The sequence below is a fragment of the Phyllostomus discolor genome, chromosome 5 (assembly GCF_004126475.2).
Source record: "Phyllostomus discolor isolate MPI-MPIP mPhyDis1 chromosome 5, mPhyDis1.pri.v3, whole genome shotgun sequence".
Lineage (NCBI taxonomy): Eukaryota > Metazoa > Chordata > Mammalia > Chiroptera > Phyllostomidae > Phyllostomus > Phyllostomus discolor.
In genome coordinates this window covers 144,346,637-144,468,532 of record NC_040907.2, presented here as the reverse complement: position 1 = coordinate 144,468,532, position 121,896 = coordinate 144,346,637, and the positions used below count along the sequence as shown (strand labels likewise).

The 121,896-nt window shown below is 41.8% G+C and overlaps 4 protein-coding genes, 2 long non-coding RNA genes and 1 other non-coding gene across 11 annotated transcripts in view; 2 read left to right on the top strand and 5 right to left on the bottom strand.

Moving 5' to 3' along the window:
* Positions 1 to 6,970: 6,970 nt before the first annotated feature.
* LOC118500854 lies at positions 6,971 to 7,249 on the top strand. The gene is made up of 2 exons (XR_004903438.1): positions 6,971 to 7,125; positions 7,164 to 7,249. It is a non-coding gene; the product is annotated as an uncharacterized LOC118500854 (long non-coding RNA).
* Positions 7,250 to 7,251: 2 nt separating this feature from the next.
* On the bottom strand, positions 7,252 to 13,365 carry LOC118500853. Its single transcript, XR_004903437.1, has 3 exons — positions 13,093 to 13,365; positions 10,118 to 10,725; positions 7,252 to 7,424 (listed from the first exon to the last, which is right to left on the bottom strand). It is a non-coding gene; the product is annotated as an uncharacterized LOC118500853 (long non-coding RNA).
* SLC16A12 (solute carrier family 16 member 12) lies at positions 9,532 to 79,635 on the top strand. Of its 5 annotated transcripts, none has more exons than XM_028512782.2 (7): positions 9,532 to 9,909; positions 62,168 to 62,415; positions 66,155 to 66,258; positions 69,122 to 69,265; positions 70,841 to 71,420; positions 73,462 to 73,721; positions 76,438 to 79,635. In XM_028512782.2, exons 2-7 carry the CDS (start codon positions 62,204 to 62,206, stop codon positions 76,698 to 76,700), a joined length of 1,563 nt encoding a protein of 520 aa, XP_028368583.1. In that variant the 5' UTR covers positions 9,532 to 9,909; positions 62,168 to 62,203; the 3' UTR covers positions 76,701 to 79,635. The 5 variants fall into 5 exon arrangements, with proteins under 5 accessions (XP_028368583.1, XP_035882869.1, XP_035882868.1 ...); XM_036026976.1 differs by lacking the exon at positions 9,532 to 9,909 and adding an exon at positions 30,342 to 30,362 and having other exon boundaries at positions 76,438 to 77,888; XM_036026975.1 differs by lacking the exon at positions 9,532 to 9,909 and adding an exon at positions 49,465 to 50,611 and having other exon boundaries at positions 76,438 to 77,888.
* Positions 63,274 to 63,383, bottom strand: LOC114498221. The gene has a single exon (XR_003684667.1). It is a non-coding gene; the product is annotated as a U6 spliceosomal RNA (small nuclear RNA).
* Positions 79,636 to 86,287: 6,652 nt separating the features above from the next.
* On the bottom strand, positions 86,288 to 100,588 carry IFIT5 (interferon induced protein with tetratricopeptide repeats 5). The gene is made up of 2 exons (XM_028511991.2): positions 100,191 to 100,588; positions 86,288 to 91,115 (listed from the first exon to the last, which is right to left on the bottom strand). The coding sequence occupies exons 1-2, from the start codon at positions 100,571 to 100,573 to the stop codon at positions 89,672 to 89,674; spliced, it is 1,827 nt and encodes a 608-aa protein (XP_028367792.2). The 5' UTR covers positions 100,574 to 100,588; the 3' UTR covers positions 86,288 to 89,671.
* Positions 100,589 to 105,981: 5,393 nt separating this feature from the next.
* On the bottom strand, positions 105,982 to 115,978 carry LOC114497067 (interferon-induced protein with tetratricopeptide repeats 1-like). Its single transcript, XM_028512707.2, has 2 exons — positions 115,842 to 115,978; positions 105,982 to 107,973 (listed from the first exon to the last, which is right to left on the bottom strand). Exons 1-2 carry the CDS (start codon positions 115,844 to 115,846, stop codon positions 106,542 to 106,544), a joined length of 1,437 nt encoding a protein of 478 aa, XP_028368508.1. The 5' UTR covers positions 115,847 to 115,978; the 3' UTR covers positions 105,982 to 106,541.
* A 5,185-nt stretch (positions 115,979 to 121,163) lies between these two features.
* LOC114497848 (interferon-induced protein with tetratricopeptide repeats 1-like) overlaps positions 121,164 to 121,896 on the bottom strand; it is a 2,045-nt gene continuing 1,312 nt past the window's right edge. The window contains exon 1 of the mRNA XM_028513793.2: positions 121,164 to 121,896. This exon is cut by the window's right edge and continues 1,312 nt beyond it. Within this exon, the coding sequence (XP_028369594.1) occupies positions 121,781 to 121,896 (116 nt within the window). The 3' untranslated portion in view covers positions 121,164 to 121,780.

The following is a 121,896-nucleotide window of genomic DNA, read 5'->3' as shown; positions in this document are numbered from 1 at the left end:
AGGCCCCATGCCAGGTACCACAATGGACACAGTTTCTATGCTCACTGAGCTTTTAGTTTAGAGCCAAACCAAATAAAAGCAAACAAATTCATGTTGCATTAAATGCTATGAAGAAAACAAATATGTAATAAAACAGAGAAAAACAGAGAGAGGGAAATTGTTTTCAAAGAAAAGATATTTTTATTTATTTGTAGAGAGAGGGAAGGGAGGGAGACAGACATCAATGTGAGAGAGAAACACTGATTGGTTGCCTTCAGTACACACTCTGACTGGGGACGGAACCAGTCATGCAGGCATGTGCCCTAACCAGGAACTGAACCAGCAACCTTTAGGTTTTGTGGGATGCCGCTCAACCAACTGAGCCACATCAGCCAGGGTGGAAATTGAGTTTAAAGACAATGGTCTTGAACACCTCTGGGGAGTGACATCTTTGCAAAGAAGATCAATGCAAAGTCTTCTGCCTCCTTGGCTTGATACGGAGAAAAAAAACCGGGGTGGCTAGAATTATACTGAGACTTGGAGAATGAGACGTCGGATGATATAGAGAAAGGCAGGGGTGTGACACACTATGATCCATGGTCAAAGGAGCCCAGGTTTTGTTTTAATGTTTTGGGAACCATAGAAAGGTTTTAAGTTGTGAGGCAATGTGACCTAATTTATGTTTTGAAAAAAATATTCTTGGTGTTCCAGTGAGAATGGACCGAGGGTGGCTAAGAGCAGAAGGAAGGAGATGGCTTGAAAGGATACTGCAGGAGTGGCGAGAGAAGGTGGCAGGCTGGCGCAGGGTGTTTGTTGACAGTGCAGCTGGAAGGAAAGGAGGCAGATGTTGAGATACATTTTGATAAGATGATTGACAGGACTTGCTGGTGGGCTGATGTGGGAGGTCAGGGATGCCTCCCAGGTTTCCAATTTAATGAATGGAAGGGTGAAAGCCCAATATCATAAAACCGTAAAGCAAGCTTCTCTACTTAAAAAGAGCGAAAATAAAAAGGGAAGACTGGGCTGTGTTCAGCGGGGCGCCTTCACCCTTTCCAATGCCCTTGCGTCTCCCTAGAATACCTAGGTCATGGTTCTCAAATTTTAGGTCCTGAACCACTTGAAAAGCTTGTTAAAATACCAGTTGCTATGCAGTGTTACTGGAGCACAGCACTTGGAGCAGGTATAGACTGGAATGGTTAATACAGATATATCTGGTGGCTAAGGACTTATGGCTTCTTTTGTAAACTTTAAAAAAAATAAAAAGCAAGATAGGTTTTATAAAACTGTATCTTTCTATTCTTCACTCTATTGAAATCAAATATAACCAATGGCTACTATTTATATTGCTAGAAACTCTTTGAGTGGTTCTTCCAGTGGTTGGGATGACTTGTACTTTCTTACGGATGTTATCATGACATCATCTGTAACCATGAGAACTAGTTAATGTGACTGTGTAACTATGTGTCTCTGCTGAGAGATGCAAAGACAATAGTACCCTGTATGTGCAATATGTACACCACTTAAGATGTACTTACCACATAGACAGTACAAGCAAGGGGATCAGGCCATCCTTCATGTACCTTGACGCTTTATTTATTTGAGCTGGCTTTCAACTCATCAAATATTTTCTTCAATTTTCACCTTCTGAATTTATCAAAATTAATAAAAGTGAAGCAGAACTTTGCTAATAAAGCCATTAAGGTCGATACCGAGAGTCAAGAAGACGAAATTAGCCCCAGACAAAGCTGCCTGATTTTTCTCTTTGCAAATAAGGTTACCAGTCTGCACTATGTTTCCGTTGTTAACAAGTGGGCTGTCCAGCCAGAACCATGCAGCCCTTTGAATGACTTACAGAAGCCATCTGGTCCAGCTGTGAGCCTGTCCTGCTCATTATCATCGATTTTCTCTTAAAAGACAATGTTTCTGCCCTGTTGGTGTACACCTCTCTCCCTCCTCCGAATGGCTATCACACTTATGTGGCTCATGTGGCACTTGTGACATCCTGCTTAGCAGTCAGCTGTGCATCTATCTCTCTCCCCCTGGACATTTGAGGGCATTCCCCAAGGTCCAGTCCACCCTTCTGCTCTGGTTTCACCTCAGCTCTCTTGCACTGAAGATTTTCAAGCCATGTTTCTAACTTTTATCTTTCCCCTTAGCCTCTGACCTGAATTTCTAAAAGCCTGCTGGGTGTTTCACTCCCACCTCAAGCTCCATGTGTGTAATGGTGAAGAGTTCACCAGCTGCTGCCTCCTAACTTTTTTGTCTGTTAATGATCACCATCTTCCTGGCTGGAGACACACATGTTTCTCAGTCCCCTCTACTCCCTATCCAATCAGCCACTTTGTCCTATCGATTTTCTCTGTTCTCATCAACATGACTTATTTACTCACTGCCAAATACACCTTGCACTTTCCCACTGCCAGCCTGCGGTTTTACCTACCAAGAGAGGCTTCTTATTTGCTTATTGAAGTGCTTTAAGGAGTTCCAGCCTCACCTATAGAGTTAGCCTTCACCTAGGCAGCTTCTCTCCCAAGCATCTTATTTTTCCTCTGTATTCTCCTAGCAAATGTTAATTTCCTTCGTAAAAATGTTCATACATAGTTTATTTTTGAAACATAGGTTGTGGTAGACTCTAGTGAACAAACTGAACTAACAAGGAAAATGGGGACAGACTCATAGAGGGAGAGCAGGATGACAGCTAGTGGTATGGGGGGGTGAGGGGAGGAACGACTGAGCAAAAAGGAAAAAGGACTCATGGACATGGACAACAGTGCGGTGATTGCTGGGTGGCAGGGAGTATAAGGGGACTAAGTGGTAATGGGAAAAAGTACAATACAAATTAAATTAAAAAAATAAATATAGGTTGTGGTGAAGGTGGTATTAAAATATTTTATTGTTATTCAACTTCCATTACTTGCATGGCTACTTCTATTTCAATTAGATTATAAGTTCCTTGAAGACAGGAACCTTGTCTCAAACCACCGTTGCGTGGTAGCATCGTGCCTGTGCAGACGAGACATTCAGAACTACTGGTTGGTTGGTCTGCATTGAATTCACCTGATGACAGAAACAAAGGAGAGACTTGCATTATAGTTCAGTGTGCAATTTAGTTGCTCATTACATTGGTTCATTAAACACAAATAATTTCCTTTCTAATATCTTGCTCATACCATGTTTTTTTTTCTCTTGAGTAATTTAAAAGAATGTAATATTATGATAAAAACTGGAAAAAAAAGACTTTTCATAGATGTGTTTGTAATAACTTTTCTCTTTATACCACCATAAGGAAAGACCTGTAAGCATTGTGAACTTGTATGAATTACCTCTTGCTTAAATAATGACGCATGACAAACAACCGCAACACTGCAATGGCTACAACAGCAAACCTCTATTTTTGCACGTGAGTGTGTAGATTGTCTGGTCAGTTCTGCTGATATGAGCTGGTCTTTGTGGGCAATCTTGGCTTGGCTCTCACTGTACCTGGGACCTCAGCGGGGGTGACCGAGCTGCCTGAGCTCTACCCGCGTGCTCTGTCATCTTCCAGCGGGCCATCCCAGGCTTGTTCCTGGGGTAAGATAGGGTTCTGAGACAGAGAGCCCCTTAAGGTCTACACTCAGAATTGGCCCGCAATTATTTTTCTCTCCACTGGACAAAATGATCATTACACTAGCCCTGATTTAAGAAGTGGGGGAACAGGCCCCATTTCTTGATGGAAGAACCTGCAAGGACACATAGCAAAGGATATGGAAACAGAGGTGAACAGAATCCTGGCTGCTTTTGTAACCAGTCTACCCAGAGTGAGACAGATGCTAGCACTGTTTTATAGTTGAGCGATACTGGGCAATTCATTCAACCTCTCTGAACCGCTTTTCCTCTATTTGAAAATAGGTACTGTGAGAATTGAATAGACAATAGGGCCTGGGACATCACAGGAACTCAATGAATATCAATAAACTCTTTACAACTCTCCCTCCAGCTGTTCAGACAGGGGAAAGAAGTATACACCAGCTCTTAACATTAGGGATATTAAATAATTTTATTTCAATTTAATTTCAAGAAACAAAGTGCTAAAAGCAAACACATACTTCAGAAAAAAATACATAAACATTTGAACAATAATTTGAAAAATTTTGAATAAGTTAACTGGGAAATGAAGCCCAGTGTTACTAAAATCAGCACCACCGTGCGCTGACCCGAAGGGATCGAGAGGGGGCAGAACACCACGGCTGTGGATCACACAGTGGGCATCTCTCCCTTTCTTTTCTCGTACTCCACGCCTGGTTGGGTGACATCACTGGTAGCTCTTCTCTCTTTCCCATTCTCCAGTGAACATGCACCTCTGTCACAGAGGTTTTCTGAGAAACCGTTGGCTTGATCAGAGAGCTCTTAAGCTGCACAGCTGCTCTGATCTGGGGATACTGCTGATTTCGGGGATCAGGTATTGCACTAGGTGTGGGGTTATCATGGTCCTGCCCAGGAGTGCTGACTTTGTTCAGAGTAAAGGCTTCTCATAAATATGAATTGAATGAATTTGAAGAGGAAGAACAACAGTGGTGACCAACGAAAGTGATGCAGAACTAACATTCACCCATTCCACAAAATTTCATTGAAGTTTCTACTCTGTCAGCATTGAGGGAATAGTCCATGAGACAGAAGGTTCCTGCCATCAAATACATTGTCAAGAGAAGGCTGTTCCTATTTGATTTATTTTCAGCTAACATTTATTCATTGTTATCCATCCCCCAGTGTTATTGAGGTGTAGCTGACAAATAAAACTTGTAGATACTTAAGGTGTACAATGTGATGATTTGATTTAACTGTATATTGTAAAATGATTGGTACAATCTAATGTAAACATCATCACCTCACAGTCGTGTGTGTGTGTGTGTGTCATGAGAACTGTTATGATCTACTCACTTAGCAAATGTCAGCACACAATGCAGTATAACGATAGCACGCTGTACGTCAGATCCCCAGAACTTACTCATCTTACAGTTAACAGTTTATTGTCTTTGACCAACAACTCCCCATTTCCCCCCTCAGGCAGCTCCTGGCTACCACCATTCTCCTTGCTGTTTCCGTGAGCTTGAATTTTTTAGATTCCACAAATAGGTGAGATCATACAGTATTTGTTTTTCTCTGCCTGGCTTCTCTTAGCATAATGTTTTCAGGTTCCTCCATGTTGTTGCAAATGGCAGGATTTTCTTCTTTTTTATGATTGACTAATATTCCATGATAAACCCCTATAATAATGACACACATGTACATATATATAAATATATTACATCTCTTTATCCATTCACCTGTCCATAGATACTTAGGTCATTTCCATATATTGGCTATTGTGACTAACTCCACTAACATTTAGTAAGTACTCACTACAAGTCAGCTACTGTGCTAGGCACTTCAGAAGTATATGTCTTAGTTAACCTTCAGAATGGACCTACAAGGAAGGTGCTGTTATTAAGCTCATTTCACAAGTTAAGAAACTTAAGTTTTGAATTATGTGACTTGCCCAAGGTTACCCAGCTAGCAAGAGGTGGAGACATTGGGTAACGACTGAAGACAATTGTGACTGTCACAACTAGGAGGGTATTACTGGCATCTAATGGATAAAGATTAGGGATGCTGCTAAACACTCCACAATGCACAGGACAGCTCACCACAAAGAATCATCAGGTCCTGGATGTCATTAGTGTGGAGGGTGAGAGTCTAAGTTAATTAGCACAGAAGCTGGGAAGACTACCATTGATCTTACTTTGTATATGAGAAGCTCAAGGCTTAAGAGGATTGAGAAATTTCATTAGTTCATACTGCTAAGAAGTGGCAAAAGTGGGATCTTTACTGAGGTCTTCTAATTCCAAACTCAATGCCTTTCAGTTATACCATGACTCCACCATGACAAAGGAAAACGGATTCAATAATTCCATGGCTTCAAGTGTCATTGAACAAGAGAGTTTTAGCACCAGAGACCAAGGCAGTGATGTCAGAGAAGGGAAACTAGGAAGTTTGGGGGGAGCTAAGAGCAGATTGCAATCATAACTTTAGTTCCTGAAAGGTTAGCATTTAAAGTGATGGTTGGAGGAGAGTTTCGGTGACAATATCCACTGGGGGCCTGGTGACAAGAACTGGAGTTCAGAGAAAGGTCGGAACTGGAAATGCATTGCCTTTGACAGGCAGGTGTCAGCTACACACAGTCACGACAAGGGGGGATCAAGATACGGGATAACAAAGGGGAGCGAAGAAATAGTGGCTGCGTTCTGCAAAAATGTTTGTAAAAAGGAAGTGAGGTGATTAAAAAAGGGGGGGGACCAAGAAAGACATTAACGAAAGTGGGATCTGGAAGGTGCACACAGGATGTGGTCTTATGTAAAAATTCAGAAGAATGGGAGTTTGAGATTGTTCAGAAATCTGTTTCTTGGTGGGCAGGGAAGAATGTTACTGTTTTCCATTCTACAAGGCACCCTAATTTGTATAACTGACAGCATAAAACACATCTTTTTTAATGCTGTTTGTATAGTAGTTATCCTCAGAATCTTTATTAAACTCTAGGTTTTGTTTAGGTTCTACTTAGGAAAAAGCCTTGTTTCTGTCCCCAGTGCTCAACCTTCTGGTGGCTCCCAGTTGGACACGGACCCCCCCAAATGTCACTTATTTGAAGCCGAAGTTCTTGTTTCTCGCTGCTGAGTCTACACATCCTCGTTTGATCAAATAACAGAAACAAACAATCCCTTCATAATAAATGTACCCTGAGGTGTCATGCTTCTGAGAACTGCATCTGAAAATTGATTCCTCTGTACCATGGTGTGACATGGTTTTAATGAACCTGCTTGTTATTTACTGGATAGAAATGGTAGGGATTTGACCGGGTATGCTCTCCCTCCAGGCCGGTGCAGGTAGTGCCCGGCTCTGAACAGGGAAGAGCTGAGGGGAGGCGGTCAGAGCACAGCTGTCAATGCGTGTGGAGGCAGCAGAGCAGCTGACCACATCAGCAAAAGGCTATTTGACTAATAGTGATGCGTGGTAGTGCCATGTCTCCCTGTTTTTTGTAATGTAAAATGACTATTGATACTAATACTCATTTAATTTTTTTGTGCATTTACTATGTACGCAGCACTGTGTTTAGCACATTCTATAGTTACCCCAGTTTGACTCTCATAAGGACTTGAATGATGGAGGTTTAGTTTGACTCTCATAAGGACTTGAATGATGGAGGTTTAAGTACCAATTCCTCTACCTGACTTAGGGCAGGTGATACTGACTAGGATTTGGAAAAACTGGAATATCTAGGCTCACCTTCTCACCCAAATCCTCACCTCTAAGCACGGCTGTCCAATAGCACTTTCCATGATGAAGAAAAGGTTTCATATGCTGTCTAATACAGTAGGTGCTGGCCACGTGTTGGCATGGAGCCCGGGAAATGTGGTTAATTCAATAGACTGGCACTGGAAAACATGAACAAAAACTGAATTTTCATTAAAATTTAAATGTAAATGGCCAATTTCGTAGCTCTTTTGAATGTGACAAATAGTTTTTCTAAGGATAATTACAAAGAGCATTGAAAAGATAAAACGTTTCCACCATTGTAGCAAATCTATTGGATAGCACTGTTCAGGAGAAATTGTGCATTCCTCCCCCCCCCCCCCCCCCCCGTTGGATTTTAGGGCAAGCAGAAGGGCTTTCTCATCTTCTTTCCAGCTTCTTCAACCTTCAGACTTTAGAGAAGGGAGATTCCTTTTCTCTATCCATCTTCCCTTCTACCACCCCCCAAATGCCCACCCCCGTGGTGTATCAGCTTGTCCAACAGCCTTGAGGGGAAACCCCAAAGGGTGAATAGGTGTAAGTGACCCTTCTGTATCAGGCACAGGCTAGGAGCGTTAATTTCCTCCTCCTCATCAACAATCCACAATTACTCAGTTCTCAAAATGTGAGAATCAGTCTGCCAGAGACCGAATCAGGTAAACTAAACCTAAACCCCCTAGGAGTAAAAACCAAACACACACAAAACCCAAACACAGCATGTAATAAGATAAAATATTTCCTTCGAGCGTTGATAGAGTTCCTACAGGTGGTGACTTGGAAGAAAGCCTGTGACATTTCTTCTTATTCTCCAAAATGTTTTTAACAAACTGGTTGTCCTATATTAGTTAAGTGGAAAATGCAGCTATTTTTTTGCCGCCCAAAACAATGTTTAACTAAGAGAAGTATTTTCCTGAATCACAAGAGTATTCAAGCCTTTAACCTAAAGACTTTCACAGATGAGAACTCAGGGCTCAACCCTGCTTCTGCATTAATAATTCCATTTTCAATGCTAATGAATTCTTTTACAAGCTGCATGTGCTCATTCTTTTACCTGTTTTAGGCACAGATTTACTAATTGTTACTTGTATGTAACTCAGAGGTTTTTTTTTTAATGCAAGTGCAAAATAGGACTTAAATCCAGATTTGTAAAGAATAGGAAATTGAGCAGAGGGAAAAACACAAAATAGCCAGAGGGCAAAATGAGGAAGGACTGTACTGACCTATTTTAAAAAATACCCTAAGGTATTTTGTGGCCACTACACAGTAACTTTAGGCCCCTGGTCAGATTTTCCAGAAAGTTGAACTCATTTTGACGCTTTGATGGAAAACCAACTAAATCACCTAGGGATTCTTGTTAAAATGCAAATTATGATTTAGAGGTTCTAAGACGGCCTGAGAATTTGCATTTCCAGCAAGCTCCCAGATAATGCGGTTGAGTAGCAAGGATGTGGACATTTACAGGAAGGTGAATCCGGAACCTGGTTTCCACAGGGTACGGATTGGCAGACTCAGGCAGCTCTTTCGTTCTTCAGGCCAGTGGGAAGGCCAACTTAAGGCCACTTTGGGCAGCTGGACCAGCCTCAGCACACTCAGCAGCAGGGAATTGTACTGGGCGAGCGTTAAGTACCCGGTGCCTGTACCTCATTCATTTTGTCCTTTCAGCAAACACATGAAGTGGACGCTAGTATTATTTTCGTTTTACAGGGGAAGAAACTGAAGCTCAGAGACTTAAAGACCTTGTTCAAGGTCTCGGGCATTCTCTCTCTCTCTCTCTCTCTCTCTCTCTCTCAATTTTAGAGAGAGGGAAAGGGGAGGAAGGAGAAAGAAAGGGAGAAACATGGATGCAAGAGAGAAACAGCCACCGGCTTCCTTCCTTGCTCGCTTGGGGACCTGCAACCCAGGCAGGTGCCCTGACCAGGAATCCAATCGCATCCTTTGGTTTGCGGACCGGGCCCAACCAACTGAGTCACACCTGCGGAGGCGCAAGCTTTTCAGGACTGTTGAATCCACGTCCATCTACTCCAAGAGACAATGCTTTCAACACCCTGGGGCCTCAATTTCCTGTGCCGTGAAAGAAAAAGGGCTGGCTGGGAGACTTCCAAGCGAGTCCTTCAATTTTTTTTCCGGAGACCTTGTTCTTTGACTCTGCAGGGAAGTGACCGCGTCCGCTTGCCTAGGTCAGGGGCACGGATGGTTGTTCCTTAGGAAGGGTCGGACGGACAGTGCTGGAACAAGCTGGCGCGGGCCACAGCGGGCTCCGGCGTTGCATAACCGCGAGGCGTCCCTCCCCCTCAAACTCGCTCCCAGCCCCTTACCCCTCGCCCAGCCGCAGCACTTAGAGCGGATCCCAGGCATTAGTCCCATTCGCCCGCTTCGCAGAGTCCACGGCAGAGCGGGGGGGCTGAACGCCGAGATTTCCCCCTCTATGCTGTTCTCCCCCATCACTGCCCGTGGGGCTCGGGCCCCAGCACCCGCCCCCGCCTCCGCCCCTTGCGCTCCCCGCCCCTCGGAAGCACGGGTCGCTGCGCCTGGGGCTCGGGAAGGGCCACTGCCTGAGGACACGGCACGGCGGGTACTGCTGGAGGCATGTCCACGCGCCACCGCCGGGGCTGCTGTGGCCAGCGCGAGGTGAGGACGCAGCGGGGCCGGCTAAGGCCTGGGGTAGGGTGGAAGGGGGAGAGGGCTGTGCACTTTTCTGGGAGGGCTGCGAAGCGCTAGAGTCTGCCCCACGGGTTGCCCTGGACGCAGTCTCCCGAGGGCGACTGCGGCCCCGGGATTCCCATCGCGTGGGCCAGTGATCTGCCTTATTTTACCCTCTTCCCGCTTCCCGGCTCACCTGTGCGGAGGGCGCGGTGGCTCAAGTGACCCCAAGCATCCTTCGTGGCTGGGCGGCGAGGCTCTAGGGCTGGCCTTGGTGGAGCTGGCGGAGGACACTCGTTTCGCTGCCCCAGCGCCCAGCAACGCGCCAGGAGCCGGTCACCCCAGCCCGGGTCCCTCGGAGCACCTGCTGGGTCAGGGAGAGACACGTGCCCGCGTGCCCGTCGGTTTGGGGCTAGCGCGCCTGCAATTTCTGGGCAGGTGGCTGGAGAAGAAGCGGCTTTGATCCCTTGCCGTGGTTTTCAAGTGCAGATTTCTCCGTGTAGTGGAAACCGGCTTTCTTCCGGATTCTGTTTCTCGTGTAATTTTAAAAATCTCCCTTCTGCCTCAGGTTATAATGTTTACTTCTTGTGCGTGGTGTGCTAAAAGCAGAGCAGCCTTCAAAACCTTCAGTGGACTGAAATTAATTTTTCAGTTGCTTCTTGTCTCAAAGAAAAACAATGATACGTATATCGTGGGACTCCAGGGGCGGAGGTGTCGTACAATAAGGCACTACTCAGGTCCTGCGGCTCTTTCGTTAGCCTGCCGTTTTCACAACTCAGCATTCTGAATCTCTTAACTTCTTTTCTTTTTTTTTTTTTTTTTTGACCGTGAGTAAGATGGGGCCTGCCAGCACACTGGTTAAACCCTTCCATTCTGAAGGGGCCCTCATTAGTTCATCCCCACTCGCTTCCTTGCCCAGAGCTGGACAACCCGCCGGCACAGCCCGCGTAACCCGGGAGGAAAGGCTTCAGGCCTGCCAAATGTAAGAAACACACGATCTCCACAGCAGAGCGAAATCACTAGCTTTTAAAAATCATCAAGTGCTCCTGCATAGTTCGTTCCCACCTTCCTCCCCGCCCGCCCCCCGCCAAACCTTATGCCGAAATAGGCTAATGGGACCCGACCCTCCTCCAAGGTGCCCAACCTATGTCTGTTGAAGAAATAAGGATGGAATTAGGAGGAGTAATTAAGGGACTAGATTTGGTCACTTATAGTCACAGGATCTTGAAATCCGAAAAAAAGTTTCGAGGTCATCTATTCAAACGTTCACCTTACAGCTCAGGAAGCTCAGATTCCAGTGGGCAGGGTCGGCCGAGCTCCTACTGTTCACTGGTACGGAACCAACACCAGAATCCAGGCCTCCTTCCCCCCTTTCCGTTCAGTGTTCAATTGCCAACAGGCACTTTGTACAAAAAGTTACATGACTAGAATCACCTCATCACATCACTTGCCTGTTTTATTTATTTATTTATTTATTTATTTATCTTTTTTAAACTGGTGGGCTTCTGAAACAGATGAGAGGGGTTGATTTAGTCCAATCACCTTTGTGGTACAGTTTTTTAAAAACAGAAACCCTTAATTTTAAATAATATTTACATTCTTCTTACATGAAGATGAATGTGCTGATACATCTCAGGTGAACTTTCCAGAAAAAGAAAAGCAATCAAAACAGGTGCACTAAATTTACCCCATTCTCTCCTTGGTCTGATCCTTAGCTCCCTATGGTGATGACTGGTTCAAGTTGTGGTTGGACTCTGGAACAGACTGTAGAAAAGTGGTTTGTATGAAGGCCATTTGCATGTTGTGATTAACACCATGACCCATAACACAGCTGAGAAGGGGATTTTAAACAAGCTTATTTAGCATTCTAGCATTGTGTTGTACACTTTGTATGTTTTTTCATTTTAGCTCAAGTGAACAGATACCTAGTGTCTTCTATGTGCCTGGTGCTGTTCTGGACATTTGGGATATGTCAGCAATCAAAACAAAGAACTTTGATCCTGTGGAGCTCCAATTACAGTTCATCCACTACAGTTTTTCCAGGATCTTGTTAGGCAGAAGAAGAAGAGAATTTCCGAATTTTGCCCAAAGTAGGGAGATAACATAAATGTTGCAGATTATCTTCCTTCTCATCCAGTGATTCTGCTGATTTTATTTATAATCACTGAAGATAAACAAAGAAGCAAATTCAGATGAAGTTACGTTGACTTTGATGAACTGACATTCTACTGTACAAGAATACAATTTCCCCCACTTTAGTTATTTTATGTATATTCCTTCATTCAGAGTCCCTGAAATTGCATTCCTTTAGTGCAGGGACATCACCCGTGGTGACATTAACTTAATGAAACATGGGAGAATGAGTTTTCTCAGTAGTGTTAGTGGTCCATGTTAGTGCTGTCGTCTATAATTGCATTAGCTTGTGAGATGTAACTTCTTACCTATTTAAGGAGAATGGTGTTCTGTTTTTTACTTTGTCTCACTTTACATTTTGTTCTCCCTTTCCCCTCCACAATAAGTTATAACCTTACTGGTAAATCTGTTACCACAGAAGATTTTCCTTTTAATCACACTTTGCAGTTTTAAGCATTTTCTAATTTTCTCAATTGCTTTTTCTTTGGACAGGCACGGTTTGCAAGCTCAGGCATGTTTATTATTTTTAACAAAGGCTTATCAAATGAACTTGGCTGTTTTTCAGTAGTATACAGCCAAAAAAAAGTAATTAGTGCAGCTTGGTGGGACTGTTTATGCCATTCCTTACCTAACCAATTGCTTTGCTTTTTTAATTGCTTATTTGGAATTTGTGTTCTTATGAGTACCTTTCTAGTATATCTAAAACTCACTCATGAAAGTGGTATAATAATTTAATTGAGAAAAAACCAAATCCACACTTGAAGACATAGGGAGATTTTTTTAAAGGTTTTATTTATTTATTTTTAGAGATATGGGAAGGGAGGGAGAAAGAAAGAGAGGGAGAGAAACATGGATGTGTCAGAATACAACTGGAGGCCCCATCTGGGGACCTGGCCTACACCCCAGGATGTGCCCTGCGTGGGAATTGAACTGGTGACCCTTTGGTTTGCAGGCTGGCACTCAATCCACTGAGCCACACCAGCCAGGGCAAGACTTTAAGTACAATGACTGTCTCTGTCTGTTTCTAATTTGTTCTACATCAAAAGGCACCAGGAATTGTTATCTTATTTGAAAGTGATCTCTGTTAAACCCTTGGGAGCGAGAGTCATGATTTTGATGGCTGCCAGGCACCCCAGTGATTGATTTCTTCCTTTGCCCACCACTTACTCTTTTGGATCGTCACCCCCCCCTTCTTTTGTTGCACATTGATGAATGGAGCAAGTTGCTGTAGCCAGGTAGGAAGTTCTACACCATTAATTAATTACTTAACTAATGTGCTCATTCATTATTTACACAGTAAATGTTTACTTGAACATTACTAAGATAAAGATTTGGGTGAAGATTGTGCTGTGAGCCCTGGCTGGTGTGGCTCAGTGGATTAAGCGCCAGACTACAACGAAGGGTTGCTGGTTTAGTTCCAGTCAGCGCACATGCCTGGGTTGTGGGCCAGGTCCCCAGTAGGGGACGCTCATAGAGGCAACCACACATTGATGTTTCCCTTTCTTCTCTCTCCCATCCCCCTCCTCTAAAAATAAATAAAATATTAAAAAAAAAATTGTGCTGTGAGCACCTCTTTTCCTGTGCTGGTGGTTGTGGGGGATATTAGGAAACAGAATCTCCCTCTCAATCAGCTAGCACCCTGGTATGGAAGAAAAGACGTTTTGTGACTCGCTGTACTACCAGTTATAACCACCATGAGATAGATAAGTATGTTGGCAATTAAAAGTAAGAGAGAGAACGAATGGGCACTGTGAGGAGTCAAGGCTTAGGGAAGCCTGAGCTGCTCCTGGAAAGATGGGTAGTATGGTAAAGCTTCTACAGAGGCAGAAGGGTACTCTCTTTATGGGAACACATCTTTGCTTCTTTTTGAAGATGCATAGAAGACTTCCCTGTGGGCACCAGATGAAGCTGTGTTGGATTATATAACAGAAACTTACCTCTGTACCCTCTACTCGAGTACCCTTTTGTCCTGGGTAATGCAGTACCAACCAACACTAAAACAAGTCATTGGGTTAACCAACCCTTTTCTTTTCCTCTGAAACACACACTGGTTTTTGCTGAGAGCACAGACCGCGGTGGCAAATAACTCATCATAGTGAAATGGTGTACTTTGCTTTTTTATCAGTTCAGGTGCACACTGATGGTGGTGCTTGGTCATAGTCCTGCTCATTCTAGTATTACTTGCTATTGTAATTTAGTTAAATACTGCATAAGTTGATGTCATGTGAATGGCGAACATAGGATGCTGTTTCTGTGAAAACTAAGTTAATTGCCAGATAGGCTCCTGAAAGTAAGCCATGTTAAAAAACAACATCAACACATGCTACAACATAGAGAAACCATGACAGCATCATGCTAAGTGAAGGAAGGAAGGCACAAAAAGCCACATATTGTATGATTCCATTTATATGAAATGTCCACAATCAGCAAATCCATAGAGACAAACAGTAGATTAGCGGTGGTCAGGGGATGGGCCCCGGGGAGAACTGAGAGTGACTGATAGTAGGTACAAGTGGCATTCTCTTTGGGGTGATGGCTATGTTCCAAAAGTAGATAGCAGTAATGGTTTTACAGCATTGTGAATATTCTAAAAACCACTGAATTGCACCCTTTAAAATAATTAAAATAGTGAATTTTATCTCAATCAAAAAAGACTATAAAGCTAAAAAAAGCAACATCAACAAACAAGCTATTATTACTACTTAGGTATGGAATAGACAACTGTAAAAGGAAAACTATAATAAAAAATCTAGAAGGATTTTGCTCTCAGGTGTTTCCACAAGTGACTTGAAGTTATAAATGCTTTTAAGAATTGAAGCAGAAGGATGCCTGTTCATGGCGCAGGGCAGCGCGAGTTCCATGCGCTGAGGTTTGCCAAGAGCTAGAGGGCAGCGGCAGCCTCGGGGTAGAACCGGAAATAGCCCGAGAAAGGGAGCTGTTATCTGTCAACCCCAAGAAGGCGGGGATTGTGCAGCAGCAAGAGCTCGGGAAGATATCTCTCGGGGACCTAGTGGCCGAGATCCGGAGGAAGATTGAACAGGATGTGGTGGTGGACCCAGCACGCGCCTGCCCAAAAAGCTGGCTCTGCTTAAGGTCCTCTCCCAGAAGTCAGAGGCAGCCTTTGCCTCCTGCACTAAGACACCTTCCTAAGGTGGTAGCCCCTGCCTCCCTGCTCTGACCTCTGTAGGCGTTTGTTGAATGAAGGAAAGAATTATTTCTGCAAAGAAAATTTTGCATTTGGGTGACTCAGTTACCATCACTCAATGCATTGTCTGTATACAACACACACTTCCTAGCTATCTGCTTCATAGGATTAGCATTGTCCTTCTAAAGATTTTACAGCTCTGTACATAGTAAGCAGCTGTAGCAATTCAAACCACTCTTATCTGTAGACTTGCAAATTCCAGCCCTTCCAGCAGAGGTTCCGTTGACAACAGGCCTCCCCTGTGGTGAAACCAATATGCCTCCATATAACGTACGTGTGCCTGATCTCACATGAGTTTCAATAAAAATTATACACATGTTCATTCTAAAAACAAACAAACAAAAAAAGAAATGGAAACTGGAAATCTGGGATGGTTTACCCAAGAAGCCAACACAGAGCTCCAATCATGAGCCAAAGGTGGTGAATGTGATTCACGTTTACTTTATGTACTAAAATGAAATAAAATATTTGAACCATAATATATCAACTTTTGGGCTCTCACCTTTACCTGATTGCTTCAATTAGAATGCTTTCAATACTTCAATTTCTTAGGGTAATGAGTGTATCTGGAAAATAGCTCATCTCTCTGTATCTGGAGAGAAATTCCACGTTTATGAGCCTCTCTTATGGATGTAATATTAGTCACTTGAGACTATAGAGGTGACCTGAACTTGGTTTTCAGTTCCAATCACCATAAACATCACAACCCTTTCCCTCCAAACATGTGTATGGCTCCCTGGTTCATCCATGTAACAAAGTTGTAACATAAAATCTTAACTACAACACCAATTCTTAGTATTGGTTGACTTTATAATTTTTCAAAATATTTCTGAGACATTCACCATTTTCTGGTTTTAATACCACATTACACATTAAGGATTGTAATTCACATTTTAGGGACCAACTGAAATTGTTGTGTAATTCTACTTTTTTCTGAAGAAACAAGCAAGCACGGCCTGAAACCTACACTCACAGCAGGGGCAGATCTGCCTGAAGGAGAATGGGAGTGCTGCCTCTTCAGTCGGGCATGGGCCAGTCAGACAACTAGTAATAAGCAACGTTAAACATCATTATTAACTAATCACGAAGTGTGAGGTGGGGAGCCCAAACTCTGACAGGTATCACTGCTGTCAGAAAGAAGTGGTTTGTCCGGGTTGATGTCTGACAACTGAGGGATCCATCACTAAGTTGATTCAAGTCTATACCAATGATTCTCTACCCTGGCTACACGTTAGTATCACCCTGGGGAGGAAAAAATATTGATGCCACAATCCACTAGGCCGTGGATAGACCAAGAACCTCAGTATTTTTAAAGCTCCCCTAGTGAGTCTCATGTGCAGGTGGGCTTGTGAACCATGGATTGATATAATACTACTTTTATCTTTGTAACTTGTTTTTTTTTTTTTTTTTTGTAATTTTCTTCGTGCAGTGACCACTCAGTATATGGGAAGCTTTCTCATGGTTGAATGAATTTTTTACTGATTTCCCCCCTTATGAGATTTAGTGAACTTATGGCTACACAATGTCAAAATAACCAAATCACCAAACTGGTACCATTACAGACCAGCCCACCAATCAACTGACCAACTTGTTTCATTGCTTTTCATGACTGTGGGGTCACAGGTATATTTCTTGAGGACAACAATTTGGTTTTTTTCCTCTACAGAATCTGTTTTCTCTACTAATGCTTACAAATATGTCCTTGTTTATGATGAGTTCCCATACCTGATTGAGTTGTCAATCCTAATGCTCAACTTTTTTTGGAATAATTTTTTCTTATTTAATTGAATCAAAATAGATTTTGGAAATATAAGACCATTATATAAAAAGCCATTAGATAGGGCTCATGTAAGAAAGATAGCAGTTTAAACCTGGCCTCATATGACTTAAAATATGACTAATTCCATGCTTTTCCTTGTCATTAGTATTCAGTGTCTGTGAGGAAATGTGGGGAGGTGACTGACGTAGAACATAAAAACACTGCTCTAGCACACTTCTCTGTCTGCGATGGCATTTGTTCTTATTTTTTAATACTCGTGGAAATTCTCTCCCACCATTACCGGTTAGTTTTCCTAGATTGTTCTCTAACTGTTGATTCTTGTATTAAAAATAACACCGCCATGGATCTTGACCAATAGTTTTGAACTGTGTTTTGCCGACCTCTGAGAGTTCTGCAGAGCTTCAGGGGCTGTTATGGGGACAATGTGGTGGGGACAAGATGCCGAGCGTTGAGCTTAGGGTTCCTTTTGGTGGTCTCTTCTGCAACTGAGCGGGTGTGCTATTGATTTCACATTTTGGGTTGCCAAATAAGATTTCATTTGAACAAAGGATTTCTTGAAAAAACAAGTTTGTAAATGACTAGGCCCACTAGGTTTCTAGGTTTCTGCTTCCCTTGTCCTGCCAAATCAATTCCGGTAGCTCCTAATTGTTCTTAGCTATACACTAGCGCAGTCTGTGTTGAAAAAACAGAGAAAGACTTTGGCTTCATTAACTTCCATCCTCCCATGCTTGTAGGGAGAGAAAGCAAAATGAGCAGTTAGATGTTCTGGGGCGAGAAAATGCAGATTGGGAGCTATTGGCGTAGAGTGTCGGTTGGGTCATGTGTGTGGACTGATTACCAAAGGAGTGTTTGTAGAGTGACATGAGAAACTGTGGATTCGTCAAAGATGAAAGCATAAGGAAGCGCTATTTGGGGTCAAAGCACCCTCTTCTGTACTCACAGTAACCCAATACACATTGGCCAATGAAGGTGTTGGAGCCCAGCCTTTGAAAGCCTACATCCTGCACAAAACTATAGGGAGCCTTATAGTTTTCGAAGGCCTGGGCTCCAACACTATCCACCACCTCCACCACACACATGTATACACAAGCTCCAACACTCTTGACAGTTATGCCCAAGCACATGTGGGCAAACAGCAAATTAAAATGCATACTTAGACATGGACTGAGAAGATAAATTTGAGTGTTTAGCTAATGGATTCGGCAGTGCAGGCAGCCATTGTAGTATTTCTGGCTTAAAAGGATTTGTTAAGAAGCACTGTTTTTTCCTTGGCTTTAATATGCAGGCATTTCCCCCATGTTCCTGTTCTTCTTTTGGAATTAGAGCAGGACTGGCTCAATTCTAGGTGTGGTCCCAGTGAGGCCCGGGAGTAAGTACCTTTCCATTTGGGTCTGAAGTGTCATTTCATCTTACCAACACAGACCCTGCCTTCAGTGCTGGCCCTGCTGTTTGGCAAATCTAGTTACCAGGCTCACCAGGCAACAATGCAGTAACTTAATTTAAAAACACATATAAGCCTTAGAAAAGGTCTAATACCAGGATAATGAATAAACAATCTTTTAAATAAGATACTGTCAAAAATATTTTCCTCAGTCGGGTGTTCTAATGATAAAAGGATTGGTCATTGTATCAAAAATTAAGCCCACACATTTTTTCTCTTTTTACTTCTTAGGTTGACTTCTTGATTATCTGAGACATTCAAAGAAGATAGAATATAGGCAACCATATACTAATTCTATTAGAGATGAAGATCTACCTAAACATTGAGCAGCTTATGCACGAAAATTGTCATTGTAGAATCATCCTGGTACATTCTGCTTTCCTTTATAAATTTTCACGTGATAAGACACCTAATTGGCTGCAAATACAAGCTATGTTAAGGTAAGTTTCAGTTTATAGTTTTATAGTTTTAATAGTTTTAAGCTGGAGAAGAGGTATTTGAATTAGGTGAAACAGAATGAATTACCTTTGAAGTCCCTGATAAAAAATACTGTGATGAGATAGTGTTGAAGTAACTCAGTGAGTTTACCCCCTGTGTCAGGCTGAGTACCCAGCATGCGTGGGCATAGGCGGGTGCTGAAGGCCCACCGAGAAAAGACAGGGCTCTGATGCAGAGGGCTGCAATCCCCTGGGAGACACTGGTGTGGGGACAGACAATCACTGCATTGTGATGAGTCCCACTGCTTTTATAGGAGTTTAGAGTAGAGGCACTCCATGCTCTATGTTTGTCAAACTATTAGAGAACCAGAAATTCATGAGGTGAACAACCCAGGGAGGCCTTTCTAGGCAGCAGGAGCAATCAGTACAAAGTGCTGACATGGAAAAATGCAGTGTGGATTGGAAGAACTGCTTGATTCTTCAGGGGGATTTGATGTGGCTGGCATGCAGGAGCTGGGTCATTTGGGGGTCCTGTGTATCACATTAAGATACAAGAAGTTTGATTTTGTTTTGGCTGCTGAGAGTGGTCCTCGAAGTCTTTTAAATAGGGAAGTTGGACAAGAGTGGGGTTTAGTGATAAAATTAGCTTGTGTTTCAAACTGATAACCCTGAATGGGGCTTCAAGAACAGATCCAGGAGGGTGATAAACTAGGGGTCTGTTGAAGTGATTCAGACAAGAAATAAGGCTAATGCCTCATAATAAGATGTTTGCTTTATTTATGTTTATTATTTTTGGTGCTTGCTGCCCTATATCAATGTGGTAGAGATGTTTGGTCAGCAATTCGATATTCTGTGCAAGCAATACAAAATTTGGGCTGGTTAATAAGTTTGTTTGACATCACACGATTGAATATAATTACCTGGGGATTATGTGTAGAGTGAAGTGTGAAATGGGTCAAAAAATTGTGAAGAATAATTAATATGTGTTCACATTCTACCCAGAGCAGCCCTTGGTCTTCGTGTTACTAGGCCCTGAGTGGGTCTGTCTAGGGCCAGTTGTAAGTGTGAGTTCTTGGCAATGTGTAGGAAAGATTTCACAACACAAGTCCTTTTGACTATGAAGATACATTTATTAAAGCTGGGGACAGTGAAACAAGGAAGGGCTTAGCATGGCGGAAACAATAGGAGAGCCTTGGCTGGCCTGCCTTAGCTCACTGAGAAGTCAGAGAAAAGGGGCTTTGGGGACAGGCTCGGGGGATCAACCCGGGACAAGCTGCCAGCTGCCCAGTGCCTTAGAGTTTAGGAGATGCGAGCCTGTGAAAGAAGGAGTGGGGTGTTGTGAGGAGCAGAAGAAAAATGAAATGGTGTCAGCTGCTCCTCAGGGGGAGAGCCACTGGTACAGGCACGCTGGGTCCTTTGTCCTGAGGCTTTTATCTGTTTCTTGCGGGCAGGAATCTTAGGGGAGGTCACAGGGGAGGGTTTCAATAGAATATTCAGCAATTCTCTAGGTCTGCCTTTTCAGGGTCACGATCTCCACTGACTGGTCAGTGAATGGGCAGGGATTCTTAGTCACTGCAGTTGATCCTGGCCTCACCCACCTGGTTTTGCTGCTTTTCTGGGCCTGGAGCTGAAACACAACTGAGGCCTAGATGTTATCTCCACCGAGGAAAGGCCAGGGGAGAAGAGGCTACCCTGGGGGTGAGGTCCTTGTTTTTCCAGTTTTGATCCCTCCAGGCACTGGGGCCTTCCAGCCTCTGACCGGCTACATCTTACTTAACTTTCTCAGCCTTTGTGTTGGGCTCTCTGTCTCAGTTTCTGTATTCTACTTGCCGAGGAATTTTCCTAGCTCCTCACCATCCTGTCTCATTTCTACCTTCCTATTTCTACTCTAATCATCTGGCATGTGTTGGTCTTTTTCACTACACCAGCTGTTAGGTCAGGGACCAAGTTTAATGTACAGTGTCACTGCCATTGCTCCTCTCTGCATTGCTCTGCTGTCCGAGTAGCCGTGTCTCACTGTGGGTAGTGCCCTCTGGAGCTGTGCTTCAGCTGTCCCTGCTCAACTGGTCCCAGCAGCAGTCATAGTGCCTGACATGTGGTAAGTGTACGGTGTGTTTACTGAATGGATGAATAAATGACATAATAAATAATGAGTGGTCAGAAGAAGAAGGATTTAACAGATGAAGTAAGAAACACAGGTCTGGGTGGTAGGGGGCATAGAAGAATAAGCAGGAGAGACTCCTGTCATGGAAATTCCAGGAAGAAAGAGTTCAGTAATGAGAGAGAGGTCAACAGTGCCAAATATCACAGAGAGGCCAGTTAATTAAGAATGGCAGAGTTAGGACTCATTGTGCATTATCAACAACAGCTTGAGCTTGAGCGGTATGTAAGGGAGGCAGGAGGCAAATTCCATTCCACCGAGGTGGCCATGAGAAAAGGGATGAGGAGGTAGTGTGCACAGTTCCGTTAGAGGCTGGCTTTGCAATGGGAAGAAAGTAGAGAGGCTGAAGGGGGTTTTCTTCCCTCATCTCCCCTTCTCTTCCATTTTATACCTCACTTTCTTCCTTCCCGCTTTCAAGATGATAGACACTTGAGTGAATTTATAGGGTAAAGAGGACCCAGTGAAAAGGTCTAGGATCAAAAGAGGAGAAAAGAGGGGAGGGGATATTTATTGGAGAAATTAAATATAAAAGGACATGTCTTTCTTTGAGAAAGGCACAAAAGAGATGAGGGTGCATGCAGGTGTGAATAAACTGGAGTGATTGCTGAAGGAAAGAAGATGGAGGGAAACCCATGCAACAGCCCATTCTCTCTACAAAATATTAACTGCCACGTTTTGGACGCTTTCTATGTTGTAAGCATTATTAAAGTTACTTTTATTTGTTAACTCATGAATTTCTTGCAACAACCCTGGAAAGATGAAATTATTATTCTGATTTTACAAAGGAGACAATGGAAGCACTGAGGGAGACAGCGAGTAAGAGGCAAAACCAGGATGCAGGGCTGTTGACCATCATGCCATACTACTGAAAATGGTGGGTCTGTAGAGCACTTAAGATTTTGAATAACCATTGTGTGCACAAAACAGGTATGACATGCAGTTGCTGAGTCACCCCAAGAACTCAGTCTGTGTTGGAAATGATAATTATGTTGCATCATTAAACTGCAAGGTTGAGAGACTGCCTCTAGCAAAACTTGCCTTACCAGTTGTAGGAATGAAAATGTTTGGACGTTTGCACTGATGGGGAATTGGAGATTGGTGAGGTGGAAGGAGTGGGGGTGCTAGAGAAAGAGCAGTTGATGTGCTGGGTTATGAATTCTAGCCTCTAAGGAGGAAGAAACGAGAGCAGGACCAGCCAATGAAATGGGAGAAAATACAAGAGCAAGAGCCTAAGGGCTCAAGGGGATTGAAAACAAAGCACATTACTAGTTGAGGAGTGGGAAACTTGTGGAGGATAAAAAGTTGGGGTTAGAGAGGGATACTTAATTCTCTAAACAATCCTAAATTTCAGAAGTGAAAGGTGGTACCAGTGATGATAGGTTGATGGTGTGGCTTTGGGAGTACATGACAAATGGATTGGAGGTGAATCTTATGGGACATGACAAGGTCAAGGTTGAGGCTATGATCTGCAGAGATGTTGGGTAGATGCTGACTAGACTGTGTCTCTCATCGGAGGATGGTGCCCAGAAGCCCTAAGGGTGGGTCTGGGCTTTAGATAGCTACAACTCAAATATGTGATGGTCTTCAGGAAAGATATGCAAGATTAGCTGATATCTGGTATGCAATAAAAATCACTCATTGTCTTGTCAAAGGACAGTTGAATAGCTTATATTTTGTGCTGTAGGTTTTGAGTAAAAGCACTTGCCATTATCAATTGGCAAAACAACACATTTCACAAGTAACTTTGGATGCTTTAGCCAAATGGTCGTTATTGCCCTGGGAAGAAAGGACTGTGTGCTCTGATAAAATCTCTTCTTCCTCTTCCATCCCCTCCTCTTTCTTTTCTCCGGGTAGTACACAATGCAGCACTGTCTGGGCAAAGAGAGAGGCAGCTGAAGATCATCAGGCTTCCAGATGTAGAGTTTGTTGTCATTTGTGGGGGTGGGGGTCATGGGAGAGGGGCCAGAAACTTCAGTGGGAATCAGTGTGGTGTCTTTGCTTCTATAGTTAGCCGTGTGATGGGAACCAGCAGTATGTGTTCCCGTTGTACAGCTGTGCACACCAGTGTCTCCATTTCTCTCCTGCCTATTTAGGACTTACAGAAATCAAAATCCGAGCTGATGTAAGCTTAGACAGCCCCTCTGTGAAGACATGGAGCTACTACCTTGGGGCTAAGCTGTGTGTCTGGGTCTGATACATGAGTGGCTTGTGTAGACAATGTGTCCGTGGGGTATTAGGCACAGAAACTCCAACCTGGACTGGCGTTACTAGTTAGGAGAATTCTTTCATGTAGTTCAAAGTTCAGGAGCAGAATGTCTGGGTTGTGACTTTGCTTCTCTGTGATTCTTTTGACTTTGTCCCCGCTATGAGTTGGTTACATTCCCAACCTGATTCCCGTCATGGTCCTAAAATGACCGCAATAGTTTGAAAGGTCACATAGAGATAAGAAACACCCGGTGGAAGGGGAGAAGGCATGTCTTCGTGTCTCCTCAGTAGTGAGGAAATGTTTCCCAGAAGTTCCTGAAAGACTTTTCTTTAAGTCATTGGCAAGGACTGTGTCACTGCCTTTTCCGTTCAGTCCATGACTGGCAGGGGGAACAGAGTTACAGCAGGACTGCTATAATTCTTGATTAAGAGGGACTAGATGTTTATTTCCAAGAGAAGGCTGAGGCCATTATTATGACATTTCAGCCTTGTCAAGGGAAAAGAGCCTTGGTTAGTGGTCAAGTCCCCGACTTCAGCTATTTGCTGGCAGTATGAACTTGGAAAAATTGCCAATTTCTGTGAGTCCCTGTTTTCTGTTCAAGGATCATTGTGGGACTTGAAAACACTTTATATAAACTTTAAGGAGCTGTACAAATGCTAATTATTCATTTATGAATAATAACAACAACTATAATAATAACAGCTTCCATTTACTGAGCACTTGCCTGTTCCACACACTTGCTACGGGCTTAAAGGCATTCTCGGTATTGCTCACTAAGCACACACCAAGCACCCAGCGTACTCAAGGCACCCTACTGAATGCTCTATTTCCGGTCTCAGGTGAGCTGAGATCTGGAACAGTAAGGCTCAAGGGTAGGGCTGGAGAAGGGATGCGGGCTCAGTTTTGTCAGCGGCAAAAACCAAGTTAAACCAGTAGAGTCAGACCAGAGCTTGGTTCAGCAACCCTGGCACTTGCGTTCTGGCTAAGAAAGAATTCAGAGCCAAGACTCAAACTATAAAGGAAAGTTAATTTAGAAAGTCACAGAGGTAAGAGAAGTGAGCCGTAGAAGAAATGGGCTTAGGAAACAAGTTACAGAGGCAAAAGGAGGGCCTTTGGAGCTTAGGAGAAAGAGAGAGACAAGGAAACCGAGCCTGGGGAAAGGGCCTGGAAAGAGGCTGAGTCCTCCCTAGAGAGAGCCTCACTGGATCCTCTGTCTTGAGAGTATTTATCTGGAGGTCTCAGGGGAGGTTCCCAATAGCTTTCCAAGTGTGTCCTTTCTGGGTGGTGATCTCTACTGGTTGGTTGGTGCCAGGGCAGGTGGGCATTAGTTGATGCAGCTGGTCCTGATGTCAGCCATGGAGTCCCTTGTCTGGTTTTGCTGCTTTTCTGGGCCTGGAGCTGAAACATGACTGAGGCCTAGATCTCTAAGGGGATTTAACCCACATGGCTAGCAACATGCCAGGGTAGGAAAGGTCAGGGGAGGGTCTGAATTGCATGACCAGTGATATGAAAGGTCAGGGGGTCTAAGCCCCATAACCAGAGATAAGCTGCAGGGAGAAAAGCTATCCTCAGGTCGAGGTCCTTGTTTTCCCAGTTTTGTCATTGCTAGGTGCCTGGGGCTTTCCGCCCTGGTGACCTTCTGTACCTGGCCTATGTCCTTGCTCTGCTCATGGCCGTCTAACTGCCTACAACAGTTTCACCCAGAGGTTCCATATTTTTTTTTGGCCTGTGTGAGCAAGTAATGGCCTCTGACAATTGCCTTGTTATTGCCACAGATTGTCTTTAGCCATCTAGTTCGGGGCTCAGTGCACGAGGGGGTTGCAAAACACAAGTTTATGTGTACTTTCAGAACAGAACACCTGATGCTTTTCTTTCCGCTCTTCCTTATTTTCTGAAATACAAGGGTTTGGGCTGTTGTTTTTTTTTTCATATTTGTGCATTTGAAATCATAGATGGATTCACAGATGTTTATTAGGCTCTCATATATATTGTTTTGTCTGTGCTTCATGAATTAGTAACATTTTGCTTTCTTTCCTCCAAAGTAGGTTAAACACTGTGGAAGTACATAATACATATTTTTAAAATTAAGTATTCATCATTATGTTTGTTATTAATTATTAGCATATTACAGGTACAGGCCTGGATTTTTATTGCATTGAGGCTTAGTGGTCAAGCGTCCTGCCAGTCAATGGAGTCAGTAAGTAGCGGGGACTACTACTTACTGACTTTTTTTTTGGTGTTATAAATTGCCCTGCTTTGAACATCATTGTGAAGTGAACTTCTTCCCTATTTTGCTTTATATCTTTATGATAGTTTCCCTGAAGGAGAATGGCTAGATCAAAGGGTTTGAACTTTTTATACTTATTGGCTGGTTGGTTCATGGAAAGTTTTTGAGTGGTAAAAAATGACACACTCATATAACTGTAACAAGGAATTGTAACCCACCCACCATTCTTTTGACATTGTTTCTGAAAGTGGGGACTCTGACTAATATGTAGCTTGTAGATGAACAGCATGTTTGTATAAGAATCTTAGGAACTAACTTCGAAAGATACAGACTGGTACCCTCAGGCATCCCAGCTCTGGGAGATTTGCTGACCTTCAGCTGTGGAGCCAGGATGACTAAACCAGGATGATGCACATCGGACCATCACTGTCCTTATCAGAATGGACTGTGCTCATCTTCCCATAGAGAACTTCTCAACCCCTTCCTTTATCCCTTTGCTCTGTTCCCTTCTGCCTCCTCATAAAAACCTCTGCGTCCACCGAGATGTGGAGATGGGCTTTGAGACGTGAGACCCCTATCTTCCAGGAGATGAGCATTGTGATGTGAGTACCCCATCTTCCAGGTGATCTACACCTGAAAATAAACTGCTTTCCTTTACATCAGCACATGCCTCTCAGGCACTGGTTTTCGTAGCGGTGGGCAGCTGGACCTGCGTTCAGTTATACTTGTAGTGTTACTTAGAGATTATGCTCTTTCTTTCTTTCTCTTTTTCTTTCTTTCTTTCTTTCTTTCTTTCTTTCTTTCTTTCTTTCTTTCTCTTTTTCTTTCTTTCTTTCTCTTTTTCTTTCTTTCTTTCTTTCTTTCTTTCTTTCTTTCTTTCTTTCTTTTCTCTAGACTGTTGCTTAATTTATTTTTTTCTTTACTTTTATCATTAATACTATTACGAATGTCCCCATTTTCCCCCCTCTGCCTGCCTCCTTCCAGGCCCCACTCCCCTTCCCTCTGGCCATCACCACACTGTTGTCTGTGACTATGTGTTATGCATACATGTTCTCTGGCTAATCCCTTCACTTTCTTTTCATCTAGTCCTCCCCCCTCCAGGCCCTTGACAGCTGTCAGTCTGTTCCATGTGTCCATGCCTCTGTTTCTGTTTTGTTTGTCAATGTATTTTGTTCATTAGATTCCACATATAAGCGAGATCATATGGTATTTGTCTTTCTTGTCTAGCTTATTTTACTTAGCAATAATCTCCAGGTCCATCCATGCTGTCCGTGTTTTCACATTCTATGGTGTTTCATATGTCTGGGGTCATAAAATATTTCCAGAAAAGCTGAACTGTTCTGTTACCATGTAACTTACATGTCCCTGGCTCCCCCCACAATTGCAATAAAAACAGTGTTTCTGTGGCTCAGCCTGTACTGGATTTTGAGGAAATCCAGCCCACCTCAATTATTCCCCATTAGTCCCAATGTCCTGGGAAGACATGAAACTTGTGCGTTTTTATTCATCTTTCTCTGATGGTGAGGGACTGCTCCCAAGGCGTCCTGATCTGCGGGCAGATAGACTCCCTGACGACCTATCTTTCAGACACATCTGCTTTTTATTCACAGTTCTGTTCCTCACGCCGGGGCCTCTGCTATAGTCTTAAGACAATCTTTGCGTAAATTGATGGGAAAAATGAAGTGGGAGATGCACTTTTCTTGCTGACGAAGGATACATCTGGAGTATTTGTTTTGGCAGTGTGGTGGAGGTAGGAAGACTTTCATTCATGTGACTCCACTCTCCATGTACTGCTTTCAACAACCCCTAAAATACTTCTCCCCATCTCTCTCTGTCTGCCACGTGATATATTGGTGAATGCAGGCATGTAGCAATGGAAACTCAGAGGAAGGAACTGCCACTCTTCTTAAATAGATTTTTAAAGAAATCATAGTTGTGACCATAGTGTATATGATATAAATCATATTTCTGTTTTGTTCTCTGCCTGTACATTTCCCCAGATCATTTTAAACACTAACATGTCAGGTATAGTGATAAGCAAAAGAATAAGACAGGGACCACCCCTGCCTCGGAGGGGCCCATGGACAGACTGACCACACAGTGTGAGCAGGGCTGTGAGGAAGGCAGGGAGAGTGCTGTGCCAGCAACTAAGTCGTCTGGGGAGGACCGCAGCACAACCCTGTGAAGTACGTGGGAAATGGAGGCCGAAGAGGCTCTGCTCCTGCCTGGGGACCCAGTCAGTCAAGGGGAAAGCCTGGATTTCACCCCAAATCTTGCTGCATTCAAATTACGTGTTCTTCATTTAGTTTCTATTTTCCAGATTTCAATTTTCAAACTTATCTCTAAAATAATTCAGATTTTATGGAAGGGAGTAAAGGGTGTTCTGCTTACCCCACCTTCTCCCATAACTCGTGCTTACATGGCTCAAAGTTTGGCGGGTGTGCTCCCAGGCTGCCTTCTCCGTGTGTTCGGAGTGCCTAAGGAAACCTCAGGTATGACCGTCTTCAGCACAGATGGAACAGCTGTGAGAGCAGAGGCTGGCTCAGGAATGAGCTGTCCTCCTCTCTCCAGGACCTACCCGGGTGAGGCTCATAGCATGCTGGCCCTGGGAACCAGGACACTCCCAGGTTTGGTAGCAACAGAGTGTTCCGGCAGCCAGCCCTTTGGACGAAGGGATAGCTGTTTGTGGTCTGGCTTTCCACCTGATGCTGACCTGCCTGGGAAAGCACATTGCAGAGCCCCTTACCATGCAGAGGTTGGGAGGAGGGCCAGATGCAGCCCCTCACTCGTCTCTGTTTCTTCAGCACCTGCACTTGTGGGGCCCAGATACTGTTGCATGAGAGACACGAAGATGCCTGGGCCCCACTTCTGCAGGTCCAGCCATGGACTGGCTTTGGGTAAGTTGCTTCAAAACTAGAAGAGTCCGATCTCAGTTTCTCCAAATTTAAAGTGCACTATTTCCCTCCTCATTTTAATGTTTCTGAAATGAGACATGAATGGCATTAGATGTATGTAGTTAATATACCAGTGTTTCTTAACTTTTTCTTGGAAAGCTATTAAGTCAGTGGGGTAACTTACAATTTATGTTATTTGGGGATTGTGGGCATGTGGTAAGCAGTCTTTTGGGGAGTTGTCTGGAGAACAGAGAATGCCTGATAATGCACTTTGTGGATGGTGGAGTACTGTGTAAATATAAAAGGGCAGAAAACTGCCCAGCTGCCCCTGAGTGGTTATTTCCCAGAGATGGCTGGACAGAAACTTCCTGACTAAAAAGTAGTGACAGTCTTTTGATCAATTAAGCTGGTGTTCTACATTATAAGAATGCACATTTCTGATCTCCCCTTTCCCCAATAAGACTCAATAAGCTATTTTCATTTTTTAATTAAAAAAATAAAACATACCTTTTAAACATTTGAATTTTCTTTTATTTTTTGAATTAGGCCTTGGCAAGAATGGTTTGCCTATCACGGATTTAGTGGCTTCCTGGCCCTTATTGGAAACATCAGACTGACCACAAAATTGTTGTAATGTGAACAGAATGTTAACCCAAAAGGAGTGCTGTAGTTCCAATAAAAACAGACAATGCCACTTAGTTGCTATGACATGCCTGGTAATATGAAGGGATTAAAGCAATTACTTAGACTCTGTGCCTGTCCAGGTAGAATTAATTTGGAGACCCTTCAAATAGTGAAGGCTAGGCAACGAGCTAAAATTTCCCTTTTGGCTCAATTCAACCAATTTGCCCTAATAACAGGTCTGAAGGAGTTTGCAATGTAGTAAAAAACAAAATGTTTATTTTGGCAGGAAAGTACAGGGTGCTCGCTAAGCAGATACCCAGCAGACACAAGAGCATGGAGAGAATACTGATATTCCTACAAGAAATCTTGCCAGTTATTTTTACAAGAAAATGGTCTCACAGCATTTAAACCAGGGGTTTCAAAGTCAAATGTCTTTGGGGGCTCAAGTGCAGAGTAGCTGAGATGTGACATAAGAGGGGGGTATAAGGCCACAGTCAAATCCAGACGACATGGAAAGGTTCAGGCTCTCACCCTTCGACAGATACCTAACATCCGTTCCTGTTGCAGGGGCATTGGCGATGTCCCTGCCCTCCCGGAGCTCACATTTGTTGAAAAACAAATAACTAAGGCCGTTGGAAAGATCACTAGAGTAAAAATAAACAAGTCAGACGCGTTGGTCTGTTCCTGTGAATCAGTTGCACAGATTTCAATATTGTTAGGTAGTATTGCTGGGTAGGTGATTTCTGGGTAAGCTAGGATTACTGTATTTATAAGGAGAAGGAGCTTATTTTTGGCATTCTTTTTGGTCTGTTGCCTTAATTTGCCAAATAACCACAAATTATAAACCACAATTAGCTCTATCTACAAGGCAACATCTGGTTTATTTCATTCCAGTTTGGTATTTAGTGGAAAACACAGCATTGTAGAAAATCTTATCTGCCCTGGTGCTGATTGTGAGGGCTTTCCACAGTTAATCAATGACGACTCAGCGCAGTCAGGGAGTCCATCTCGGAGCACAGAGCTGACCCGGAGCTGGGAGCTCCCCAGGTAGCCGTCCACAGGGAGCAGTCCTCTCGCAGGCCTGGCTTTCTGTAGTGTGACTCTGGTGAGGTCACTAGAATAACGAGCTGGGAGCTAGGACCTGGGAGACCATGTGGGAAAATGGGGATAAGAAGCACCTGTGGCTCCTCTTATCTCCAATTTCAACAAATGGAGATTTGCTGGGCCCACAAAGTGAGGCAAAACTGATAATTTTGGAGAGAGGAAATGTAGGCCTCCAGCAGAGAATAAAACCTTCCGATTCTCACTGTTCTGTTCAGTCTTCAGAGCCCTGGTGAGTGTTTTTAGTAAATTAGTGGGTATTAAGGAGGTAAATGTTTGTAGCTCAGAATCCTGGAGCCTCCTTGCATGTGCCAGGAGCTCCGGCCTTCTCCTGCGTGCAAGGTGCCACGCTGGGCCAGGAGGCCACACACCAAGCGAGGGACTCAGCACTCTTAACCAGTGGGCATTCCACTGGAAGGACCAGAAGTCCTCCCAGGCCATAAGTATCAAAGAAGGGGCTCTGGGTTGTCATGATGAGTCTTTGTTCAGCCGGCCTCTCCTCTGAAGTGGTGGGTGCCTCTCTTTGCCGCTTGTTCAATATTTTGAATATTGCCCATGGTGTCATGTTCAATGAGCAACATTTCTAAATTTCTTTCTTCCAGAGTAGATTTACCAGTGGAGAAGTACTTAATAAATACTTGATTTAAAATAGTAGTCATTATGTTTATTATTAATTATTAATATATTAAAGGTTAAGTGGTTAATAAATAATTTCCATGATGGGGGAATAGAAGTTCTCTGACTGAAGTGCAAGATTTTCAGAATATCTGTGAGTGTCCATAGTGAGTCCAGAAGAGGGATCTCAGGAACGGGGTCTGACCTGGCAGGTCACGTGGTTGAATCATGCAGCATTTTGGGGAGGACGGGGGGCTGGGGAGGGAGGAATCAGAGGCAACCTCACTGTCCAACAATAAAGGATTTGTCAAATCAATTATAGTATTTCATACAATCAAATACTTTACAGCCATGAGAATGATCAAAGTATATTTATTAGCATTCATGGTATCAAATTAAGTGAAAAGAGTAAATTACAGATAGCATGATTAGAGTTTTATTTTTTAAATTGTGGCAAAATATATACAATGTAAAACTTACCATCCTAACCATTTCTAAGAGCACAGCTCTGTGAGATTAAGTGTATTCACATTGTTGTATCATTATCACCACCATCTGTATCCAAAACTTTTTTAATCTTCTTGAACTGAAATTCCACGCCCATTAAACAATGAGTCCCCATTCTCCCTCCCCCAGCCCCTGGCAACCACCGTTCTACTCTCAGTCTCTGTGAATTTGACTACTACAGTTACTTCATGTATGTGGAATCATGCAGTATTTGTCCCTTTGTGCCTGGATTATTTCACTTAGCATAATGTCTTCAAGGTTCATCCATGATGTGACATTTCAGAATTTTCTTACTTATTAAAGGCTGAATAGTATTCCATTACCCATATACCGCCTTTTGTTTATTCATTCATCCAGGCACTTGAATTGCTTCTGCATTTTGGCCCTTGCGAATAATGCAGCTCTGCGCAAATGTCTATTCAAGTTCTGGTTTTCACTTCTTTTGGGTATAAGCCCAGAAGTGGAATTGCTGGATCATACAGTAGTTCTGTATTTTTGAGGAACTGCCATGCTCTTTTCCATGTGGCTGCACCATTTTACATCCCCCCCAGCAATGTGCAAGTGATCCAGTTTCTTCCCATCCTTGCGAACACTTGTTATTTTCTGTTTTTGTTTTTTGCTTTTGTTTTTTAATAATAGCCATTGTAATGGGTATGAAGCCTCAGTTTTGTTTTTTAAAAGATGCATTTCCATACACATATAATACAAAAATAATTGTCCAAAGGTTTTACGCCAAATAAAACAGTGCTTATTGGGTGGCAGGATGTAGATGATTTTTCTTACTGTTTTTTGCTCTATTCTCTTTTTTTTTTCTCTGCATTAAGCAGGTGTGATCTAGGTAATTAAAAAGGTTTGAAACTCAAAATCAAGCTGTATCAGGTCAGAGGTGAGGGTACCTCCCGTTGGCCCCAGCAGCAGCCTTCACAGGGCAGGGGTGGAGGCGGGGCGGGGGCGGGGCTCATGCTTGTTGGTTTTGGACTTGGTGCTGCCCCTGGTGTGTTGCCACCCTGCATGCTGAGGCTGTCCATGGATGTTCCGTGTTTGAGGCCCAGCTGCCTCCTGCTCCTCTGTCCAGTGGAGCAGAACCAGAGCTCCTTGGCAGTGGGTGAGACTGCGGCTACTACTATAACCAGCACGTGGCTGTTTGGTGCCTTAGTCCACCTTCCTCTATTTCAATTTGTAACACAATGAAATCTCATTTTTGGGTCTGTTTTCTCAATAAGGTTATAGCTGGTCATCTTAGTTTATTACAAATGAAAGCGAAGAGTACTTTTTTCCATTTCTGTGAAGTTATGTATTCTGTAATCTTCCATAGAGTTTTAAGGCTCATAACAAGTGTCCATATCAGCTAAAAAGCAGTCAAGATTGCATACATACCAGTTCAGGAAAAAAAAAGGGTTGTGTGGTTTACAATAATATAACTTACTCTTTTTTTTTTAGTTATTATATGTGATCATATATAGGCTGAAAGGATGGGTTACAAAACATGGTTTTTTTAAAGATTTGTTTATTTATTTTTAGAGAGGGAAGGGAGGGAGAAAGAGAAAGAGAGAAACATGAATGTGCAGTTGCTGGGGGCCGTGGCCTGCAACCCTGGCACGTGCCCTGACTGGGAATCAAACCTGCGATGCTTTGGTTCCCAGCCCGCACTCAATTCACTGAGCTATGCCAGCCAGGGACATGTTTGTTTTTTAAGGATGAAGAGAGTGATAGCCCAGGGAACAGGTGACAAGGAAAGGCATCAGTTACCAGCCTCTTTACACATGATCGCCTCTTTTTAATCACGGATCAGTGAGTGGCCTTTTGTGGGAGCCCTTTTCCTCGGTTTGCTTTGTTTGGGCATGATGATTCTGGCTGCCTCAATTGAAGGCCAAGAATTTGAAGCAAAGTCAAAGAGACAGTTGGAACAGTCTGAGCCTGAGCTGTTAGGACTTGTGCTGATTTTATCCGGATATGAGAAAGGCTGGTCAGATCTGATGACTAGTTCTGGGGCCTCCTAGAGATAGGAGGACTTGAAGCGAGGACGAATTGTTATTGGGGAGGCGCAAGAGTAATTCCATTTCTTAATCACATCACATCTGGATGAGACACTGCCATTCATTTCATCTCAACATTCCTTCCTTATGCTCAATTTTCTCACACCAGTTTTCTTGCAAGAGCAGTAGATAACTCAGGGTTCTGGCTTTGTCACCTTCCTCCCTCGCCCTCAGCCTTGAGGCATGTCATCTCGTCATCTTCCACACCCTCTTCAGAGGCCTGCTGTTGTTTCCATTACTGTCATCCCAGCCAGAACAGCTTTTTGTAGCCTAAATTGTATGGAGACAGTTGCAGACACCGCTGCAAACACCTTTCCTTCCTGTCTCTTCTCCATGTGATCGTGGGCTTGGCTTCTCCAATCTCTCTGTACATACCCACACCTCCCAACCCATCTGGCCCTTTGGTCATTTTCAGGTCACTGTCTATGACTCACCTGGTCGTGTCTTTTCTTTACTGAGGCACATGTACAAACCCACATACTGCAGGCATTACTGGACTGTCTCTCTCTGTCCCCACGGTGCGAGCTCACTTCATGTTTCACCCACTTCATCATTCTGTGTCCAGGCACAGGCAGCAAGCCATTGAGAGAGGTCCTTCATGGGTTAATGGGGTTTCACAGAGACCTTACAGAATTTTAAGTGGGGCTGGGATAGCAACTACAGATTAGATAGTGTTACTTTCATTGTGAGTTGTTGTGGTTTTTGGCCCAAGCAAGTCACCATCTTATTTTTTAAATCTTTTTCAAATCAAACAAGTCTATGTTTACATAATGAGATGAATTAAGGACCTACCACACATGTATGGCATGTTTCATGTCGAAGGAAAGTAATGGAGGCAAAAGTAAAAACCAGCTATGTGAGAAATAGGTCATTTGATATATTTATAACTTAATTAGATTTGTTGGTATACTAAGAGCATGGTGCCTTATCCTCTTTGATGCCTGATGTTTTGAATGACACAGGCCTGCTTTTGAGAATACACAGCAGAGAGAAATGAACTAAGTGCTTGTCTGTTTGATGAGGTACTTACCACCAAATAGGAACCCCTGCCTTTGACATCAGATTATAGTTTTGATTGTGGGTAGAACACACATTTCCTATCAATCTTTGATAAAGAGATAGAGAAAGCTGTCTGCTGGCTTCTTTGAATAAATGGAGGCTTAGTTGATTGGAAGTTGGAAAATTCTTGATCCTCTGCCAAATGAATATTTGTATGCATTGGGTTGGCCTTAGTCTGTGGCAACCAACGTGCTTTGGCAGCTGGAGACTTAACTGCATGCTCCTGATGGAAGGGGTATTGACTCAATTGATGCCTGGCAAATGTTCAGCCAAGATGACTGATTTTTTTTGCTTCCATAAGCCCAAGGGCTTGAGACACTTGACACATTTTTGATGGCCTTCCAGTGCATGGCTCTGAAATGGTACAAACTCCTGGGCAAGTGGCTGAGTTCTGCACAGGAGCAGTGTCCGTCAGCTGGAGAATGCATGTGGGATCCAGTCCTCAGTGGTTGGAGGACTATTTCTGTGGGCATCCCTGCTGGCTGAATCCCAGCACGTAGTGGTGGTTGAGCAGGCTGTCTGCTCCCTAGGCTGCCTGGACCAAGGCAGGGCTTTCAAGCCGTTGTGAGGCTGGATTGTGTGAGTAGCTAACCTACATAACTCAAATTAAAAGCAACATGGTGAGGATCAAATTGTCTTCAACTTATGAAGCAATTAATTTTTCAATTTCAGTGAATATTTATTGGGGAACCTCCTGTATGTTAGGCATGTTTGAGGTGCTGGGAGATCAGCAGTAAAGAAGAGACGCTAGATGCTCTCTCCCATGGAGCTGACAGTTTTGTAGTGAAGACAAAAAAAAAAAAACAAATAATAAATGAGACAACTTCAAATGGTGATCAGTGTGCTGTGAGTAAAATGAAACAGCGAGTTTAATTGAGAGTTACTACAGGTTGGGAGGACAGGGGACACCATAAATTATTATGATGGGGAAGGGGTCTCTTGGAAAGAGTCATTTGACCTGAGGTCTGAAAGACAAGGAGGAGCCAGCTATGTGAAAATGGCATAGGGGGTCATTTCTAAGGACAAGTGCAAAGGCCCCAAGGCAGAAATGAGTTTGACATGTTTAGAGAACAGAAAGAAGGCTCAGGAGGCTGCTCTACTGTGGTGGAGGGAAGAGTGGTAAGAGGTTGATGTTTGAAGGGGGTCAGATCATTCAAAGAGGTTAGGTGGTATTCTCAGGGCAATGAGGAAACCATTAGAGCATTTTAAGCAGTGGTGTGATGTGGTCCAGCCAGTAGTGCGACTATCCGCCTGACTTTACATTTATAGTCCAATTTAAAACGCCCCTCCAAATGTGTCACTGTGCCTGCTGGAGGAATGTTATTGAGGATGTTAGTTTTATACCACAGTTTTCTCTCCGATTAACTGAGGAGGTTGTGTAGCGGTTACAAGTTGTTCTGTCTGAATTCCAGCCTCAAGCTGAATTTGCAGGGACTCTGGAGCCAGCTCTCCAGGCAAGGTTTAAGGGTGTGACCTTCTGTGAGTCATTAACTTCTGGATGCCTTCATTTCACCATCTGTAAATGGTGCTAATAGTTTTTAGCACTCCCTGGGATCATTGATGAGAGGGTATAATAAATGGTGCCAGGCACTATGTAAGTGTTTACTATTATTATTGCTAGAAAAAACAGTCTGGCTTTGGGCCAATTGGTTTGTCTTTCCCTTAGACATTACAAATTATGCAATCAGCTCGGTTTCCCTTTCTAGTCCATGTGCTGGAAATCTTAGGGCCAAGTTTTGTGTCCCACCCTCCCCCCAGGAAGTGGATCGATTTTATCTGTTAACATCCTTTGTAGTTCCATTTTACACCTGTGCCTTAGTCTTTCCTTTTTAAATCCTAACCTAAAAAAAATGTTCCAGATGTTTTGAAGATACTTCACATATTACATACATTTGATAAAAATCAGGTTGGTCATGTATAATTTTGCAACTTAATTTGTTCACATAACTATATATCTGGGACAACTTCCCTTGCCTGTAATTATACTTCAGCCAATTGTATATATAAATGAGAGACCACAGCTAATGTAATCAATTGAACTAGAAATGTTACTTTTTTTTTACTGATTGTAATGCTAATACTTATTTCTCATTAAATTTTCAAATAGCACCAAAGTAGAGAACATAAAAATTGTAACTACTTCTAACTTTATCTTTTGTAGTCTATGTGCCTTCATACAATTTTGGGGAAATAAATACTCAGTTAACATACATACACAAAGTATAGTTCTGACCTCAATAGGAAGACGTTAGTTTGTATCTTTTGAGAATGGACCTTCTTTAATTAAGAGTAATGTGCTCTTCAGAAAATCTCTTCTCTGGCCCCTCCCCAGCTCACAAAGACGCAGGCAGGACCTCTTGGGGATTCAGTACTAGAGCTCCCTGACCTCCAGCTGCAGCTGAGGAAGGATCTTCTTCCTATCCAGCAAGTAGAAGGGGGTTGTAAGCTTAGAACTATGAGGGACCCTTGGAGCTGTGGGTCCCCCACCACCCCAGACAGCTCTGAATGCCTGGGCTCCATGCAGGTGGGCCGGGCTCCATGTCAGAGCATTGCTCCATGGCTTGTATGACTAGACTGCTCTGAGCATTGGGATGAAAGTGTTGGCAAGTTGGACAACTTCTGGAGAAGGGCCAAACTTTGTCTCTTCAGGGTTGTGTAGCAAAGGGCCCACTGGTCTCTGTTCTTGTCTCACTGCTGTTTCAACTGACTATGTCACCTCTGTGAGTCACTTCGCTGAGTGTCTTGACCTATGACCTATATTGGGGGCCAGTCAGGTAATATGTGGAAGCCAACTGTTCTTGCCAGGCAGGATTGTCAGAATCTCCAGATTTTTGTTTTATTTTTAATTTTTAAATAAATTCTATTGATTATGTTATTACAGCTGTCTCATTCCCCCCTGTTTATTCCCCTCTGCCCTGCACACCCCCTCCCACTCACATTCCCTCCCCCCTTAGTTCATGTCCATGGGTCATACATCTAAGTTCTTTAGCTTCTCCATTTCCTATACTATTCTTTTTTATTCATTGTTTAAATATAGTTTATTGATTTTGCTATTACAGTTGTCCCATTTTCTCTCCTTCACTCCCCCTCCACCCTGCCCACCCTCTCCCACCCACATTCCCTCGCTTTAGTTCATGTCCATTTGTCATGCTTATAAGTTCTTTAGCTTCTACATTTCCCATACTATTCTTACCGGCCCCCTGTCTATTTTCTACCTACCATCTATGCTACTTATTCTCTGTGCCTTTTCCCCCTCTTTCCTCCTCCCACTCCCCTGTTGCTGAGCCTCCATGTGATTTCTATTTCTATGGTTCTGTTCCTGTTTTGGTTGTTTGCTCAATTTGTTTTTGTTTTTGTTTTAGGTGTGGTTGGTAATAATGGTGAGTTTGCTGTCATTTTACTATACGTGTTTTTTTACCTTCTTTTTCTTAGATAAATTCCTTTAACATTTCATAAAATAAGGGCTTGGTGATGATGAACTCCTTTAACTTGACTTTATCTGGGAAGCACTTTATTTGCCCTTCCATTCTAAATGAAAGCTTTGCTGGATAGAGCAATCTGGGATGTAGGTCCTTGCCTTTCATGACTTGGAATATTTCTTTCCAGCCCCTTCTTGCCTGTAAGGTCTCTTTTGAGAAATCAGCTGACAGTCTGATGGGAACTCCTTTGTAGGTTACTGTCTCCTTATCTCTTGCTGCTTCTAGGATTCTCTCCTTCATTTTAATCTTGGCTAATGTAATGATGATGTGCCTTGGTGTGTTCCTCCTTGGGTCCAACCTCTTTGGGACTCTCTGAGCTTCCTGGACTTCCTGGAAGTCTATTTCCTTTGCCAGACTGGGGAAGGTCCCCTTCATTATTTGTTCAAATAACTTTTCCATTTGTTGTTCTTCCTCTTCTCCTTCTGGTACCCCTATAATTCAGATGTTGGAACGTTTAAAGATTTCCTGGAGGTTCCTAAGCCTCTCCTAATTTTTTTGAATTCTTGTTTCTTCCTTCTTTTCTGTTTGGTTGTTTCTTTTTTCCTTCTGGTCCACTCCATTGATCTGAGTCCCAGTTTCCTTCCCATCACTATCGGTTCCCTGTATATTTTCCTTTATTTCACTTAGTGTGGCCTTCATTTTTTCATCTAATTTGTGACCAAATTCAACCAATTCTGTGAGCATCCTGATCACCAGTGTTTTGAACTGTGCATCCGATAGGTTGGCTATCTCTTCATCACTTAGTTGTATTATTTCTGGAGCTTTGATCTGTTCTTTGGTTTGGGCCATTTTTTTTTTTGTCTTGATGCGCCTGTTACGTATTGAGGGGTGGAGCCTTAGGTGTTGGGGGTGGCAAACCAGTTGCTGGGATGTGACGCATATGTGGGGGAGGGGTCCAGTGGGGAACAATGGCACCTGCTGTGCTCTCTGCCAGAACCCAGTCACTTACGCCTCCTCACCCAAGCAAACTGGGCCCCTCTGGTGCTGATTCCCGGGTGGGCGGGCTCATGCACACTGTAGAACCCCTCGGGTATCCCCAGTGAACTCTCCTGTGAGTCTGGGAGGCCCTCCCAGAATCTCAACCCCACCAGGTGTTCCCAGTTGGTGTCTTGAGACCCCACTTCCCTGCACTGGAACCCCAGGCTGCACAGTCCATCTCGCTCCCCAATTTTACCTGGTTTATCTGTGTGTGAATGTGGGACAGCTCAGTCTGCCAGCCGCCTTGTGTGCCAAGCCCCTCCACAATCCGCTGCCTCGCCAGGTCTGCCCACCACTGCCTTGCACTCCCAGGGTCCACCAGCCGCTACCCTGCAGCGAGCCCTCTCCACCTGGCTGCCTGATTCCGCCCCTCCCACCATCTGGATGAATGTTTCTTCTTTAACTCCTTGGTTGTCAGACTTCCATACAGTTCAATTTTCTGTCAGTACTGTTTTTTTGTTTGTTTGTTTGTTTCTAAATTTTTGTATTGCTTATTTTGGTTGTGTGAGGAAGCACAGTGTGTCTACCTATGCCTCCGTCTTGGCTGGAAGTCTCTCCTATACTATTCTTAACCTCCCCCTGACTATTTTGTACCTACCATTTATGCTTCTTATTGTTTATTCCTTTTCCCCCGTTCTCCCCTCTTCCCACTCCCCGCTAATAACCCTCCTCCATGTGATCTCTATTTCTTTTTTATTTTAAGATTTATTTATTTATTTATTTTTAGAGAGAGAGGAAGGGAAGGAGAAAGAGAGGGAAAGAAACATCAGTGTGTGGTTGCCTCTCACATGCCCCCTACTGGGGACCTGGCCTACAACCCAGGCATGTGCCCTGACTGGGAATTGAACCAGCAATCCTTTGGTTCACAGGCTGGCGCTCAATCCACTGAGCTACACCAGCCAGGGCCATGTGATCTCCATTTCTGTGGTTCTGATCCTGTTCTAGTTGTTTGCTTAGTTTGTTTTTGTTTTTGTATTTTTCAGGTTCAGTTGTTGATAGTTGTGAGTTTATTGTCATCTTACTGTTCATATTTTTTATCTTTTTCTTAGATAAGTCACATTAACATTTCATGTAATAAGGGCTTGGTGATGATGAACTCCTTTAACTTGACTTTATCTGGGAAGCACTTTATCTGCCCTTCTGCTCTAAATGATAGCTTTGCTGGACAGAGTAATCTCAGATATAGGTCCTTGGCTTTCATGACCTTGAATAATTCTTTCTAGCCCCTTCTTGCTGTAAGGTTTCTTTTGAGAAATCAGCTGACAGTCTTATGGGAACTGCTTTGTAGGTAACTGTCTCCTTTTCTCTTGCTGCTTCTACAATTCTCTCCTTAATTTTATGCTTGGGTATTGTAATTATGATGTACCTTGGTGTGTTCCTCCTTGGGTCCAACTCCTTCAGGACTCTCTGAGCGTCCTGGACTTCCTGGAAGTCTATTTCCTTTGCCAGACTGGACAAGTTCTCCTTCATTATTTTTTCAAATAAGTTTTCAATTTCTTGCTGTTCCTTGTTTCATTCTGGCTCCCCTATGATTTGGACGTTGGAACATTTAAGGTTGTCCCAGAGGTTTCTAAGCCTCTCCTCATTTTTTTTTTGAATTTTTGTTTCTTCATTCTGTTTCAGTTGGATGTTTATTTCTTCCTTCCATTCCAAATCTTTGATTTGAATTCCAGTTTCCTTCCCTTCACTGTTGGTTCCCTGTATTTTCCTTTATTTCACTTTGCATAGCCTTCACTTCTTCTTCTATTTTATGTCCATACTTAATCATTTCTGTGAGCATTCTGATTTCCAGTGTTTTGAATTCTGCATCTGATAGGTTGGCCATCCCCTCATCACTTAGTTCTTTTTCTGGTGCTTCTTAGATCTGTTCTTTCATTTGGGACATATTTCTTTGTTTCAGCACACTTGTTACATTATAAGGGATGGAGTCTTTGGTATTCGCTAGGGTTGGGCAACCCATGTTGCTGTGTTGTGGCACATCATGGATGAATGTTAACTCCTTCTTTAACTCCTTGGCTGTTGGACTTCCATACAGTTCAGTTTTTTGGCAGTTCTGTTTTTTTTTTTAATTGGCTGTTATCCTTTGTTTGGTTGTGTGAGGAAGCAAAGTGTATCTACCTTTGCCTCCATCTTGGCCAGAAGTCCTCCTGGTTTTTACATTTTGGAAACTGTTTTTAATTTCTAAAAGCTCACCCTTGAGGGTCGAAAAAACATATGGGTGAGCCATATGTGGCTGCTGGGTGCCAGCTGAGCAGACCATCATGACCTAGTTGATTCCTGGGGCCTGCTCTAGTGCTCTCTATAAACCTGTGGTTCTTGTTTTATACATGTGTTTAGTTAGCTTTACACTGATGGACCAGCTTCCCTCCCAGAATCCAAACTCCAGAAGGAGTGGGGAGAGGTGGTAGGATCAGAGAACGGGCTTACACGCAACTGTCCTGTACCTGGTGGCTTAAGAATGTGGGTAGTTGGAGCAAGGAGCCTTTATGTGGATTGCTCTGTACAGCTGTGAACACAACTTCCTTAAGATAGCAACTCACTCACTTGTTCAGTTGGGAAGGAGAGAAATAAAACATGCTCCTGTAAATTTTCTTACCCCTGAGGACTGTCTGTTCACCATTAAAGTGGTATGCATCAATCAGAAACATTCTTTTTAAAAAACTTTTTTTTTGGCAACACTGAATGATCAATTGAGATCAACTTTTCTTTAATGAAGTGAGACTAATTTCCTCGTGTGACTTTGCAATAGTATGTTCTCATAAAAATTCTAGATATTCTTTCATTTAAATATTTTATCTGACATACTGAATGGAAATTTAATAAAAATGAATATTTTTACACATAAAAATAAAAATGTTTCTATTACAGCTGAGATTGAATATTTTATATTAGTTTCAGGTGTCCGGCATAGTGGCTAGACAATTATATAATTTACAAAGTGACCCCCATGATATTTCAAGTACTCACCTGGCATTATACATAGTTATTATGATATTATTGATTATATTTCCTGTGCTGTACTTTACATCCCTGTGACTATTTTGTAACTGCCCATTTGTACTTCTTAATCCCTTCCCTTTTTCACCCAACCCCTAACCTTTCTTCCCTCTGGCAACCATCAATCTATTCTCTATATCTATGAGTCTGTCAGAAGCATTCTTTAATACTGTTGGGGGTGAGGGGCATAGTTATGTTTTATAGTTTTTGTTTTAGAACACTTTTTTCTTTGAGTACATTGATCATAACTCCTAGTTTCTGGTACATTATCAAAATGGGCTTACACACAGTTCCTCTTTTATTGTATTTTGTTATTTATTTACTTTATTATATTATTTCTTTTGTCTGTTTACTCATTCTCAGTACCACTCTTTCCTGCCTGTACATTTTTTTCTTCAAGTATCTTAATACCACTGCTCAGGTTAAGTACAGTTCTTAAACTTCTTGCTATACTTAAAACACTAAGAAAACTTCTGCTTAGAACTAATTATACCCCTTTACTTTTAACAGAGATTGTCAGAGTCTTCTTGCTGCCTTTCTATCATTGTTGCCAGCTACCTTCATTTTACAAGGTTGGTTCAAACAGAGGGCTCTCCTGTGGCCCTTTCTGAAGGTGGAGAGTGGAACATTTCACACAGTTCAGTGAAAGCATGTGAGGGAACTAGCCCCTTCTGCCCCCTGAACTTCGCTTATTGATATTCTAACTTGGCTGCAGTGCGAATGCCTGGTCTGGAGAGTGAAGATGACGAATAGTTAAAAAACCAGAGGGGCTAGTTACCTTTTCATACTGTTCTCTCTCCTCTATATGACTCCCACCTGGATGAAGAAATGGAACATTACCAATATTGTAGAAAGCACCCCTCTTCCTGTGTGCCTCTCTCTGATCACACCCCCCTCCTCCCAACTAGGTAACCACTGTCTTATGTTTTGTGGACTTCACTTCCTTGTTTTTCTCTATACATTTGCCATGTATGTGTACATACATAAATTGTACAGTTTAAATTGTTTATGAAACTCATGAGCATGGAGCACTGCTGTTCATATGATTTTGGGAGTTGTTTTGCTCATTGTCATGCTGGTGAGATTCATTTATGTGGGTGCACGTCACAATAATTCTTTCATTCTCATTGCTACATTCTATTGATACTCCTTTGTTCAAATTACTAATATTGATAGACACTTAGGCTTTTCCTGCTTAGGGTTTTTGCAAAGGATGCCTGCATAAACACTCTCATACATGTGCTTTGCTGCATTTGTGGATGCATTTCTGTTGGTATGTAACTTAGGTGAGGTCATGTGGAATGCCTATATTTGACTTTATTATATAACCAATGTCAAGTGGTTTTTCCAAGATAATGTTATCAGTTTATGGCACACTTCCACCAACAGTGTATGACAGTTCTCATTGCCCTGCATCCTTGCTGACACTTGGTGTAGCTAATTTTATAAACTTTTGTATCAACCTGGTGTGTGTGTAGTGTTATCTCATTGCATATATGCTCATGTGTTTCAGTCTTTATTTCTTAGAGCAGTTTTAGGTTTACAAAAACTGGAGAAGAAAGTACAGGGTTTGTCCAGCCCCCATAGTTCCCTCTAGTATCAACATCTTGCATTGGTATGGTGCCTTTGTCACAATTGTTGAACCACTATTGGTACATTATTATTATAATTAACTAAAATTCTTACATTAGGGATCACACTTCTCTCATTGTGTTTTTTTTAAAGATTTTGTTTTTATTTTTTAGAGGGGAAAGGAGGAAGAAAGAGAGGGAAAGAAACATTGATTTGTGAGAGAAGCATCCATCGGTTGCCTCTCACACATGCCCCAGTAGGGGACTTTGCAAATGAGGTTGAGCACCTTTTATGTATTCACTGGCCATTGGCTTATGTTTGTGTGGACTGCTTGTCCAAGTCCTTCTTCTGTAGGATTGCCCTGCTAATCACATTGATATCTCCACAGACACAATCTGGAGGTTAGAAACTTGGCTGTTAGTGTTCTGGGAGTCAGATGGGGCCAGGGTTTCACCATCTGTATGATTTTCTTTCAATGTCCCTGTGCTCATAGGGTGCTTCTCCCTTTTGCTTTTTCCCTAGTTATATCTCCTATCCCTAATAACATAGTGTGTAGCATTTCCACAGAGGAAATGCTCATTTTTTTTCCAGGAGGGAAAAACTTCTAAGGACTTTCCATCAGTTCTCCTATTTTTAACCCCATCAACACTTGCTGCCTTTAGAAGTCTTCTGTTCCTCCCTCCCCAAGTCTTCCTTGGATTTTGCCCTTAGCTTATTCCTTGTATTCCTTCTCTACTGGGTTAGGTTTCAGTGATCTCTGTTTTGCTAAGTCACAAACTATCTGTTCATTTGCCTCCCAGTTCTAGAATTTGGTTCACATCTTTATCTATTGTTATTATCTCTCCCCTTCATTTTATCTTTGTGGTTTATTTTCTTTTTTTATTTCCTTACCATAAGTCGTGCTCTAAGAAAGAACAAAGGTAAACATGTGTGTTCAATCTGCTATATTAAATTAGAAGCTGAATGTACCACAATTTATCCAGCTTATTCCTTACTAATGGGCACTTATTCCAATGTTTACAGCTATAAATAATGCAAATGCACCCTTATACAAAGATATCTGAGCATTTGGGGGAAAGCTACTATATGACAAATTCCTCAATGCAGAAACATTGGGTTGGGAAGTTAGGTTCATTTAATCTTTTGATAGATATTGCCAAATATCACTCCAAAAAATTGAACAAATTAATTTCCTATCAACAACATGAAATAGAAGACATTTTTATTAGTAAACTAGCTCCATGTCCTGTTTGATCCTTGGCTGGCGGATTCTTTTGTTTGATTTTAAATATGCTCTATTTAATAATCTTGGCAAACTTGCATGTTAGACAATGAAAAAGTCCATAGTAAACATTCCGGTGTTACAATTCTTAAACAAAAAAGTAGTCTGTGGGTGGTTAACTTACCCATAAGAATGGAGCCAAAATGATTACTTGCATTTATTTCTACTGTGTTTGCATGACTCACAATCCTTCAGTTTCATGGGCTTCCAGAATGTTTAGCATTAGAAACACTGATGATTGATTTGGTACCAGTGTGCTTCGACAGAGTAATTTTAGAGAGAACCCTTCATTTGTCTGCTTTATGTTACCAACACATTATCCTGACTCTTGTTTCTGACATGGCTGCTGTCCCATCTGATTATTTCAGTTTGTGCAAAAAATGCACTTATTTAAGCCTGTAAAACACCAGTAGCACATGTATATGGGATGGAGAAAAGCCACTGATGGGAAGTTTGACAGTTTGGTGTTTGTGTGCTGGCTCAGCCACGTACTGCTGCATGATCTTAGAAACTCATACAAGCTCTGAGCCAGGTTGATAAGAATAAGGATGCTTTACAAAATATTAGTCAGGATTTTTAGGTGCAAGGGACAGAAATCAAACTCGATGTGACTAAAAGCAAAAAACGAGTTCATTTATTTACTTAACAGAGAACCCCAGGGGTAGAATTTAGATATAGTTGAATTCAGACACTTACACAATTTCAGAAATATGTATTTCTCTACCTCTCACTCCTTTTCTTTCCTGAGTTGATGGCATTTTAGGTCGCATCTCTACAAGTGGAAGTACAAACAGCCACCTGCAGCTCTGTGCTGCCTTTCTGTGACTTGGGAACTTCTTCCCAATTGGTCCAGCAAATGTGCCGGGCTGACTATTTTTTGCCTAGCTTGGTTCATAAGTCTCTAAATGAGTAATTGTGGCTCTTATTAGCTCGGCCTCTCCAGGAGCATATAGCTTTCCAAGATGCGTGAGGTGAGACTGGGTAAGATGCCCACAGGGAAACTGAGATGTTGCTGTCTAAAGGAAAGGCCATAGATGCTGGACAGAAAACAAACCCAAGAGATAATTGTCACCCCTCTCTTTTTTCCGGTCCTAAACTGCCCTATCTCGGGCCATGTAAGATAAAGAGTAACTTCAAGGGAAGATCATATTGGCCACTGGGAGTTACTGAATACCATTGGCCAGGGAACCTTTGCCAGGGTGAGGCAGGACTGGCACATTCTGACCAGGACAGTAGTGGCTGTCAAAGTCATGAATTAGCAGGGCTCTTCCAGACAATTTCAGGAAGTCCACTGTTCAAGGTCTTGAATCATCCCAACATTACCAAACTGTATGAAGTGATTGACACTGAGGAAACAGTATTCCTTGCTTTAGAGCATGTGAGCAAAGGGGATGTGTTTGATTATCTGCAGAACCATGGCTGCATTACTGAGAACGAGGCCCCAGGTATTTTCTGGTGGCTAGTATCGGCTGTGTGGTACTGCCACCAGGGGGGCATTGTCCACAGGGACCTGAAGCCAGAGAACACACTACCTGACAGTGAGAATAACATCAAATTTGCAGATTGTGGCCTTGGCACCAAGTTTATCAGCCACAAGCTGAGCATGCCTCCCTTATGCCTCCCCAGAGCTTTTCCTGGGCCCCTAGGACAGCCCCATAGTGGATATGTGGAGCCTGGGAATGGTTCTGTATATGAGGGTCCCTGGCACCCCTGCTTTTCCAGGGGGAGAACTTGAGGGACTACACCAGCATATACTGAGTGGTCACTACCGTGTCCCCTGTTTCAAGTCTTTTGAGTGTGAAGAACTCTTAAATAAATTAATGACCCTTGACCTCAGTGACAGAGGAACTCTAGAAGAATTAATGAGGGACCCATGGCTAAACATGGGCCAGGAGGAGGAACTCAGGTCTCAGGAGTCACCCTGTGACAACATGGACCCCCGGGTGACTGAGGTAATGATGAACCTAGGGTTTGAGCAGGACCAGATCCAGGGCTCAATAATAGATAGGAGATACAACAGAGAGATGTCCACACACTCGATTCTGAGAACTGAAAAACTGCAAGGTGGAGGGCCACACCATCACGGTAAGATCCTTCCCCAGACTTCGACAGCCACAGTCCTTCCCTAACCCAGACAGTATAGCCATCAGGCCAGAGAGCCAGCCAGTCCCACAGTCATCCTGGATTCAAGGACCACCACTCCCAGCCCCGCCTCCCAGCATGGCTCTGGGGGCTCCCCCTCCACACACTGCACCAGCAGCAGCTGCAGTAGTGAAGTCCCAGAGCGAACCAACAATGAAAACTCCCTCCATACTGGGCAGCCTAACAGTGGGACCCCAGCCTCTCCCTCTGGCCACTGTCAGGTCTGGCAGGGGTGGCTAGGAGGGTCTTAGATTCTCTTCAGATTTGTATGCTGTAGGCTCTCCATCAAGAAGCAGCATGGCAAATGGACCCAAGTAAAGCCGCTGTAATGTTTTAAATTGCAGATGGCTAAGACAGGGTCACAAAGACTCTGGGAAGGTCAATCCACATACTTCCTGTATTTCAAATGCTGAAGTTGAAGGTGCTAAACTCCGGAGGGTCGGCAACATGATGCAGGAGATCGGCCAAAGGCTAGACACAAACAGCTGTGGGTGGGAGCAGCACAAGAAGTACACATTGTCTGTGGGAGAGAGGACCTGGTCCAGCGGAGGATGGAGGTGTGTGAATGGCCCCAGCATTCTCTGCACAGAATTCAAATCAGGAGAGTACCCGGCATCTTGGAGTATGGCCTGGAGCACCCTAGGGGACAAGAGGAGAGGCCACCCTTGCCACAAGTCCACCCCCTCACCTCCCACATGGGTGAAACTTCAGAGACTTTTTCCCTGAGGCTCTGCTGCCTGCCCCTGCCCTTCTTTTCTTCCATATTTGTGGGATGGGGGACAGTTATTAAAGTACTGGGTTCTTCCGAATCTTGGAATAAACTGGATACTCTAGAAAGATATATCCGATACTCTTGTTTTGCATCCTCCCTGCGCAGAATTGGGGCTTTGTGTCCTCCAGTCTGAGAAGCACGTAGTGATGTAGTACTTGGACTTAATCAGAACAACTAATGGAGAAATGTCAAGAGAATTTTCGCAGGAACTCCCAACAGCAATGAATGTGGTTCCTGAGGGAAAAGGCTGTGACCGTTAAGTTCCCAGAGGGAGGGGCGCTCCATACCATGCTGGGCCACACAGGGAAGCGCCAGGATCCATCAGGAGGCAGAGGGAACTGTGTGAGATTTTCCTTCCTGGTGCTCGATGAGGCCAGCAGGAATCATCTCTCTGTGGCTCTTGACTTTGCTCGCCTCGCTCTGTGCTGGTGTTGGTCTCAGCTCGGCTTTCTCTTCTTGAAAGCAAGATGGCCACCAACAGCCACGGCCGATGCCGTCAGGACCCCAACAGAAATAGAACTCCTCCTGCCCCAGGATTCTGACATAAAGTCTGGGCTCTGGGACCCATGTGTATGTGCTGTAACTGTACTCAGAGAGCACACTCATGAGATTTTTGTGTTCTGATTATGAGTTAACCTAATGAATTAGGCATTTTCGGTGCTGCTACAGTTTTCATACCTTCATTTGTAAAGGCTTTGTAATAACCCATAGAGTGAACATGCCATCTGTGTACAATTTAGGAAAAATCATTGAAGAGAGAAGAGAAAATGGACACAGATATTTGGTATATGGATAGTTGCCTGTAGAGAATTTCAGTGCCTAATTCAAAAGAAAGAAACAGCTAAATACTACAAAGAAGTCAAAGTTAGTTTAAATGTTTAAGGAGCATGACATTCTTGGATTGTTTGTCCTGTCATTTTCTCTCTGCCATCCTTCCCATGAGTTAACACTTTTGTGTTGTCTCTACATCATGAGGGGGAATTGACATAGAAAGATGAAGTCGCTGGATCTCTCCTGCACTCTTTTCTTTTGATACTCTGAAAAAATAAGTATCAGTATGTTCAGCTATGATGAAGATATTTATTTACTAATAATTTCTAGTTATTTACTAATAATTTACTAAAAATTTCTGAGCCAGTAACTAGTATAAGTTTAACTTAGTTAAGCATTTCTTGAGTGCCCAGTGTATAGCTATCAAAGTATGTAATTGCTTCACTTTGTAATTTAGAAAAGTATTAAAACAAACAAATGAAGATGAAAATGTATCTTCTAATATTAAAAGGAAGGAAATCAATATCTGTTCATATGAATATGTTAATAAGTATCAGGAGCTCTATGAACCCCAGCATACATAGCAGGAGGCTGAGATGCAGCCAACTAAGTCATGGTCAAGGTCACACAGCTCCTAATTGTCTGAGCTGGATTTCAAAGCCAGATGTGTCTGACCCCATGCCCAGGGCACTGTTCTATGTGCTTGAAAAGGTAACGGAGCGTCCATATTCATAGTGTAGTTTTAGAGGCCTAAACAGTAGTGGTGTAACTGAGGGGTGGTGGGCAACCCTGAGAATTCTTTAGAGAGGAATATCCTGTCAGAGAAATGTGGGTTTCTTTTTTATTTTTAACAGTTTTTGTCTGAGCTGTGTTATGTTACGGTTCAGAGCTGCATCATGGCCTAAGGGCCTCCTGTCTGCCTCCTCCCCAGAGAAATGCTCTTTCAGAGCATTGTTCACACCCAGCTCAGAACGCAGGTAAACGCCTCTGTGTGAAGTCTTTGGAGAGGAAATGGTGATAGACCCTGTTTTGCAGTGTATGAAGTTCCACTTGGTGTAGCTGTTATTCTCCCACACTATCTTGATGTAAAATATTATAATAATCATAAGGTATTGAAACTTTCAATGCCTTATCCCTTTTCTAAGGCTCCTGGAGGCAGTCTATAAGAACAACAGTAGGAATAACAGCTAACATTTATTTTATTTGAATGCTTAGTATGGACAGAATTTATGCTTTGTGGAATAAAATGGATGACTTCATTTTATTTTCTTAAAAAGTCCATGAGGGTAGGAATTGAGATTTGACAAGATCAATAAAACCATTCATTTTTCTCCCTCAGTTCAAAACCAACGTAGAGGTAGAAACAAGTATTGAACAGATGATGGTCAGAATGTCACCTTAAGTGCTAATAATATTGATAACTGGGGAATGAGCCTTAGAACTACCAGCTAAGCAGGAATGTAGTAGTGTCCCATAAAAGAGACAGACTTAGCCAGCCACAGCCCCTCACAGCTCCCAAACAACCACAGGCCCAATTGCAAGGATTCCTGTCCCTATTTCATTTACAGCGTGGAATAACTGAGAAGGATGAGCACTCTCTAACAGGCAGATCCCAAGTGAAGAAAAAAAAAAAGAAAGAAAGAGAAAGTCTAAGATGAGCTTGTACAGGTGTTACTCCCAAACATGTGAATCAGAAAACTAACTCTGCCTCCTGTGGAGAAAAGTGAGGAGGCAGAGAAAGGCCGGGGTTGCCAACAGTACTGGAGCTCCTGCCACATGGAATCCGTGGGAAGAAGGTCTTTGTCTCCAACTATAGGTACTATACATGGGTGTATCGAACAGCTAAGGAAATCACCGAGACTCTAAGGAAGAACTCACAATTAGTAAGTGTGACAAAGCCTAAACAGGGTCACTGCACACATGGCAGAGTCAGGATTGAACCAGGCCAGCTAGGACAGGCTCTGACTTAGCTCAGGCACAAGACAACAGGAAATTTAAAGGGGAGGGCAGATGTGGGAGGGATACAAGTGGAAGTGATGAGTGTTGGACTCGTTATGAAAGTTGTGAAGTTGTCAAAGAACTCAGTGTTCTAGCATGCTTAGTGGGAAAATAGAGAAATCATTAAAAAAATCATTTGCAGGAGAGAATAGCTGGCGTGCTCTTTTGGGCCTGTGAGTATGAGATACCTTAAAGGCTGTTGGAAATCTGAGTCTGCAACTTGGGAGGAAGATTGGAAGCAGAGGCGCAGATTTTGGAGTTGTCTATTTAAAGGTGAGAGTGCAGAAACAGGAGGTTGGTTCCACAGTTGAGTTTTGTATTTGAAATATGACAACAGATTTGAGTTGGTAACCTCGAGCAACTAGATCTAGTTTAAAGGCAAAGTCCAGCACTGACTCAGAAGTTTACCTCATCTTTAAACCACAGCCACAGTGCAACAACACATGGCAAGCTTACAGGTTACACTGGTGTACAGGACAGTTTCTATTTGCCCCTCCAAGTCCACTGTCCAGCCCATTTCCACCCTGTCCTGGGTTGTTGACATGTATGGGCTATGTCAACTGGACTGCCTTGGCTTCAGACTTGATAGGACTTGAAAGGCAGGAAGAGTGTGAGGCTGATGCATTTATTGCCTTGCTTCTTTTACTGTCAGATCCTTGTAGATCCTTGATTTACCCAAGACTCTCTATAGTGACTACGTAGAAGGTTCCGGTAGCTGCTCTCTCCCTTGGCGCCTCAGGCCTAGAGGTGGTAGTGACTTCCAACTGTCACTAGCTTTAGAAACTCCACTGACCTGATTGGATTTTGTGAACACAGTTCATAGCTTTATAAATAGTGTATTTGTTGAAGTCTCCCCAATTTCCCAGTTCTTATTGGGACCTTGAATAATTAAATACTTAGTAGACCAGAAGGAAATTTATGTTTGCCAAGGCATTCCCCTTACTCTTAATAAACACTGAGGTCTTCTAATCTGGGAGTCTCAGACCTGGGAGGAGATGACAGAATTAGTACAGGGTGTGCAAATCCACAAATACATGCAGCATTCTCAGTGGCCAGAATAATATCATACACAGTTACGATTTCAAATGTTTGTAAGTGCCTTACTAATTCATAAAACAAAAAATGTATTTGAAAATAGTATGAAATTCATTTTAACTATTGTCTTTATATATTAATCAACAGATAACATATTAAAAGTATAACTACTCCTGTGTTTGGCTAATGAAGTATTTACATATGTGTAGGGTGAGCTCACAGGCAAAAAAACAGTTAGGGAGAGTTCTGAGTCAAGATGATGGAGTAGGTAAATGCTGGACTTGCCTCCTCCTGTGACCGCAGAGAAATTACAATTAAATTACAGAACAGTCAACCTGGAGAACCATCTGAGGACTAGCGAACAGAGTCCTCTAATTAAGGATGTAAAAAAGAGGCCACATGAAAATGGGTAGGAGGAGCAGAGATGTGAAACAGCTTGGCCCCACATCCACGTGTGGCAGTTGAAAATCATATCTCAGCTGCAGAGGTCTCTCCTGAGAAGAGAGGGGTCCCAGCCCCATACTGAGCTTCTCAGCCTAGAGCACTAGTGCCAGGAAGAGGAGCCCTGAAACATCTGGCTGTGAAAATCTGGGTTTTTTTCACCTGGGTGAGATGGAGGGCTTTTGGAAATCTAAGTGACCTCTTAAAGGGCCATGCGCAGACCCACTGGCTTAAAGACACTCACCCTAGGTTCTGGTGTGGGACAGAGGCTTGGGAGGTGCCAGGAACACAAGGGAGAAACTGACTGTACAGCTTCAGGGTGAGGGCTGGAGGGACAGCTGCCATTGTCCCTGTGTTGAATCCTCTTCCCACACAGCCAATTCTGAATCTGCATGAGTCTAGTGAACTTTACTTGCCCCACCCTGCTGACTTCCTGGGACCCTGCCCACCCAACTCATACACCACCCGGGACTGTTTCAACGTGAAGCACCTGGCTTTGGCAGCCTTCAAAACAAAACAAAACAAACAAGAAAACTTGACTCTCAAAGGTCCATGGGCTGTAGGCAGGCAGTGGCTGGCCTCAGTGTGCCTGGTGACTTTTGCTTAGTGGCCCCAGATTCAGCACTCGTTCCAAATCTAAATCCATATTAACTTGCCCCACCCTTGTGACTCCCTGAGTGACTGCCTCACGGAGCCTGCACACTGCCTGAGGCTCTTTCAGCAGTTGAGCCTTATGACAGTGTGCAAGCAGTCGCGGGGCTCTGGGTGCTTGGTGCCATTAGCTGAGCTGCCCCAGGCCTGGTACTGGTGGCAGCTGACCTTGGTTCGTAGTGTAGCTTCTGCCATGCAAATCTAGGTCCTGCACAGGCAGCAAACAACTGTAGATCACTTTGTAGCTCCTACCAGGTGGCCCTGGGTTCACAGCCACCCAAACTGGAAAAGAAATAGTAAAACTGTCATTTTTTGCAGCTAACTTGATGCTATATATAATAGAGAACCCTAAAGATTCCACAAGAAAATTATTAGAACTGATAAATGAATTCAGTAAAGTAGCAGGATGCAAAATTAATATTCAGAAATCAGTTGCATTTTTATACACCAATAATTAACTATCACAAAGAAAAACAAAGAAAACAATCCCCTTTACAATTACATCAAAAAAATAAATACCCAGGAGTATATTAAACTAAAGAGGCAAAAGACCTGTACCCAAGAAATTATAAGACACTGAAAAAAATTGAAGAAGATACAAATAAATGGAAGTGTATATTATGCTCATGGATGGAAAGAATTAAAATGTTCATACTACCCAAAGTAATTTATAATTTAGTGCATTCCCTATCAAACAATGGTATATATTTCACAGAACTTGAACAAATAATCCAAAAATTTATATGAACTCACAAAGGACCCTGAATAGCCACAGCAATCTTGGAAATAAATAATAAAGTTGGAGGTATCAATGCTACCAGATATCAAACTATACTATAAGGTTATAGTAATCAAAATAGCATGGTGCTGGCATAAAACAGACATATATATCAATGGAACAGAATAGAGAGCCCAGAAATAAATCCATACCTATATGATCAATTAAAATATAATAGAGGAGGCAAGAATATACAGTTGGGCAAAGGCAATCTATTCAACAAATGATGTCAGGAAAATTGGACAGATACATGTGAAGAAAATGAAACTAGAACACCTTCTTACAACATATACAAGAATAAATGCAAATTGAATTAACGACTCAAAACCATAAGAACTCCAGAAAAAACAAATGTAGTAAAATATTCTTAGTAATATTTTTTTCTGATCTATCTCCTTGGAAAACAGAGGAGAAAATAAACAAATGTATCTACATTAAACTAAAAAGTTTTGCACAACAAAGGAAACCATCAACAAAATGAAAGGCAACCCACTGAATGGGAGAAGATATACATTTGCTAGTGATACATTCAATAAGGAGTTAATATTCAAAATTTATAAAGAACTCAGATAACTCAACCCTTCCACCAAATAAGAAAACCTAAGAATCCAATTAAAAAATGGGTAGAGGGTCTGAATAGACATTTCCCCACAGAGGACATACAGGTGGATAACAGACATGAAAAGATGCTCAATGTCACTAATCATCAGAGCAATACAAATTGAAACCACAGTGAGATATTAGCTCACACCTAAAAAAATGGCTGTCATCAATAAATCAACAGAACAGCAAGTGTTGGAGAGGGTGCAGAGAAAAGGGAATGCAGATTGGTGCAGCCACTGTGGAAGACAGTATGGAGGTTCCTCAAAAAATTAAAAATGGAACTGGCGGAATGGAATGGACCTAGCAATTCCATTTCTGTGCATATACCCAAAGAAATCCAAAACTGTAATTTGAAAAGATATATGCACCCCTGTGTTTATTGCAGTGTTATTTACAACAGCCAAGATATGGAAGCGACCCAAGTGCCCATTAATAAGTGGTTGATAAAGAAGATGTGGCTCACATACACACTGGAATATTGCTTAGCTGTAAAAAGAATTAAATCTTATCATTTGTGACACCCTGGATGGACCTAAAGGGTATTATGCTGTGTAAAATAAACCAGACAGAGAAAGAAAAATACCATATGATTTCACTTATATGTGAAATCTAAATAACAAAGTAAATGAACAAACAAAACAGAAACAGACTCATAGATGTAGAGAACAGACTGACAGTTGCCAGATGGTTGGGAGGCTGCAAGACTGGGTGAAAAAAGTGAAGAGATGAAGCATAAATTGGCAGTTATAAAATAGTGATGTGGATGTAAAGTACAGCATAAGGGATGTAGTCAATAAATTGTGATAACTATGCATGGTGTCAGGTGGGAATTATCGCAGGGATCACTTTGTAAATCATATGGTTGTCTCACCACTCTGGTAAAGACCTGAAACTAGTATGAAATAACATTGAATGCTAACTGTAATTGAAAAAAATAATAAGAGCACTATTAAAAATGCTATTACCAAATGTCAACTATAGCAAAAAAAAAGTTAGGAACTATTTCCAAGGCCTTTCAAGTTCACCACCTCTTTCCTTCATCCAAAACCAAAAGGATGTGGAAAGAACTGGTTCAGACCTCACTGCTGCAACTATCAGGATACAGATAAACATGACCACTGGTATCTTGAAAGAATTTTTATGAAATTGTTTCTAATGTTTTCATTTGCGGGGAGAAATTCAGGTCCTCGGTCTTGCACAAAAGAGCCCGCCACATTCTCAGCCTTGGCAGCACCTTGTCCTTTCTGTGACCTGCTGTGCGGCTCAAGCAGTGAGCAGTGTCTACAGAGCGCAAGAACAAACATCTCTCAGGGCCTGTGGAATTTGATGGCCTGAGCAGTGTGGGGCAGACAGCGGGCCGGGTGCCAGGCTCTGTAGGTGAGCCCTCCAGCAGTCCACACTCCTTTTTGGCCACTCTGCAAACACAAGGAGAGAGGGCCAAGCTGGCAGTGAAGTTCTGTTTCCAGGTTTGGCCTGGTCTCGGGTCAGGGCCTGGCCATGCTGCGGTGTACTTAGTGAGATATATTCACTTAGCGAGCTCTTACTCAGATGCTGGGAATGCTACTTAATCTGGTTTGACAGTGGATAAAAGGAACAAAGATAGGCTGGGTAATTTCCTGCCCCCATTTCCTCAAGCTCCCCGAAGCCCGGTCCGTGTGATTTGGGAAATGTCCGGAACTTGAGAATTAGAGGTGTTCCTTCACTAAATATTTATCGCGCACATCTTGTCTTTCAGGCACTCTCCTAGGCACTGGGGACAGGGTGGCGACTGGCAGCATCAGGGGCGCCCTACTCTTAGGGAGCTCCCACTCTTCTGCCTGCACTCTCCCTCAAGTACCAGTCTCCACAACACTCCGTGGTGTGCGGGGTGAACTTGAAATACCTGACTGAGATATTTGGCTTGTTACCCCTCCCATCTTGACAACATGGTGGGCGCTGTGACTACACAGTGAGGGAGATGTTGTGGTATACACAGGCAGCACTATTCCTCAATAAAAGGCTCTCTCTTGACTAACAGAAAGACTCTGTGACAAGCATCACAAACCCCAAGTGTCTCCTCTGCAGCCCAGAAGCCTGGAACATAACACAGTGTGACCTAGTAATTCCTTATGCTATGAAAGTGCAAAATTAGAAATAGAGTTGTGCAAGGCCACTGAACTAGACACAAAAATGTATTCACTGAACCACACACATTTTTAAGCACCAGCTTTACTAGACATTGTGCCAGCCACTGAGATATTTGATTAGATGTCGTGTTTTCTTCAAAGAGGGCTACAGCTCAGGCCTGTCACTTCTTTCACATGTACTTCCAACTCGGAGAGAAAAGAACCCTATTACTGCAGAGAATGGGAGCGGGTGGCAAGCTCCTGGCTAAGAGTATACTGTCAACAAACTATTAGACTCAGAAGTAAGCATTTTTCTGATGTTGCCTAGAATCAGTGGCTCTGTGGATGAGGAGCTGACGGGGTGGGAAAGAATCTCGCTTTCTGTTCTCTCTGCCAAATCTGTGAATCATGAGTGGTACCTTTTTCTCTCTTTCTGTAGACCAAATACCATATAAATCACTCTGCTGTTTATTCTAGGTCTTATGTAAAGTATTCCTGTCCCAGAGTCTCATACACAATGTAGAAACATTGGCAGCTTCATTAGCAAAGGTCAATGTTTCAGTTTAGTGCCCAAAGGTCCCTGAAAAACATCCAAAAATTTCTGGTTGAAGTCAGTAATTATTTACTCTCCTGTTACCAGGATCCATTTGAGGACTAAATAGAGAGAAGCAGAGTGTTTTTAAAAAAGCGGATCCCTAGTCTTCATTTCAGAATAACATTTTTTCATACCACAGGCGTAATGTCTCGGAACAACAAAATGAATAAACCCATAGCATTAGCAAGCGTCCCCAAGACCCAGACTCCAAGTGGAAATAACAGCTGGTCCCTGGGCCAGAAACTGCACACCTGAGCAGAGAGAAGGGGGTCTCTTCACCTTCCCTCCCCTGTTCAGTCCTTCTCAGAGTTTGTCCCCAGGAGAGAAGTCTGTAAGGCTACCTGCAGGAATACTTTGCTCCCCTGATATGAAGGCTGTGCAGGAAAGGGTTGGAATTCTCTCACAGCATACTTGGAAGGTTGTCCTTCCATATACACGGTGTCCTCTGGGATTCCAAGCGCAGGCCAAGGATGTTAATTAGGGCCTGAAGTCCTGGGTTGGGGTAGAACCAGCAATAAATACACCAGGAGATATTTCAGACATATTAGTGGTATTACAGGAATGTTTTAGAAATGTGTAAAAAAAGAGAGACTGGCAAATTCCATGATTCTTAAGTAAAAACAAAGAGGAGTTGTCTCCTCCTTCAAAGAGGTATTAGGTAATGAAGAGGAAAGCCAGGGTATACTGAGCATGCCCAATCTATCAGGTAACTTACATATTGGGTAAGAGACACTTACTAATCAGTCACCTGGTTTAAAGGATAGATGTCAGTGATTTGATGTCCTGGTTCTATAGATTAGAAACAGCGCCACAGAGAAAGTGACTTACATAGGGTCGTAAAACTAATAGTGTCACTTGTACCAGTGTTCTTGATACCTACTCTTGATATCTTTCAAGATATCTGCCACACGCCTTTGCCTCTTTTGGGGATGCAAACAAATATACAAAATTAAAGGTACTGCTAAAGCTGAAGGCAGTACCTTTTGAAATAGATGGATGGATGGAGGAAAGACAAGTGGGAAGAGAGTTGGGAACCTACCAAAACAAGTGGTTCCAGGACCGCTGTTGCCTTCTCTCTAGCTGTGTACTGATGGTAACAAATGTGCAGAGCTTCTACCAGAAGCAGGGATCACTTCGGGAAACTCTACTGAGGGCAATGTGAAAGATTTGCCCTGCACATGGAATGCTTTACTGGAAGGCTATTGACTGTTATCAAGAACTCTTTGCAAATGATTAGGTTTTTAAATCATCCTTGGCTTTTATTAGCATGTATTAAAATCATATCCAAACAGTGCCCAAAGAACATGCATTGTTCTGCATAAAATACTCAAGGTAAAAAATGCAACTTAAATTGGACATTCTTTTCTAGTTCATAAATTTTGGGTTACAATCAGGGCACAAAAGGAGAAACAGAATGCAGTATTAGAAAGAGCAAGAAGCTTAGTTAAGAACTTGGGGATACAGTGATATTGAGAATATATCCCAACTTGTGCTGTTAAGGAGTGATCTTAGAGGAATGTTATAGTATAGCAACCCTTTTGTTTCAAAAGAATGTTTCTGAATCCATAATGAGATGCAGAATTCATTTATATACTTTAGTGGTTGGATGTCAAAATCAAATAAATTGGAGTCTGGTTAAGAAAATGAAGAATTGAGTGATGGTAACATGCTTGCTTTCCATATGGTTTTAGGTATAATATCAACTCAAAAGAACACTTTACCATATTTGTGTACTGCGAGGTGGGTTAATTATTCACAAGAACACTCAGGCTGTTATTCTAGGGGAACTGCAAGCTGCTGCAAAGTCTCTAGGAAACGAGGTTAGCCTGTCTGACCTGTGCATTTCTTTTGAATACATAGAAATCTGCTGAGTGACCTGATTTGAAAGAAACTCTCAGGAGTTGTTTTGTGAGTAGTTATATCCCTGTGCTAATCTTGGGGGGCCCCCTGCTTCCTTGTGATGTGGTCACTCACAAGCATAGGTGCTTAAGCTTTGGCATTGCTCACATGGCTTGTTGAAGTGCCCCATAATGATTTTGAAACCTGGAGGGCAGGTGGGCAAGTGCGCTGTATCAATCGGCCAGAGCTGCCTGTCTCCATTTGGACTCACATGCAGCAATGGCAGGAGGGTCCTTTCCCTTCTCTGAGCTTTAGCTTTGTCATGGTCAAAAGGGGACAGTAGTGTCCATCTCTGAGGCTTCTGAGGCTCCTGGCGACTATTCATGAGGAATTATTTATAATGTCATTGCATGCCGATGCTTTTGGAGAAGTCATGGGAATCCTGTGAGGAAGTTCCCTGTTCTGTGGTTTTACCCAGGTTGACCCTAGCTGACAACAGACCTTTGTTCATTTTGCTATCACCACAGCCAGGCTTGAGAGTGTTACATTTTTTGAATTTGGATTTACATCATTGCATTTTTTTTGAGAGATCCTCATAAATCAGTTCTTAACTTATAAAATGTGGGAATGCCAAAGAGAAGTTGCTCAACTAAAACAAATGGAAACAGAATCATCTGAGGATAGCAGAGGCAAAGTAAAAATTAATGATGCCTAATATTTTTGTAAAGAAACAGAACATTTTATTCTGCCAGGGGCTTTTTCTCTCAGTGTATCCTCTGTGGTTCATGGGCCTTTCATTGTGCAGTATTAATTAAGTGCTATGATATGGCAATACAAAGAAGATTGTTGTGCTCAGACTTATACTGCAGGAGTAGACCTGGAATATCTACTAATTTGTATACAAGGTGGGATTGGATACAATTTTGAAAATGAATCCTAAGTTAATTATACCAGCCTAGTGATATTCCTTTTTGCATATTCTGTGTATTCTTTCTGACAGATACAAGTTTACAGCTTTTACATGGTTTTACATAGCTTCTCTTACAAGATACACCCAATTTTAGAGACTTCTTTTTTGCTTTAACATTGCATCATAAATCTTTTTCCACATTACAATATTATCTTCTTGTTTATAATTTAAAACAGTCGTATACTATTCCATTTGCTTAATGCATCATAATTCTTTAAACACTTCCCAGTGGTTGAGCGCTGAGGTTTTTTTTTTCTGCTTTATATATTATTCATAGTGCAGCTATTTTTATTTTTGCCTATAGCATTGAGCTTCTCTTAAATTGTTTCCTTAGGAAAACTTCTCAGAAACGAGATCACTGTCCAAAGAACACGAATAACTTTCTAATTCTTGTTTCATTGCACTGTACTGCTTCTCAAAGGGCTGCTGCACAGTGCTGCCCGCTCTGGCATTCTTTAATAGCACTGGGAAGCACTAAACGTGGGTGGTTCCAAATCGAACATTTGTGGGTAGGTGGATTCAGAGTCGTAAGTTTGAAAATAACTTAACCTCAGGGGTCATTTTAATGGAAAGGTCTGTGAAGAGGACAGGACTACACCAAGGCAGAGGTTTCTGAGCTTTGGCTTTTTTACTTACATAATCGATTCTGTCATTTCCTGACACCTGGCACCTGGTTGTGTCCGGTTGATGAGATTCCATTGTGTGTTTGTATGCAGGTGTAGGTAGAAACGTGAATGCTAGTCCTGTTGAATTGTGAGAGTGCTAGGTATAAGGCATACACCATAAACATAAATCACGTGATCTGTGCCAGAAACTTGGATATACAGAGGCATGATACATGCAGAAGTTGGCAACCTCGTGACCTCCAGAAGCTGGGCAGATGTCCATGGGAGACACAGCCCTCATGGGGGCTGGGCAGTGCAGGATGTCGGGGACAGGACAGAGTGAGCAGTATGGATGGGCCTTACCCTGAGGAGGGTGCTGCTATGTGACTGTAGCCAATGGCTGCTGCAAAAGAATACCAGCTCAGTATCTTCAGTGCTTTAGATTTTTCAGGAGAATTTAGAGTTCTGGATTTGTAGGTGCCTCAGTTCATTTGGGTCGCTATAACAAAACTACCACAGACTGGAGGGCTGGGACAACAGACCTTTCTTTCTCACTGTTCTGGGAAGTCAGGATCAAGGCTCTAGTAGATTCCCTGTCTGGTAAGAGCCCACCTCCTGTTGCCGAGGCAGTGGTCTTTTCACTGGGTTCTCATATGGCACAAGGGGCAAGGGAGCTCTCTGTGGTCTCTTTACAAGGGCACCAATCACCTTCCAAAGGCCCCACCTCAAAATACCATCACATGGGGATTAGGTTTCAATGTGAGAATTGCTCTGTAAAAGGTTGTCCTGTGTTATTTTCACTTAGTGTGGACACAGTGTTTTGGCTATTAGTCAGTCCTTAGGCCAGTGATTAGCAATAGTATCATTTCAAATGATAATTTTTATTTTCTCTGAATCAGTAGGTTAGTACTTACACTAATGCTGCTCTTCTAATACTTTTGATAGATTTATTCTCCAGCTGTTCATTCCATCTCCTTTGTCAGGCCCCCCACATTCACAGGATGGCTAATAAATGAAGAGGGAGGCAAACATAAGTGGTCTGCATGGGAATCCCCACTAAATCCCCAATGCCCTGAAACGTGGCTTAACACATATTAAACACTCCATTAATGTTGGTAGTTGAATGAATTAATGTTGCTAATGTTTTTTCAAAGTCTATGATTTACCTTTTAATTTTATTTATTATATGTTTTGATGTATAGAAATGTTAAATTTTAATTTAGACAACTCAACACAAATTTCCCTTGTCTTGTTACATTAATTTGCATCTCAGGGAGTCCTTTTCTCTCTAGAGATAAATATATATTTGCCTATATGTTCACCTATATTTTTAATTATTTTTTTTCACACTTAACTCTCATCTGTCTAGAAGGTCAAGAGCAAAATGGAGAATTATAACATAATGTAAGGAGTAATCTTTTATTCTTCACAAATCTTTGCAACCTTCTTATTTAATTATATTGAATTTTATGTAGTAGTATTTGAGCTCTCCCTTCTGTTTATTTGTTGGTCTCTTCTTGCTTCAATTACACACCTTAAAAATGACAGCATTCTTAGTCAGAAATGCCAAAGAAATTACAATCAGACTATCAGTATAATAATTAGGACATGGCCTAAGCTGCTGTAATAGAGCCTCTAAAATGCAGAGGCTCGAATACAAATTTTATCTTTCTTCTAACAGTGAGGGGTATGTGAAGTCCAGAGCTGGAGACCCAACCCTGTCCAAAGAGTCTTTTGGGGACCCAGGCTCCTTCGGTCCTGCAGTTCTGTAAGCCCTAAGGCGGCATCCTGGTCTGTGTGGTTGGAGGTCTCCTGCTTCCATATCCACATTCCAGTCTGGGAACGGGAGTGAGGGCAGTCCTGGGGAAGAGCCTTTGTCTTTGATCTGATCAACCAGAAGAGCGCATACTACTTTTTCTCACATTCCTGTCATCAGGACTAAACAATGTTGCCACACCTACCTTCAGGAAAAGCTAGGGAAAAGGGCATCAAACTGGGCGCATGTGGATTTGGCTAAAATTTGAGAAGGCCTATTATGAAAAAGGAGGATGGGCACCAAAGACAACTAATGGTCTTTGCCCCATTCCGGGATTCTTAGTTACAAATAATCATATGTAACAGGAAAGTATTAATCATTTTTGCCCTGTGAAATATGAACATTTTAAGATGTCAATAAAATACAAATGTGTCCTGATTTTTGGTTTTAGATGGTCTACAGTAACCCGTGTGCCAGGTAGCATTGTATGCCAATCTTGAATGCCAACGGGAAGTCACTGGACAGCAAACTCTTCCAAGATCATAACTGGGCTGTTGGAGTAACTTGGAAAAAAAAAAGAATTGAAAGCATGACAAAAGTTAATAGAACTCGGTCCATCTCCCCTCCAGATGGAGGGTGGGGCTGGATGATTGTGGCTGGCTGTTTCCTTGTCACCATCTGTACCCGAGCAGTAACCAGGTAGGTGGGATTTTCTTCTTGATTTATTAAGATGATATGGCTTTCTTTGCCCTGGCTGGTGGACTCAGTGGGTTGGGCGTCAGCCTGTGAACTGAAAGGTTGCTGGTTCAATTCCCAGTCAATGCACATTGCCTGGGTTGCAGGCTGGGTCCCTGGTTGGAAGTGTGCAAGAGGCAACCAGTTAATGTTCCTTTCACACATCAATATTTCTCTCCCTCTCTTTCTCCCTCCCTCCCTTCTTTCTTGCCCTCCCTCACCTCTGTAAATAAATAAATAAATAAATAAATAAAATCTTTTAAAAAGATGATCTGGCTTGTCTTTTTTTCTAAGTTTGCTTCATTCTATTTCTGAACCTGTCATTATGAAAATATGTATGTATTCGTATAGGGTGTGTGTGTGTGTATTTTCTTTGACAACTCAGATATCTTTTCCTTTGTAAGGAGTATAATTTTCTGACACTTTAAAGTCCTGGGTTGTGGTCTCTTCTATAATATCTGATGTATAAACCTGAAGTGTTAGGGCATTTTTAGACCAAATATTGTAGCTATTCCAGCCATTTGTTTTCATAAGCAGCTCATCCAGAAAGCAAAAACCTATGGTTAAAATAGTCCTTGAAGACCTCTTGGCTCACTGGATACTGAGCCCTTGGAAGCTTAAAAATTTGAATCTAAATTCTTTTGCTTCATTTTGCATTTGGCTGTGTTGGAGGAGGCTGAATTCTAAGTTGGAGGAGAGAGCACCAGCCTAAAGACAGGGATTCTCCTCATTTGCTCACATTTCTTTTTCTTTTTGATAGTTTATATTTTGAATTACAGTTTACATTAATATTATTTTGTATAGTTTCAGGCATGCAGCATAAAAAATATGGAATGCTTCACAAATTTGTGTGTCATCCTTGCACAGGGGCCATGCTAACCTTCCCTGTATCGTTGTTCCAGTGCTAGTATATGTGCTGCCAAAGTGAGCACATCCCTCTCTCTCTCTGTTATCCAGCAGCACACTGTTGAAAGTGCTTAAGTTAAATGACTATACATTGAGACTCATTGGAAGAAATACATACTTGAAATCTGCATGTGCCAGCTCCTTCCTCTGCAGGTGCTCCTGTTCAAACTGAATTCTTCATTCTTCTCTGGCTGCTCACACTTGGCAGCAAAAGAAAGCAATTTGCACTAACAGCATTATTTGATGGTATCATCAGTAAAGGCATTGACATTATCTTCATAACAAATATATAATGTTGGAAAGAAGCAGGATGTTTGTTTTTGCTACAATAAAGTTTGGTTAATTATGTGTCATAATACGCTGGAGACTTGTTTAGAATTATATGGTTGGTGTGGAGTTTGATTTTGCTCTCATATTATGGAGCTTGTGTTCTGGGTATGAGGAGGTCATGGAGTTAAAAGGAATCTTGTATCTTGGTTTTTACATGTGGAGTTTCCATCATTTCATGATGGGAAAGTTCTGGGAATGAGCTCAGTGTTTCATAAGGAAGGGCAGCTGGAAACCAGAAAAGAGGATTGTGGCTGGCAGTGCGGGCCTGTGATCAGAGGTTACTGGGAGAGGCTGAGAGGAAGACACCTGAGCAGAATGAGCTTAGAGGGAGAAAAGTGTAGAGACACGGCCTGCATGAAACTTTAAATGTCATAAACCAAGAGGCAGCCAAAAACACCAGAGACAGACAAGGAAAGCAGCCTGCAGGGTGATTTGTCAATTCAGAAAATCAGTGCATTATTGGGCATTTCTTTCTCCGCTCCCCTCTCCCCAGTTTTATTGAGAAGCAATTGACATACATCACTGTGTAAGTTTAAGGCATACAGCATGATGGTTTGATGTGTGTACTTTGTGAAATGACTAAAACAAGTTCAGCTAACACCCATTTTCTCATGTAAATACAATGAAGAAAAGAAATAAGAAAAAAGAAAAAACAGAGTTTCTCCTTGTGATAAGAACTCTTAGGATTTACTCTCTTAACTTCCTTACATATCATAGAGCAGTGTCATCTATAGTCATCATGTTGTACATTACTTCTCTAGCACCTATTCATCATAACACTGGGAGTTGTGCCTTTTAACCACCAGAACCACTTACCTCCACCTCTGGTAACCACAAGGCTAATCTCTTTTTCTTTTAGTTTGGCTTTTGTTTGTTTTTAAGATTCCACATGTAAGTGAGGTCATACAGTATTTGTCTTTCTCTTTCTGACTCATTTCACTTAGTATAATACCTTCATGTTGTCACAAATGATAGGATTTCCTCATTTTAATGGCTGAATAATATTGCATTATATATGTGCCACACATCTGTGGATGGACACTTGGGTTGGTTCTGTGTGTTGGCTGTTGTAAATAATGTTGCTATGAACATGGGGCTGCAGATGGCTCTTCAAGTTAGTCTTTTCATTATATTGTTGTGATAAATCCTATTGACTGATTCACATATATTCAACAATTCTTGTATCCCAGGGATAAATCCCACTTGATCATGGTGAATGATCCTTTTAATATGCTGTTGAATTCACATCTAGCAGCAACTGGAGAGGAGGAGAGTGAAATGACTAGTTACTATGGGCTACTGAAGCATAATGAGTTGGACTGTAGCTCTATCCAAAGAGACTGATAACCTCCTATCTCATCCCCAAGTAACAAGGCCTTATTTCTTCTCCTGAGCTCCAAAAGCTTCCTGTACTGAATTAGGACAGCATTCTAATCTGTATTAGGTTCATTCCAGGTTGTATGGTGATATAAACTATTGCTTCTGGATTACTTATGTCTTGTTTTTCCTAAATGATTAGCTATTTTTCAACATAAAAATGTCTCTGTCTCTTTGTTTCTATCTCTGTCTCTGTATGCCTCCCCCTCTCTCTGAGATATATATATATATATATATATATATATATATATATAAATAAATAATGGGGGTATATATACCCCCTCTCTCTGGTATATATATATCAGATCTCTCTGATATATATATCAGAGAGATACATATAGTCTGTCTAGAAAGTATCCAGTCATCTAATATGAAAAATAGATACATTTATTGAAGAAGATACAAGATATAAGAAACATTTTCATAGGACAGTGATTCCTCAGCCCCTTCAGAGTAGGCACCCTGGGGCCTCACATAGTTCTCCCAATTGCCTTCAGCTGCCCCATCGTATTTTCCTGTATTTCATTGACAGTCTGAAACCTCTTCCCTTTCAAAGGTGATTTTAGTGTTGGGAAAAGCCAGACATTTCAGGGTGCCAAATATGGGCATTAGGGGGGCTGAACCACCTGAGTGATTTGATATTTTGCCAAAAAATTCTGCATGAGATATGACGCATGAGCAGGCATGTTGTCACAATGAAGCTGCCAATCACCAGTTGCCCATAGCTGCTGCCTTCTGGATCATCAGAATAGTTTCCATAGAAGAATGTTAAGCATATGCAAAATCTGATGCAGATTCATTGCTCTACTAGCTCAGTCATTTTGAATGTGATGGCCACATAGTACACATCTTCACATCCACTTGGCTTCCACAGCCCCTCTGGTGGGTGAACACTTGTTCTTATTCTTTAGAATCGCCCAATGGCCAGGTTCTGATTTCCCACTTGATATGGGCCAGCAAAATTCCACTGAAAACTAGTATAAGCCCATGGAGGCTGGAACAGTTGATTGAACCAAAACTTTAAGCTCTGATTCAAATTCATGTTTATTCTTTCCTTTTTTGTGTAACATGCTTTCATTATATTTTTCAGATGTATTTCAATTTTTTTTGTGGAGTTCCAGACATACTTCACTCAGGACTATGCACAAACAGCATGGATCCATTCCATTGTAGACTGTGTGACCATGCTCTGTGGTATGTATCACTTACCAGTGATAGACAATTACTGGCTATTCTCAAACTGTACATGACAATGACCCTCTACTGCCTTTGCTTACCAATTTTTCTTAGTAGAAAGACTATGGTAAAATTGGCCAAGAGTAAAAGAAAAGGTTGATCCTACCCTTCAGCCAAACCCAATCAGACATGCTCCTGGAATTAATGATTTTGGCTGATTTCAGATGGGACAGGTGGTTAATAACTCAGAAGGACACATGCCATTTGTTTCTTCCCTGTAAAGATAGGATGCTGGGCATCATAGGGTTTGTCTTGGTTGGGAAGCAGCTAACCATACAGTATATACTGGGCTTCCTTCTTCTAAATGCTGTGATCCTCTCCTTCTCCAGACATGTAAACAGTTCTTGGATAGCACTGTGAGCTATTTCTATATGATCTACTGAAATCAGGGCAAAAAATATTGCATCGCATCTCAAGTGTTATTTTCATCCTGTTCTCTTCCCAGAGGTCCCAAACTTTGTCTCATAGATTTCATCATTTTTCATGCTTAAGTCTTTATTCTTAGAGAAGTGTTAGAGAATAGGATAACGCAATCCTGAGGTGCATACATTCACCATGGCTGTAATTTCACTCAAGAAACCCCACAGGTGCTATATATAGGGTAAATAGAGTGTCCTCAGAATAAATGGAATCTTGCCATTCCATATGTATGGTAGAGGGAAACTAACCTTGAAGTGTTTTTTTTTGTTTTTGTTTTTTTACAATTTAAAAACCAGAGGGGTTTTTTTTTTTTTGACAATTTTCAAACTGGAGTTATTAAATTCGTGGCTTAGACAGTTTCTGAGATTGAGTCAAATTGATATGATCTCTTTGCAGGCTAGACTCATTTAATCCTTCCATTGAGATGAATCCTGAGTATTTTAGAAAGCTGCTCTCTCTTTAGGCCATGTCTTTGTGGTAAAGGGTAATACTGTATTATTCAACATTTAGTGACTTATAAATAATGTCATCTGATTCCATTCTAGGTACTAGTTCATGCTTATTTTTAGAAAAAATATACATTGAGTTACACTGAGATTAATTTCTTGGTTGGGAGGAATTTGAGAGCAATTCTAGAGCTAAAAGTAGGTTTTGTGGGAAGGCTAAATTGACTCTGTCTGCTGATCACACTGGAAGGTCTTAAGGGATCAAAAAAGAATATCTCTGGGGTTTCCAGCACATATGAAACCAGTAAGGCAATCACTGGGTTTTCAGGGTAACAGGATTAGTCACAACCTTTGTATGAACAAGTTGAGAGAGCCATATTTGCCTTTCTCTAAGGACATAGGTGACTCATTTCTCCCACTGTTATCTTTTGGAGAATATTTGCAATTTCTAAGAGAGGAGTAAATGACCTTCAGTGACCAATATGGTCACGATGACCGTGTGAGACACTGGGCCAAAGCAGGGTCATGTTAGCATAACCTTAAATATGCAGCATATTTCAGTCCCATGAAGGACTTGAGGCCTGTTGTACCCAGTTACCATATACCCACTTGCTTACTTGGCAATGCCAGTTTAGTACAGAGTGTGAACAAGAGGCTGTAGAATCACATCTACAACACTTGTTGGGAACATATCTGTCCCATGATGAACAGAGAAGTGAACATTTTTCATTGAACTTGGTGAAAATTTTGTCACTTTTCCAATAATCATAGCAGTAACAGCCTGGAAAATTAGATATTTTCAGGAGGTTTGCTCATTCCTATCCCCAGAGGTTATATATACAGACAGCTACTGTTTTAACTAGACAGCACACATCAGGCTGATGACCGATTCTATCATGTACATTTGAATCAGGCCCAAGTGTCAGCCTGATCAGCACAGAAATTATACTCCATGGAAACCCAGAGAAGTGACTCTTTTAATCTTGTTACTAGGATTACTGGTGTCAGCATGAATTGTTCCTTAGAAAGAAATTCACGTGTTTTCCTTACCTTCCTTCCCTGCCATCAGTTTGGGAGACTCAAGGAGCCAGAGGAACAGGTGGAAATAACCCTGAACTTGGCATCAGGTGCCCGGAGCTATACTTCTTAGTGATCTTAGGCATGTCATATTCCCTTGAATTTCAGCTTCCCATTGGCCTCCTCCAGCTTTAATTAATATTCTAACAAACCTGGAAATTGGCATAGCTCTGACGTACTGTTAAACCACAAATAGAACAAGGCCAACCAAAATGTCACGATGGGTGTGAGCATTTTCTTAGATTTTTCTGGGTTTCGATTTCTCACCTACAGTGTTTCCTAAAGCCTGAAAACAGTGTCAGATTGTGATATTTGTCTATTATTTCTCTCCCTGACCTTTTCCTGTGTAACACTGCTGGCCTCCTAGTATCACCCACTTTCCTTCTTCACCAGTTGACTGTCATAATGATTGCTAGTGGTGTACGATCAATGCCGTATGAGAAATGCAAGGCATATCCCTGTGCAAGTGACATGTAGTTTAAACAAGGAGCTGATTCACTACAAAAATCATTAAAAAACAAGAAACCTATTGGTTTTGAAAACCGATATCACACCAATAAATTCAATTAAACATTTAAAAAATGTAAAAAACAAAACACCCCACAGTCCTGAGATTATGACTAACAGAATGGAGAAGTGGAATGAGCACTGTAGAAATGGAAGTCAGGACACTCGATCCTAATTCTAGCTTTGCTGCTTACTCTCTGTGTGACCGTGGACAAGTCGTGTCTTCTCTCCTCAGTTTCCAAATCTGTAGGATGAATGTGTGGGGCAAGGGGCGAGGGCTTGATGCTCAAAAGGTCAGTCCTTCTCTACTTCACTTTTTCACAGTGCCCTCAAGGTCTTTCTGCTCAACCTATTTATTATTGTTTTTGAAGCTCCACTTGGGAGTGTCGTCAGCAACCATTTATCCTGTCAAGTGGGAATCATGCTGGGTGGCTTGCTCGCATCTACTGGTCTGATCCTGGGCTCCTTTGCCACCAGTCTGAAGCACCTCTACCTCACTCTGGGAGTTCTTACAGGTAAGGGCACAGTGTACCACTTGTCTCGCCCTACCCCGCCCAGGGGTTAAGCACATCAACAGAGCAATAATTCATAAAATATTCACTTTGTTAGAGGCATGATTTAGCTGACCTAGCTTATTAAACAGAAGAGCTGGAATTGTAATCGATTGTATGACTATAATAAAAATGCATTACTACTTTAATTCAGCTACATGATAAAAAGTAACAGCTGGCTTTCCCTTTGGCAGCAGTGTATGGCTGAGATTCTATACTAAGAAGCACAAGATATTAGCCAGGGCAACATAAATTTTCAACAATGATCATTCTCCCAATATCTTTGACAAGCCATTTAATTACTACCTGCCTTTGACTCAAGTAACCCCTGCTTTATAGTGAATATGACTGTCCAGTAAATGCGGGTTTCCAACTTAAAAAAAGAGCCCCCTATTGTGAATATTCTCATACTACACACACTCTCTCAATATTATGGAAGTATACTTTAGAGAATCATAATGAACCCCAGAGAAAGAGAAATAGCATATGTGTATTTCATAAGGGGACTGGGTAGGTTGAGGATGGGGTCGGCTGGTGGGACTGGAGTGGCAGTTTGCCCCACCACCCTGAGGGGTGCGGAGGGCAGCACTGACCCCTGTCCAGACATGGTGCCGCAGGGGCAGCGTGATCAGGCCAATAAATGATACAACTCATAGAGAGGCTACACATCTAGCTCTGTCGGCACAAAAAGGTATCTGCCCCCTGTAACCCGTAGGGCCTGCCTGCTAGGGTGTCCAGTCTTTCCAGTTTACCAGGGACTGTCCTGGGCTCAGCACTGAGTCTCACACCTGGGCCACCCTTCAGGTGAGGCCAGTCGGGACCATTGGTCACTCTGCACTGCAGATGGCAACAGGAGCTGGAGGGAGCTCTCCTTTTTCTCCCTTGACATTAGATGCCTTGAATTCCAGGCTTAAAGCCCTTCAGATTTTCTTGACTTAAAAGGAATAGACACTGAAAATCCTTAAGAAGCTTTTTGCTGACTTTAAGGGATATTTTCAGGTTATTATGTGTACATGTGATGTTCATGTATAAAATTGGCACAATGTTTCCCCATGATATGAAAATACTCTGGAACCTTCATGGGGTAATATGTGCTTTACACCCCAATTCCAGAATGGTACAGATTAGCAGACTTGTGTCTTCACAGGCAGCCAAGACTTGAGGCAATTCTCTGGATAATTTTAAGTTAAAAGGAGGTGTTGTTGGGGAGAATGAGTTTCTTAGGTCAGCATTATCCTAATGTTTTCTGTTAATTCAAATTTAGATTGTATAATAGTTTTTAAGTTCTTCACTTCATTGGCTTTAAGAAGTCATGTTTCTTTTTTCTTCCCAAGAAGAAAGTGACATATTTGCTATACTTTCCAAATTGTGTAATGACTGGTGAGGGGAGACTCCTTTTTAGCCTGGTGTAGAAAACAATTTTAAAAGAACTAACAGAAGGTCAGATTCTCTTTAACACAAATAACTTCATTCTGAGATACTGTCTTTCATTGGCTGTTCTGGGTACATCAGCACTCACAGAGTTCTCTCTATCCCCAGGTCTTGGATTTGCACTTTGCTACTCTCCAGCCATCGCCATGGTTGGCAAGTATTTCAGCAAGCGGAAAGCCCTTGCTTACGGGATCGCTATGTCGGGAAGCGGCATTGGCACGTTCATCCTGGCCCCTGTGGTTCAGCTCCTTATAGAACAGTTTTCCTGGCGGGGAGCACTACTCATTCTCGGGGGCTTTGTATTGAACCTCTGTGTCTGCGGTGCCTTGATGCGGCCAATTACTCTTAAAGAGGACCCTACGACTCCAGAGCAGAACCATGTCTGTAGAACTCAGAAACAAGACTTTCAGCGTGCATCTCCCTGTTCAATTTTGAGTAAAGAATGGATGCAGACCTGCCTCTGTTGCTCTCTGCAGCAAGAATACAGTTTCTTACTAATGTCCGATTTTGCCGTATTAGCCATCTCTGTTCTGTTTATGGCTTACGGCTGCAGCCCTCTCTTTGTGTACTTGGTGCCTTACGCTCTGAGCGTTGGAGTGAGTCCTCAGCAGGCCGCTTTCCTTATGTCCGTGCTCGGGGTGATTGACATCGTTGGCAATGTCACGTTTGGATGGCTAACTGACAGAAGGTAAAATTTATGACACCACAATTGGTCCCCCATCAGGGAGCAGTAAGTTTTGCATTTTCTTCATCCCCTTTCCCTGTACAATGCCTAGGTCTGCACAATGTTAACAAGTTTTCAGTGTCTGAAGGCAACACCCCTGCTGGTTCTTCTAGTCAGAGGGTGGCAAACTTTTTCTGTAAAGGGTCAGACGGTAAACTTTTTTGGCTTTGTGGGTCATCTGATCACAGCTACCCAACTCTGGGGGTGTGGCCCCAAAGCAGCTGTAGACAATACACGAACAAACGGAAGTGGCTACGTTTCAATAAGGCTTTATTTTTAGACACTGAAATTTGAATTTTTCATATAATTTTGACCAGTTACAAAACATGGTTCTTTAGATTTTTTTCCTCCAGCTGTCCAAACTGGAAAAGCCATTTTTAGTCCACAGATAGTGGACTAAAGCAGGTAGGGGGCTGGATTTGGCCACAGTTTGCTGACCCCTGCTCTAGATGGTTTAAGATGGTGGGAATCTCTCAATTTTCAAACACTAGGGCAACTGTAAGTTCTGGTAGTAGATTTAATTTCATCCCGAGTCAAGTCAGTCCTCAGGTAAGCCCACTTATGGCTGGATGTCATGGTTCTCGTTTCTTTTGATCCACTGCAGAGATGGGCTGGCAGCAGAGAGAGGGGCCAAATCCAGTCTAGGAGGGAGGATCAGGTGCAGTAACAACATCTTATCTGAGGCCGAATATCTATGTTTGACAGTGCAGATAGCAAATCCTTACATTATAATTTCTGGATTAGAACACCAAAGTTATAAGAAATCTACTGAGTAGTTTTTCCAGTTAATGCTTATCAGTTTGAATTGAAGACAGCACACTGCTCCCATTTTCCTAAATGGTGGACTCTTCACATTTGAGTTATGACCTGCGAGACCTATTATGCTGTAGCTTCTCACACATTATGTCTTTGGTAATTACTCAGGACCCAACTGCCATTCTGCAGTGTTGTGAATAGAATACTTAGGATTAGTTCCCCATTTTTAATGGTTAAGGAAGAGGGGAAGAGCAAGGGGTATTTGTTTTTACAACCAAATAACTCACAAGAAGCAGCCTGGTGTAGGTCTGATAGAGGGATCGCTTGTCTGATATGTATAACACCCAAGTTCTTGTGCTGGCTCTGCCCCTTATTGTCTTCGGGACCTGGGAAAATCACCCAACCCTCATGTCCTCAAGGGTCTTCATCTGTAAAGTGGCCCCGTGCAATATTTGCCTGTAAGCCTCACAGCGTTTTGTGAGGCTCACATGAGGCTCTGGGTAGAAAAACATCTGTAAAGCATAAACTGCTAGTGCTGATATTATATAGAGTCTTTGAAATAATTTGTATCATAGATGGGTTTGGAGCTACAGAGAGAAAATATTAATAGAAACACCACTGGGGAGGTCTTGAAATAAGACTTAGTCCTAGTACAAGACCTTTATAGTCTCTGGCAAATCATTTTAATGTCTTCACATTACGTCTTTGTGTAACCACTTGGGTTATTTATTAAGCATACATGTTGTGCCAGATACCCATGGATAACATGTCTGAAAGCATCTAATATGGAAGACTGCTAGAAAATATTAGTATCTTGAAACTCTACACGTCATTTTATGACTATCTTTGGAGTAATCCTATGTGCTAGGTAACTTTTCCCTTTTATTGCTAAAGAAATTGAGGATAAAACTAGGTAGTTTGTAGGTAATAGAACTAGATTGGAACTTCTTTCTAATTTTAGAGCGTATATTATTTTCTACCACACCAAGCTTCCTGGGGAGATAAATTCTTACATTTGCATATGCCAACAGAAAGACAGGAATGTACCTGAAACTAATAAGAAATAATACTGAATGTCAACTGTAACTGAAAAATAAAATAAGAAAGCTAGAAAGACAACACAGACAATGCATGATGCGGAAGCCATCTGTATAAATGACTGCAGTGCTTGCAGGTGAGTGGCCTGGCCCTCAAGCTCTTCCACACAATCTGTGCACGCCGCACTCATTCTTGTTCTTCGCATCCGCAGGTGTCTGAAGAATTACCAATATGTTTGCTACCTCTTTGCCGTGGGACTAGATGGACTCTGCTATCTCTGCCTCCCACTGCTTCAAACTCTGCCCCTGCTCGTGCCTTTTTCTTGTACCTTTGGCTACTTTGATGGTGCCTATGTGACTCTGATCCCAGTCGTGACTGCAGAAATAGTGGGGACCTCCTCTCTGTCGTCAGCCCTCGGTGTGGTGTACTTTCTTCACGCAGTGCCCTATTTGGTGAGCCCACCCATTGCAGGTGAGTTTCCAGAGGGAACCCCCAACCACCTCTTGTCTCTGTTGTACTGATGTGAAAATAGTGAACTCAGACACAGAAAATGAGGATGGGAAGTAAGCTGGGGAAGAGTGCAAGAGAAAGGGATGCAGGAGCCGCCAAAACATCATGATCTCACTTCAGCCTGTTTTGCAACCTAACCAAGTAGGGACCTTAGCCTCCTTGGAAAGAAAATGTCCCAAATTAGGGTCTTGGTTTCATTCCACACTGATGATAAGAACAATGGAATGGGGCAGCTGTTCAGACTTCTGTATCAAGTTGGGCACACGTCTGGCAGGAGTACAGCGTGGTGAGGCTGAAACAAGTCGTAGCGAAGTGTTGTGAGTGCCACCCAAAGGGGCTGGGGCCCTGTGTTCTTTAGAGACCACGGATAGGTTTACAGTGTTTGTACAGAGGGGTAATATGGTAAGTATTTTAGATAATGTGATCTGGTGAAACCATTGATCTGGTCATTCAGGGGAGAAGCAGTCAGGATTCCATTCTCACAGTTCAGGAGCAAACTGATAAAGGCCTAAACTGGGGCTGCCGCAGCACAAACAAAAATGAGCTCTGGGGGCAAGGAGGAAGTTTTGTAAACAACAACAACAACAACAACAACAACAACAACAAATCAACTGAATTTAGCATATGAGGGTGAAGCAGAGAAAGAAGTCCAAAATTACTTAGGAAATAATGGCAAGGTTAAAAGAAATAAGAAAGTTGAAGAAAGTGGCCTTGCCAGAAAAAATAAATTTATTAACGTTAGACATTTTGAGATATATGAAATACCCAAAAAAATGACCGATAGAGTTTTTTCAGGATGAAATCTAAGCTTTGAGAGGGAGGCCAGATTTGACATACAGATGACATGCAGTCATCAGATGAAGCATCTAGAGTATTTTGTAAACTGTAAAGTGCTATAAAAATTTACATGGTATGAAATAAGTGATTCAACAAATGTGTATTGCTTGTGGACACCACCACTGTGCTCAGGTGCTGTTGCTATGGCAACAAATGAGCAAGAACCCGTTCCTCCTTCCTGGAGTATGTGATGTAGACCGGGGTCTCTCAGATTGAGGTCCTGGGGCCACCAGCAGTAGAATCCCCTGGCTCCATTGTGAAAAATGCAGATTCCTTGACCCTCCCTTTGTGATCTGCATCTTTGGGGGTGAGTTTCAGGAATCTAAAATCTCAACCAGCTTTCTTGTGATGCTCAGTCTTACTCAATTGAGACTAACTGGTCCAGATTATTACCTGCCTAAATTAAAACCAAAGGTCTCTGAAGACAGGCAAAAAAGAAATCAGCCAAACATTTGCCTAGAAGGAAAGAAGGGAATGTTTAAAGGGAGGCAGCATTTTGCTGCTGTTGTGTATAGATAGTTTAGGGTTACTTCCAACCCCAGCAATTGCTAAAGTAGCAAACAAGGAAACTCTGGCTGTTTGAGGGCCACGGATGAAAACTCCTGGTCAGTTTAGCTCCCTGATACAGGACTACATGTTTAGTGCTTCCTCTGTGAAAACTGCCCCCCAAATGTTACTGCCTCCTCCCTTCATAGCCAATTTTTGCTTGTTAACCCTTAGGAGCAGTGTGATTCTGTTAAAAAGTCATGGGATGTGAGATGGAGTTGGGATTCCTAGATCGTTTTTTCAATCTAGGGTGTTTATTTGGCCAGTCGAGCATTGTACTTATCGCCAGCTACTAGAAGATTAGCGTGTGAGTTATTGTTACTTAATTACCTTTAAAAGGACAACTCTCTATTTAGTCAGTCTCTTCCATTTGGTGCTACGGAAATGCAGAAGTAAATCACAAGATAACCAGGGTATGTGAGAGTACTTTGGATTGCAGAAAAGTTTGTGAGGCTTATAACAATTTCTACATGTCATTTTTGACTAATGGATTTGAAGTGGGTGAGAGGAGACACCATATATATATACTTCTTAGGTGGATTTTCTTGACATATATGTAAAGTCTAGGGAAATTTAACTCTTTTAATCACAAAATAATTGCCTGCCAAAGTCTCATTTTACTCCATCGATTCTTTGATCATTGCAGCCCATGTTTTGCATAACACATGTCCTGGTTCTCCTCAAAATGTACAGCTGGAATAGATGTTGAGATTTATGTGTTACAACAAGATTTTTTTTAAAGCTGTGATAGCAGAATTATGCTTTCTGAAATTTGTATTTGCAACTTTTAAAATGGCCCAAAGTTCTAGTTTTCAAACTGGATGGGGTACAATGATTGGAACCAATGGAAAATTTGGATTCTGCTTTATCCAGAAGCATGTACTGAAGACAGACGTATGGGTGCTGGGAGTACTATTAGCATTTGTATGATTATTTTCTCCTAGCACCCTAGATAATTGATCCTAACATGAATAGTTTGATGCTACTTTTAACTTTCTACCATATTTTATGGGATTAATAATAATAAATGATATTTATTTTGTGATTACTAAGAATGTGACACTCTTCCAGGCATTTCAAATAATAACAACAATCTATTTTAGAAGTTTCCCTAGAAAACAGAAAGCATTTTTTCAGTTGCTGCACAATATTTTTAGGATATCTGCTTTTTGTGTCAAGATTATAATGGTGGCAACTAGCAATCCATTGTTATTATCCTTACAAATTATTAAATTTCAGAGTGGGTAATTGAATTTTCAACTCAGTGATGTGATTTTGCTGTTGCTTGTTACAGGGTGGCTGGTAGATATGACGGGCAGCTACACTGCAGCGTTTCTCCTCTGCGGATTTTCAATGATATTTAGTTCTCTGTTGCTTGGATTTGCTAGACTTGTCAAGAAGATGAAAAAACCCCAGCTGCGGCTCCTTGCCAAAGAATCTGACCCCAAGCTGCAGCTAGGGACCAATGGATCGGTGGCGTATTCTGTAGCAAGTGAATTAGATCAGAAAGACGGGGAATCTGTGTCTCTTGCCATGCCTGGTTACAACCCCACGTGACCAATGGCCTTGAGCCTGGGAATCTGTACGCTGAGAGAGACGGGACGACTGGATTGTATATACTGCTAAAGCATTTTATTTTGGCAGAAGAATTGCCTTCCAAGGAAATTATTATTGTTTCATTAACATATTTATACAGGGAAATAGCAAATAACCAAGCAAGCTGGGCTGGCTCAGAGTTTCCTCCTTTGGGATTTGTATTCACAATAGAACTCACATCTTTCGGGCCGTGAGCATCACTCCACGGAGAACTTTACAACATAGCTGATACAATTAGCTGGAAGGTATGACCAAAGCAGATGACACTGGGCAGCAGCTTTGTCTCCAACTCTCTGTCCCCCCATCTTTCCCCTTTAGTTAGAAAGGTAAAGGGAAGCATTGATTGATATGTAGGTTTGCTTACTTTATGCTGCTTGGAGAAGGGGGTCAGCTTAGGTGTGGTAGTGGAAGGTGAAGATACCAAACTTTTTCATAGTGGAGCTTCTCATTAGGGTTATAAACAGGGCTGTTGAAGAACAGATTCTTCAAAAGGCAGTGATTAATACAGAATGGAAGTGACTGTCTCCCCTCTGCTCCCCCGCCCCTCCTCCTTAGCTACCCCTTGCTTTTGGCAATGAGTAGGCACCACTTTGTGAATCCCAGGAATCATGGAACGCCATGGTTGGAAATGATCTTAAGGGTGGCTGGTAACATCTTCTTTTTGGAATTGTGAACTGGAAACTGAAAGCTTTTTCCTGTTTCTATCATATACAATACTTTGTTCAAATTTAACATAACGTACCAATTTGCAAGGGCCATTTCTACCTGAAATGTAACACCAACACTTTCCATTTTTTTCCTTGGGAAAAAAGCTCTTTTTTAAATTGCAGGCACAATTCTGTTAAGGAAAGGAAAAATGTTGGCAGTATCCCAATGGCCAGGAGTTGAATTCCTGAATCAGCAGTCTTCTGGTGAGAGTTTTCTTTTTCAGATCAGACATTTAGGTTCATCATGACTCAAAACAGGACTTGGGGGTTTTGCCTGAAAATATTATTCTAGAGATATTTTAAAGGTGAGATTCCTTTCTCCCTGTGTTACTTCCTGCTCAATTATCCACTATTCATCTCTTCATGGATAATTATTAGAAACTTGGTGGACCTTTTCAGCAGAGTGATAAGGCATCAGGGGTCAACCTCAGTATCATAGCACTCTCATAAATTATAGCTTTGGTCAGGGGAGAGGGAGGAGAAAATTAAGAAGGCTAGTGATGTGATATTTTACTAGCCCTGGCCATGCAGTTCAGTTAGTTAGAGCGTTGTCCTGATACACCAAGGTCACGGGTTCGATCCCTGGTCATAGCACATAAGAATCAACCAATGAATGCATAAATAAGTGAAATAACAAATCAACATTTCTCTCTCTAAAAAAAATCAATCAAAATAAAAAAACAAGAAAGCTAGTGGTGTGATATTTTATAGTTTATAGAACTTTTTCACATATATTAGCAGATTGGATTAAAACAGTTTACTAATTTCCCAAGTATGCTCCTTTCCAGTGGTCTGGGATAATTTCTGTCTTCAGACTGAATGAAAAGGGAAGGCATGGGTAGAGAAGAGATGGCCAGATCCTCCAGTCTATCTCTAACCATTTTAAATACACAGAATGATAATTCTGAATGCCAAAATATGTTTCATTTGCACATAGGGGCACATCATACAATTGAAAAGGGATTTGAATTATTTAACACATTTAAATCTGAACTTCAAGCTAATATTTTGACCCTGATGGCCATTTAATCCACTGTCCCCCAAGAGATCTCACAAATCCTCTGCCAGAGGTACTGAGAGAAAAGACACAGCAATGAGGGAGATTCTAAGCTAAGCATGTTCAGCAAGAGTCTTTGTCTATACTGGATTATTTCATAAAATTACATATTAATACATTGCTTTCAGAATAAAATAATGACCTGATTTTTAAGGAGATTTTATTTTTATTTACTTTTAGAAAAAGGGGTAGCAAGGGAGAGAAACATCAATGTGTGGCCTTGAGCCTCTTGAGCACCCCACACTGGGGAACCTGGCCTGCACAACCCAGACATGTGCCCTGACTGGGAATCGAACCAATGACTCCCCAGTTCACAGGACCACACTCAATGCACTGAGCCACAGCAGCCAGAGCCTGACTTGATTTGATGGGAGAAAACTAATATTTCTTAGTTATTTTCCAAAGAAATTTGAATGGTTACTTTTTATCTTGTTACTTAGTCTGAAAATTTAGTTTTGTGCTTTGTCATTTGTAATTTTAAAACAATATTTGGAAAATATCTGTAAAAAGTCAAAGTTAAAAATGAAGTTATATATGTTTAGAATAGCACTTTACTCTAAATGTCATTTCTTAAACCTTCAAGTCTAAAGATTTTTTGAAATCTAAACTGTTATTAACATGATTATATATCTATTTTCCTAGTAGTGATCATAGTAAAATTTTATCTGGTCCTGAAATATAATTTCTCTAAAGTATTATAACTATTTATGAAAAATGAGAGATCAGAGCTTTAAAAAATTGTATAAAATATTTGGGATTTTTTTATTTTATACATGCATAAATTTGTATTTTATTTTCCTTTTGGGGACAGCATTTTTAAAGAACCAGTAGAAAAATGCAGATCTTAGAGATGATCATTGTCATCTACACAAAATGTTTCTATTAAGGTTACATGTTATTTTAAAATGGAGGGGTTCATGAAAGTGATATGTTTTATGGAATCAAGAAGAAAATTGTTTATCGCTGTGAGCGCTACTCTGACACTGACGGATAGGAAAGCAAAGGAAACTAAGTACTGTAGATACACTCTACCGTTCAGCCTCTTTTTCCAACGGTGATTTCTCTAATTGAGCTGAAATTTGTACTAATATTTTCTTATTTAAAAGCTTAATAAAATGAGTTTACAGTTATATTTGGAAAAACTTTTTTCCTCTGTGCCAGGGGCTGGGGTGGGAGTGGGAGTGGGCCCGTTTGCATCACACTAAGAGGCAGCCGCCATAGAAAGATGGGGTAGCAATCCAACTCAGGGTCCAGCCCAAATAACACCCCTTTTTATTACAAACCTTTTATTGCAGGATTATAAGCATGCAATTCTGTAACATAACAATATCACACTCAAGCACACCATATGACATTTTAGGTGAAATGTTCAAATTAAAAATATAAATTATTACACCCATATTATTACCCTACCAACCACACTCAGGTGGGCCTTACTTCTGCCAGCCCTGTATTTTACAAAATTCAGAACCATTTATTGAGCATTTCCAGTGTTAGCTACTGCACCAAGCACTTCCTATGCATTGTATTACTCAATCCCCATAGTAATCTACGCCATCACCATTCTATTCTGTAGGTGTGGAGACTGAGGCACCAGGTCCCACAGAGTGACTCAGTAGCCACTGCACTCCAGGACCTCTAGTGAAATCCTGTAAAACTAGGAAGCTGCGTGGTGCCGAAGGCTGCCCCTTTCCCTCCTGTCCACTCACATCGTCTTCTTATGTGGGTTTAAGAAGCCATTTGGAAATCGGGCCCTTCCTTGGGCAGATAAAATCATTTAGATTATGCTTCAGTCTTCCAATTAGCATAGGTGGGAAGATTCCAGGTTGGAAATTTCCAAGAGTTTTCCCAAGAGTCTGGTTCCGTGTATAAAGAACCCACAGAGAAAGACACCAGGGGCAGGTGAGGATTGAATATGGGAGGTGGAGGTGTTGAGTAGGGCAGGGGAGAGTAATGGGGTGGGCGGGGGGAATGGGGACAACTGTAATTGAACAATAAAAAAAAGTTGCTCTGGTTCTGTCAAGATCACGACTTCTGGGATAAGTGATTTACTTACTCTCTGTTGATCCAGCTTTCTCTTTGGGAACATTTGTGGGGGGAGCAGGGAAGCAGCTGGGGAGCACACTTTGTCACAAAGGAAGTTCCGCTGTGTGCAGCCTTCTCAGTCAGAAGCTGAGTCTTTCTGAAGCGCCTGCACCATTGCCCAGTGATGATGAAGATGGAACTGTCAACTTGGTACTCACCTTAGTGGTCCCAATAGGTATCATTCTGAAATTGTTTATTGACATAAAATAGAGTGAATTCAATGTAGATATCTCAGTGTCTCTTCTCATACTCCAAAGTTTAAGTCTTAAAAAAACACTACCAAACAACAGATTTTTATCCCTGTGCTAAAGCTGCTACCTGATGGAGACCTGATGTAAAAATGATACAGCTGTGTTCAACCCAGAGAAACAGGCTTAATTAACTAGCTCTGCTGTGCTCAAGTGGAGTGGGCCGCCTGAGATGGGCACTGCTCACACTAGGAGCCCTGAACACTGGGAAGAGATGGAACACGTGTGCCTCACGCATGGAAAGATACAGTTTCAGGTACAGGCAGAAGCCACAAGAGCTGTTTTTATTGCACACGAAAACTTCATGCTAGCGTTTGGCTAGCAGCAGAAGTCGCTGACCAGAGTCTTTTGCCCAGTCTGTTCTGGCCTCTGCCATATGGGGCGTTACTGATAATCAGACAGCATGATAACCAACCAACACGTACTTACTAAGCACTTTGTACTTAATCTGCCACCATTTTGTATGTGATGGGAAATTCAAAATATACATAGTGTCCCCTCTACCATCTCAAGTTTAATGCCTAATTGGTACAGTGAAACTCACACAGGTGAGAGCAACACCAAGCATTACTGAACACTGAGGCTAAGAGCAGTGAATACTCTGGGGGTTAGGAGAGGAAGGATTCATCATGCGCTGAAGAAATCTGAGGAACTTCTGAAGAACCCAGGCCAGGTATGGAAATCAGACTCTACTCTTTTTAGGGGAAGAAGCTGGGAGGAACACAAATGGATGTGGGGTTGCCACTTTATGTGGCTTTCTGAGGTGCCAGCTGATACCTAAGTTCAATGCAGAGCCAAACACAAGCTGACACTAATAAATGTTCTGGTGAGGGGAGCCACAAGGGTGTCTGGGACTTTTGGGATTGCTGGGATTTGGGGGTGCACTTGGCTTCTCTAAATTGAAAACAGGAATTTTCAGGACATGGTGTTATACTTCAATACTCACCTTTCAACGCTAAAGAGGGACCACATGTGTTTTCTATTTTTTGGTGTGCTTGTCCTTTTTTTTTAAGATTTTATTTATTTACTTTTTGGAGAGGGGGCAGGGAGGGAGAAAGAGAGGGAGTGAAACATCAATGTGTGAGAGATACAAAGAGATAGATAGATAGATCAGTTGCCTCTCGTAGGCCCCCAACTGGGGACCTGGCCAGCAACCCAGGCATGTGTCCTGACTGGGAATCAAACCAGAGACCTTTTGGTTTGCAGGTCAGCATTCAAACCACTGAGCCACATCAGCCATGGCTGTCCTTTACTTTTTATTTAAGTATAGTTGGTATACGGTCTTACATTGGTTATATTAGTTTTAGGTGTACAATATAGTAATTTGACAGTTTTGTATTTTGAAATGGATCACCCCACTAATTCTAGTAATCATCTACCATAGTGTGAACTTATCACAGTATCACTGTATTCCTCTTCCCCTTTTTGCCCATCCCCCCCATTCCTCCCTTCTGGTAACCATCTCTTTGGTCTCTATGTCTTTTTTATTTTGTTTGTTTGTTTGCTTGTTTATTAAGATTCCCCATATAAGTGAAACCACATGGTATTTGCCTTCCTCTGCCTGATTTATTTCACTTAGCATAATACCCTCTAGATCCATCCATGTTTTTGCAAATGGCAAGATTTCATTCTTTTTTATTGCTAGGTAATATTTCATTGATATTTCAATATTACATTGTGTGTATCACATCTTTATCCATTTACTTATCAATGGACACCTAGGTTGCTTCCATATCTTGGCTATTGTAAATAATGTTGTAATATACATGGGTGCATCTATTTTTCCAAACTAGTTTTGTTTTCTGTGAATAAATACCTAGAAGTAGAATTGCTGGGTCGTAGAGTATATCTATGTTTAGTTTTTTTAGGAATCTCCATACTGTTTTCCATAGTGGCTGTACCAGTCTGCAATCCCACCAACAGCGCACAAGGGTTTACTTTTCTCTCCATTCTCACCAACACATACTGACTTTTTGATAATAGCCATTCAGTCTGGTGGTGTTTCATTGTGGTTTTGATTTCTATTTCTCTGATGATTTGTGATACTGAGCAAGTTTTCTCTTGGTAAAAGGTCCAGAACTTCAGGAAAGTGTCTTCTTTTCTTTGATGTGTTGTGCAGCACTGCCATCTGCTGGAAAGAGTGAGACCACCTCCTAACAGTTGGTGATGCCTCCAACTACGGTTCAACTGGACAGGGCCAGCCTTACAACAAACATTCAAGTTTGCCGTTGTTTCCTATCCTTCTTGTCCCCAGTCAGGCTCATTACCCAGCCCACATTTATCCTCTTCCTCTTGCAAGTAACAACATGGGAATAAAGATGTAGTAGCTTACTCAGGTCATGTCTTTACACGGAGTGTCAAAGTTAGTATAATGATGATTTTGGTCCACTTGTCTATGAATAACCATTGGTAAAATTTAATGGGAAAAGATTTCGAACCTTCTCTCTTCCTTGGGAACCCAGATTGCCATTTTGGGTCACATTCTTGGCCTCCTACTAATGTGTTAATTGATTTGAGTTGATAAAGGATTCAGTTAAAGTGTAACACACAGAATCTCAAACACATGTCAGAATTCAAATTTTGAGAAGTGTTGAAACAAAATGATATAGGGGAATATATTCTGAGTCAATTTGGAAGCATAAGACATCATTCTTATACTGTACACAAATTATGACATATTTAGTGACTGGATTTACTTTAAAATGTGTAATTCCTGTGAAATTGGGAGGAGATGCTATTTATAGTAATTCCCTTCAAAGGAGAGTATACCATGTTAAAATAAAAGACCTTTTTTGAACTAAGCAATTTGATGAATTTGGTTATGTATAGGTGGTTCTGTGGCTGAGTATGAGGAAAAAAAGAACTGAATTGCTCTGTTTAAGGAAAATGGAGGAGCTATTTTTTATTTCAGAAGAAGAGTACAGATATGAAAAGCGGTAAGGCCTAGAATCATGGAAAGAGGCAGGAACATCAAAAAAATGTTGTAGGATCTTACCTTTTCTCTCTTTCCTTCCTTCCCCCCTTCCTTCCCTAAGTCCTTCCTTCTTTCCTTTCCTTCCTCCTTCCCTCTCCTCTCCCTTTCCTTCCATACGCACCTTCTTTCTAAAGAAAAATAAGAATTATCTAATAAGTTTTAAGTTGTAGATTCTTCTCCTGAAATCTCAGTAAAGGGTTTTTATATACACATTACCTATGAATTTTATTTTGTGGTTTTTGTTTTGTTGTTTGTTTTGGTGTGATTGAAGCATGAGGTTGCTGGAGTTAATGTGGTATGGAAGAGGGAAAGCACGTAAAGAGGGGTGAAGCTACTCTTAAACTAAATTAATACTCCGTGGAGTTAGGGGCTCAGAGGCACTTTCCAAAGTCCCTGCCTTGGGAGCTCAGGGCAAACCCAGGGGATGTGAAGAGGCAGGTGCTCTCAGCCTTCCTCTGATGGTCACATGGGGCACTCTCCTTCTCGCCTTCTTGTGCTGCTCTCCAGCCTGGGTGAAAGTTCTGATTCTGGATGGTGTGTGCTGGGAGATGTATCCTTCCCACTAAAGAAAACAGACTGGTTGTCCTGGTTCTTAATTGTTTACTGGTTCCTCAGCCTTCCAAAGTAGGTTTGAGAAACATATTCCAAATCTCTGATTTCCAACATGCAACTCTTGAGACAGGCCTCTTCCTTAGATTGAGCCCGATTTCTTAGGCCATTCTCTCCAGGGGTTGCAAAGCAACTTTAATGCTAGCATCAAGGATCAGCTCCCTTTCATATTTCTTCCCAGGGAGTTTTAGGACTCTATGTAAAAGCGTTGGGTGATCTAGGACTGTAGGGTGTCTGAGCTCTGTGTGAACCTTTGTATCATTCTCCTAAAGCCCTATAAAGATTGGTCCTATCTTTCCACATCTTTCATTCAAAATTTTAAGACTATTTAGAAAATATTGTATAGAGCCTAAATGCTAGATTTTAGCACCAGACACCAGGGTTTAAATACCTCCCCTACTTCTTCTTCTAAGCTGTGTGTCTTAATCTAAAATCCAGTTTACTGATATGCAAAAAGAAATAATAAAAATGCATTATCTATAGGACTTTTGTGAGAATTTTATGTTTACATGTAATGCAGTTAGTACAGCTACTTGGTACTATGTAAGAATTAGCTACGCTTATTCATGTGTCACTAGGATCTATAGATGTGGCTGAACTAGCATTTCCTCTCTCTAAGGGCTCTGCTTCAATCTGGTGGTGAGAAACATACGTATACAGAGGGAACTGGTCTACAAAACTCCTTCTGAACTTTTACGTGTCCATCTCTTTCATTACCCTCCCTCTTGCCCCCTGATATAGGAATGGCTCTTTCTGAAGGACAAGAGGCCACTGAGTTTGGTGTTCAATCCAAGTGCCAGCAATCCATGCTTGTCCTTCAGTTTACCCATGAGGCACCTGTGTGCTCCCAGGAGCATACATCTCGCCTTTATTATTTTGTTGCTTACTCTGCCCGCACGCCACCATGAAAGGAGATGTTGGGAATTCTAGTTCACCCCTTACAGGGGAACCCTAGGTTCAGAGCAGACATGGGAATGCTCGCAATTCTGTGTGTCTTCTGAGTAATTAGATGCTGTTTTTAAAATTCACTTGAAGTGAAGCACAACAAAATGCTTAATGAACAAGTTTTTCTCTGAAACTGCTGGAGAAGGTAAAAGTTTTGTTTAGGGAAGGAGAAGGTGCATGGGGATAGCTTGTTCACAAGGGAAAAAAAAAAGCTAATGAGAAGAAATCACATCTCACTAATCTGGAGAACCATGGCTAAGAAGAGAATGGGAGAGGAATGAGAGATTATAGTCTTGGGAGAGAAGCAGGAGAGAGGAGAATGGGGAGTGTTACAGCTGCAAGTTAAGTGATAAAAGGTTGTGGCCATTAAATATAAACTAGCTCTTGTTCTGTGGGGAGGAAGAAGGAAGAAAGGTCAGGTTTTTGAGAGGATGCTGCCCCAACCTACAATGGGTGCCTGTGGTGTACTTACAATGCTCTTTCTTCATCTATTTCATGTAGATGTAGATTTCCTGCTAAGTGAGAATTACTGAATTTAAAGAACTCATCCCAAGTCCTCCCATTTTTACTGTCATGGTTCAACTTTTACTTTATAAATAATAGAATTAGTTAATAACACATAACACTTTATTTTACCAAGTTTTAACTATATCTCTTGACTTCCCTTTTTGTAAGATGAGGTGTTTTTCAGTCTCTAGCCTTTCCTTAACCTCTTTCTCGCTTTTCTTTTCCAGCTCAAATACTGTCAAAGTTGGAAAGATTTATGTTCTGTTCTCTAACCATAATTACTGATCCAAAAAGCCAAAAAATAATAAATGGCATTTATAATATGCAAAGATTATTTAACCTACATGCAATGAATCATCTAATTACATTTCTGTCACTAGGTAAGTTAATTTGACCTCCGAAAGCAGACACCAAAATAGTGTTAATTATAAAAGATTTATTAGGGCAACATCTGTGAGAGAAAATGGAAGGGGGCAGGGAGAAGTTCAGGGAGCCATCGGATTATGATGCAGGAGAAAGAAGAAAAGCTAGGTGGAAGCATCTTAGACCTTAACATCGTTATCAGGAAAATATGGTAAGCTTGGTGAGGAATCCTCGAGCCCAAGTCAGAGGAGTCCTGCCTGTCCTGGGTCGGGGCCTGGATTCATATTCCTGCCATGCTGGGAAGCCTGGCCTCAGTGCAAATGCAATGATGGATGTTGGCAGGTAGCAGACAGGACCCTCAGTCAGTTATAATCCTTGTTGCTGGAGATCTGAGAGGTGCATCTCATGGCCACCCATGTTAGGGTTACAAATTTCTATCCTTGAACTACTCAAAGGAGACTACTCTAATTTTCCAGGCCAGTGGATTCTCATTTCTTATAATCTACTGATTATAAAAGAACATGCCACATTTTAATGTTTTATATTTCTGTCCTGTTCTTTAATCTCAACAAGCACATTCTGTAAAAGAACCACCCTTGGGCCTGCTGTGTCCTGGTTGATGTCATGTAGGCACAATCCCATCATGACCAGATAAACTGTCAAATAGGGAAGAGTGATGCTGAACCAGAAGAAAGTGGTTAGTTGTGAAATCTTAAGCCACATCACCACCCTGGGTCACAACTTTTTTTGGTCAAAGTTGGCTGGAGCAGGCATTTTCTTGGGGTTCTCCTGGCTCTAAAGTTCTGTGGGTCTGTGCATTTTTTCTTAAACTGAGATAATCTTCACAGACTCAGTCTAGAAAGGTGCAGTGACTGCTTATATTGCCTTTGAAACTCTGGCAGGTGGTGCATGATGAACTGCTAAGACTAGGTCTGCACCAAGAGAGGACAGAAAATATGTTTAAGAGCTCCATTTCTCTGAAGTCAGTTTTCCTGCCAGCTGATTCACTTGTTGAAAGGATTTCTGTTAGCTTTTGTGGGGCCAGTAAGCATAGCTTTACTGTTCAACAAAATGGTTTTCAAGATCACCTTGGGGACTGGGGAAGAGGCACTCCTCTCTAACAGAAGGGTGAAATTACCCCGAAGGGCAACTACAACCACTTCCCTGGGCATATTTTTGGTTTGTCTAAAAAGGATTAGATCTCCGAGGTCCCTAAAAACAGACTAAAATATATAAACTTCAGGCCATAAGTCTTCAGTTAAATGGAGGAAATACATTTCTAAGACTAAGGACTATCTAAAGATGAAATTATCATTTATGAAGATAATTCAAGCCATCAAAAGTTGAAGTTTTGACGGTTAATTGACAAAGGTGAACTCTGAGGTCTTTTTTAAACCCGAGAGTCTATGAATTATTTCTAAATAATTATAAATTTTTGGAAGATAAGTAAAATTATGGACAAAATTTAAAGTTATTATAAACATTACTTTTAGTTCAGTATTTATAGTTGTGTTTGTCATATGCTAATTTTATACCTTCTTAGCATGTTATGACTTCTTATATATTTCATTATTTTAATATCTAGTAAATTTTAAAATCATTTCATAGACTTCAAAGTCTAATGTTCAGATATAGAGGCTTAGAGTTACATCTTTGTCTTGATACCATAACTGTATTTTACTGCATGTCAAATGTCTACCTGGGAACATAACCTTGATCAGGACATTATACCCAGTGAGGGAAAATGGTTTCTGCAAAATAAAACATTCTAGTCTTGAATTTCTAAAATACTTAAGTAAAGATCACTCCCTTCCCTGTTTTTCCTTCTTGAATAAACAAATAAAATGAGCAAAATAAACAAAACAGGGACTTAAAGTAAAACAAACATTAAAAAAAATTTAATTCATGAGCTACATTGCAGTATATATGTATGTCTGAATGTGCATAGGAAAGCTATCTGGAAAGGTACAAATCAAATTGGTAACAGTTTACCTGGGGGTGTAGAACTGGGGTAGGGTCAGGGGAGTGCGCTTATTTTTAAATTCATACACTTCTGCATTGTTTGAAAGTTTACAATGACAATGCACTACTTTTATAATAATCAAAACCATAACAGAAATAAAAAAATAAAAATAGCAACAAAAATGAAAACACACACACATTAGTTTTAAGAGCTACACTGGAGGTATAGAGAATTAAATAACATGGCACACTTTTCCACTAATACTGGTGGTAAACATAAGAAAAGAAACAACATTAGAGTAGCCACTTTTAACAACATCCCAATTTAAAAAGTCCCTTGGGATTAAAGCCTTTCAACAGCGACCCTTCAAGGTAGATATTAAAACTGAAAGCTGGGCTTACCTATTCCTGCAGGATCTATAGGAAAACATGTCAATCTGAAAACTTCAGACAAAAGAAAAAGCTTCACAGAAGTAAGCTGGAATTCTGAAACAGTTAACCAAAGGCCAGAAATTAGGGGTATGAGAACTCTACCCAGTCCAGACTCAAAACTAAATCACTAGACTAGGGACTTTTACTTTATACATTTGCTTATCTTTCCAATTTCTTAATTGGTCTGCTTTCTACCTCAATGATTATAACCTAAAAATACTGCAGTTCTAATTGGGAAAATTAAAATGGCATCTTCAGTTTAAATTTATTCTTCCAGTTAAAGAACCAGAGAAACTTGAGACTAACGATTTTCCATTCTTCATTTTTTCCTCCTAACTGTTTCTAGCTACATACTGAACATTTTGGGAGATAATACTGCTGATTTTTCATGGGTCCCTAAGGTCCTGTATTTGAGGAAATCTTTTTTCTCATGTTCCAGTTTTTTTTTATTGCAGTTATCAGAGATGACAAACTTTTTATTATGAACTTTGTTCTTCCAACAAAGAGGATTCTTTAGGGTAATGGTTAAATATCCTCAACAAACTTGCAACATCTGTAGCTAGAAGATTCCATCTTTTATATGCTACATAATTAAGAACATCTGTAGCTGGAAGATTCCATCTTTTGTATGCTACGTAATTTTGCACCCCTGAAACAGTGTTCCTGACCTAGGAGTCAAAGACTTATGTAGGATTATTCTCACGGCATGAGTGAGTAATATGGGAAATTTGACAAAACTTAATCAGAACATTATTATAAATAGCAGAGATAAAGGGTATATAGTCAAAATGGCAATGCCATTTTTAAAAGTTACAACAGCTGGAATGTTGCTGTTTCTTAATGAACTATGGTATTTTAATTAAAAAGTACAAAACAGAAAATAAGTCATCATAATGTATATAAAGTGTTTAACATGATGGCTGGTACACACTGACCATTCACTAAAAAATGACCCTGTAATGAGTGGATTAAAATAATAAACAAAAATATAAGAACCCAAAATAGAAGAAGAGCTTTAAAACTGCTTTCCTAGCGTTATGTAGTTAAATGGAAAGTCGAAGCTCACAGAGAGCAGAGAGGAATTCTGCGTTTTCGGGATCTATCTTTTGGGCCTTCTCGTAGTACTCAGCAGCTTGCCTCTTTTCTCCCTCCAGCTTGTACACAAACCCCAGGGCACTTAAGCTCTGCACATCTGAAGCATTGTGACTAAGTCTCTTGGTAGCCAGTTTCTTCAGAGCACTCGTCAGTTTGGTACGAAGGGATGACCTGTCTTTGACCTTTAAGGCTTCTAAGTAATGGTGGATGGCAGTATTTTCTGATTTACAGTGAAACTCCTGAAAACGGCCATAGTGGTAGTGGATCTGATGTTTGTGGTCATCGGTGATGTTCTCCAGACGGAGGGCTTTCTGGAAAATGTCCTCAGCATTGCTATACTGGCCTCCCTCGGCGTACATGTTGGCCAGGTCTGTGTAGGCAAATGCAAACATAGAGTCTCGCTCCACAGCTGCCTTGAAGTGAAATATAGCAGATGCAATCAGCCCGTCGACTTTCAGTTTGTCTTTTCCTTTAGGTCTGTTGCGCGTGGCCTTCTTGATTTGGATCATTTGTGCCCTGTAGCAAAGTCCCATTTGGTGATGCAGGAAAGAAGAGGTTGGTGTCACCTCCAAGGCCTTTTTCAAAAGTTCCAGAGCTTTGTCCCAGGAATTTTTTCTCCTGTAGAATTTGGCTGCATAACGGAGGACATAAGGTTCAGACGATATCTGGTCCAGGATTTCTTCAATATACTTTTCCCCTTCAGCTTCTGCATGTACATCTTGAAGCTTCAGTGCCAGAAAAACCTTAATGTAGGTGTTATCTGGATTCAGTGTAACAGCCTTCCTCAGAGGGCCCAGAGAAAAGCTCTTTACAGACCCCTCTCTGTCAGAATCATCCAGCCGATACACTGTAATGGCATAGCCGATGTTAAATTCTGGATTGTCCGGTTCCACTTCCAGAGCCTTCTCAAAAGCTGCTTTAGCCTTTTGGTAATACTTTCCCCCAAACTTCAGAAGTGCCCACCCTTTCTCACAGTCAATCTCAGGACACTCCAATTTGTAGTTAAAAGGACTGGACATTTTCTTGCAGACATCCCCTACCTTGTCTGCATACTTCTGCGCTTCTTGAAGCTGGTCCATGTGGTAATAAACCCAGGCATAATTTCCCCAAGTGACCAGACTTCGTACTTCTTCTTTGTCTGAGTGTTCCCGCTGGATTATTTCTTCTGCTTGCTCCAAGCACTCTAGGGCATCTTTATTTTGGCCTTTTAGGTGTTTCACATAGGCCAGTAAGTTATAAAGAGTGAGTCTGGATTTTGTGGTAAGAAATTCAAGCTGTTGCCCAATTGTATCTTCCACTTCAAACAGATCGATGTCTTCCTTAAGTAAATTCCATGTGAAGTGACATTCTAACTCCAACAGAATGGCCTTCAAGGAGTCCTTAGGAATCTCGCTGTCAAAGATAAAATCCTTTTTAATTTTTGAATAAAGGAAACAACCCACTTTAAAACATTAAATACTGTTCTTTGCTTAATAACCAATTTTATCTTTTATTTGATCTTATAGCTCAACACAGGCTCCTGTAACTTCATACTAGTTTCCTCTGTGTACCATTCTGCCCTAGAATATTTCATTAAATTCTCATTATTTATTGCAAATTTTTGGAGATGACAGCATTTTCTGTGTTACAGGATATCTATTCCCTTTTGGCAGTCACTATCCCACAAGGACCGCCTGCTTTTAGAGACGGGAACTTAAATGCTTGATTTACTAACCTTGAACATTAAGAACAATAAGTATATACACAGTCGATAATTACAAAAACTTCATTTCTGTGTTATGAGTAGTGAAGGGAGAGAAAAGAGAGGATGAGAAATAAGAAGTACACTGTGGGAGACAGAGAAACTACAGAAATATATTATTTATGAAGAAGAAAGAAAGAGAAAGGGAGGGAGGGAAGCCTGCAGAGAGAAAAGGCACAGAAACAGAAAGGAACAGGTGTGCCAAGAGATGGGGGAAAGAATGTTTGAGAGAAAGACAGTAAAAGATATAGAGAAAAATGCAGAAAATGCAAAAGAAAAGTTAGTAGGTTTTCATGTGAGTGTCACGTCCTTCTGACATCTTAGGGTTGAAGGCAACAATAAAGGCTGACACCTATTATTTACTTATCATTTCCTTCAATATTCAAATATCTGTTGAGTGCCCTTTGTGCAAGGCCCAGTGTAAAGTAAACAGTCAATCATAACTCAGCACTCTGATAAAGTTCCATGGAAGTGATCCAGAAAGGGGCCGCAGTCTAGCGGTGTGGCCGTCTGCGGCTGGTACTTGGGGAGGGCCCCTTCTTTTGGTTTTCCTTTGTGGGACAACCTCTCACCCTACTCTGAGTCCATGTGATTTGAGACACTCCGTTCCATGTGAAGGCACAGATATTCCAGCCATCTCTTGGTCCCAGTGATTTATTTGAAGAATGAAAAAATAGAATTTTGCTAAAATGGGACTTTGCCGAAATAATCTCTCTCGTAAAAATTTTAAGCCAATATAATATTGGAGTGGCCATCTTTCCAAACTTAGGAAGAGCCTGCCAGAGAAAGAATCTAACTCAGAGGAGAGCAGAGCTTAGACAGGAAAAAAGACAGATGGCTGACGACACCGACTGAATACCCAGATTCAGCCTTTCCTGGATCACTGCTTCTACCCTTGGGCTTCTATTTACTTAGAAAGCAAGTGATCTCTCTCTCTCTTCTTGCTCAAGGCACTTTGAATTGAGTTTCCGCGGCAACTGACAAAGTCCTCAGTATTATACCTAGTTGTATTTGTTTGTTTCTTTGGCTAAGGGTGATGGTGTGGCAATCAGGAAATAAAGCTTCTATTGGTCGTACTTAAAGGTCACAAGAAATGTACAAAAATCACTTAGGGTTACTCTCAAAGAGGGAAATGCTCTCATTATGGGATGAACAGAGTGTAGTGCGCATTTCCTTTTCTGCTGCACACAGGACCTCCCCTTGTATGTACAATGTGAATATATGTTTGTATAAATGCTTATGGGAGCTGCAGTCATATTTCTGTGAACGACCATTTGTTGATAACCTCATATCGTACATGTGAGGCAGCACTCTAGTTGTAGTGGATATAGCAGTGAGCAAGACAGAAAAAGGTCCTTTCTTCATGGTACCTCCATTCTGGAGGAGAACGGAACAGAAGGTATTTACAGAAAATAAACATGTATACAAATCAATGGACAACATAATTCCAGATAGTAATAAGTGTTAAGAAGGAAAAAAAATCAGAGAAATGGGATTACATGCAGGTGCTGGTGTGGGTACTTTAGTTATGACTGTCAAGGAGCAGCCCTTGTAAAAAGGGGGTAACTAAGTAAGATCTCAGCAATGGAAAGGAGGCAGTCATGGAAGACCTGAGGGCAGAATGGTCTAAGCCAGTCCTTCTCCACTAGGGTAATCTTGCCTCCCAGGGGACTTCTGGTCATGTGTAGAGACAATTTTGATTGTCGCCACAGAAGAAATGGCTAGTAGCATCTACAGCACAGGTGGCAAACACAAGGCCCGCGGGCTGAATCCAGCCCTCCTCCTTGTTTTATCCCGCCTGGCACCTTGTTTCTACCTGGCGGCAGCACCGAGCTCCTTGGCCCTAGTTAAGGAGTAGTTACATGTATACATTCCTAAAATTACATTTGGCCCTTTGAAGGCAACCACGAGGCTGATGTGGTCCCTGGTGAAAATGAGATTGACACCCTTGACCTATAGGATCAAGGCCAGAGATACTGTTAAATACCCTGTAATGAACAGGTCAGCACCGGCGACCAAGAATGATCTAGTCTAAAATGTCAATAATGCTGAGGTTAGAAACCGCGGTTTGGGCTGAGGTATCTCGGCAAGTGCAAAGGGCGATGTGGGAACAAATCCAGAGTGTTCAGAGGAATGGAAGAAAGTGCAGCTAAAGCATAAACAAAAAGGAGAGTAGCAGCAGATGAGGAGGAAGTAGTAGGCAGGGGCAGATGATTTAAATTTCACTCTAATTGTAATGGGACACCATTGGAGACAAATTTTTAAGTAGGGAAATGAAAATGTTTGGTTTAGGCTTTAAAAAATCCTTCTGGATGCTCTTTGGAGAATGGATGATAGAGGGTCAAGAGGGGAAGTTGGGAAACTAGTAGGAAAGCTATTTATTCAACAAATTTTTATCAGGAGCCTGCTGTACGCAGGGCACTGTTCTAAGTGTTGGGGATACAGCAGTGAACAAAACAGAAAAAAAATCCTGACTTAGTGAAGTTCACATTTTCTAACAGAGGGTGGGGTACCCCATAAAAAGACCAAAAATAAATGATAATATAGAATATGTGAGATGGTAATAAATGTGAAGGGCAAAAATAAAGCAGGAGAGGGAAGTGGGTGGCTGGCAGACTGCCTGGGAGGTAGTTAAAATTTACACAGCATGGCCAGTGGAAATCTCCCTGAAAGAGACACAGAGGTAGCTGTTAGAGGACTCCAAGGAGAGATGATACAAGCTTACTCAGGTTGTAGGAGTGGGTTAGTGAGGACTGGATGGTTATATTTTAGAGGCAGAGCTAATGAGTCTTTCTGATGGACTGAGTGTGGTGAGGGCCATGAGGGGAAGAGGGAAGCAAGGATGATTCCTATGCTTTTGACTTCAGGAGCTGAGTGGATAAATCAAGAGGATGATTGGGAATGTCAATTCTGAGATGTTTATTAGATAGTCAAGTGAAAACATCAAGTATGAAGCTGGATACTAATGAGGAAAATTCTGGAGATGAGGAGGAGTGAAGTTAGAACTTGGGACATAAAACTTCGTCATGGACATGCAGATGAACCTTAAAACCACAAGATCCAGAATGAGATTACGTTAGGAATGAGCACAGACAGGGAAGAAAAACTCAGTCAAAAACTCAGCTGTCAAGCAGAGTAGAAGGACCAGGAAAGAATAATCAGTGAGGGAGCAGGAATGTCATGAAAGCCTGAGGAAGAAAAGGTTCATTTCAAGAAAGAGAAACGAATATGTGTAAAATGTGTAAAATGACTCTAAGAGGTTAGAACAGAAGAGATCACTTTTTTTGGCAGGAGTAAAGTTGTGGGGGACCTAGCTAAGTGGTTTTCTGGAATGGTAGGGATGAAAACACGGCTAGAGTTGGGTGAGGGAATAATGAGAGGTGACAAAGTGGGGAATATGGGCCCCCCTTAACAAGGAATTTTACTATGAAGGGAGTAGAGAAATACAGCTACAGCTGGAGGGAGGATGGGAGAACTGTAAAAAAATTTAATCATGATATTTTTAATGCCTCAATCATATACCAATGGGAATGATCTAGTATTGACGGAGACAATAATGTGTCTGGGAGAAAGGGGGGATAATTACAAGAAAGGTGGAATAGAAAGCAGAAGTGAAGTTATTTATTGTTTATACTCAAACCTTTATCTCCAGACCCAACTCGTAACCATGGTTGCTACGCCCTTCATCATCTGGCCCATGTCTACTTCTCAGGCCTCATTTTATACCACTTTCCTCTCATGCACTGCACTCCAGCCACACTGGCCTTTAGGAGATCTTTATGGTTTACTATTTCTTATGCCAAGTATGTACCTACCTCAGCACAGCTGTACCTTCTTTTTATTCCTTTATTCTATGACCTTTTCCTAAGAGAATTCTAGGGCTTCCTTATTCTCCTAATTCTGGTCTTTGGCTCAAATCTCAGCTCTCTGAAGAGGTCTACCCCTGCCTATCTTGGATAAAGCTGCACCGCCACCTTGCCAGTCATCCTCAAGTCTAGCCTATCACATTTTTGTGTTCTTCATATATAGCACTTACATAAATATTTGCTGGGGGCTGAAGAGGAGGAGAGTGCTTTGAATAAAATAACAGATTAAATTGAGTTGGACTGAGTCTTTAGGAATTGGAAAGGGGCTATCCTAGTAGCCAAAAGAGACAAAACATTAGAGAACTGGATTAATTGTATAATTATTAGTAGTGGTTAGAAAAATAAAACCATTTCATATTTATAATTGAATGTACTACACTGCAAAATGTTTTCCAACTTTTATAAATACTAAATGTGAACATTAATAGTTGACTTAATATATTTAGTAGACATTTAAATTCGTTTATTGTTAATTTCAATTTTTAAATTTTTTCATATTTATTCTCTTTCTCTGTTTGTGTATATAAGCACACACATACCATACACATAGGCCCCACATTTTAGTGACTGCAGGCTCTAGACTAGAACTTTCCAATAGAACTTCTACCATGATTGCCATGTCCTTATCTGTGGCATACAATATGGCAGACACTAGTCACACAAGGCCACTGGTCGCTTGAAATGCAGCTAGTACAATGCAGAAACTGAATTTTTAGTTTATTTACTTGAATTAACTTTAACAGTCACACGACACTGGTGGCTACTGTATGAGACAAGAGACACTGGGCCTTGGGGCTTAATGGATAAATAGGCCTCATGCCCAACAGGTCAGAATTCTCATTTAATTTGAAATTCTATTTTATTCAAGGTGAAGAGGTAGATATATTTGAAAAGAACTTTATGTCTATGACCTGGGTTCACTGCAAATTCAATACAATGGTATAAAAATATACCATTTATAATACAAGATCTGGCAGAAGTAACACCTGCTTGAGTGTGGTTGATATGGTAATAATATGGGTATGATAATTTACGGTTTTAATTTGAACACGTCACCTAAAATGTCACATGGTGTGCTTGAGTGCGATACTGTTATGTTACAGAATTATATGCTTATGATTTTGTAATAAAAGATTTTGTAATAAAAAAGGGGGCGTTATTTGTGCAGGATCTTAGATACTGTCTAGAATCATATGAGTACTCAAAAAAACATAAATAACTAAAGCCACCATTCACTGATGGTTTACTATGTGCCAGGCAGTGTGCCAGCACTTCACATAAATTACATGTTATTTTTATAAAAATCTTTTATTATTTTCACAATTTTATGGCTGAGGACTGGCAGACAGTTTAAATAACATGTCCGAGGGGAGGGTGGGAGGTGGAATGGGTGGGGCGGAGGGAGTAGAGAGGGGAAAATGGAGACAACTGTACTTGAACAACAATTTTAAAAAGTGGGAAAAAAAATCCTGAAAACTTGTGAGAAATAATAAATGATTGTTATCTGAAAATAAATAACATATCTAAGGTTACACAGTTATAAAGTGGTTGATTCAAAAGCTATGCCTTTCAACCATTATAGTATGCTACCTCTAATACACAAACCGGAGGGTTGGTTTTTATTGCTTTTGTTTTTAAAACCAGTTTGCTTCGAGACAAGATATATCTCATGTATGTAAAGTTTGCTTGCCTCAGGAAGACCCCAAGAGAAAACAGAAAGGGACTTCAGAGCAGCTTAAAGAACAGGTAGAAGGTTTGTGTGACTGACCACCAGGAAAAACATACCAGATATTTTAAGGTCTCAGATTAAGAAGGCAATTTCACATATGAGCCCTAGAAGTCGTAACATTCTACTTTGCTGGAAGTGTTCTGAGATGGAGCTACTTCCCACCAGGATGTGCTTCACAGAGTATTTCAGACAGAGACTGGCACAGAGATTTATTTAGGAATAACTAGTGACTCAAACAAGAGAGCTGGGTAATAATATGTTAAAAGAGATCCAAATGAAGTATAAGAATCTTAGTTAACAAAGATATAGTTATCATTATTATTAAAATAAGTAAAATATTTTCCCCACAATCCAATTAGACTTTCTGTTGTATATGAGAATATTCTTCCAAAGTAGTTATTCTATCTGTAACCTATTCCCTGAATTCTAGACTTATCTAATTTTTCAGTTCACATATTCAGTTAGAAGTCCAATTGGCACCTCAAATAAACATATCCAATAAAGAAGTTTGGGTCCCTTGAGTCTGTTCCCCTCTCAGCCTTTCCCACCTTGTTTGGCATCTCTTAATTCCACAGGTCAAATAACTTCAGTAATCTTTGATTCCTCTTCTCTCACCCCTTCACCCAAATCCAGTAGGAAGTCTTGTTAATTCTACCACCCATATACATCTCAAATCCACCCACTTGTCTCCATTTCCACTCCTATTTACCGTCTAATCCAAAATTACCTTTCCTTTGCATGGGGGCGAGAATCTGGTCTCTCTGCTTCTACTCTAGGTCCCCATATAGTATTTGTAAAGTTTTCAAAATATGAACCAGATGATGTCTTAAAATTTCCAAATGGCTTCCCAGCACCCTTAGATACTCATCCAGGCATGTCCTGCAAGTCTCCAAAGGAGCTAGCCCCGTCTTTCCATCCAACCTTTTCTCCTACCAATCTGCCCTCCTCATTCACCATTTTAAACATACTGACCTTCTGCTATCCTGAGCATACCAAATACAAGGACTTTTATACCTATTGTTTTTATTCTGTTTAGAGTGCTCTGGTCCTAAATCTCTGAGTGACTCCTTCTTTCCTGTTACTCAGCTCAAATATTCCCTATTTAAGAGGCTGCCTGACGCAAAGCTACCTAAAACAGACTTCTCCATTCTAGATACCTCTCTTAGGCCATTATACCATTTTATTTTCCTTATAGCTCCTGCTACTTTCTGAGTTGATTATTTACTCACTCACCTGTTTGTCTATTTTCTCCATTTAAATGTGAGCCCCATGAGAATAGAGACCTTATTCTGATTTTTTCACCTCTGTGTGCCTACCATCTATTATTCCAGGCATATGATAGAAGCTCAATAAATACATAAATAAATAAATAAATATTTGTTGAACTAATGAATGAAGTTATATACTGGTAGCTTCTGGCATGTCCAATCCAGAGGTGTAGGCTTAGCACAAAAAGCACCTGAATTTCAGATGAAGGAATTCCTGACAGTTCTTCCCTTCCTGCTAATGGCTCCAAACCCTTCCCCACTTCAGTCTTCCATCTCCTGCCTGTCTTTTTATCTTGGCACGCTCTCTGTCTGGCTCCGTGTTTGGATTTTGAGAATAGACTTTGAACTGTTTCCTGTGGTCCTCAGTGGGAAACAAGGCATGATTCCCCTTGGTGTTTGGACCTTTTTCTGGTGTAATTGCACCAAAATCCTGGGTAAGACTTACCATGTCCTTACCAGCCTGCCTAGATCCACCACAGAGTAAAATGAACACTGGCCTCCAATCTGAGGGTTTCTACCAGCGCAGCCCAAAGACGATGCAGAGGGCTGCCAGGGGTATCATGAACGTGGATGTGAGGTCTGAAAGGGGCGTTCAGTCAGCCACTGAAGTGCTCTGCCCACTGGCTGGTCATAAGAAGTTTTACTTTTTAAACTCCGTCTACTTAATTTTTTTTTTACTTTGGAAAGCCAGCAGAGACAGGCTATTATATCTAAAAAAGCCACATTTAACTTTCAGTGCAGTCCTTCATCATCCTTGGGAGACACTTCCCAATGGGGTCCACCCCTCTACCACCAACACCCTACATATATACATACACGGTGCACCCCCTTTTCCTTCTTGTTTCTTCGGGCCCTTCCTGATACCTCCCTCCCTTCTTACAAATGTTACAGGTTAGGGGCTTATTATTATTATTGTTGTTGTTGTTGCTATTACTTCTAATAATAGTCAAATACTATTTGCTAAGCAGTCAATTAAGCCTTTCCAGAGTCCTAAGAGATGGATGCCATTCATTTTTTACAGATAAACAGATTCACAGATTTTTAAAAACTTTGTCTTGCGTCACCCAACTAGTGGAACAAAGGGTTATTTATTATCTGCTTCAGGAACTCAAGATCTTAACCTCCCAGTCCTCAGATTATTAAATGCAAATGGCTCATTAACCACCGATGCTAGCCCTGGGGAGAGCAAAAAGGGTGAGAAAAAGGCGCCATCACCATAACTTAGTAAAGGAGACGGATAGCAAAGAAATCCTCATACAACAGTGGATTCGGTGGAACAATAAAAATCTGTACATGAATCAAAGGTAGCTCACGGAAGGGAAGAACTCAGACCCAGAAATCAGAAAGGCAAAATGGCAGTAGTGGACAAATATGCAGCCTGGAGCTGCGGCCAAACTGCGTGTGCCAAAATGAGGGAATGGCAGCTGCGGAGTTGGGATGCGGAGCAAGGCAGGGGCCTATGGAGACCTGTGCCACGTAGACACCCCGCAGAACAGCCCTCCGGCACCGCGGTGGCCGCAGGGAGAGGACAGGCTTCCTGAGCACGTCGCCTGGACACACGGCCCAAAGCCCGGACCGCAGACGCCTAGGACCATCGGGACTCTGGGTAAGGGTCCTTTAGGACACCCTCCCTGACAGGCCTGATTTCAGACACGCCGGACCTGGACAGGGCTCCTGGGGAGCATCCCAACCCAGCCGCCCGGCTGCTGCGCTACGGCTGCTGCGCTACTTGGTGCATGGGGCTTGGCCTGGAGACGGGCCGCAGCGCTGCATCGGAAACGGAATAAAAGGAGCACAGCGTTATTCTGGTGTGAAACAAAGGACTGCACGGAGTTTGGGTGGAGAAGCGGGAAAACCCCTTACCTCATGGTGGCTGGGCTCCGAGGGTCTTCTGGCTTGGGGCAGTCCGCAGTCCCCTCGGGTTTTCTCCTCGGCCCGGATGCTGCGCTGCTGAGCAAAGGGGGCTGGCGGGGTGGGGGGGCGGGGGCGCCGGGCTGCAGAGCTTGTGCGTGTGCGCAGCGGGGCTGATGGGCGGGCCGGGCTACCCACCAGGTCTGCGGTGCTGGGCTAGTGCCTGGGCGTTTGTCTTTGTTAAAGGCAAGACTGGAGTGGGGAAAAGGAAACTCCAATGCGAATCTGACCCCGACTAGGCGGAGTCCAGCTCCAGGAAACGGAAACTTGCTGGAAGGGATGAGTGGGAACGTCCCCACCCCCGTTGTTGCCGGACTCAGGGGCCGCAGGGGCATCTTTATAGACCAGTAGGCGGTTTAGAGTTGGATTTGCTGCTGGGCCTCTAGACCTTGGTTTCCCCGAGTCCCCGTGCCACTCAATTAACCTTTTTTTTTTTTTTTTTTAATATTTGAATACAATGAGAGGAGATGGTTCACTGTTATTTTTGTCGTCAGAGTGGCAGTGATAGTCTTTCCAGCTTTATGCATCCTCAGCCGAAACTGAAGTATCTGCTTCTAGTCTTCTTTCAATAAACAACATTGCAGTGATGTGCATCTGTGCCATTATTTCCACTGGGTAAATTTAGATAAATTTTGGGGCCAAAATGTATAATCTATTTTAAATGTTGGTAGGTACTGCCGAATAGCTTTGTAGAGAGGTTTATACAACCCCACTCATGATTGTGTAGCGTTTGCCTTCTGTGTCCTTGCCTGAAGTGCTTCCTGTAATAGGTCCGCTAAAGATGGGGGTGGTATTGGCAACCTAAGCAGAAAATGCCAAATATCCATACACTAAAATTTTTGTCCCTTTTGACTTCAATCACTCATTTAATACATGTTATTTAAAAACTGCTAAGAGCCACACATTGTTCAGGCACTGTTGATAATGGCAATGAATAGAACAGACAAGGGATCTACCATTGTGTAATTAGACTTCATCTAGTGTGTGAGATGAAGATAAAGAACAAATAGCATTCTATGGCAAAAAAAAAAAAAAGCAAAGAGCATAGAGAGTGTAGGAGCTCAGGGTATTTTGCTGCTGTTCGTATGTGGGTGAGGGAAAGTTTCACTGAAAAAGTGTGGTTGAACAAATGAGTGGTAAATGAGTGGATGTGGGGGTGGGGAGGTGTGTGCCAGGCAGGGAAACAGTAAGCAGAACAGCCTGGTGGTAGGAGCATAGTTGGCCAGCCCAGATGGTGCGCTTCCAGTGGAGGAATCAGGGAAATGTAAGATACGAGGTCAGAGAGGCAATGTGTGTGTGGTAGCTTGTAGGCTATTGTAATATTTATCTTAAGTAGGAAACCACATTTTAGAAAAGATACTGAATGGTTTCAATAGAAAAATAAACCCAGAATTTTCTTCTTACCAAGAATGTAGGAAAATTTAATAGAGCTCCCATGTTTGAAACAATCTCCAGTGTCTGGATCACGTTTTTTCTTCCTTGTTCCTTTTTGTTTCCCTTCCTTTCTCTCAGCTGTATGCGGGACAAGAGAAGGTCTCTGCTTATTAAGGTTTAAATAGATAATGAGTAACAATCATTGGTAAAAATCAAAGGAAAAAACCCCTCCTAGTTGTCTACTTATATGTTTTAGAAATTCAAATTCAGAAAGACAAAAGCCATCTACAAAAATTTTAAACAAATATGCATTTTCAGTATTGAAGAGAAGCAAAGACCTGACTATTGAGTGGGTGTTGAACATTCTGAAATCACTAGCTGGAATTTTACTATCAATCTTTGTTTTGTCTTTTCACAGACTTTTGGATTGAGTGGGTTCTTGGGCAAACCAATAGCGTATTATCTTTTGAATTTCTTCTTATGAACATATAAATTCCAGCAATTAGAGAAAAGGGGAAATGAAAAGTAAAATGTGGTAGCTGATGTAAATCTGCTTGGGAAACTGAAACTTAAGTAACAGGTAGTAACTCTCTGAGTTTCAGAATAAACACTGTTTCAGTAACTCTTCCAGGAGATGGATGTCAGTCAGAGTTTCTCAGCCTTGGTACTACTGACGTGTGGGCTGGATAACTCTCTGTTGTGGCCAACAGTCCAGTGCATTGAAGATGTTTATGCAGTATCCTTGCGTATACCCACTAGATGTCAGTAGAACCCTGCAGTATGATCATCAAAAGTGTCTCCAGCTATTGCCAAAAGCAATTTCTTTTTGCCCTGAGGGGTAGAATTCTACTCTTCCTTCTTACAAGGCAAGTTGAAAATTACCCTTATGTATATGCCTAATTTTTTAAAAATTACTGGTTCACAGCACAGCCTGCAACAGACAGGAGGTAGACTTCAGTAAGAGAGGAAAAGTTGAATAGAGGTGATGTTGGAAACGGTACTGGAATTCAGGAAAAGGCCTGGATGAAAGAAAGGATAGACATCAAGGAAAATGTCAGAGAAGGCATACCCGCTTCTGCATGGGACTCCAGAGTGGAGGTGTCTGTATCACATTTGGTCTGTCTGGGGACAAGATACAGAGCTGTGGTCACACACCAAGGGGGGGGGGGGGTAATCCAAGCTGCAGTATATAGGCTAGAGGTCCTGAGTCCCAATGCAGTTTCACCTCCAGCAGCATCATGAGATTGGAGACATTGGTGGGCAGAGTGATGATTGCCAAGGAGCTGGAGCCTGCGATAGCATTGGATAGCAATTGTAGCAAAGACCTGGGCTGGAATAACTATTACAGTAGTGAATGGCAGGAGCTGTGGCAAGCCCTGATTCCTGAGCACTTAGAGAAATTCTTGTGTGGAGGGAACTCTAAATAAGGACAACTGAGGTGGTCAGTCATCTACATGGGAATGACAAGCGCCTAAAATTCAGCTATTTAAAGAGTCCTCTTGGTTATAATGCCTGGATCTCCTCATGTGTAAATCTGGCAATAGTATTTTCAATACCAAAGAGCATCTGTTTTTCTGGATTTGCTGCTTGTTGTTGCTCTCTGCAAGCATCCAGGCTATCCCACACTTTAATTCTACTGAGCTCTGGGAAGTATAGAGGTATATTGCAGAGTTGTGACGGATGGGAGAAAGAGATGGTATTAGGTGATAAAACACACTAAGTAACTGTGATCTCTGGAGATTGTCAAACACATATCACACGAATATATTACATAATCTAGAGACTCGTTTTGCATTAATGAGCTCTGCTTTCTGGGTACAAAGGATGCACAGCAATACCTAGGAAGAGTTGCCTAATAGTCAAGAGAATCAACCAATTCAACAATTATTTACTTTTAATATTTCTGACTCTGAGAGAGTTGATAGTGGTTAGACTTAGCGCCACACAGCCTCCTTTCCCAGCACAAGCATTTTAAGGTATTGTTTTGGTTAAATCTAATAGATGTCTTGTTTTAGTGATAAGAAAGTTGGGAAGGTTATTTCTATATAACTCTATACCTCCCCTCAGTAATATAGATTTTGCTCACTCCAGTTCCTATAAAATTTCAGTAGTAATTCAAAACCCAGCCCAGTATTCCTGAAAATTCCTTGGGGAGCTGTATTCTCATGGATTTAGGGGTCCCCAATAGGAAACAGCCTAAAAGCTGGTTAATATACAAAAGGATTATCCCCTAGAGCAGGGGTGTACGACCCATGGCCCATGGGCCACGTGCGGCCCAGGATGGCTATGAATACAGCCCAACACAAGATCATAAATTTACTTAAAATATTACTTCGTTTTATTACTAAGTTTTATACTAAGTTTTATTATTTAGGTAGGTACATTTTCTATATTAGTGATCACAAACTTGGGACCTGCTCAATGATTTTAAAAGATTATTGAAAAGGCCACTGAACAATTAGTTATTATGTGAGGATTTTCTTGCTTATATGTGGTGGTGGATATCATGAAAATTATGCATGGACCTTTTTTTTGCTCATCAGTTTTTGTTAGTGTTTGTGTACTTAATGTGTGGCCCAAGACAATTCTTCTTCCATTGTGTCCCGTAGACACCAAAAAGTTTGGACACCCCTGCCCTAGAGTCTCTGGAGGAAGTGTGGCTGTGTCGGCGCTAATTTTGTAACAGGATGCGTCTGGAAAACTTGGCCCGAGTTTTAATAATATTAAAACACGTGCCTGCTTGGAGCCAGGGAGATGGGCATGACTCTAACCCATGATGCAATGTAGCCAGAGGGGCTTCCTGTGCTTGTGAGAGCAGCTTGGAAGTGGCTGCTGCGACTAACAATGACTAACAATGACTAACAATGGCAGGTGAGAAAGAGAAGAGACCAGACCAGTGGTAGTGTGGGAGGAGTCAGAAATGGGGTTACAGGGTTACAGAGGAGGTTCCAGGCTGGGATTTAAACAAGCAGGCGGGCCACCATGAGGATGGGGACAATGCAAGCACAGATTACTGACAGGAACAGGGGGAGGTGAGCGGCAGACTTCTGGTTTTTTCTTCTGTGAGGTGGCACTTCGGACTGGCATGCGCTGAGACTGGCCTGACTGGGCAAAGGGGGGAGGGTAGGACTGTGTTTGTGGGTGTATCTTTGTTTCTAAGGGGAGTGAGATGTAATGGCAGAATTTGACCATTAGTCTAAACCTGTATAACTTTTAATTTAAAAATTCCTTTCCTTTTTCCAAACTCTGACATTGAGAATCACAGTTCCTAGTATGGTGGCGGGCATAAAGAACCTAGAGTAACAAAAGACCCCTCAGGGGAAGAGGGGTGTTTCTGTAACAATTTCAGTCCAAGGAAACCTATTTCACACTTCTGACATACAGAATTTTCAGATAATAAATCTGTGTGTTTTTACGCCACCGAGTTTGTGATGATTTGTTACAGCCACAATAGGAAATTAATATATCCTCCCCAAACCCATACAATGAAAAAACAATAATATTGTTTCCTTCTCAAAAAGATTTTTTAAATTTTATTTTAGAGAGAGAAAGGGAGGGAGAGAAACAGCAATGTGTGAGAGAAACATCTATCTGTGGCTCTTCATCTGCCCCCAACCAGGAAACTGGCCCTCAGCCCGGGCCCTGTGCCCTATGGTGTGTGGAATGGCACCCAGCCCACTGAGCCACACCCATTGGGGCAACATTGCTTTCTTATTTTTCCTTTTAAAAGTATTTTTTGTTGTACATTGACCTTTAACAAAATGTCACAATCAAAGGTGATCGCCACGAATGACTTCTCAGATCATTTAGCAACTGTTGCATATTTTTTGATATAGCTATATCAATATCAGCAAATGACTGAATACATAGAGCATCAAATAAACTGGTCCCAAACATTAGGAAGTGTTTGCAATGTTAACAATGAATCAAATTTCAAGCGTTTTCATGGAGATGGCTGACCTTTAATCTAAATTGTCCTTGTTTTACCATCTGTCTCTCACTAGATTGTAAACTGCATGAGGTTTCAGCAAAACGTCTGGTTTGTTCACCAAAGGAAAGCACGATTTTCCACCCCCCGAATATGGGACATTATTTTGACCTAAGGCAGTTGAAAGCAGATATAAGAAAAGCTCTCTCTGCCCATCACTCATCTACCTAAAAGGAGCACATAAGTCATGAAGGTGACCCACCTCTCCCACGAGGAAAGACAAAAGTCGATCACCTGAGACACCCCGGTCACTATGAAAGGAATCTGTATACCAAACCCTCTTAACTAGCATCTAGCTGTCTTCCGGTAGTTTCCCCCCAATATTTACCCTCCTACAATTTGCCAACTTAGAAACTCAAACTTCTTTTCCTTTGACTTAGCATTTCTTTGAAAATTTCTTGTTCTTTTGTTAAGATGCTATATAAGCCCAAGTTTAACCACATCGTTGAGTTACTCATCACTGGGTATTGCTGTGTGTATGTGAGATGCACATGTTAATACACTTTTGTTTTCCTCTTGTTTTTCTGCTTTTTGTTAAGTCTAACTATGGGGCTGCAGCCAGTGAACCTAAGACAGGTAGAGGAATAATAATTTTTCCTCCCCTATATCCCCATAGTATGTTTGGTATCTAGCACTGAAAACCATTCACAAAATGAATGAATCATTTTACTTTATGTATTTTATTTGCTACAAACATATGTAACAAATTGTTACTTCTACTATATAACATTCACAGAGAAATGGTTTAAGTCTCTCTTCCTCTCTCTCATACACAGAAGCATATATATCCTGTTTCACTATTTTCTGAATACAACTCATACTGGATCAGGTGTGAGTAATTGCTAAAAAAATGCATGTTTCTGGAGGCAGCACACAGAAGAGATGGTTAGTACATGTTAACCTAAAATCAGATGGAATGTGAACCGTTCATATTTCAGCGTCTAAGGAACACGTCCCACAGAGTTCTCACAGCCAGCAGCCAGCCTCAGGGCCCGCTCGTACCACTCCAGGGCTTCGTGCATTTCTCCTTTCAATTTGTAGACGAACCCGAGGATGCTCAAGCTTTCTATGTCTGCTCCATTTCTTCGAAGTTTCCTTAAAACCAATTTCTCCAAAGCACTGAGACTATTTTCTCTTGAAAATGTTGACTTTTCTATTTTTATTGCTTTTAAATAATAGATAATAGCATCAGCTTCAGATTTCCTGTGAAATTCATTAAATCGGCCATAGTGGAAATACATATCTTGCAGTTTTTCTTCTTCAATTGATTTCATGCTGAACACTGTTTTATAAGCATCTTCAGCTTTTCTGTAGTTTCCTGCTTCCAGGTACATATCTGCTAGGTGAACATAAGCAATTTCCATGGTTGGCTTTTGTTCCAGAGCAAATTCTAAATGAGATATAGCTAATTTTATTATTCTGTCAATACATTCTCTATCCCGCCCTCTAGGCTGCCTGTTGGTACCTTTCTTCATTTGAAAAACTTGTGATCTATAGCAAAGCCCTATCTGGTGATGCAGGAAGGCAGAGGAGGGTGTTGCCCGCAAAGCCATTTTTAAGAAGTGAAGAGCTTTATCTACAGAGCCTTTTCTTCGGTAAAACTTGGCTGCATATCGATAGACATAGGTTTGAGAAGACATGCTGGTCAGTGCTTCTTCGATGTACTTCTCTCCCTCAGCTTCTTGTCCAATGTCCTGAAGCTTCAAAGCAAGGAGTGCTTTCATATATGCATCCTCTGGATTTAGCTCGATGGCCCGTTTGAGGGTTTGCAGACAAAATGCCTCACCAGGATGTGGCACTTTGATGAAGCCATCCAGACGATAGACAGCAATTGCATACCCAGTGTTGAATTCTGGGTGTTCAGGGTCCACTTCCAGAGCCTTTTCAAAGCAGGCTTTAGCCCGTTCGTAGTTCTTTCCTCCACACTTCAGCAAGGCCCATCCTTCCTCACAGTCCATGTGTGGACTGTCCACTGTGTAGCAGGAGGGGCTGGCAAACTCCTTGCAAGTACTTTCCACCTTGTCCAAATACATCTGGGCTTCTTCCAGTCTGCCCATGTGGTAGTACAGCCAGGCGTAGTTGCCCCAGGTAACCAGTCTTCTCACATGTGCTTGGTCATCCTGTTCTGTCTGGATTAAGTCTTCAGCCTGTTTCAAGCTCTGCAGGGCTTCCGCATTCTGGCCTTTCAGGTGTTTCACATAGGCCAGGAGGTTGTATATTGGCACATTAAACTTTGTGTCTAGGAACTCAATTTCATCAAAGACTCTGTTTTCTAAATCAGCAATTTCAACATCTTCAATGAGAAACTTCCATGTAAAATGGCATCTCAGCTGCTCCAGCCTATCTTTGAGCTGATCTTCCTTGGAAGTCTTACTGTGAAAACACAAGGAAATTTTTTTGTGTTAATTGAGGCACCACAAATGGAAATAAGTCAGATAAATCACTTCACATTTATAGGTTAGCCTGGAAAAGGACACAGCAGCCTCATTTTTTCTTTTTCTTTTTTTTTAGAGTTCCTCTATAGTTAACTCTTGAGCAACACAGGTAGGAACTTGTAGGCTCACTCATATATATCTGGATTTGTTTCAGTATAGTCAGTCCTTCCTATCAGGGGTTTCACATTCAGGGATCCAACCAATTGTGGTTGAACACACCATCGTGTTTAATCTGTGGTTGGTTGAATCTGTGGATATGAAGGGCTGACTGTAGACTTTAAAGTTACAGTGAGTTTTCGACTGTGTGGGGGTTGGGGCTGGACTTCGCATCCCTATCTTCTGCCTTGCTCAAGGGTCAACTGTATTTCTAAGACCTGCATGGAGTTTAAATGCAATTTACTTGGCTCCATAGGCTGGCTCCAGCACTTTTTCTACAAGTAACCTCTTTGTGCCTCAATGTCCTATTTGTAAAATAGGGATAATAATAGTTCTTATGACACTGGGTTTGATGAGGAGTAATAAGCCACATGTGCAAAGCACTTAGAGCACATTACATGTTATATACTCATTTCCTGGCCCTGACCAGGTAGCTCCGATGATTAGAACATTGGCTGAATAACCAATGTTGCTGGTTCAATCTCTGATCAGGGCACATATAAGAAGCCACCAATGAATGCATAAATAAGTGGAACACCAAACTGATATCTCTCTCTCTCTCCCTCTCTCTCTCTCTCTCTCCAAATCAATAAATAAATGTTTTAAAACAGAGTTTTCTATTTTCCTACTAATTCAATTTCGACAGAATGCAGGTAGGAGTACACTACCTCAGGACCTTATTCTGCAGATTATGCAAGAAGATAAGACCACTAAAAAGAGATAATTTTGACTAAGTACTTTTTCCACTAATTACTGTGAAATCATAATTTCACAGAGAGCAAAAGGAACACAGAGTTTTAGTGCACCCTTCAGCAAGTTTCTTCCAATGATTACATCTTACACAATTATAGTGTAACATCAAAGTTAGGGAATTGAAATTGGTATAACATGTGCATAGTTCTATGTCATTTTATCACATGAATGAATCCTGGGGACCACCACCACCATCAAGATACAGAGCTCTCTGATCGTCACAGATGTCTCCCTTCTACTGTCCCTTTACAGTCACAGCTGTCTCCTCCTTCCCTGTTGAGAAATCCACAACCTCTGATAACCACTAATTTGTTCTTTATTTCTGTAATATTGTTATTTCAAGAGTGTCACATAGATGGAAACATACAGTACATGACATTGGAGATTGTCTTTTTTCCCTTATCATTGACACTTCAGTTGTTTCCAGTTTGAGCCTGTTACAAATAAATGTTCTATGAATACTTTCTATAGGCTTTTGTCTATACAAACAATCAAAATACATTTTTATTTTTCAGGGGAAAATGGCCAGGGGTGCAACAGCAAAGTCATGTGAAAAGTGTGTGCTCACATTTTCCAGAAATGGCTAAACTTGGTGGACTTAAACGGAGAGACTCACAGCAATATGGCCATAGTAGGGGACTTGAGCACCCCACTGACCACACTGGACACATCTTCCAGACAAAAAATCAGCAAGAAAACAGGGACCCTAACAACACACTAGATCTCATAGATTTAATTGATATTTACAGAACATGTTAATCCAAAGCAGCACAATGTACATTTTTTTTCAAGTGCACATGGAATGTTCTCACACAGAGACCACATGTTAGGACACAAAATAAGTCTTCATGAATTCAACAAGATTGAAATTATATCCAGCAGCTTGTCCGGTCATAATGGCATGAAACTAGAAATCAAGTATGGAAAAACAAATAAAAAACATTCAAACACATTGAGTTGAAATAACATCTTATTAAACAATGAATGGGTTACCAATTAGATCAAAGAAGAAAGAAAACATGCCTGGAAACAAAGGAAATGAACACACACATGACAACCCAAAATACACAGGACACAGTAAGAGTAGTCCTCAGAGGGAAGTTCATAGACCTGAAGAAGCAAGAAAAATATAATATAAACAGTCTAACCCAACACTTACAAAAACTGGAAAAAGAACAACAACAAAAGCCATGGGTAAGTAGGAAGGAAATAATAAAAATCAGAGGAAAAATAAATGACATAGAGACAAAAAACAAAAGAAAACATCAGTGAAAGCAAGAGCTGGTTCTTTAAAAATATAAACAAGATTGATGAACCTTTAGCCAGTCTCATCAAGAAACAAAGAGAGATGACCAGTACATCAAATCAGGAATGAAAGCAGCAATTTAAAAACTGACATCACAGAAATAGAAAGGATTGGACGATAACACTATAAACAATTATATGCCCACAAAATGCACAACGTGGGCAAAATGGACATATTCCTAGCAACATACAATCTTCCAAAAGTCAATCAGGAGAATCAGAAGACCTGAATAGACAGATGTTAAATAATGAAATTGAAGTAGGAGTCAAAAACTCCCAGCAAACAAAAGTCATGGGCCAAATGGCTTCACAGGTGAATTTTATCAAATGTTCAAAGAAGAATTAAAACCGCTCCTCAAAAGATTCCAAAAAAATTCAAGAGGAGGGAAGACGTCCAAGTTCTTTTTACAAGGCTGGCATTGTCCTAATTCTAAAATCAGATAAAGATACTACAAAGAAAGAAAATCATAGGCCAATATCCTTGATGAGCATAGATGTGAGAGAAAAATCAATTGATTGTCTCCCTTCTACGCTGTGACAGGGATGGAACCCACAGCCTTTTCATGTGTGGGACTGTACAACATGATCAAGTGGGATTTACCAGGGGGCTGCAAGTTTGCTTAAACATTCACAAATCGAAAAATGTGGTACATACATAAAAAAAATGTAGGATAAAAAATCACATGCCCCTATCAATACATGCAGAAAACGTATTCAATAAATTTCAGCACCCATTTTTGACAAAACTCTCAGCAAAGTGGGAATAGAAGTATCATACCTCAAAATAATAAAGGTCATGTATGAAAAACTTACAGTAAAAACATCCTTAATGGCCAAAAAATTAAAAGCATTTTCCCTAAGACAAAAAACAAGATAGACATGTCTCACAACAAAGAAAGGCTCACGACCAGATGGCTTCGCTAGTAAATTCCACCATACATTTTAAGTGTCAGGAGCTCAGCTGAGTTGGGAGGGAGAGACAGTTGACCTTCCAGGAGTCAGAGTAGACAGTTAAAGCACCCAGCCAAAATAAAAGTTTTATACCTTTAATTGTTACCGTGATGGTGTCAATGAGACTGCACAATGGAGAAAATGCCGAATCCCGTGTTCCATCTCCCTACCCCAGCCCCCAGCATGGTACACAGGCTGAAGTTCAGGTAGATCAGCACAGATGTGGCTGAGAGGCCTGAACAAAACTTTCTGGCAGTTAATGGACCCTGAAGTCTGAGGAAGGGTGGGGTTAAGTGCTAGGAGTGGAAAAGTACTGGGTACTGAGCATAGTGACATAAAGCATCTTGAAGTTTTGCCCCTCTGCTCCCCTCTATGGAAGTCTCAGCAGAAGTGCCTGAAGAGTAGCTCTGATCAAGGCCTCAAACAAAGAAGCCAAGGAGTGAGGGTGCCTGTCCTAGGATGCAGAAAAGTGAGAGGCATGTCAAGCCAGAGAGGCCCTGCGTCACTGACTAACCTCCCTTCAGACACAGCAGTCCATTGGCTGTGCACCAAGTCTGCTGTGGGAAAGGCAGCCTTCCCCTGTGACACCAGTCAGGAGAACCCTTGTAATTTCCTATGGCCGGGCCTAAAATAATTCACATGGGGACTTTCAACCAGGACTTGGACTCTTCATTAAAAAAATAACACCAAAACTCTCCAAAAAATTAAATAGAGAGAATGCTATGCTTTCACACTCACAAATTCTAGGAGGCCAGCAGTACTCTGATACCAAGGCCAAATGAAGATAATAAGAAACAAATTAAACTACGACCAATTTCTTGTACAAATGTTCATGCAAAACCCTCAACAAAATACTGGCACACTGAATTTAACAGCTTAAGAAAAGGATTTTACACCCTGACCAGGTAGGATTTATTCCTGGAATGGAGGAATGGCTTCAATGTATGAAAATCAGTCAGTTTAATGTGCCACATTAACAGAATGAATGGAAAAAAATCAACATCAGCACCTCAGTTAATGTAGAAAAAGCATTTGAGAAAAATTCAGTACCCTTTCATAATGCAAGCACTCAAAAGACTATAATAGTGTGGCAGGATGGCCCAGACCGCCGCCATCTTAGGTAGACGGCCCTCTTAAGCCGAGCAGCAATTGTTTTGTCAGTGCGCTAACTTCCGCATTCTGCTTCTGTAACCCGCTTCCCGCCAGAAACTGCGCTCCTCCCCTCTCCAGCTTCCGCCTTTACAGCAAGTATATAAGCAAGCCCCAGGCTGGGCTGGGGCCCAGAATTTGGAGACCGCCTCCCCTGGGTCTGCACACGTGAATGAATCTCCACTTCGTAAACCCGAAGCTGTCTGAGTCGCTTTTCTGTAACAATAGAAGGAAACTACCACAACATAACAAATGCCATCTATTGCAAGTCCACGGCTAGCATCACACTCAGTGGTGAGGGGTTGAAAGCTTCTCCTGTAAGATGAGGAACAAGGTAAGGATGTTTGTTTGTGTTGCTTTTATTCAACACAGCCCTGGAAGTCGTAATCAGAGCAATCAGTCAAGAAAAAATATACGCATCTACATTGGAATGGAAGAAGTAAGTACATATCTGTTCAAAAACAGTGTGATTTTGTACATGGACAATCCTAAATATTACACACAAAAACTGTTAGAACTGATAAAAACTTTTAGCAAAATAGTAGTATACAAAATGACCCAAAATCACTTTTGTTTCTATACACTAGCAAGAACTATCTAGAAAGGAAAACAGTTCTATTTACAACAGCATCAGAAAGAATAAAATATTAAGAAATAAACGTTTGTAAGGAGGCAAAGACATACACTGAACACTACAACACCTTACTGAAGAAAATGAAGAGACACAAATAAAAGGAAAGGCATCCTGTGTATAAGGATGGGAAGACTTAAATTGTTAAGATGTAAATACCACGCAAAGAATCTACACATTCAATGCAATTCCCATCAAAGTTCGAATGATTTCTTTTTTGCAGAAATAGAAAAATCCATTTTAAAATTAATCTGGAATCTACTCTGGCTGCTGTGGTTCAATGGATTGAATGCCAGCCTGAAAACTAAAGGGCCACTGGTTCAATTCCCAGTCCAGGGACATGCCTGGGTTGCAGGCCAGGTCCCCATGTGGGGTGAGTGAGAAGCAACTGAAAATTGCTGTTTCTCTTCCACTCTTTCTCCCTCCCTTCCCCTGTCTCTAAAAATAAATAAATAAATAAAATCTTGAAAAAAAAATAAAATTCACATGGAATCTCAAGGAATCTCAAATAGGCCTAGCAATCTTGAAAAAGCAAAACAAAACACACAGTTGGAGGTCTAACACTTTCTTGATTTCAAAACTTACTACAAGCTATAGTAATCAAAAGAGTGTGGAACTGGCATATATAGAAGTGGAATGGAAGAGAGAAACCAGAAATACACCTTCACATATGGTTGTATTAGCAGCGAGTGCTACCATAACAAAGTACCATAGACAAGGTGGTCTAATCAAAAGAAATGTCCATTTTCATAGTTCTAGAGACTGGAAGTCCTAGATCAAAGTGCCCACTTTGGTTCTGGGTGAGAACTCTCTTTCTGGCCTCTGCACATGGCCTTTCCTCCATGGTGCATGGTGTGGGAAAGTGACTGCTCTTCCTCTTCTTACAGGGACACCAACCCTGTAGGAATAAGGATCTACCCTTATGACCTCACTTAGTCTTTTTTACAGGCCCTGTTTTCAAATATAGTTACATTGGGATTAGGGCTTCAAAGTAGGGATCGAGGGGATACAATTTAGTCCATAAGAACAGTCAAATGATTTTTGACACATGTGCCAAGACCACTTAATGGAGAGAAAAGAAGTGTTTCAACAAATGTGTTGGGTAAACCGGATCTTCACGTGCAGAAGGATGAAGTTGGACCCTTACTTCACAGCAAAAGGAACAACAAAAGGCACTCAGAAGCAATCAAAGACCTAAATGTAAGGTCTAAAACTGAAAATATTAGAAGAAAGCACAGGGGTAAAGCTCCAGGCCATTGTTTTTGGCAATGATGTCTTGCATATTATACCAAAAGCACAGGCAACAAAAGTAGAAATAGGTAAGTCATACATCCTCAAAACTGAAAACTTTTATGCATCAAAGGACACTATTTATGGAGAGAAAAAACTCACAGAATGGGAATATTTATTTGCAAATCATGTGTCTGGTAAGGGATTGATATCCAGACTATATAAGCAGCATTTACAAATCAAGAACAACAGCAACCAAAAAGAAACACCTGATTTAAGAAAATGGGCAAAGGATGAGAGTGGACAATTTCTCCAAAGAAGATGTACAAATGGCCAAGAAGCACATGAAAAGATGTTTGACATCACCAATCATTAGTGAAATAAAACTCAAAACCACCATACAACACCACTTCACACTCATTAGGATGGCTATTGTTAAAATAAGAAAAGTAGAAAATAAAGTCTTGCTGAGGGTATGGAGACATTAGAACCCTTGTGCGTGGTGGGAATGTGAAATGGGGCAGTTGCTGTGGAAAACGGTGGTGACTCCTCAGGAAATTGAGCATGCAATTACCATGGGATTCAGTCATTCCAGTCCTGGAAATACACCCAAAATAAGTGACAATAGAAACTCAAACAGGTATCTGTATACTTGTATTCCTAACAGCATTACTCACAATAGACAAAAGGTGGAAGCAACGCAAGTGTCCTTCAGTGGATGAATGGACAAACAAAATGCGGTGTATACATACAAGGCAATAGTATTCAACCTTCAAAGGCCTTTCACTGGGCATTTTCTGAAACTTCTGCCTCTTCAAAATTTTACCTATTTGAGCACTGAGGGGAAATTTGCAGCTCAATACTGATTGATTAATGTCTTTCCTTTTTAATCTGCTGATATCAGGAATTACTGGAATGTAGATTCAGTGTGGACAGTATAGAAATTCCCACATTAGGTCCTTTAGCTAAGGAGCATAGGGATGTTCTCCTCTGCAGAACTCCAGCCAAGCTCCCGGGACAGGAGGCAATCAGGGACCCTGCAGACCACCTGGCTGCTGATCTTAAATGCAGTCTCACTGGAGTGGCCTCCCATAGCAGCTCAGCCATGCAGAGAGGGAGACAGGAAGCCTACAGAAGTCTTGCTTTCTAGGCAGTGAGCTTTCCCACCACATCCCCACAAGGTTTCCCCCACACATCTGACGACCTCCCCACTGTGGGTCCCTTGGCTGTGTAGTCCTGCAGCTCCTCCATGGCGAGGAGCCTCTAAAAGCAGTGTCTCTATCCCGACCAACTGGGCCTTGCCTCCTCATGTCAGACAGAGGTGAGTTTGGTGGAAAGTAACATCAGAGATTGGAATCATCTTCTCCTGCAAAATTCCTTTGCCCTTTCCCTCCTCTTCTTAGGCTTTAACATGAGGTAAGCCTCCTCAGGGCAATGCTAACAAAAATGAAAATGCCTGAACTAATAAAACAGTTTATGTGTGTGTATGAATGTGCACACTCAGTGCACACACAAATGCCCAAACAGAAGAGTGAGGAAGCTTGACATCATGGAAACTAAGTCTGTTCAGACAGGAACGATGAACACTTTGTTCAAGAAGTTAGAAAGACAGAGAAGCAAGCAACCCTTACCTCATTGTTGCTGTGGATCAGGCAGCAGTTGCACTGTGCTTGCTTTGCTGTATGGGCTGCTCTGAGATCTGTCAGCCAGCCTTGTAAATTTCTCAGATAACCTTAAGCCCAGGACAGGGATATATAAAGGAGGGAAACAGAAACTAATTAGGAAAACTTTGGGCGGGTCCTTGCAAGAACAACTTAGAAACCAAGGGGGAAAACAAAACTGAAAAATGGAACTGACCACAGTCGGGGTTCCTGCCCCCTGCAGGGACAAACTGAAACAACGATTGTTTTCTTTTGAGGAGAAGATGAGGAACAGTTTTTGTGATACCTGAATTCCTCTCTCAGCTTCTGTACCAAGCAGAATTAGAGAAGTCTAGGAGCTAGAAGTTGTCAGCTATGCCCTGTCTGCTGACCCTGGAGCCAGGGACCCCTTGACAATTGGCTGTGCGAACTTGCCAAGGTCATGCTCAGATTTGTGCCTGTGTGCTCACCTGGAAACAGAATTTGCTCATTTTATAGTATACAATTCTGCCAGTCTCTAAACTGGGGCCTTAACCCAGCTTCCCTCCTATTTTCTGAGAGTGAAGTTGTATCTTAATTATTCTGTGCCTTTGCATACCCTTCTGGAGAATCAAGGACAATAAGAGGCCCGTAACCTCTTCATTATACTCAGGCACAGAGAAATGCATGTGCTATCATATTGAGACTTTAAACAAAACATGTTAGTCCTGAATGATAGTATTTTCTTATTTTTAATGCTCACTATTGTAGTTATGTAATGTGTCCTTGTTCAGCAGGTGTGGTGGCACATTGTGTAAGAGTGCTGTCCAGCCCTCCAGGTGCCCATGGCACTGGGGCTTGGATGTCATCTTCTGTACCTGTGGTGTTTGTAGTGAGAGGTGGAGAAAAATAAGTGTTGAGACTGGGATCCTGGGTACAGGTTAGTCTGCTATTACTGCTACCTGCCCAGGTCCTCTTTCTCCCTATTTTTGATTGGAAATTGCCTCACTCTCCTGATACTTTAGAAAAGTGGAGATTCCGCAGCAGGTTTGCAACACAAACTAATACTAAACCACAGCTGATCTTGTCACAGGGAAGTGCTTATTGAGAGGAGACAATCAGACTTGCCTTTCTGGAAAGCAGACACTGGCTAGTGTTGGACCTGTAGCATTCACACGTGGGTACAGTGGTTAGCCATGTTCTTCCATGTGGCCTGAAAACAATAAGAACAAAGGAAGTTTAGCCACAGAGAACACCATCAAGAGATTGAGCTGAAAAAACAGAGACTTTGAGACAAAAGATGGAAAGTCCTGATGGCATCTCATATCCACAGCTTCACCATTAAGAGTCAAAGGAGGAGGACCAAGTGATGCGTCTTGAGGTTTCCAGGTGAGTCCTGAGTTGTATGAAAGCAGATTACCAATGACTGGACTGGGGGCCATACTGAGGGGCGTGCCTAGTGCTGCAAAAGCCCAGTAAGTGGCCAGAGTTGGGAAGCAGATCTGCCTCAGACCCTAAAGGAGAACTTCAGCTCCTTGGTGCTCATGGTAAAGGCTGGTGGCTGGACTCCAGAGGATGGCACAGAGAAAAAGCACTTGAGGGAGGTAGCCCCATTTTCAGTTAGCATCATATATGTGGAAGGAACCTAGCATAATATAAATGTATAATATCATATAAGGCACTCCTAATTAAGTGACCAGGATACTGTCACTTTGGGTTTCAGCTTGAAAGAAATAAACAATCCACCTAGATCAGAAATGAGGGAAATATACTAAATATCATGAGAACCCTTGTTTTAAAATTTTTCAAAAAATGTTATTTATTGATTATAGGGAGACAAATGAAGGTAGAGAGAGAGAGAGAGGGAGGTGTCAATTTGCTGTTTCAGTCATCTAAGCATTCAATGGTTGATTCTTGTATTTGCCCTTGTTAGGTAGCAGCTAGGAATTAGCAGCCAGAGGGGAAATAAAGGCAGGGCCATTGCCATTATACAACAAAGAACTTATATAGGAGGCTAGAGGCAATAAAAGACATGTGTCCCTAATTAACTCAACAGCCCTGATCTCTGTTTGATAAGACAGCCAGGTGTCCTGATCATTACGAGCAAAATAGCACAGGAGGAGGGGAGAATCCTTGAGACTGTGCTGAGAATAAGGACTTCTGTAACAATCTTATTAAGATTGTGGGTGCTCTTGACATCCTGTGGGAAGTGCACAGGAGGAAGAGGGGGACCTATGCTGGGAAAGTGAACATTTGTGAGAATTTCCCTAAGACACAGGGCCCTTATTAACTTTGTAGCTGTTCATTATTCCCAAGATATAGAACCAGGAGAGGGAAGGGGAACTGAGAAACTGACTAAAGCATATAACCCTTGAACCCCCAAAGTACAGTATACTTAGGTTAGCTAAGTACCAATGTGTAGCCTCGGATCTAGTGTATAGAACAAACTCATTAACAAACTCACCGACAACTTTATTTCCTCTCTGCGTGGCATTTAGACTCACTGGGTGTTTCGTGCTTGTGTGTGTTTCATACATAAATCTGCTATCTCATTTCCATTACATGTGTTTGTCTCTCACACAAATTCATGTCTTGTGATTATACAAGAACCGAGGTGTGGGTGGGGGTGTCTCTGTCCCCTCCATAACACCCTGACCAGGGATCAAACCTGCAACCTTGGTGCATTGGGATGACACTCCAACCAACTGAGTTGCTCAGCCAGAGCCCCAGAGAATTTGTTCACCTCTGATCCCTTGGTCAGAAGGTAAGAGCATGCTTCTGTGGTTTGGCACAGGGAGGCCTGTATTGCTCAGACATGGAAACGCACATTCCAAATCAAATTCTGACTTCATGTAAGGTAGCAGCCAGGAATCAATGGCCAGAGGGGAAATAAGGTAGGGCCCTGCCCAGTGCAATCTAATGAACTTAAAACAGGGGGCTAGGAACAAAAGGAGGACATATCTCATCCACTGACCCAGCAGTCTTGAGCCTGGTCTGATAAGATTGCTAGGAGTTCAGAAAGTCACACACGACACTGTGATAGCCACAAGAGGGAAGCTGATGAAATTCTGTGTACATCACTTCCATGGGGAAGAAAGCCTTTGTGACTGTATTGATCCCAAGGTCTGGAAGGGGGAGAAGGGTGTGGAAGTCTAGAAGCTGGCTAAAGTATAAAAACACTGAACCCCACTAGTCGGCACACTCAGAATACCTATGTGCCCACTGGTAGCCTTTGTTCGAGTGTATAGAATAAACTTATTAACAAACTTACTACCTTAGTACAGTTATATTTTATAATTAAATTTGCTATCTCATTCCACTTACTGTGTTTGCCTGTCACGTGAATTTGTGTCTTGCTAGCAAGTCAAGAACCGAGGAGGAGAAGTCCCTGACTCCGAGTCTCCCTGGTAACATAAACTTTCACTGTGGTTCACAGAACTTGAGTTTAAACATTAGCAACTACCTGGCACATACATGGAAGCACGCAAACAAGAGGTAAGGGTGATGGTGATGATGATCTTAAGTCTTCAAGTAAAAGTAAATGCTCTCTTTAAATAACAGCTACCTATAGTTTGTCATTTGCAATAAGAATAAGTAGAGGAACAGCTGCAAGAATATGTTTGTCTTACAAACACTTAATCAGACATAGTACCAGATCTAAAAAGTTTCTGCTCAGTCCCCCTGCCCAGTCCATCTCTCACCTCAGCCCTCAGCAGTTACAAGTTTCCCCTGGGACATTGTTACTGAGCATACTGGGCTCCCCTGGTACAGCCCAGTGAATGTCCACCAAGGCAGTCTATGAGAAAAGGAGGGTTCTTACTTCCAGCAGTAAGGAGAGCACTGGGGATAGCCCCCAAAGCCGTGTTTCCCCAAGTAGACAAGGGGAATCACCGTTCCTGGGACGGGGGACACATATGCATCAGGAGGGACAGGCCACTACATGCTGAGGCTGAGTCATTCCAGCACAGGGGCAGCCTGGTGCTCAGCTTCCAGGATGCATCCTTGTTCTGGAAGACAGCTCAACAAAGACTGGCAGTTTCACAGCTCAGCAACACCTTTACCCCTACTCTGCTTACCCCACCCCAAACCAGTCAGGAAGTTCTGCACACAAATTTCTGAATAAATAAAACAGGTTTATCCACACATTCAGGGGAATGTTCAGGCCACATCACCGCTATGTGCCTCGCCTTCCCCATCTGATTAATAACTGATTAGGGACAGCTATGGGATCTCATCGCTACTTCACACTAGACTCACTGAGGGAAGTTTTTAGAGTAATACCAGCAAGGCCCCATCCCAGAGTAATTCAAATCATCTCTGGAAATGGGCCCCCCGACCTCAATGTTGGAAAGAAAGGTGATTTTGAAGTTCATGATGGGTGACATTAGGGCCTTGCTACATGGAATTTGAATACCAATCTTATTTTTCCAACTGTTGGAATGTTTGGATTCTTGGGAAAATCAATAGTGTTGTCTTTTGAATTTCTACAGTAAATATGTAAAACATAGCAATAGAGAAAAAAAGTGAAACATCCAACTGATTTAAAATCAGCTTGAAACACTGAATCTTCAGTAATAATAAGTGGTGCAGGAGATGGGTATCAGTCACAGTCTTTCCTCAGCCTTGGTACAATTGACTTTGTCTGGATAACTCTGTTGTGGGAAGCGGTGCTGAGCATTGTACAATGCTTACTCAGCATCACTAAGTATGTCCACTAGATGTCAGGAGCACCCTGTGGTTGCGACCATCAAAACTGTCTCCAGCCCAAGCTGGTGTGGATCAGTTGGTTGGATCATCATCCCTTAAATAAAAAGCTCATGGGTTTGCTTTCCTGCCAGACATGTACATAGGCTGCAGGTTCATTACCCAGTTAGGGCTCATACAAGAGGCAATTGGTGGATGTTTCTCACATCAATGTCTCTCTACTTCTCTCTTTCATTTCCTTCCACTTTCACTTAAATCAATGGGCATGACCTCGGGTGAAAAATAAATAAACACTTTCTCCAGATGTTGCCAAATGCACCCTGTTTTTGCCCTGAGTGGCAAAATTCTCCTCTTGTCTCTCACCTCCCCCAGCCCCAGTTGAAATTCCCTGCTACAAATGATACCTTCATGCATATGATGAATTTTATTTTTAATTAGTGTTTTTTCACAGCAGAGCCTGCAAGAGATAGCAGTGGATTTCAGGTAGCAGAGGAAAAGTTGAATAGAGATGAAGAGAAGTTGGGGATGCCAAGGCAATGCCAGTTCAGTGCTAGCTTTCAAGGCTTGTAAGGACAGGATACTGATCTTTCTTGGGGGGCAACGTTGTAAGCTGCATATGGAAACCCTCTGTGATTGACAGCTTGAGAACCCCAAGGCCTCCCAGGATATCCATCAGCACACCTGCCAGTGTACCCCAGGAGCAGCATCAAGTCCTGGATGACCCAGTGCCTCTTCCAAGTGATGCCTTCCTTGGAAGAGAAGCAGCTCCAGGTGTGCTCCCTTTTCAAAACTTTGCTTCACACCATTTGCTTTTACAACACACATACATTAGTACTTGTTTGCAAATTGAAAGTTTCCAAGAGAGTTTTCACCTTTGTGAAAAAGGGCAAAAAGAATAATGCTCATTGTTTATTTTGCACAGAGCCTCTCTAGAGGCTGCGCCCTACCCCAGCCACTGAGCTCCTTCCCCAGGAGCTACACTCCGCAGCTCAGCTTGAAACTGCCACAGCTGTGAGTTGTCTGTGAGCCTCTGTGCTTCAGCTCCATCACATTTGCAAAATATCTCCTAAGGTAATTGCCTGTTTGATTTAGGGCATTTTGCCTTACAGAAGATTTCATAGACATGCTTTCCTGCTGGATGGGGGTGAAATAAAATACATGTCTCTGAAGGTAGCACACAGAGAAGATGGTTAGCGCATGTTGAGCTCAAATCAGACGGAATGTGAAAGCAGTGTGTATTTCAGAGTCTAAGGAACAGGTCCCACAGAGTTCTCAGAGCCAGCAGCCAGCCTCAGGGCCCGCTCGTACCACTCCAGGGCTTCATGCATTTCTCCTTTCAATTTGTAGACAAACCCGAGGATGC

Coding starts and splice junctions, on each gene's coding strand:
- SLC16A12 (XM_028512782.2), top strand. CDS start 62,204: ATGCCAATCTTGAATGCCAACGGGAAGTCACTGGACAGCAAACTCTTC. Junction 66,259..69,121: donor CTGTGTGACCATGCTCTGTG/GTATGTATCACT, acceptor TTGTTTTTGAAG/CTCCACTTGGGAGTGTCGTC. Junction 69,266..70,840: donor CACTCTGGGAGTTCTTACAG/GTAAGGGCACAG, acceptor CTCTATCCCCAG/GTCTTGGATTTGCACTTTGC.
- IFIT5 (XM_028511991.2), bottom strand. CDS start 100,573: ATGCCCCTGCGGCCCCTGAGTCCGGCAACAACGGGGGTGGGGACGTTC. Junction 91,116..100,190: donor CGGAGCCCAGCCACCATGAG/GTAAGGGGTTTT, acceptor TATCTTTGACAG/CGAGATTCCTAAGGACTCCT.